Source organism: Chenopodium album, chromosome 16 (genome assembly GCF_948465745.1).
Source record: "Chenopodium album chromosome 16, dcCheAlbu1.1, whole genome shotgun sequence".
In the NCBI taxonomy this organism is placed as follows: domain Eukaryota; kingdom Viridiplantae; phylum Streptophyta; class Magnoliopsida; order Caryophyllales; family Amaranthaceae; genus Chenopodium; species Chenopodium album.
Genome location: NC_137849.1, coordinates 45,531,137 through 45,651,389, shown reverse-complemented (window position 1 = coordinate 45,651,389; position 120,253 = coordinate 45,531,137). Strand labels below are relative to the sequence as shown.

Genomic DNA, 120,253 nt, shown 5'->3' with positions numbered 1-120,253 from the left:
AAAAAGTCGAAAAATTCCAAAATTGAAGGTTAATATCCACACTTTTTGAGAAATTTTGGAGGTTTAGGGGCCCAGTGTCGAAAAGTCTTGAAATTCTAGTGGATACATCTCGGGGTCATATAATGCCATTTGGAACAATTTATGATCATTATTTGTTGTCTTAAATATTCGTGGTAGGCTTGAGTTATCGGTGTAAGTTGTAAACCGGTAAATTGGTCGTTTGAAGGCAAATTGGATGGTTCCACCCACCCAATTGGACTCTCATAGGATATTAGGGACCATGGTAAACGTTACATCTATTTTTATTTTCGGGCAAAAAAAAGTCAAAAAATTCCAAAATTGAAGTCTAATATCCACGATTTTTGAGAAATTTAGGAGGTTTCAGAGTCCGTTGACGAAAAGACTCGAGATTTTAGGGGACACATCTCGGGGTCATATAATGTTGTTTGGAATCATATATGATCATTATATGTTGTTATAAATGTTTGTGGTAGGCTTGAATTAATGAAATCGGTGCAAGTTGTAAATCGGTAAATTGGTCGTTTAAAGGCAAATTGGATGGTTCCACCCACCCATTTAGACTCCCGGAGGGTATTAGGGACCATGGTAAATATCTTGATAATTTTTATATCCGGGCGAAAAAAGTCAAAAAATTCCAAAATTAAAGGCTAATATCCACGCTTTTTGAGAAATTTCGAATGTTTCGGGTCCCGGTGTCGAAAAGCATTGAGATTTTAGGGGTTACATTTCGGGGTCATATAATGCCATTTGGAACCATCATTATATGTTGTCATCTATGTTCGTGGTAGGCTTGAGTTAATGAAATCGGTGCAAGTTGTAAACCGGTAAATTGGTCGTTTAAAGGCAAATTGGATGGTTCCACCCAGCCAATTGGACTTCTAGAGGGTATTAGGGATCATGGTAAACATTTCGGCAATTTTTATTTTCAAGTGAAAAAAAGTCATAAAATTCCAAAATTGAAGACTAATATCCACGCTTTTTTGAGAATTTTTGGAGGTTTCGGGTAGAGCTGTCAATTCGGGTAAACAGGCGGTCGGGTTTGGGTCGGTAAGAGTGGGTCGGGTCAACTCGGGTCTGGTCAATTCAGATTAATTCCATAACCTATGCGGGTCGGGTTTTGGTTGGGTCATGCTTTAATCGGGTCACATCGAGTCATACTTCTTATTAGGTTTGGGTCGGGTTAATAACAGGTCGGGTTACATTCGGGTCGGGTGAACAATAAGTCGGGTTTAATTCGGGTTTTCTCGGGTTAGGGTAATTCTCGGGTTCGTGTCGGTTCGGTTCAAGTCAATAATTTATGGGTTATAATCAGGTCGGGTCATTCTGAGTTTGAGTCAAGTTCAGTTCAAGTCAATAATTTGTGGGTTTTAATCTCGTTGGGTCATTCTCGGGCTCAAGTTGGGTTCGGTTCAAGTTAATAATTTGCGGGTTACAATTAGGTTGGGTCATTTTCAATTCGGGTCATTCTCGGATTCAAGTCGGGTTATGTTCAAGTCAATAATTTGCAGGTTACAATCAGGTCGGGTCATTTCCAAGTGAGGTTATATTCGGGTTCAACTAACTATAAATAAATAATTAGGAGTATCATTTTTATCAAGCTAATTATTTCCTTTGACTACAATATATATGGCAATATACTAGGAAACTATAGTATATAATTTAGGAAGATAATTATCTCCTTTGATCATACAACAAATATTTACTATATTTAACTCTTAAATTTGAGGATGATGCTTTTTCTTTTGCTGGTTTGGACCGACTTGGTCTCCCTAGACAAAATGCTTTGATCAACAACAATAAGGTGGTCTAAATTGTATTTAAGGTGATTTGAAATCGGCTCAGGAACAATTTGGGTTGATTTTAGGTCGGGTCAATAATAAGTCGTGTTGATTTCGAGTCGGGTTAGTAATAGATCGGGTTGAATTTTTGGGTCGGGTTAGTAATTGGTCCGGTAAAATTCGGGTCGGGTCAATAACAAGTCAGGTTGATTTCGGGTCGGATTTGTAACAAGTTGGGTTAAATTCGGGTTGGATTTGTAACAGGTCGGGTTAAATTCGGGTTGGGTTAGGAATGGGTTGGGTTAAATTCAGGTCAGGTTAGTAATAAGTCGGGTTTTGACGGGTTAAAACGGGTTTGGGTCAATTTCGGTTCAAGTCGGGTTCGGTTCAGGTCAATAATTTACGGGTTACATCGGGTCAGGTTATCTCCAGGTCAGTTCATGTTCGGGTTCTAGGGTTGGTTTCAGGTTGGGTTTGGGTCATTATTTTTTCGGGTTTAAATGGGTCGGTTAATAATCGGGTTTTAGTCGGTATTTCGGATCGGGTCAACTTTTGACAGCTCTACCCTAAACTTTTGGGTGTTGGAAACATAATGCATTTTTCGAAACCTCATGGGAGACCGAACAATTTCCCAAGAATTAAAGAGGAGATACACTGAAGCAAATATATAACTTTGCACAATTGATCTCTATCCCCCATTATATTTAAATACTATAAAAAATCCATTATTTTCCTTCCTTCTCGTTGGAACTCTCTGCCTCTCTCTCTCAGTCACTGTTCAACGTTCTCCGTTGAATCGCACTTGAATCGAATACTTGTATTCCCTATTGAAGCAGCTTAATTTGGTTGCGATCAACTTTGCAGGGACTATGTATCTTTTTATGAGTAGTACAAAAAAAAAAAAAGTGTCTTATGTATTTTAGGTAGACACCAAACTTCTCAACAATTGACTTATGTAATAAAGATAACTAATAAAACCGTTACTTATCTTATACAATCAATCAAATTGATTAACGTTTTAGGTGTACATCGAATTTCTTAAGAGTTTATCTGATTTGTATGATTCTAAACAGTTGACCACATTATATTAACTTATTAAGGAGGGAATGTTTAATCTCAACCAAACAAGCAACGGAAAAAATACTTCATGGCAAAGATGGTTCATTCATTTAAATTAGATTGTATTCATAGTAGTTTACATAACATAATTAGGTCATGCAAGATGACCTTCGAAATAGAAGTAGTTCATAGTAGATTTGATGTAACAAGTACATCTATCAAACTCCTATGTCCTATTTATTACTCCGTACTCCGTAACTTGCAATATAGCACATTATCTCTAGAGATAGAGTGCGTGCGTATGACATCGTGTGGTTGAAGATTAGTTGGTAACGGCAATACTTTCATTGTCTTGGCTCATACACTTGAACTCTTTGAGCTTTCTGGTTTGGGTCCATGACTGATCAAAACCTTTAGCAAAATACTTGTTCATCAAGCAACCATTAACCGCCTCGAGTTCAATGTAGTACATCATACCAGCAACCACTTGTTGTTCAACCTCAAAAAAAAAAAAAAAAAAAAAAAAAAAAAAAAAAAAAAAAAAAAAAAAAAAAAAACACTTGTTGTTCCGCCTTCAAAACTTTCTCATACTCAAGGCATGTTCCCTGCAAATTACACATATATATGAGATACATATGTTGATAAAAACAAGCTAAGTCATCCCTCAACAATATAGCAATTCACCTGAAGATATCGACTAAGTTTGTTTTTAATTTTATTGGGAAATTCTCTTTGGTACCACCATACTTTTTACTTTTCTTAGTGGTGAATTACAAAAATTCTTATTATCTTTGGTAAACCTAAGTTTTTAATAACCAAAGATAATACTTATTTTAATTTAAATTCATTAACCATAGTTAGTTTTTTACATTTTTTTAAATAATTAATTTTTTTTTATAAAATAAAAAAACCCAACCCCACCCACCAGTGCCCCAGCCAACCCCAGCCCCTCCCCTCCGCTAGCGCCACCTCACTTCATTGCCTATTTGTCGGCACCCAAACCCCTTAACACCGACGACCATCCCACACCTGGCCTCTCCCCTTCCTCGATAACCCTGAAATACATCCATCCCCCACCCCCGAAAATAGCCAGTCGCTCATCCCTCACCCCCGAAAACCACCAGCCGTTCACCCCCCACCCCCCAAAACCACCAACCTCTTATCCCTCACCTCTGAAAACCGCCAGCCACTCATCCTCCACCCCCGAAATTCGCCAGCCTCTCATCCCGCACCCTCGAAATCCGCAACCACAGCTGTAACCCCTCTCCTGTTGGACTCCCCTTCCTTGATTCCCTAATTCCCGATTTCCACCCTAATCCCTAACCCTAAAAAAATCCCCAATTTTTCTCTTGCTAATCTCAATTGTTTGTTAGGCCAACAGAAAAGAAATCACTCATCAAATCTCAACGAAGAGAGATAAGGACGAATTGGAAGCGAATTGATTGAAAAAGACATCGGCGATTGATGGTGAAGATCAAAATTAAGGACGGGGAAGGTGTTTGGTTGATTGATGTTGTTGTATAGTAGCGATTTTGGCTGTTGACGATTCATGGCCAGAAGGGGAGGCCGACACACCGGCGAGAAAGGGGTCGGCGACGGCGTGGGTAGGGGCAAATTGAAGAGTGGTGGTTGATTGGTTGGAGAAGGGGTGACTTTTTATTATATATAAAATAATAATTTTTGTATTCAAATAAAAAAATAATAAAATAAATAAATAAACTAACTATAGAAATATTTAACTACAATTTATCATTAGTGTCATGGTTAACTTAATATAAAAATTCAGGTTTATCAAAGATAATAAGAATTTTTATAATTCACCACTGAGAAAAGTAAAAAAGTATGGTGTTACCAAAGAGAATTCCCCTATTTTATTTTATAAGAAGTAACAACATCTCTTACAAATCAGCCCATCTTAAATAAAGAAATTCCCCGACTCTCAAACATATAATCAAAAAATAGTTGAGGCTTGAATAAGTTACAACTTACAAGGTGAGTTTCCCATTGTGTGAGATATATAATTAAGTCTGGCTCATAGTTGTAATAATAAAGGCTTCAATTTACGAGGCCTAATCATCCATGGTAATTGACCTGAGCATCGAAGACTCCATCTCGAGGACCCTCCCAAGGCTTGGAGTTCACTATGTAGGTCACCTGGTGAGGTGGCAACCTAACGTCATCCTCTAAATGTGAAGGCTACTCACTCTGTTTTTTATTTTTACATTTATGTGAACTTTTTTTTTTTTTTTTTTTTTTTTTTTTTTTTTTTTTCTAAAAACGATGTCTATGCCAATTGCAAAACTTTGACTAACAATATTTAAAATTATGAATAAATATAAATCATAATAATTGAATATTGAAAAATTAATTATTGAGACGATTCTAACAAGTACCCACGAGAATATATCTTTTCTTATATATATAATATAAGCATTAATTAGTCAAAGAGGCTTTTGTGAAATCGTGAATAGTGTAAAAATTCATAATTTTTCACTTAAAAAATTGAGGGAGCACTGGTTGATTAGTCGCTTATGAGAAGGAAAAAAAGGAGAAAAAAAGCTTATTTGTTCCTTGTTGTACTTCTCAACAGGACAACAGCCCAAGCAACATTCTCTTGGATCTTTGGATTAGTTGACTCAACAAGCTCAAGGCCTCCAAGATTCATCGTCGGGGGAGCTGAGCAAATCAATCTCCGCTTCATTCTTCGTACGGTATAATATATATATGTGTATGTGTATGTTGTAGTGTGTATCTTGCAGATTTGTAGTAGCAAACTAGCACCCCTCTCAATATATAGGATAAGATTTGTAATTAAGAATCACATTTTTGTTCTATATTTCGAATCTTCTACGTTAGTGGCCTAATGACATATATTCTTGTCTAATTATACTTATTGATATGATCATTTGATCGCGCAACAAGTATTTTTTTTTATTCTTGTAGTATATGTTCGAGAATACGAAATAATATACATAATAGACAAAAGGAGTATGATATAAAGATACGTATAAAAGATACAAAATTACCCAAAACCCTAAATCGATTAAACAAAATCTCAATCAATTGAAATTACTCAAAACCTTAAATTGATTAAAGAACCCTAATCAATTGAAATTACCCAAAACCCTAAATCAATTGAAATTACCCAAAAACCCTAAATTGACCACGCCACCCATGATCTTCATAAAAGATCGATCATTCATTCCTGAAACAACGTTCTATACCATACATTTCACTGTGTAAAATTCAAAATGGTAATTTATGTCACTATCTTCATCTATAGTATTGAATGGGACAACTAATTTCCCTAAACAGAGGTTTGACTAAAAGCGAATAAAATGAACATTTGGAAATATTAATATGTTTTACGTGAATATACTACTCGGTATGTTGTATGACCTATAATGTATTTTTGTTTTTGTATATATTCCTTAATCATATAACTCAATCCTAACTAATTAAGTTTTCATCTATCTTTTACGTTAAATAAATAAATCATTTATTTTCATAATTTTTGAATGGTTAAATAATGATAATTCATTGTTATTGATTCATGTAATTTGTTAATTCGTAAATAATTTTATATAAATTGCTAATTACTTTTTTTTAATTGCGTCATTTGACTCTTCACACATTTTTTTATGCTTTTGTGATTTATCTGTTAGTAAAAAAATACTTTCAAGTATCATAATTAATAACTTTTACTTGAATACAATTAAAGATATTATTTTAAAAAAACAATTAAAAATATATCGCGAATAAAAGGGACATTTAGCAAGGTATTTGTTTTAATTACCACTTTAAATAATTAAAGAATTTGCTTAAAATAAAGTATTTTATATTACCATAACGTAGGATTATATTTTAATAATTTGTTTTATATAAAATCTTAATTATTTTTTCTAAAATATAATTTGTTTATTATAATTATTATAGTGACTATATACTTTATATTTGAATAATTGGTGTGTCAAATGTTTATATTTGTAAATCGTATATATAATTTGATTCTCATAATAATTATTATTTAATAATAGCGCATCTATTGGATGAGTTTAACCTATTTAGTTATCATGTACTCTCTATTATCTTGAAAGGCATAAAATTTTTAATGTCATCATTTAAAATGATTTCATCTTAATAATTGTAATCCTCCTTCTTCCCTTCCAATCTCTCTCCTCTTTGCCATCTCCAACCATCGTTTACGTTATTGGAAGCGAAATCTCTAACGTATCAGTCTCCCATTTCCTCCACAAATATTTGCAAGGTTTCCAAATCGCCGCCATTCATGTCTTCAAGAGAAAACTCCATTATCGGATATCGTATAACTTATATCACCAATCACCATTGCTAACAATACCTACGATGCTGGTCCTTCAATTCTCCACCCAAAGCATTTGCATGCCTCGAAATTAATTGAGTTGTTGAAGAAAAAGGTTTTTGAAGATGATGATTGCGAGTCTTTAGGAATTTGGCCTGGAATGGGAAGAATGAAGTTTGTGTTTACGACATGGAGTTCAAATTAGGGGTTTCAGATTTTTAAAAAGGCCGCTCGTTTCGTGGCTTAATTCAATTAAGCTTTTGTGGCGTTTTCATTTGGGAAAAGGGGAGAGGGGCGATTTTGAGGGCAGTGGGAATGGGGAAAGAGCGAGGAAGGCTAAGTTGCCGCCTGTCATGACTGGGACAGAAGAAGGGGTGGTTGTTTCTAACGTCGGGAAGTCGGGTTGGTACAGGTCAACTTAACTTAACTGTTTGGTTTAATATGGGAGAAAAAATAAAAACTTGTGGATTATATATTTTGGGAAGATTCTATTGTGAGAGAATGGTGGAAAGCTTAGTTTGTTGTTGTTTACTTCAAATTGGGAAGTAATATTATAATTCAAGCAGTGATTATAAATACAATGTTATAATAATTTCATTAATTTGTATCAAGTTCTCAATGATATTTTGTAATGTAATGAATTTAATTACTAAAAGTGGGACCCACTTCAAATCTCATTCGACGTGCCAACAAGTATTATTAGTGTCTGCCGTCTATATATTAAGACATGGCCACCGGACTACCAGTTAATTTAAGTTTCCTTCTCTCTCTTAAAGACCAAAAAAAAAAAAAAAGATTAGTCTTTACAACTTATACTAAAATAATAAAGGAGACATTTCAATTTATTTCTTTTATATATGAAGTTGATTTTACTATTAATTGAAATTTGGTTAAGTCTATAGTTGAGATAATATATACGCTGATTGATGGAAGGTCATCATTTATTTATTTTTTGAGGTTTATTATACTTTCTTTTTCTAACCACTAGTGTAGAGAATTAGAGTATGATTTCATTTTCTGACCCTGCCCTTTACTCAAAGGGTTAGAGAAAAGTATAAAAAATGGTACATTGGTACTCCGTCCCTTTGTTGCTGTCTTACTCAATATTCGAAATAGTTTGAATGATGTATGATTGTACGCAGTGGCAGAACTAGAAAATTTATATTAGTGGGGTCAAACCATGTTGTAATATCTCACATATAAAATAATACGAAGTATAGTATATTGAAATATCACAAAAAGAATGAAACTTGCTAAACTAACTAAACTATTTCTCCAAAAAAAAAAAAAAAAAAAAAACCTACAATACAATCAACATAATTTTATGCCAACTATTATTAGATAACCTAAACTAAAGGGGAAGACTTTTTTTTTTTTTTTTAAAGAAATGGTAAAGAATATTTTTTTCTTTTTGCTTAAATAACAAATGAAGTGCACTCGTATCATTGAAGCAACATGTATAATCAAAATAGGAAGCGATTAAAAAAAGACTTTAAGTTGGAGGCAGTCCAAATTAACAAAAATATATTCAATATGCCACATAGGCTTATCCAATTAAAAAAAAAATTATAAGCCATAGGTTTATTATCGAATAATTAAAAAAGAAATTATTGTTTCCATTTTCCTATCCTATAAATAGAGAGGGTTTGCAAAAGATAAGTACCGCAACACATACATACAATACAACAATACAAACCCTACATAAACAAAATCATACGCAAAAATGAGTTCCTCTGATCAACAAGAGAACACCCTCGGAGGTCGACACCCTGTCGACGCAAATGGTCTAAAGATCCAAGAGGTTGCTGCTTGGGCTGTTGCCGAGTATAACAAGAAGCAGGTAAATTTTTGTAAAACTAATACTTGGTATATCAAACAAAAATCTATCAAACCGTCTTATACAAGAATTTAATCCTCTTAACATGCATGACGTATGTTATTATGGTTTACTATGTTTATTTAATCCTCGTTGTAATTTATAGGGGACAAATCTCAAGTTTGAGAAGGTTTTAAGAGCAGAACAAGACGGCAATATTGGTAGCACGACGTACTATATTGATCTTGAGGCATCTGAGGATTGCAAGACTAACAAGTATTATGCGCAAGTTATTGAAATAATCACTGAAACCCCTATTAAGGAGCTTCAAAAGTTTCATGTGCTTCTACTAGGAGATGAACCCACCCCAGTTGCAAACTAATCTTCAACATTAAATTAAATATGCACGGCTAAGAAGCCATTTTTGATGTGCTTATTATCTAAGTTACATCAAAATATATATGAAGTTCTATATTGCTATGTATGTATTACGTGCTAGTGAAATAAACAAGTCTTGGATGACTTGATTTATGCGCTAGTACTACTGTGTAATACTATTTATTATTACCTAAATAAAATTGTCAGTGGTTGGATCTTAATCGGATCTATTTAAGTGTACATGCAAATATGCAATGCACATTTCAAATTTGCCAATTCCGTATACTTAAATTATCAAATATGAATTTTATTTAATTAACAAAATCATAGTTAAAGAATAAATGAAGAATTTAATAAATTTAGCAATGTCTCATTTCATATCCGAAAAATACACATTAATATAAATTAATAATACATCATACTTCGTATTAATATAAATTAATAATACATTATATGAAATATTAGGCCATAATTCTCATTATTTTTACCATAATGTGGGGACCAAAAGTCAAAGTATGTGTGAGAGAGAGTAGTGTCTACATTGATTCTTGTTGTCATTTAAATGTGAAATGAGAATGAATTACCGTACTCAAGGTAAAAATTTTATAATTTAAGGCCTTGATCAACTCATATTAGAATTATGATATACTTAGTACTTTGGTATATATCAATTTTAATCTATAAAAAATCAGGTTAAACTTTAAAGTTCCAAATTACTCGTAGTATTCTTCCAAAATAAGTGTTGTGTAAGACGAGTTTACGTTAAGATTATGGAAAAATATTGTGTAGAACGGACTCACGTGAGTCCGGTCATACAAATAGAAAAAAAAATTCTTATTTGCCAGAAATTAGATTAAAATGATTAGACATTAAGTTATAAATATCATAAATTAGATTAAAAGTGTCAGGAATAAGATAAATAGATAATAACTGTTTAGGTCCAATTTATCTAATTGGGCCTAGTCATGTATTTGGGTCCAATTATCTTATTGGGCCTGGTCACTAAATGACTTCATATTCCAAGGTCAAGGCCCGAGCCTCCAATCAAGCCAAGTCAACCAAGAGTCCTTTGGTCCGAATTGCCATGGTCAGCCCATGACTATTTAAAGGCCCAATTACTCTCCTCTCATCATGTGCAAAGGTATAAAAGCCTTCAATTCATTCATTCATACAAGACAACAAAGCCTCAAGCATTAAATCTCTGGCATAGCTTTTTCTCTCTAAACACTGTTTGACTTCGGCATCGGAGGGGTCTTCCTCGGATCCACCCCCGAGGCCAGTTTACGTGTTTTAGTTGTGCAGGAAACCTTCGGCCCAGCATCAACTGGACCGGACCAGTCTTCAGCCACTTCAGCGGGCCTTCGGCAAGGCCCCATTGTTTTCACCCGAAACAATTTGGCGCCGTCTGTGGGGAAGACTGTCAAAAATCTTTAAGCCAAATTTCTAATCAAAATCATCTTGCAATCATCTTAGTAGCAATGGCTAAGAACCGCAAGAGCAAAAGCCTTCGTCAAGGAGCAGGCGAAAAGCCTAAAACTCCTACACCATCACCCTCACCGGACCGGAACTCTCCCAAGGGTGCTAGCTCGGGGGGAGGATCATACAGGGAGGATTCCCTTTCTCCCGTAATTCACAACTCTCATCATAGGCCGAGTCCCTCTCGGTCTAGCAGAGGTCAGTCCGATCATAGGACTCATTCAGTGCCCCAAAGCCAACCATCGACCATCCGCTGTCATTCCCACACTCAGCCGAGGACCCCTTTGACGGGGCCCAGCTCGGAGGAGGTGGCGAGAGCGCTGGCAGTGCTCATGGAGGCGATGAGGGCACAAAATATGCCTCCACCTCGCGATCGAACTCCTCCGCACACCCGGCATCAGCGGAGGAAGCTAGACCATGATGGTGGGAAACCTCCTTCCTTCCGGGAACTGGAAAAGTGGGAAGAGGATACCTGGAGAACTGAAAGAGAGAGGAAAAAGAACCCTCAATTTTTCAGAGGATCCTCAACCTCCCGACCAGAAATGCATAAGAGCAGCAGCTCAGCTTCTCGGCCAGAATCTGCTCGCCGAGAGCAACCTGAGACTGTTCGCCGAAGCGTCCTCGACCGACTCGGCAGCAGGGAGCCGAGTGTGCACAGTCGCCTCTCTTTCCCTGCAGCCGAGGCCCAGACTTCCCAGCCAGGGACGAAAACCACTCCTACCTCTCTAAGAGGGCGGAGCGCGGTCCCTTCGGCTAGGAACAAGGGCAAGGTCGTTATGCTACCCACCAGTTCCCCATTCGAGCAATGGATACTGGAAGAGCACGTGCCCACGGTTAAAATACCGTCGCACATCACGTATGATGGGACTTCGGATCCGAAGGACCACATTGCCTCGTATGAGGCTCATATGCATCTTTGCCCCAGGTCCGAAGCGACTTGGTGCAAATATTTTCCAACCACTCTCAAGGGGGTCGCGCAAGCATGGATCCCCAAGGGAGTGAAGCAAGGCTCTATAACAGGGTGGGATGATCTGTCCTCCAAATTTAGGAGCAAGTTTTCCACGGCAAACCGCCGAGAGAAGACTACTGCAGAACTCATGGGTCTGCAACAGGGGGAGATCGAAAGCCTCCGAGACTATCTGACCCGTTTCAGCAACGAGTCATCCAACGTCTCTCAGCTGGACCAGGGGCTAGCCGTTTTTGCAATGCAGAATGGCCTTCAGCCTGGGAAGTTCCTAGACTTCATGGTCATGCATACCCCGCAGACCTTGGAGGAAGCTCTGAACGCCTCGGATAAATTCATCCGAGCCGAAGAGTGGAACAAAACAAAAACCCAACCTCAATCTGGGGGAGGGAAGCAAAAACAAACACCCTCGTCTGAAGGCCAAGGCCAGAAGACAAAGGGAAAGGCGAAAGCCTCGGAGCAATCTTCGGCTAACGAGCCGAAGAAGGAAAAATCTGCCCCATTCACAGGCAGATATGAATCCTACACTCCACTCTCTCTTCCACGCGCCAAAATTTACAGCGTGACAAAGGAGGAGCAGAGTTACAGAAAACCGAGACCACTCCCAGAGTGGTATCAGCGAAAAAATAAAAATCAGTGGTACGAGTTCCATGAATCACCGGGACATAACACCGAGGAATGTATCCAGCTGAAGGACCAGATCGAGGACATGGTCCGGAAGGGATACTTGAAAAAATACATCGCGGATTACCGCGAGAAAAAAGAGGCCGAGAAGTCAGCAAAGGACTCTCGGCAGGACCTCGACTTCCCCAGGAAGAACAGCAAAAGTGCGGAGGGAAAATTCTCTCCAATCAATGTCATCTCGGGAGGAATATGCTCTCGGAGGGAGCACAAGCGGCACCTTAGGGCTCTGACCCATCAGGTGAACAACGCTGACATTTTGCCTCCCCAGTCGCCGGTGCCGAACATGACGTTCACAGCCGCTGACTGCCGGGGGGTAACATTCCCTCATGAGGACCCGTTGGTGATCATCGCCACGGTGGCCAACCACGACGTCAGCAAAGTTCTTGTTGACGGCGGCAGCGAAGCAAACATTCTGTTCCGAAAGGCCTACAATCAAATCAAGCTGAAACCCAAGCACCTTATGCCGGTACCCTACCCGGTATCCGGATTCAACGGGGCTTCAACTTATCCAGATGGGAAGGTGACACTTCCTGTCACCATCGGCTGCGATGAGGCAGCCAGGAACGTCATGACCGAATTTTTGGTCATTGACGCTCCTTCAGTGTACAACGTGATTTTGGGGAGACCCATAATTCACGAGATCCAAGGGGTCGTCTCAACCTATCATTAGCTGATGATTTACGTCTCAGACGCCGGCTTCCCCGAAAGGATCCAGGGCAGCCAAAAGGACGCCCGAAAGTGCAACTACCTCAAGCCATCCACTAGTCGCCCAGATGACGACAAGGATGAGGAGGAGAAAGAAAAAGAAAGAGAGCCCAGCACAAAAAAGCCGAAAGGCCTAAGTGCTTCGGCCCAAGGATCTGTGCCAGAGAGGGAAAAGGCTAGCTCTTCATCTGAGCCGAAAGACTCAGGGAGCCAGCCGAAGAACAAAAAGTCTGGGACGCCTGCTGACATAGACAGCAGGCCAGATTGTGAAGAGTCTAGTCCATCAGTAATGGACATGGACCAGCAGACTGAAACGGTCGAGTTGGCCGAAGGAGACGCTGAGAAATGTGTAACAATCGGGATGGACCTTGATCCGAACACCCGTTGTGAACTTATTCAGCTCCTCCGGGACAACAGAGATGTGTTTGCTTTCTCGGCAGCTGATATGCCCGGGATAAGTCCAGACCTCATCTCCCATAAGCTTAATGTTGACCCAACGTGTCGACCAATTAAGCAAAAGAAGCGGAATTACTCCGCTAATAAGAACCGAGACATCGCAGCTGAGGTCAAAAAGTTGCTGGAGGTAGGCTTCATCGAGCCTTGTCAATATCCAGAATGGCTGGCAAATGTGGTGATGGTTCAGAAGGCCAATGGTACCTGGAGGATGTGCGTTGACTTCACGGACCTAAATAAGGCTTGTCCGAAGGATTTCTATCCCTTGCCGAGGATCGATCAGCTAGTCGATTCGACAAGTGGCCATGCCTTGCTTAGTTTCATGGACGCATTCTCGGGGTATCATCAGATCTTCATGCACCCCGACGATCGAGCAAAGACGGCATTCGTCACGAACGCCGGGGTGTACAATTATAAAATGATGCCCTTCGGATTGAAAAATACGGGGGCAACCTATCAAAGGCTGGTGGATCAAGTTTTCGCCGATCAAAAGGGCCGAAACATGGAAGTCTATGTTGACGATTCGATCGTCAAAAGCAAAAAATCTGAGGACCATGTTAAGGACCTGGCTGAAACCTTCGCCACCTTAAGAAAGCACCAAATGAAGCTGAATCCGAAGAAGTGTGTCTTCGGCATGAAGTCAGGGAAATTCCTTGGGTTCATGGTCAGCAAGAGGGGGATTGATGCCAATCCCTCCAAAGTCAAAGCAGCGCTTGACCTTCCTGAGCCGAAAACAAAGCGGGATGTTCAGCGGCTCACCGGAAGAATGGCAGCCCTCTCGAGGTTCATTTCCAGAGCTTCGGATAAGGGGTTACCTTTCTTCAAAGCCCTGAAACTCCCGAAAACAAAAGAGCTCGTTTGGGAGGAAGAGCAAAAAGAAGCCTTCAAGCAGCTTCGGGAGCATCTGGCTCAACTCCCAACGCTGGCTAGCCCAGCAGAGGGAGAAGCTTTGTATCTGTACGTGGCTGTCAGCCCAGCCACCATCAGTGCAGTGCTGCTGAGGGAAGAAAACAAAATTCAGCAACCGATCTACTTCGTCAGCCACACGCTGACGGATGCCGAGACTCGCTACCCTCTACTCGAGAAAGTCGCTTTCGCGGTAGTGGTAGCTGCTCGGAAGATGAGGCCCTATTTTGATTGCCATCAGATAGTGGTCTTAACCGATCAGCCGCTGGAAAAAGTTCTCGGCAAAGTTGAAAAATCTGGTAGGCTGGCCAAGTGGGCTTTTGAGCTCACCGAATTCAGCATCAGCTACCAGCCGAGGGCTGCCATCAAGGCTCAAGCTCTAGCGGATTTCTTGGCCGAATGCTCGTACCAAGAGACGCTAGACAATGAAAGGAAAGTCTGGACCGTGTTTACGGATGGATCCTCCACCGTAAATGGTTCGGGGGCAGGGGTAGTGATAACCTCTCCCGAAGGCAAATCCTTTGAGTATGCACTAAAATTTTCTTTTAAGGCTTCGAACAACGAAGCTGAATATGAGGCAGCAATCGCCCTAGAATTGTGCATCTCCCTGGAAGCCGAGCATGTCTGCCTGAAAACAGACTCTCAGCTAGTTGCATATCAGATCTGTGGCAGCTACGAGGCCAAAGAGCCCTCCATGATAGCCTATCTTGCCAAGATCAAATCAGTCATTGCAAAGCTGAGAACTTTTGAGGTTCAGCTGATCCCAAGGGGTCAGAATACTCAAGCCGATGCACTCTCCAAACTTGCCAGTTCAACTCTCACTGAGCTGAACAGATCTGTATATGTGGAAGTGCGGCGAGAAAGAAGTGTCGACGAAGCACCTGAAGTGTGCTGCGCTGACCCAGAGCCTAGCTGGATGGACCCCATCCTAGCTTTCAAGCTTCGGGGAGAAATTCCCGAAGATAAAATTTTGTCCTCCAAGTTGAAGAGAACCAGCTCAAGGTTCATTGTCTTCAGGGGGGAGCTTCTGAAAAAGTCCTTCTCAGCCCCATTGCTGAAGTGCGTGGGACCAACAGATGCAGATTATATCCTTAGGGAGATTCACCTCGGCATCTGCGGGAACCACATCGGGGGAAGGACCTTAGCCCACAAGGCATTGAGGGCCGGATATTACTGGCCCACCATGATCTCAGATGCTAAGGAGCTGGTTCGGAAATGCGAAAAATGTCAAAAATTCGCACTAGTTATCCATCAGCCAGCTAGGGATCTTCAGCCGATCCTTAATCCACTCCCTTTTGCCCAATGGGGACTGGATATACTGGGACCATTTCCAGATGCTGTGTACCAGAAAAAATGGCTGATAGTCGGTGTTGACTACTTCAGTAAATGGATTGAGGCCGAAGCAGCCTCGAACATTACAGAGCAAACTGTCAGAAAATTCATCTGGCAGAATATCATCACTCGTTTCGGCATCCCGAGAGTATTTGTCTTCGATCATGGGAGGCAATTCGATAACTTACCGCTGAAGCGGTATACAGATCAGTTCGGCCTCAAACTGGCATATTCATATAATTGGGCCTAGTCATGTATTTGGGTCCAATTATCTTATTGGGCCTGGTCACTAAATGACTTCATATTCCAAGGTCAAGGCCCGAGCCTCCAATCAAGCCAAGTCAACCAAGAGTCCTTTGGTCCGAATTGCCATGGTCAGCCCATGACTATTTAAAGGCCCAATTACTCTCCTCTCATCATGTGCAAAGGTATAAAAGCCTTCAATTCATTCATTCATACAAGACAACAAAGCCTCAAGCATTAAATCTATGGCATAGCTTTTTCTCTCTAAACACTGTTTGACTTCGGCATCGGAGGGGTCTTCCTCGGATCCACCCCCGAGGCCAGTTTACGTGTTTTAGTTGTGCAGGAAACCTTCGGCCCAGCATCAACTGGACCGGACCAGTCTTCAGCCACTTCAGCGGGCCTTCGGCAAGGCCCCATTGTTTTCACCCGAAACAATAACGATAAGATATTAGATTATAATTATCACATATTAGATTATAAGTGTCATATTTTTACATAACTAATATTCTAGTTCAATAGAGAATCATATTGAAGAAACGGACATTGTAAGGAGAGTAATATGCTGAATAACTGAATGATGTTATTCTCACCTCAAAATATTTTCAAATAGGCTCCCTTTAACTTTAAAAAATAGTCAGAAGAATTACAATTAATGCATCAACATTACCCATCTCGGAAGATTGATCTATCATACAAGATTATCAAATTTGAGCAATAATCTACAAAACTTCTAGTTTCTGCAATACCATAATGAATCACAAATCGATTGCAAATTTACAATAAGTAAAATACAAGATGCAGCAGAAACACCAAGTCACCCACTTTTTGATACTACAATGCTATTTCTGCTTCAAAACTGTTACTGTACTTTGAAGGTCTACCCTCTCCAAAATTGTAGTGTACTTTGATTGTTACTGTACTTTGATTACAACTACAGTTCATATGCAGTGTGTACTTTGATTACAACTAGTTAATTGTAGTGTACTTTGGCTTGGCAGTGTCAAAATTGTAAGCTCAATTGTTACTGTACTTTGAAGGTCTACAATGCTCGAGTTCGCGATGCTGAGAGGCACCAAGAAGCGGATGACAGTGATGCCATCAAGGAGTGGCTTCAAAGGCTGAAGATGGTGCTTTACCAAGTTGATGACCTGTTTAATCTTGTCCTCACTGTCGACTGCCAGAAACAACGAATTGAAATTAACAAACAGCGTCGGGAAATGGGCGGGGGAGGGTCTTCAGCGCAGGGGGATGAGAGGGGGAGGGTGGTCGTCGGGCGCCAACAAGTGGCTAGGTAGTGGCAATGGCAGTGGGTGAGAGATGGGTGTGCATTATAAACTGGACTCACGTGAAACGGTCTCACACAAAATCTTTTGTAATATTATTGTAAGACGGTCAGTTTGAAAGTAAATATAACTATTTTAATTTGTCGTTGGTTTGAATTTCATTGTGATGTGTAATTTCTTATAATTCATGGTTATATACTATAAAGGCTAATATTATTATTCTAACTAGGTTAGCATCCGTGCAATGCACGGATTTACTAGTAATTTATCTTTGAATTTTTGTAATTTTTTTTTTATTTTAAAATGTTCAAAAGTTCAATTAATTGACCTCAATTATGCTAACTACTCCTATAAAGACTCCAACAACCTAATATCAACATAAATCACTAGAGTAATAGGTACTTATTTTAAATTAATTACCTAAAAAATAGCTACAATCTGTTAATAATTAATTAACATTTTGTTTAAAAAAAAATACATTTGAGCGGGAAATTTTTTCATGAAATAGCGCCACGTGTACAACTTTGAATAAAGATGACATCAGCGGTTGCTACTTTAGTATTAGTTATATAGATACATTATAATTTTTTGTGAGATAATTTATTACTAAAAATTTTGTAGTTTAAAGGGTAACTTTAAGTACTTTTGAGATATCTTTAACTCGTCTTACAATAAATTAACAAACACCCTCCTTTTTGGAGAATTTGTGAACCCTAAATATCGGGTAAGAATAAAAAAAATATATATTTTAACAACAACATCAACAAATAAAAAATGTACAGGTATTAATTAGTTCAATCAACAAAAAACAAAAAAAATAATTCAAAAGAAGTAGACTTTTGGTTTTGACCTAGCACTTATTAATTAAGTTGAATTGATACAAGTGTATTAATTTAACATGTTATTGTCTTATCCATAATAATTGTAACATTAGGTCACTATAATTGAAAGTTTCAAGTCATCGAAGTGTTATTATATTGGCATATTGCACAAGCTCAAGGCCCTAATATAATAATTATCCTCGAGAATATTATTCATAGTGTAATTCAATGGTAACATGTGATGAGTTGATGAACAAGCAGGAAGAAAGTTAGCAAAATTGAGAGTACTGAACATAATAATCCATAACCTCCTCGACTTCAATGTAGAGGAACCACTTGTTGTTCCGCTTTCAAGTAGAAGGAATGGTGGCCGGGGATAATACAAGGAATTAAGGGAATTCCCAATTTTGAGATACATATCAATGGCGGGATCCAAAAATTTATAATTAAAAGTCTAAAATAAACTTCACCTTAATCATATCAACGTACAAACTGCAAAGTAAATAAACGTTAAAGAAATAAATATCACCGAAAACTACTAATCGTTTTTGTTAGAGCACCAACTCAACCAAAAGCTTAAACTGATGGTTGAAGCCCAAGAATATATTTTATACTCTATCACTCCCCCAAGATCTCACCTAAGCTGTGATACCATGTTAGAGGACCAACTCAACCAAAAGTTTAAGCTGATGGTTGAAGCGCAGGAATATATTTTATACTCTATCAGTTTTCAATAATGCAAACCAAAAACATTCATAAGGTTGATATATTTGTCTCATAGTCAAAATTTTCTCTTTATTGAAATTGAATCCTACACATTTCAAATGACACATAATATAAATAAACCTAGGTAGTATAAAGGGATGGAATTTATTTATTAATTTATTTATTTATTTTTGTATCTACAATGTTGACATGTTGCCATTAAATATGATATGTGATGAATGTGATTATATAGGCAGGGTCAATTAGAGCATTCACAAAAGTTGTATAGAGGTCCTTGCTTGTAATTTTAAATAGTTGGAGCTAATACCTCATCATTGTGGAGCTACGAGGGTTGCAGCTTTGATGAAACTACATACCTTTACAAAGCTATGTAGTTTCACTCTACTCAAAGCATGTGTTGTCCAATTTGAAGGAATAATAATTAAGTAGTTAGTGATTTCTTTTTTAGCATTTATTCTCTTTTTAATTTTTTAATTTTTATTTTACAAAAGGTATGTAGTGGTTAATGTATGGTTGGTGCACCCGGAAAGAACATTAGGTATATTTAAAAGAACATGGGCGAAAAAAAGAACATTATAGATATTTATAAAGAACATGAACATAATATGTTCTTTAAATTTGATTATTATATTCTTTGAGTTTGAAATATATGTTCTTTATATTAAACAATATGTTCTTTAATGTATAAACATTTAAAAAAAAAAAAAAAAAATTCACCCGAGTAACTAGAAAAAAGAACATGTTCTTTACTGTATTATCATGTTCTTTTTGTAAAGCCTTTATGTTCTTTGGCTAGAGGTGATCAAAGTTAGACTGACCCGACTTGATTTTGGACGGGTTTTGGGCAGCATTTTTTTGCCCCCAAATCGGGTCGAACCCAGCCCGTAAATTTAAATTTTTGGGCGAGTTTGGGATTGCGTTTTTATGCATTATTTTAGTTGATTTTTTTAACTCAACCCGAAAAGCCCGCACGGCCGGACCATTTTGGGCAGGTTTGGGCACAAAAACTTCAGCCCAAAACTTGGCCCGACTCGAGAAGTGAGCTGATTTTTTAACCTTGCCCCGGTCCGTCCAATGATCACCTATATCTTTGTCAAACACGAACATGTTCTTTTTTGTCAAATATAATGTTCTTTTTCAAACACGTTCAACCACCCAAGTAACCATGAAAAATAACATGTTCTTTTTGTACAGACTTTATGTTCTTTGTAATGTCACGTTCTTGTCAAACACAAACATGTTCTTTTGTCAAACACATGTATGTTCTTTTTCAAATACTAGCATGTTCTTTAAAATATGCTTAATGTTCTTTCCGGGTGCACCATGCGCATGGTGCACCCGGGTGCACTATACTATTTTCATGTAGTGGTTTGCTATTGTGAAGGTTGTAACTTAAATGATGTGGCAACGAACCCAAAACTACAAGGAATGTAGCTATTCATTATTGGCGCTCTTAGTAATTTAAGTTACAAGTGAGCAATTTCTTATAATCAAAGGGTAAAGAAGCATTCATATGTCTCTTTGAGATCACAAGACAACATTTTATAGATGGAATAATTAGTTTAGTCATGGGAGTAAGGTTGTGTTTGGTTCATCTTGTTGTTGTTTATATAATATGATCGGAGGTTTTTTTTTTTTTTTTTTTAATGAATTAGATCTAATTACTTGATTTAACTAAACTTTGACTTTTTATGTATGCTAATTCATAAGTAAACATATACTCCGTATCATATGAGGTATTATTAATCTATATATTTGTGTATTTTTCGGATATGAATTGAGACATTGATAATTTTATTAAATACTTCATTTATTCTTTAAGTATGCTTTTGTTAAATAAAGATTCATATTTGATATTTTAAGTATACAAAATTGGCAAATTTGAAATGTGCAGGCACACTTATATAGATCCAGTTAAGATCCAACCACTAACAGTAGTTTTATTTAGTTAATAATAGTATTACACAGTAGTACTAGTGCACAAATCAAGTCATCCAAGACTTGTTTATTTCACCAGTACATAATACATACGTTGTAATATAAAACTTGAAATATATTTTGATGTAACTTATATAAGCACACCAAAAATGGCTTGGCATATTTATTGTTGAAGATTAGTTTGCAACCGCAATGGGTGCATTTATCCGAGGCTCGAACACTTCAAGCTTCCTAATAGGGGTTTGACAGACTAGTTCAAGAACTTGCGCATAATACTTGTTAGTCTTGCAACCTTCAGATGCCTCAAGTTCAATAAAGTACCTCGTGCTACCAGTTATGCATTCTCGTGCTGCTTTCAAAGTCTTCTTATACACCAGGTGTGTCCCCTGCAAATTACAACGAGGATTAAGTAAACATAATAAACCAAATTTATGAGACAGAGGATTTGAACTCGATCAAAACTAATTCAAAAGTTGTATAATTTGCAACGTAAAATGAATAATTGATATTAATAATACTCCATAGACCACATATGACCCCATTCTTTAGAGTTGCTCTGCTCTACTCTGCTGAAATCTGCTTTACTCTGCTTCAATCTGCTCTGATTAAAAATAATACTAATAATAATAATAATAATAAAATCTGCTCTGCTTTGGTCCACTGAAATCTGTTCTGTTCTGCTCTGCCCACAATTTCAAAAGAACGGGGCCATAGTGTATCATTGATGGTATTATAAAATTGACCTACGAATATGTTCATTATATTGATTTACGTAGTACATCTTGTACTCGTAATTTATGGATAAAAAGTTAATTACTGTATAAGACAAATTCTTGTAAAAGACCATCTGATAAATTTTTGTTGGACATGTCAAGTATTAGTTTACAAAAATTTACCTTTTGGCTGTTATGCTCATCAACAGCCCATTTTGCAATCTCTTGGATGTATGGATCGTTTGGGTCGACATCCTCATGATGACCTCCACCTGTGTTCTTCTGTTGAGCAGAGGAACTCATTTTTGTGTATGATTTTGTGTTATGTAGGGTGTGTATCGTTGTATTGTATGTATGTGTTGTGGAATTCCATCTTTAGCAAACCCTCTCTATTTATAGGATAGGATAATGGAATCAATAATTTCTTTTTTATTCAATTAGCTTATGTGGCTTATTAAATAATGAATATATTCTTGTTATTTTGGACCATCTACCAACTTTAAGTCAATTTTTAATTACTTGTTATTCTAACCATACACGCTGTTTTGATGATACGCGTGCACTTCATTTATTGTCTTAAAAGAAAAAAAAAAAGAGAAAATATATGTCACGAATCTCACGATTATGAAGTGAGAATTTTTATCTTCTTATCGCCATTGATTCTTTTTATCGTGTATGTGAAATGAAAGTGATTTATTATACTTCATGGTTGGATTTTTATAATCTACGGTGTTGATCACTTCAGAGAATGATGTACATTGATTAATTTCAATCAATGAAAATCAGTTTAGATGATGAGAGGAAAAAAGTTCCAAATCTGTAAAAAAAAAGTTCTAACCACTAACCCCAAAAATCAGGAAGGATAAAAAAAAAAAAAAGAATCTAATAGAAAAATTAGTTCAATGTTTTAGCACCCAAAAGAAAAAGGTTCATTAGAACCACACTTATGGCCTAACAACAACAGTATTGATTAAGTTAATACAAGTGCCAAATTAATTTAACAGGTTAGTGATAATAATTTTAACATTAGGTCACTATAATTGAAACTTAAAAAAACAAGTCATCAAAGTGATTAGCATATTGCACAAGCTCAAGGCACTACAACATTTCCTCAAGAATATGGCGCGCATTACCGATTTAAGTAACAAAAAAATTAAATTTGTTATACCATTAATTACCATATCATATGCTATCCATCATTGTGAAAGCCTTCAAAGTATTAACAATTTAAGAAAATATATAACTACGTTTCTTCCATAATCAAGATAATTCGTGCTAAATAATTGTGAAAAAAATAATGAAAAAAAAAAAGATTGTAGATGCAAAGCCTAAGAAAGGAAGTTGAGGAAAAGGGGAAAAAAAACGATCAAGGCCATAGCACGCACAAGCACGTTTGTCCAATTTCCCTACAATTATGCAAATAATTAAAGAGCAATGTGTACTTTGACTACCGTCCTTAAACTCGTGTTCTAGAGCTGAACCACACGGCCACACGCCCACACCTAGTAAGGACAGATACAATCGGCGAATAGACCATATTGGTAATTATAAAACATCCTTAGCGACAATTTGGTAAAAAAAAACTTAATTCGGGTCTCCGGTGATAATTTGGTAAAAAAAAAAGCTAACCATGTGCTACAATTTGGTAAAAACAATAAACTCAAGCGACGTTCAGACCAAAATTTCTATTTTTTTCGATAAACTCTTAAAAAAAATCCTAATTTATTTCGTTTTTGTGTTTTTAAAATTTATTTTTCCCATAAAATTACGCTGAATTCAGATACCAATTTTTTTATATATATAAAAAAAATTGTTAATAAAGGGTAGGAAAATTAAGTAAATAATAATATTTAAACATTTTTTTCTTCAAAAAATTGTAATTTCCTTAAAAAAAAGGTTGGAAAATTAGGCGGGGAAATTTTTTTCGGTAAAAAAAAACACGGAAAACAAACTAAATTAAACATTTGTGAGTAGGTTGTCGGAAATTTCTGTATTATTTTGGTTAATTGTCGCTTGAAATTATTTTTTTTACCGAATTATTGCCGGAGTTATTTCTTTACCAAATTATCCTCTAAGGGTCATTTTCATTTACCAATCTAGTCAATTGGCCTCAATAAATCACACAAGGAAAAGTTTAAAGACAATTAACATCATATAAACATTTTAAGAATGTATGTAATTGTCCTTACACTTAGAAATGCATAGAAGTATTTAACATCATAACAATAAGAGGTTGAGAATCTCAACTAATTGGATGAGATTTGTAATCAAGAATCACATTTTTGCTCTCTTTATTTTGAATCTTCTACATAAGTGGCCTAGTGACTTATACTCTTGTTAAATTATACGTACTATTGATCGTGTAGCAAGGGCTTTTTTTTTTTTTTTTTTTTTTTTTTTTTTTTTTTTTTTGGGCATCATGATAAGCAAACTAGAATTTTGTGGCCTTAGTTGCTAACTCACTTCTTATTTTAATAAGCGAAATGTTTTGACTTCGTGTACTATTTATCTAATTAATTTTTACTAATGCATGTTTTTGATTTATATATAAGAATAAATGTAGTCTTGTGAGGACTTATTGAAAACGTCTGAATGAATAATTTATTAATATTTAATTGATAAATGTAGTGGACTTATTGAAAACGTCTGAATGAATAATTTATTAATATTTAATTAATATAAATTTTACTTATTTTTAAAAGAAAATTGTAAATACTCCTTAGCTTGTTAATGAACCTAACCATCATGGTCAAAGTATTCTCTTTATTGAAAATGAATATTTCAAATGAGACAAATATAAAAGAAACTAGGTACTACGTAGTATAAAGGGATGGAATATTTTTTTTATCCACAATGTTGTCAATAATTTTGATATGCACTGAAAATGATTTCATGGGCAGGTCAATAAGAGCATCTCTAATGGTTCAATTATAAGGACTTGCTTGCAATATAATTAAAGTTCCCAGCTACATGTCAAAAGTGAGCGGCTTTAGTTTTTTTTTATTTTTTTATTTTTTTTATTTTTTTTATTTTTTTTTAAAAAAATTAAGAAATGAATGATTTCATATATTATGCCTTTTTTGTGTGGTTGGCCACATCATATGACTGGCTGACACACACCAAAATACTGATCAAGTAACCCTTAATCGAATAACCCTTGACCGAACAAGTAACCTCTAACCGTACTGAGTAATCCTTAACCAACCACGTAATCCTTGACAAAGTAACCTCTGCCACACGGTGTGGCCAACCACGTTTAGAACTTTGTATGCTTACATATTTTTTTGGCATATGCTTAATAGACAAAATAAATTTAATATTACAAGGTACGTAGTGTGTTCATTGAACTACCCAAAGAAGCCCTATCAGTTTTAATATTGTTACAAGCATTACAAATAAAACTATATTACAACTTCCTTACAAGAAACTTCCGGTTAGAAAATTCTACTTGTTTCGCATGAAAACAATGGGACCTAGCCGAAGGCCCTAAGATGTGGATGAAGACTGACTTGGTCCAAATGATGTTGGGCCGAGGGTTTCCTGCACAGCAAACTCACGTAAACTGGCCTCGGGGGTGGTTCCGAGGAAGGCCCCTCCGATACCGAAGTCAAATAGTGTTTAGAGAGAGAGCTATGCAATTAATGCTTGAGGCTTGAATGTGAATGCTCCATAAATGGTGTAATTGAAGGCTTTTATACCTTAGCATGACAAGGAGAAAGGATGGGCTGACCATGATGACTTGGGCCGTTAGCTTGACATTGACTTGGCAGATTGGAGGCTTGGGCCTTGACCTTAGCTTGGATTGAATCATTTAATGACCGGGCCCAATTAGGCATAATTGGACCCAAACACTACTATTTGCCTTAACTTGGAACATGTGTCATGAGATATCAACCAACGCCATTGTTTGATTTTTATTCCATATTGCATTGAACTTGGTGAAAGAGGAGAAGAGCAGATAACATATAACCTTTGGAAAAAAAACAAAATGAGCTCAAAAGGACACCAAATAAAAAGTCATGAAAATTAGGTAAAAGAGGTAGGAAAATAAGATGATTCAGGCTTGACAATAAAAACCGAGTCACTTTTACAAGTGATTCAGTACCTTTAACTGTGGGTATCTTTAACTTCTTCTCAACGTAAGTGATCATTATCATATACACTAAATCTTCCCAGAAAAAAATAAAAATGATGGGAGCCCCATTTTGAAGAGCATAGTTAAAGATAAAGGTTTTTCATAGTATTAGATTAAAAATCCAACACTTGCTAATAAAAAGATTACCAAGAGATAAATTCTTAAACTCTTTTGAACTAACAAATCAAAAGAGGTAAAAACATACAAACAACAAGCCAAGGCCAAACCTACAAACCAAAACAGACCACAAGGATGATAGATCCCCAAAATAACGTGAACCCAAATACTAAAGCACTGCAATATAAGGCTAACACGAGCACTCATAATATTTCTTATATTCATAGGGTAAAGAAGCACTCGTACTTCTCTTTGAGATCACAAGAGCAGATTTTATAGATGGAACAATTAATTAAGTGAGAGGAGTAAGGCCGTGTTTAGTACACCTTATTATTGTTTACATAGTGTGATCGGAGTTTTTTTGCTTTCTTTTTTTTTTTTCGTTAAATGATTCGATCTAATTACTTTTTTTTTTTTTCGTTAAATGATTCGATCTAATTACTTGATTAACTAAACTTTGACTTCTTATGCATGCTAATTCGTAAATAAAAATATCCGAGTATTTCCACTTTACAAGTCCAAGGAGGTTTCATTCCAAAACCATATGACAATAATAGGAGAAACAATCCCTTAATCTTATTATTATAAAGTGTTTAACCCTTTTTTCTTTTCTTAATGTATAGTGGGACGTTTACATGTGTTGTTTAGTAAATTTATACTACAATAGATAATCAAATATAAAATGTGAATGCACACTTATATAGATTCAATTAAGATTCAACCACTGACAGTTTTATTTAGGTAATAGTAGTATTACACAGCAGTACTAGTGCATAAATCAAGTCTTCCAAGACTTGTTTATTTCACTAGTACATAATACATGCGTCGTAGTAATATATAACTTGAAATATATATATATATATATATATATATAGAAATGGGATCATATGAGACCACATCCCTTATGTGAGAACCCTATTATATGTGAGAACTAATTATAACCGTTGGATCAATTACATCCAACGGCCACAATTAAATCCCGGTCAAACAAAACTCCTGCATTTTTTCCCTCTTCTCCTTCTTCTTTCACGGGTATTTTCTCTCTCCTCACAATTTCTCTATTTTCTACTCTCTTTCTCTCTGCTATTCTCTCTGATTTTTCATCACTACTCCTTCAATCTTCATCAATTCTTTGTCAAGGTGAGTTTATTGTTTATATTTTCGTGTTTTTCAATTAATTTTAGGTCACATTCACTTACATTTGTTGATTTTCGTTTTGATTTTTGTTTGATTTTCGCTGATTTCAGCTCACATTGTTTATCAATTTGTGTCGATAATGTTTTACTTTGTTTTTTCATTGATTTTAGTTTTATTTTCGTTTTTTTGAGTAGTTATCAAGTTGATTTGCTTATTTTCGTTATTGTCCAGTTTTTTCGTTTTTTTGGTAACCTAGAAATCACTGATAATTTGTGCTATTATGTTGATTTTAGCTTGATTTTAGGTGTTTAATTATTTTGTGTATTTTAATTTGATTTTTGTTTACTTTAGTTCTCAATTATGTTTTATTTTCTGGTTTTATCTTATTTTTTTGTTTGATTATAGCTTTATTTGAGTATTTATTAGTTGATTTTAGTTTTAATTTTGCTTCATATGAGTATTATCTTACCTTTTCTTTGTTTTTTTGGAAACCTAGAAGTAATTGCTATGGATTCTGCAAATGTTCCTCAAGAAAATACAATGTATGTGTTTCTGCTCATTTTATTTTTATTATTTGAGTTATTATTATTTTTGTTGTTGTTGTAGATTAGTTGATGAGTTGTATTACTTGTATGGGAGTTCTTGTAGATTAGTTGATGAGTTGTATTACTTGTATGGGAGTTCTTGTAGATTAGTAGATATCAGTGAGAAAGAATTTGAGTTTAAAAACAAGTTCTCTAACTTCTTCACAACTTTGAAAGTAGTTGATAACTTGTTCATTTTATGTTTTGTTGTTCATTTTAGCACTAAGTATTTGCTCATTTGACAAATGAGCAATTAACTATTTGCTCATTTGAGAAATGAGCAATTAACTATTTGCTCATTTGAGAAATGAGCATTTAAGTTTTTGTTCATTTTGTTAAATTAGTAGCTAAGTATTTGCTCATTTGACATCAAGGATACCTATTTTGTTGAGCAGGACATCTGTTGAGACAGATTTTGCTGTTAATGTTGGTGAGCAAGATGCAGCAGGGGCAGGACAATTAAGAGTTATTGGTGGTGACCAAGATGCAGCAGGGGCAGCACAGTTAAGAGTTGGTGGTGACCAAGATGCAGCAGGGGCATCACAGTTAGGAGTTGTTGGTGGTGACGAAGATGCACCAGGGCCAGCACAATTAGGAGTTGTTGGTCGTTCTACACAGCCACAATATAAAGGAATGAGTTTCAAGACAAGATCTTCTAATGACAAAGGAAAAATGGTTTTAAAGGACACATTAAAGAAAGAAAAACAAATGATTAATGTAGTGGAGATGAAATCCAGCAATGAATTGCAAGGTTTGAAGTCAGGCAATGAAGTGGAAGGTTTGAAGTCTCACATTCATGGGACATTGCATAGTCGGATGTCACCCTCATCCATTGTTCAAGTTATGGAATCAGTTTTAGTTTCACAAAATCAGTTGAAAGCAGTTAGAGATATAGGATTTGGGTCGATGGAGTTTTTGAAGGTGACCCAACTGCCTTTGCGGTTGGGTTTATGGTTGGTGCAGCACTTTGATGCTAAGACGTGCTCATTAAATATTCCTGATTCTGATCCTTTCCGTATTACTGAAGACCATGTGCATGAAGTTCTTGGGTTGCCAATAGGGGGCATAGAGATTGATAAAAATAATTTTTCCAGAAATAAAAAAGTCATTCAGCAATGGAAAAAGCAATTCCAAAGCAACTCACTCTCTATCAAAATAGGGGAGCTTAAAGAGTTTTTGAAGGAGCATAAGTCAGCTGGTGCTATGTTCAAACGGAACTTTGTAGTTCTTTGTGTGTCTACACTGATGGATGGTAGTCTTCTTATTTTTATTATGCTCATTTTACTTTCAATTTGCTCATTTTCAATTTAGTTTGCTCATTTCTATTTTATTTTTCTCACTTAAATTTCTATCTGCTCATTTCTCTTTTGTTTTGCTCATTTTTTTGTCAGGGAAACAAAACATGAATATTAATTATGATATTCTTACATTTCTTTCTGATGTTGATAAAATCAAGGACTTGAATTGGTCAAAGTATATCCTTGATTCTCTCGTGAAGGGCAAGCTTTTATGGGAAGAACGTCCAACTCGTTCTTTTCTTGGGTCTTTATTGTTTCTTATGGTATTACTTTAATTTTTGTTTATTTTTAATGTAGTATTTCTTACTTATTTTTTATTTTTAATTACTAATTTTTCTTTTCTTACTTGTTTGTAGTTATTATATGTTGATCAATTTGTACTTGAGGAAGTTCGAGCTGCACGTGAAATTCCAATCTTGAAAGGGTGGACAACAGCTATGCTGTCAACACGTGAGAAATTGGAACTCTTTAAAGGGAGGCTTGGAAATATTCGTGCTAAAAAGCTTGATGCTGGTTCTTTTAGCATGATACAGCCTAAAATGGTGTTTAACTATAATTTTCTGTTTTATTCTTTTCCTTTTTATCCTACTTTTTTTAACTTTTTTGTTTTTTATTTAGGAAAAATTCATTCCTTTTGAAGTGGAAACTCAAGTAATTGCCAATAAGGTAACCATATATACTGTAATATTCTATGTTCTTTTTGGAAATGACCAACTAAATTTTTGCTCATTTGTCTAATGAGTAAGCAATTACTTGCTCATATTTGAAATGAGCAAATAATTTTTTGCTCATTTGACAGATGAGCAAATTATGCAATTGGTTATGTGTTCTAAGTAAGATTGGTTTATATTTGTTAAGATATTTGCTTTCAAACTTGTTCTAACTTTCTTTTTTTGTTTGTTTGTCTTTAGGAACAATCTGATCCAATTCGTACAAAAAATGAAGAAAGTGAACAAGATCCAAAGAAGGTATTTATATGAGTTTTCTGGAAACCAATATTAATTTTTTGTTCATTTGTCAAATGAGCAAAAACTTCAATGCTCATATAAAGTTCAATTTGCTCATTTTTATATGACTTTGCTCATTCCATATCCACTTTGCTCATTTCATTTCCACTTTGCTCATTTCATATTTACTCTTCTCATTTATATTTATCTTATTTATGTATTTTTTTATTTTTATTTTTTTTTACAGAAATGCCTTATGGAGCTTGCAACAGCATCTACAAACCTGGTCTTGGCATACATGCATTTCAGTCAAAAACATGAAACTGCCATCAAGTATTTTCCAAACAACGAGAAGATACAAAAGTTGAAGGAAGATGCCATGGGCATTTGTGATGAGTATAAGATGAGCTCCAAAACTTTGACTGAAGATAATACTCTTTCATTTAGCCAAGATGAAGGGTATTGGCAAGATCCAGCAGTAATTCAAGCTTGGGATAGGTTTTCTGAGATTTCAAGCAACAAAAAGCATGCTGAATCTTCAATCAATGCAATGGTTGTTCATCCAAATGAATCGGAACCCATTGATGTTACTAAGATTGCTTCTGAAAGTGTTCAGATAGCAAGTTGTATCCCAGATGTTGGATGTTCAGATAGGGCTGCTGAAAATGTGTTCAAAAAAATTGGAGATTCAAGTTTCAAATCTGCTTCAGGACGTTCACTTGCCAAAGAATCTGGAACTCCTACATTCAGTTTAGGAGTCTTTTCTCAAGAAACTGATTCTCCCCCTAGCAATGCGCCTACTGAACCTGTAGTTGCTTCTGTCAGTGCACAAGTTGGTGCTTCTGTTGCTGATGCTTCTCAAGCTGTTGGTGATGCTCTGATTGCTAATCCTCAAGATCTCATTTCTGATGCTCAAGAAGCTTTAATTGTGCATAAGAGAAAAGGTGATACTGAAAAGAAGAGTTCTATTCCAAAGAAACGCAAACCTCAGCCATCAGTGCTTCTTAGATCACCTTTTAAGTCCCGCATTATGATAATTTACAATCCATTATCACCAGTTCAGATGAGTGTCTTGAAGGCAATGTTTGCTGATGATAAAAATCGTTTGTAAGTATTTTTTTTATATATAGAATTTATTATCTTGTACATTAACTTCCATTTGTTTTAGACATACTAACTTTCTTTATTCTTTTTATGCAGTGAACCAGTATTTAATGGAGAGAATGGTCTTGAAATTTTGAGAGTACATCTTGAGAATCTTTATAATAAATATAAAGTTGATACAGAGATCATTAATGCTTGGTGTAGCATTCTGAATTATAATGAGCAGTTTAGAGATCCAAATTCTCCTGCTCGTTTCTTTTTTGACCTTAGTGCTACCGTAAGTTCAAATTCTTTCATTTATTTTGTTTTATTGAATTATTTTGTTTTTTTGTTGTAATTAATTTTTTTTTCTTTAACATATAGGACTGTCTTATTCACTATGAGATAGATTCTGTTGCCCATCGGAATAAGATGTTTTTTGAGGTTGCTGAGAATTTGTACATAAAATCACTTGTACCACACAAGGATATTCAACTTTTTTTCTTCCCAGTTTATGAAGAAGATCATTACTATTTGGTATGTTTTAACACTACCACACTAAATGGTAATATCGAGCTTTTTGATTATAACGAAGATGCTGGAGATCATAAACAGCTTTTAAAACATTTGGTATGGCTTAAAAGTTAATCTTTATTCACATTATGTTTGTTTCTTTTACTTGAATGATCAGATTTTATTATGTTTGCTTATTTGATGTTTTAATTTTCAGAGAACTGCTTTTTCAAACTTTATTCAATGTGAAGGAAATGTACAGAGTTCTATTTTGGCAAATGATATCAAGCGGATGGAAATTTCTGTGATTAATGGTTCATGGAAGTCTTCGGATAAAAATCATTTGCATTGTGGAGTTGCAGTGATGAGACTCATGGAAACATACATGGGTTGTGCAAAGTGGGATCCTGGTTTGAAGAAAAATAATGTAAGTTTTTTAGATTAGTCTCATTAATAATAAGATGTTTTGGTCTATTTGCTTACTTTAAAGAAATGTTTGCTCATTTCACAAATGAGCAACTAATTCTTTGCTCATTTGAGAAATGAGCAATTAACTTTTTGATTATTTGCTAAATGAGCAAGAAATTATTTTCTCATTTGACAAATGAGCAAGGATTTACTTGTTCATTTCATAAATGAACAAAGAAATGTTAGCTCATTTCACAAATGAGCAACTAATTCTTTGCTCATTTGAGAAATGAGCAATTAACTTTTTGATTATTTGCTAAATGAGCAAGAAATTATTTGCTCATTTGACAAATGAGCAAGGATTTACTTGTTCATTTCATAAATGAACAAAGAAATGTTTGCTCATTTCACAAATGAGCAACTAATTCTTTGCTCATTTAAGAAATGAGCAATTAACTTTTTGATTATTTGCTAAATGAGCAAGAAATTACTTGCTCATTTATCAAATGAGCAAAGAAATGTTTGCTCATTTGACAAATGAGCAAGGATTTACTTGTTCATTTCATAAATGAGCAAGGATTCCTATCAAATGTTTACTTTAGTTTTGAGGTCTATGGTCCATTAATCTAGCAATACCGTAGGCCATTGCCTTACAAGTTACAACTGCAACTTGTGGTGTTACTTTTACATGTTTGCTCATGTTATTGAAATCTCCTTAATTGTATAGGGTTTGATTATGTTATTTGTTTTGCAGCTGATAATCTTGACTAAACTTCGTGAAAAGTACACCCTGGGAATAATTACAAGTGAAGTGAACACTATTCAATCTGTTAAAGAAATTGCTCAGAAGAAGAAAAAGCAAAGTAAAGTTTCTGTTGCTGACAAAGAAGAAAATGCTGAAAAAGAAGAGCCTGGAGAAGAAAAAGTTCAAGGAAGAAAGAGCAAAAGACTGAAGAAAGCTGAATGTTAGGGAATTAAATAGTTAGTAGTGATGATTTGTCTTTTTTGGTTTAGGGAATTGGGTAAATTAAGATTTTATCTACTTTTAAGTAGTCTTTGAATGATGTAAAACTGATTTATAAACAGATTTTCTCAATAGAAGCCTACCCTTTTTTACTATAGTGATGATTATATTTGAATTAAAATTCAATTTTTTATTTGTTTTTACTTCACATACCTTGTTATATACATCCAATGTTCATTTGAAATATTCGTTCATTTGTTAAATGAGCAAACAATGAGCAAACAGATGTTTGCTCATTAAATGATAGATCAATGAATTCTTGCTCATTTGATAAATGTTCAAAGAATTTCTTGCTCATTTGATAAATGAATAAAGAAATGTTTGCTCACTTCACAAATGAGCAACTATTTTTGCTCATTTAAGAAATGAGCTTTTACCTTTTTTGATTATTTGCTAAGTGAGCAAGGAATTACTTGCTTATTTGATGATTAAGAAAAGATATGTTTGCTCATTTGACCCAAGGAGAGCTGATTTTGGACTGGGAGATGAAACAAGAGTGCAATTGTTCCAAGTTCATATAATAGCTAATTTGCTCACTTGCTAAATGAGCAAATAATTACAAAATGAGTAGTTAACTATTTGCTCATTTGATTAATGAGCAAGGAATTATTGCTCATTTGAGAAATGTTCAAAGAATTTCTTGCTCATTTGATAAATGAATAAAGAAATGTTTGCTCATTTCACAAATGAGCAACTATTTTTTCTCATTTAAGAAATGAGCTTTTACCTTTTTTGATTATTTGCTAAGTGAGCAAGGAATTACTTGCTCATTTGATGATTGAGAAAAGATATGTTTGCTCATTTGACCCAAGGAGAGCTGATTTTGGACTGGGAGATGAAACAAGAGTGTAATTGTTCCAAGTTCATATAATAGCTAATTTGCTCACTTACCAAATGAGCAAATAATTATTTGCTCATTTGATTAATGAGCAAGGAATTATTGCTCATTTGAGAAATGAACAAATATTTAGTCACTCATTTGAATATGTTCTATTTACAATTCAACAATATTGCAAAGCATTAAACTATGATTAGTACAAAATTAATAATATATTATTAAATATAAAAATTCAACAAAATCTTATATGTATATAAAAGTACCATTACACTTTTTTTGGACAATTTCTAATATCATGATGACTCAATTCACCACAACCTCTACATAATCTCTTCTTTTTTTGGTTTTGTTCTACAGCCCTTTCTTTTTCTCCCTTAAGTCTTTTTGCACTTCTACCTCTTGTTTCAACATTTGACACATCAGTCTCAGTCGCTTTCTTTTTTGATGTCTCTTCATTTGATACATGAACTCCAGTCCCTTTATTCTTTGAAACTTTTGGAGGTTTGACAATTATTTCAGTTGGCACACTAGCTCCAATCAATAGCTCAATGTCTTGCTCTTTGTTTTTTGCACTTCCAGCTGTTGTTTCATTATTTCTTGCAATCCTCTTTGCTTCCAAATCCTTTCTTATTCCTTGAAGATTTATCACAAGGTCTTGAATATCTTCATCTTTGCCTTCTGCCAAACTTACACAAGTGTGTATCTCTGACCATAAATCATTTAACAATTTTTTCTTGTCTATTATATTAGCACATTGCTCCAACAGGTTTCCTCCCAAGTCAAAAATAGGTTTCTTTAATGCCATAGTAGTCCACCTGTGTAGCATATACTGCTCGGGAATGGTTTCAAACCTTTTTGCTTTCCAAACCCAAATCATATGTCTACATGGAATTCCTTGCCTATAAAAATAGCTTGCAAGAACATGTGGTGTCATAGTTAGTTGGATTAAACACAACATCAAATGTTCTAGTCCGATTTCCTTCACTTACTGTTGCAACTTCCAATTCATTTTCTTTCTTCAATTCATCAACACCACAAGAAAAACAAGCAATTTCAACCTCGTATTGAAATTCATAAAACACAGAGTTAATATATAAATGTGAGGCATGCTTTTCTATCCCTAGTGGTGTTTTGCACTCAGGATATTTGTGCTTTGAATCATTATCATTCTGACCTTGAGTGTGTCTCTGGGCATCAATTGCAGCTTCATATCTCAAGTAAAACTCAACAAGTGACACATGAGGATTGATAAAGGAGCAGAAAAAGTTGTTTTCACTTTCGGATCTTGATGTTGTACGCATTATTCCTCCAAGGAACACATCTCTGAAATAGGCCGGAATCCACTTGTCTCTTATCTTGTACATATAACCTAACCATTCATGTTGTTCCAAGTGGTATTCAATCATCACCTTGTTCCACCTTTCTTCAAACTCAGCAGGTTCAATTTCAAGGTGCCAAACGCAAGCACATAATTTTTTTAGGAAACCAGTTTCTTCTTGCATGATTGATTTCTCCACCTTATCTGGTAACTTTTTCATTATGTGCCACATACAGAACCGATGTTCAGTCTTCTTAAACACACTTTTAATAGCAATTTTCATTGCTGGATCCTGATCTGTGATCATACAATTAGGTTCATTCCCACCCATTGCCTTGAGGAATGATCTGAACAGCCATTCAAATGACACGATATCTTCCTTTGCTATGAAACCAGCAGCAAAATTAATGCAATTCTTATGATGGTCAACGCTTGTAAATGGAGTAAACACCATATTGTACCTGTTTACACATAAAAAATATAGTTTAAATGATCAAATAATTTAATACTCATTTGAAATATTATCAAATAATCAATTGCTCATTTGTCAAATGAGCAAATAACTCAATGCTTATTTGTGAAATAAGCAAACAATTCTTTGCTCTTTTGTCAAATGTGCAAATAATTGAATGCTCATTTGTCATATGAGCAAATAACTCAATGCTCATTTGTGAAATGAGCAAACAATTCAATGCTCATTTGTCAAATGAGCAAACAATTCAATGCTCATTTGTCAAATGAGCAAACAATTCAATGCTCATTTGTCAAATGAACATGTAATTCAATGCCCATATACATACTCTTATCAAAGAATATTAGACTTATGGGGATATTCAATTTTCACATAGAAGTAATGAGCAATTAAACTAATTTTATTTAAAACAAAGTCATTAATTTCAGCAAAACTAGTAATAACACATAAATGAATTACCTATTGGTTTGGTATGTGGTATCAAAGGATACCATATCACCAAATAGAGCATAACTCTTTTTACAAAGGGGGTCTGCCCACAATGCTCTACAAAGACAATAATCTTCATCCATCTCAAAATCAAAGAAAAAAGCGCTCCACATTAGCTTTTTGTTGGTAAAGTTATCCACAAACATTTGAGCATCGCTTCCTTGAATGTATGCTTTTAAATCTCTATGAAAATTTTTGAAATCTTCCTTAGATGCACCAATGTTTTCATATCCTCCAACAATTTCCTTCATCATTCGAAAAGTTGTAACGGGACCAATATTCACCTATTTAAAGAACAAAACAGTTTGTCACATGAGCAAATAATTCAATGCTCATTTTTAAAATGAGCAAACAATTCAATGCTCATTTGTCAAATGAGAAAAAAATTATTTGCCCATTTGTCAAATGAGCAAACAGCTTTTATTAGAACATACAGAGAATTCATGAAACATAAGAGAATTCATGAAACAATTCAATGCTCATTTGACAAATGAGCAAAAAATTATTTGCTCATTTGTCAAATGAGCTAACAACTTTTATTAGAACATAGATAGAATTCATGAAACATAAGAGAATTTGAAAGTGTTACCTTAGAATTATTCACAATTATTTTTTTGTGTAAAATGTTCATTTTCCTTCCTTCTTTTTGGAATAGATTGCAGCTAGGTGTATAAAGTGCATGAGTATGTCCCTCATGAAATTTTGTCACTATGAATGTGTTATCATCACAATGCTTTAGGACAATATGTGCTTTGCACCCAACACGAGTAACGAGTCTCTTCCTTTTGATTGAAGATTTTTCTTCATTGTTTTCCCCTTCCTTGTTATTTAAATCTTTTTCTACAGTAGTCTTTCTTTTTTCTTTGTATCCTTCCTTATTGCACAAGATATACTGATATTTTAATTCTTTGCTTCTTCTTTGTCTTTTAGTTGTAGACTTCCTTGTATTGAAACCAGAAGCAAATGCATAGCCTTTATAAAATTCAAGGCCCTCTTCAAGATTATTAAACTTCATCCCTATAGCTGGTTTCAACTCATTGGGGCATATTGGATGCCATTCTTTTGTTCCTCCAGGAGTGATCAAAGGTGCTACTTTAGGAGAAACTACTATTGTAGGAGTAGTTGGCACATTTGTGATGGTACTTGATTCACTCTCAACTTGTTCGTTGTTGCTCATCATTTGTGAATATGCACCTCCTTAAACACACTTAAACACACACATACACTCTTAATAATTAGAACTGAAATCAGATTCTTAAACAAACTTACATACACACAGACTTAGATACACACTTACACACACACACACACACACACACACACACACACACACTCAATAATTTCATAATCTATAATTATAACTGAAATCAGTTTCTGAAATCAGAATTGCAAGCAGAAAGAGGAGGGGGCAGGGGGGGATAGGTTTGCTCATTTGTCAAATGAACATGCAATTCAATGCCCACATATATAAACTCTTACACTCAATCACACTTACACTCACACTCACACTCACACTCACACACAGACACACTGTTACACTCACTCACACACACACACACACTCTCTCTCACACACACACACACACTCTCTCTCTCTCTCACACACACACACATACATACACAATTCTGTATACTTAGTGTTTTTACAAGCTAATATTTGCAAAACTTATAGATCCTTGAATTACTTATGAATGTCATTAATATTTGCTCATTTTAATTGTAGTTACCTCATTTTAAATGTTCTATTATACATATTTAGGTTTGCTCATTTTAATTTATTTGCTCATTTTGAATTTGATTGAAAATAAGAACATAATAACAACAAAGTTCAATTTGCTCATTTTTATATGACTTTGCTCATTCCATATCCACTTTGCTCATTTCATATCCACTTTGTTCTATTATACATATTTAGGTTTGCTCATTTTAATTTATTTGCTCATTTTGAATTTGATTGAAAATAAGAACATAAATAATTGATTCAATCACTATAAAGTTTAATCTGATATTATTAAAATCTCTATCAAATTAATCAAACCTAAATAATTGATTCAATTCAATCAAATAATTGATGCAATTAAACATTCAATTCGATTAATGTAATTCGAAAATTAACATGTAATTCAATTCGAAAATTAACATGCAATTCCAAATTTTTCAGAGATGTAAAATCAAAATATATTGAATATTCAGATTAACATGCAATTCAAAATTAAAATTACGAACAAACCTCAATGGTGGATGAAATTGCGACCGTTGAAATTTGCAAAAAGAAACCGTTGAAAATTGCAGAAAGAAACCGCTGAAATTTGCCGAAAGAAGAGCATACTCAGTGAATCGCCATTGATAAGTAAATCGCCATTGATGAGCTTTGAATTGCAGACATAATAGAGGGGAGAGATAAATTAGATGCTGAAAGCTAGCTTGTAGGCATGCTTATAATCTCAGCAGTTGGATTTCATCTAATCTAGCGGCTGAGATTTGTTCTCACATAAGGTGTGGGTTCTCACATAAAGGGTGGTTCTCACCGGATCCCGACCCTATATATATATATATATATATATATATATATATATATATATATATATATATATATATATATATATAGTGATGTAACTTATATAATAAGCACACCAAAAATGGCTTCTTAGCCCTGCATATTTATTGTTGAAGATGGAGATTAGTTAGCAACCAGGATGGGTGCATTTTCTTTTTGCTTGAACTCTTCAAGCTTCTTAGTATGAGCTTGATTTTCTATTTCAAGAACTTTCGCAGAATACTTGTTAATCTTGCAATCATCAGAAGCCTCAAGATCAATAAAGTACCTCGTGCTACCAATGTTTCTTTCTTCTTCTGCTTTTAAAGTCTTCACATACACCAGGTGTTTCCCCTACAAATTACGACGAGGATTAAACAAAGATATTAAACCCGAATGCACGACAAATTTACCTATGCATATATGTTCCATTACATAGTATTGATGATAGATTTTTGTTTGTCGTGACAAGTATTTGTTGTACAAAAACTTACATGTTCCTTGTCATACTCAGCAACAGCCCAAGCAGCAATCTCTTGGATGTGTGGATCCTTTGGGTCGACAGGATGACGACCTTCAGCGATGTTCTTCTGTTGAGCAGAGGAACTCATGATTCTTGCGTATGATTTTGTGTTATGTGTATCGTTGTATTGTATGTATGTGTTGCGGAACTCCATCTTTTGCAAACCCTCTCTATTTATAGGATAGGAAAATGGAATCAATAATTTCTTTTTTATCGATCAGCTTATGTGGCTTATTAAATAATGAATAAATTCTTGTTAATTTGGACCTATCAACTTTTAGTTGATTACTTGTTATTCTGATTATACGATGATACGCGTGCACTTCATTTGTTGTTATACGCGTGCACTTCATTTGTTGTTTTAAAAGGAAATTAAAAAAAAAATATTTGTCAAGAATCTCACGATTATGAAGTGAGAATTTTTATCTTCTTATCGCCATTGATTCTTTTTATCGTGTTTGTGAAATGAAAGTGATTTATTATACTTCATGGTTAGATTTCTACGGCCTTGATCACTTCAGATTATGATGTACATCAATTAAAATTAATTTCAATCAATAAAAATAGGCAAAAAGTACGTGTTGAAATTTCTTTTTTTGTTGATCTATCAAATGGACAACTAGCTAGAAAAAAGGGTTTGTAATCAGGAAATTCTAATTGTATTTGCATTTGGGATCACTTGACAGTTAATTAAGTCTAACATTGTAACAACCTAAATCACAAGTTTTTGCCATGCATGAGAGGGGTGTTTGAAAAGATATAATTTAAGTGTACTAATCACTTAAAACACAACATACATAATACTCCACTAGATATAATTAACTTCACCTAGATTTGTGCTTCACATTTTAAAAACATGTACGACAACTCATAGCCTTTTGACATTAGTAGTGTACCAATTTTTAAGGAGTAAATACAAGTTGATATCAGATAGATATCAACAAAACTTGTTAATATCAAGGCTAATTTTGTAAATTTAGCTACCACACCAAGGGTAATATTGTAATTTTAGCAACCACACTCCCTTTTTCTCCCCTCTATCACCACCGTGCAACCTCTACTACCACCCATAGCACCACCTTAACCTTCACAAATTGACCCCTGCCGACCACCACACGGTCGCCGCACCAACATTCAACCGCCGCAACACCACTAGCTATCACCCACAGCACCACCCCAGCCGACCACCACAGGCCGCTGCACCAACTTTCGACATTTTCATAAATTGCTACTAGGGTGTCTTTTTTTGGCCTGTCGGTCGGCCGCCGTAGATCCGCGTATATAGTCGACCTTGGACATGAGAATGGAGGAGAGAGAAAGAAGTAGTGGCATGGGAATGGAGGAGAGAGAGAAAAATTGGTCATGTGAGGGGAGGAGAGAGAAAAATTGTGATATTAACAAAAGTTTGTTGATATCAGATATCAACTAAGTCTGGCTCATTTTTAAGTACATGAAAATATCTTTCAGTCGTTTTAGATGAACATTAAACTTCTCAAGAGTTGACTTATATACATTAATAAAGAAGAACCAATATAATAAACCATTACATATATACATGTTTTTTTTTTTTTTTTTTTTTTTTGTGTGTGTGTGTGTGTGTGTGTGTGTGTGTGTGTGTGTATGTGTAATATATAAGGACTTAATACACTCAATTTAGTACGAATAATCATATAACTAATATATAAAGCTAAACTTTTAGCCAGGTCACGAAATAGCGACACTTGGCATTCTAACTTTTCGCCAAGTGTCGCGCCACGTTGGATAGATTTAAATAAACCTCATAAGATAAAAAAAAAAAGTTGATTTAGAATTCTATGTGGATATAATTAAATAGAATTTTAGGATTAAATTAGTTTTATTTTCGATAAAATACCAATATTTCAAATGTACAAATTCAATTATAATTTTATTAAAAAAATTATTAGATTATAATTCTTAAAAATTAATAAATTATTTTTTGTATCATAATATTTTTTTAGGCAAAGGAAATAGTTCAAAGCGTAAAACATACATTTATAATATATACTAATTGGTTAAAATAATATACTTCACAATCTAGCAAATCGTATAAAGATTAAAAATTTATTTTATAATTCCATAAACAACACGGGCATCGCACGGGGCACAAAACTAGGATAGAGTTATATAGAATTCAATTTGTAGGATGAAAAAGTTAATTTAGAATTCTATTTTCAATCAAATTTGGATAGAATTTTAGGATAAAATTGTTAATTTAGAGTTTTATTTTCAATAAAGTACCAATATTTCATATGTACAAATTAAATTATAATTTTATTAAAAAAATATAACACTCATAAATCATATATAACTAATATATAAAGCTAAACTTTTAGCCAGGTCACGAGACAGCGACACTTGGCGTTCTAACTTTTCGCCAAGTCTCGCGCCACGTTGGATAGATTTAAATAGACCTCATAAAATAAAAAAAAGTTAATTTAGAATTCTATTTGGATAGAATTTTAGGATAATATTAGTTTTATTTTCGATAAAATACCAATATTTCAAATGTACAAATTCAATTATAATTCTATTAACAAAATTATTAGATTATAATTCTCAAAAATTCTCATAAATTATTTTAATATATACTAATCGGTTAAAATAAAATCGGTTAAAATAATATACTTCACAATCTAGCAAATCTTATAAAGATTAAAAATTTATTCTAAAATTCAATAAACAACCCGGGCATCGCAAGGGGCACTAAACTAGTTCTTATATAAATCTTAAAACTCGGCCTTATTATATAATAAAGAGGGAATGTTTATCAGCACCAAATTTTAGTAGAGGATGTATACATGTAAAATGCTCAAGAGTTTTACAAGTAGTACATAAACCAAGTCATGCAAGACTTTTACTGGTACTTTATTTCACGAGATACATAGTTTTATTTAGGATTTTTTGTAAAAAACTACCTTTTATAATCCATTTTTTGCGAGAAACTACCACGAAAATGAAATGTTGTAATTAACTACCTTTTAAAACACAAAATGTTGTAATTTACTACCATCCATCGGAAATTCAAGTTTGACTTTAATTTTCCGGCGTTGACCTAGGCACGTGACCCTCACGTGACCTTTAATGAAAAAAAATTCCCCCTTTTTCGAATTGAAATTAGGGATTTGGGGATGAAATGAGGTTAATTGGGGAAAGGGAGGGAGAAAATGGGAAAAAAGGGGGAATTTTTTTTCATTAAAGGTCACGTGAGGGTCACGTGCCTAGGTCAACGCCGGAAAATTAAAGTCAATTTTGACTTTCCGATGGATGGTAGTAAATTACAACATTTTGTGTTTTAAAAGGTAATTAATTACAACATTTCGTTTTTGTAGTAGTTTCTCGCAAAAGATGGATTATAAAAGGTAGTTTTTTACAAAAAAATCCTTTTATTTATGATGTAACTAATATAAGCACACCAAATTGAAAAAAAAAAATCTGCGCATTGCATACTTAATCAGAGATTATAGTATGAATGTTGAACTGTTGAAGGCCAGCCTAGTTGGCAACCGCGACACGCGCATTGCCTTGATAGAGTGGCTTGAACTCTACAAGCTCCAAGGCTAGGGTATTGTCCTTCTCAAAAACCGTAGCTGAATAATTTCCTCAGATCAGGGTTCGGCGAAGGCTAACCATCATCCGTTGCTTCTAGACCAATATAGTACATCACACCATCAACCTTTTCTGTTTGTGCGTCAAAAGCACTTACAAACTTCAGGTTTGTTCCCTGAAATAATAATGATATTTCAGGGAGTACGTAATTAATTTGTTAATTTATAAATAATTTTGAAATTAAATCGGAGATAATAATAATAATGTAAAGTCACATGATAAATTAAAAACTTACCTGTTCCTTGCATTGTTGTACTAATTAACAGCCCAAGCGGATACCTCTTGGATCTTTGGACTGTTTGGGTCGACGTGCACACGTTTGCCTCCAGCAACAGGCTTCTTCTCTTGAGCTGAGGAACTCATTTTCACGTATGAAATTGCAATGTATGTACTTGCATTGTGTATATCGTTGTATTGTATGTGTTGGTATTGTGCGTAATGTGTTGGACAACCCGGCCTCTTAATTTATAGGGTTCAAAAATGGAAGCAGTTCATCAATTATTTCAATTCATTTTCTTGTTATTAGCCTATATGTGCCTTAGTGAATATATTCTTGTTAATTTGGACCATCTAGTAGCTTTAACTTGATTCCTAGTTACATGTTGCTTTGATAATACACATGTATATCATTTGCTGTTTTAAATAATGGAAATTAGAAAAGATAAAATATTATTCTTCGCGATTGCGTTGAAAGAATCTTATCTTATTGTCATCTGTTAATGTGAAATGAAAGTGATTTATTATTCTCTATGTACGGTTAACTCTTTACAATTTAAGGCCTCGGTCTACTCAACTTGAAAGAATAATATCCTATAGTTTGATAATTAACTAAATACATATTAGAGCCATATTGCTCATTAATTATTACAAACATCGGCGTGTATTCCCTAATTATGTTTCTCAATCCTAATTAAGCTTTCATTCATCTTTTCTGTTACTCCCTCTGTCCCTATATGGAGCAAATTTGAGCTTATACTTACATCTTCTGCATTAACTATATATGTGCTTAAATTTTTTTATTAATTTTGAATTGAACTTGAATAGCTCATATTTGAATTTATCATTTAATGATCTGAACTTATAGGCTCTCTTGGTCTTTTACGAGTTATAATTTTTGGGATGAAAAACAAAGCCTCGAAGTCTTCTATATATGGAAAACGAGCTAGCAATGCATGCATATATAATATATAAGCCAAATTCATAAAAACATTTTAATTAGATAGTTCATAGTGGTTTTACATAACCTAAATAAGTCATGTAAGACAGACTTTAATTTGGAAATAGTAGTAGTTCATAGTAGTTTTGATGTAACTATATATATGTACATCACACTCCTATGTCCTGTTTATTATCTTGCACTATATATTGCGTACATTATCTAGCTTAGATATAGCTTAGAGTGTGTGGTTGAACATTAGTTGGCAACGGCGACACGATCATTTTCTTGGAGCAGACACTTGAACTCCTCGAGCTTTCTGGTTTGGGTCCATGACTGATCAAAAACTTTAGCATAATACTTGTTCATCAAGCAACCATCAACCGCCTCGAGCTCAATGTAGTACATCATACCAGCAACCACTTGTTGTTCCGCTTTCAGAGCTTTCACATACTCAAGGCATGTTCCCTGCAAATTACATACACATATATAAATGAGATACTTACATATCTTGATAAATTAAAAACAAGTCATCCCTCGACAACATAACAATTCACCTAAAGATGTATGTGGACTAGGTTTTTTTTTTTTTTTTTTTTTTTTTTTTTTTTGGTAAGGAGTAATACCTTATAACAACACCTTTTACAAGTTAGTCATCTCAATTACGTGTCAAAGTCAACGTTCTCACTACTCCCGTTGGGATACATGAGTAGAAAGTAATTCTGACTCGAATAAGTTACAAGGTGATTTTCCCACTATGATGCATAAATTAATGACAAAGCCTTCAATTTACGAGGCCCAACTATAAGCCTAAGCCCATCATGATCTAAAAATATAACATGTTAAGGTTTTATAAATACACCTTCAAGGCAAAAGGTAATAAAATCCCTTTCTTTCTCCCATTGCTCCCTCTTTTACTTTCTTACTATATCCATGATATGAATAATTGAGACAATTCCAACCAGTATCCACAAAACTATATATTTTCTTAGGTATAAATTGCCAAAATTAGTCAAAGTGGATTAGGTGAATAGTACAAAAAGTCAAAACATTTCACTTACAAAACAAATGGATCGGAGGGAGTATTGGTCATGATTAGTTGCGTATAAGAAGATAAAAAGGATAATAAAAAAAGAGAGAGAGCTTACTTGTTCCTTGTTGTACTGGCCAACAGCCCAAGCAGCAATCTCTTGGATCTTAGGATTGGTTGGCTCAACAGGCTCAAGGCCTCCGACATTCTTCGTCGATTGAGCTGAGCAAATCGATCTCTTCATTCTTCGTCCTGTATAATATACGAGTACGTGTGTTGCAGACTTGGGCAACCCTGTCAATATATAGGATAAGATTTGTAATCAAGAATCACATTTTTGCTCTATATTTCGAATCTTCTGCGTTAGTGGCCTAGTGTCTTACAAGTATATATTCTTGTCAAATGATACTGATTTATTGTGTACCAAGCTTGTTAATTCTTGTAGATTGCTCGAGAATACAAAGCACTCAATTTGCACCTTTGTTTATTAATGTTTGTCAACTTTTTCACTGTCTTCAATGTTAGACAATATAAATATGTAAATATTTTAGTGTCCATAATTAGCATTGTATGATTGTAAAATCTAATACCCAAAAGGGTATATTATCGGCACATATCAATAAGATGCCTCCAAGGAAAATTCTCCCATTTTACATGGTACCGGAGCCAACGTGACATAAAGGTCACGGGTTCGAATCTCATCCACCCCTCATTCAAAGTGAAATTAATTCGCGTCAGGTATAGGTGGGCCTGTGTTGCATCCATATTTCATGCCGAAAGGGCCTTTCATGTGAGGGGGAGTGATAGAATATAAAATTTATTCATGGGCCTCAACCATTAGCTTAAACTTTTGATTGAGTTGGTCCTTTAACATTCAATACATATTTTTGCACCACTTTTCACAAAGGATTTCGAATTGTAGTTCATATATATTAGCTGACCTCAAATCTTTTTGACATTATGACTTTGTTGTTGTATACTCCATATTAATGAACATGTCATGGTCAATGGTGTTTTTTTTTTCTTTGAATTAAATATTTCAAATGAGACAAACATAAAGCAACCAGGTAGTATAATTAAAGGAATGAATGTTTTTTTTACTCCGTATTATTATTATTTACAATGTTGTCAATATAATATGCAATGAAAGTTATTCTATAGGCCGGTATTAGTTTTAAGTTAAAGTGAGCGATTTCTTATATTCAAAGGGTAAAGAGGCACCATTTTTTTTTTTTTTTTTGACGATCAAGGAAGCAAATGAAGCACTCTTATTATTCTTTGAGATTGCAAGTAAGAGCACATTTTATAGATGGAATAATTAATTGAGGGGAATAAGGTTGTATTTTAGTTTACCTTATTTTTACTTAGTAATTTAATATGATCGCAACTTTATTTTTTTAATCAAATGGGTTCTATAATTTATTAAATTTTGTTGGAGTTAGTAATTTAAAGCCTAGATAAATCAAGTTCAATCAATAAAAATGAGTTTTGATAAGTGAAAATAAGCCCCAAAAAAAAAAAATTAAGGATCAATTTTGATATAAAATAACGTACAAAATGAAGTATATTCCGTTTGTAACTTTCCAAAGGTGGTGTCAATGATATTATTGAATTCCCGTGTTTGGAGCACTCTATGATGGCTTTGAGCAGGGTGATAAGGTTTTAAGTAGTTTGAGTTAATTCTAGTTGAAGTATAGTGAATTTGGTTTCATTGATAAGAGATTATGCGTGATATAAATGATTATTAAATTTTCAAATTCAATTAAATGTATACTAAATCATACTCATGCATCTGCTGGTTCACTGGTTAAAGCCCATAATCAATTTATATACTCGATCATCCATGATACTCCGTACTTGAGTAACTTTAAGTGATGAACCCAATTAATCGAAGAGTTATATTTAGGTACCACACAGAAACCACAACATTATTACATAAACAAAGTCATGCAAGATTTTATTTCACTAGATCATAGTAGTTTTTTAATTTTTGATGTAACTAATTAATATAAGCACACCAAAAATGGTTTCTTGCATGTATGTAGAGATTTGATCTGAGCATGGCTGTTGAAGATTAGTTAGCAATCCGACACGTGCATTTTCTTGCAACATAGGCTTGAACTCTTCAAGCTTCAAAGTGTTAGTCCAAACTTGCTCAAAAACCTTGGCAAAGTACTTGTTCGTCATGCCGCTGGTACCAATAGATGCCTCCAGATCAATGTAGTACATTGAGCCAGACCCAGTTGATATCTGATATCAACAAACTTTTGTTAATATCACTAATTTTTCTCTCTCCTCCCCTCACATGACCAATTTTTCTTTCTCTCTCCTCCATTCTCATGCCCAAGGTCGACCACATACGCGGATCTACAGCAGCCGACAGGCCAAAAAAACGACACCCTAGTAGCAATTTAGAAAATTGGGGGCATACAAATTAAACCCTTTAGGGAAAGGGATTTGCTCGTACTAGCTTAATGATGTAGCAGCGGTCGAATGTTGGTGCAGCGGCCTGTGGTGGTCGGTTGGGGTCGATTCGTAAAAGCTAGTGAAGCTAAAGGTGGTGTTGTGGGTGGTAGCTAGTGGTGTTGCGGCGGTCGAATGTTGGTGCGGCGACCGTGTGGTGGTCGGCTGGGTCGATCGGTGGTCGGCAGGGGTCGATTCGTGAAGGTAAAGGTGGTGTTGTGGGTGGTAGTAGAGGTTGCACGGTGGTGATAGAGGGGAGAGAAAGGGGGTGTGGTTGCTAAAATTACAATATTACCCTTGGTGTGGTAGCTAAATTTACAAAATTAGCCTAGATATTAACAAGTTTTGTTGATATCTGATATCGACTTGTATTTACTCTAGTACATTGTGCCAGCAACCACTTGTTGTTCTGCTTTTGTAGCCCTTTCAAACTTCAGATTTGCTCCCTACAAATTACAACAATGATTAAACACGAATGTACGACTTGGACCAACAGGATTAAGTACGTACGTGTAACCACATATAGTGGTAATTATATGGGACAGAGGATTTTAACCCGGTCAAAACTAGTTCAAAGTTGTAATATTGGTAAGGTAAAGTGATACTCGTACTAAATAATACTCTGATCGTACGTAGTATAAAATTGGACTTTGGAATCACCGTTGCCCATACATGTGTTATATTTGTTAACATTACCGGCCTATAAGACAAGCTCTTGTGAAAGACGGTCTGATAATCTTAGTTCGACGTGTCAAGTATTAGTTAAATAAAAACTTACATCATGTTCCTTATTGTACTCATTGACAGCCCAAGCAGCAATCTCTTGGATCTTTGGACTGTTTGGGTCGACACTCGACAGGCACAAGGACTGTTTGGGTCGACACTCGACAGGCACAAGGCCTCCAGGAATGTTCTTCTGTTGAGCAGAGGAATTCATCTTTTGTTAGTGGACCAACTCAACCAAAAGCTTAAACTGATGGTTGAGGCCCATGAATATGTTTTAGACTCTATCACGCCCCCTCACACGAGAGCCCGTTGGGATAGAAGTGTGGATGCAGCATGGGCCCTCCACATACCCTGCGCTTAATATTCCACTTGAAAGTAGGGGGTGGATGAGATTCGAACCCGTGGCCTTTGTGTCACGCTGGCTCCGATACCATGTTAGTGGACCAACTCAACCAAAAGCTTAAACTGATGGTTGAGGCCCAGGAATATATTTTATACTCTATCATCTTTTAATTTTTGCGTATGAAATTTGTGTTATGTTGTTGTGTATTGTATATATGTGTTGCACAATATCAATCTTTCGCAACCTAGTCAATTTATAGTATATGAAAATGGAATCAATAATTACATTTTTTCCCCAATTATAGCATATATGTGGCTTAGTGAATATGTTCCTGTTAATTTGGACTACTTACCAACTTTAAGTTTATTCTTCATTACATGTTTTGACATACACGATGAATTGTTGATACACGTGCACTTCATTTGTGTTGAGGAATTTTGTTATTTAAAAAGAATAGAAGAAAAGATAAAATATTCGTCATGATTATGGAAATTTTTTTATCTTCTTGTCGCCATTAATTCTTATTGTCGTTTAAATGTAAAGTGAAAGTGATTTATTTTACTTCATGGTTAAATTTTTATAATCTAAGGGACTTGAAAGAGGGTGATTTTAAAAAAATAATCATAATAAATTACCTACTTAACCGGTTTTAAGTCATACCGGATCATTTTTGGAAGGCACCCTAGCTTCAATCCTTCATAGTTGAGATTATTTCACAATAAATCTTAGTTGGGACTAATATGAGAAGACAACCAATAATTGAGATTAAAATATTCTTAACGATTTCTTCGGGGGAAAAAAAAAGTATTATTTGCAATTACAGAGGAAGTATTTTTATCTTCACGTCGCCATTGATTCTTAATGTCTTTTGAATAATGTGAAATGAGAGTGTTTACTGTACTTCAAGGTTTAAAAAAAAAAAAGGGTTATTGCCTATCCATAATAATTCTAACATTAGGTTACTATAATTGAAACTTAATTAAAAACTCAAGTCATGGAAGTGTTAATATTGGCATATTGCACAAGCTCAAGGAGTCAAGGGACTAATATACAAGTAATACTTTTCGTTCCTCGAGAATATTCATCATAGTGTAACACAATTAGGGGTGTTCAAACCTTGGTCCGGCCCGGAAAATGGACCGGACCAAACTAATCGGTCCGGTCTCCGGATCGAGAAATTTGTTTTCCAGTTTTCGGTCTGGTCCGGTCCAAAACCCTATAACAACCAGTCTTGGATCGATGAATAGCTCTAAATGGTGATATTTATGCATGATAATTGTTGGCTACAAATTCTGAAATTGGGACTCAAACAAAAGGAGGGAAATAAAGGGTGCAGACATGTAATAAAAATAGGCAAAACGTACATGTTGAGATTTCTTTTTTTGTTGATCTATGAAATAGACAACTAGCTTAGCTAGAAAAAAGGGTTTGTAATCAGGAAATTCTAATTGTATTTGCATTTGGGATCACTTGACAGTTAATTAAGTCAAACATTGTTACAACCTAAATCACAAGCTTTTGCCATGAAAGGGTTTGAAAAAGTTATAATTTACGTACTTGTACTAATCACTCAAAACACAACTTAAGAATTAAATTTTATAATACTAGATTTAATTAACTTCACCCAGATTTGTGCTTCACATTTAAAAACATACATGTATGGCAACTCATAGCATTTTGACTTTAGTACTACTAGTTTTTAAGTACATGAAAATTTCTTTTCAGTTATTTTAGGTGAACATCAAACTTCTCAAGAGTTGACTTATATAATAAAAATAAATCATTACACATATAATATTTTTATTATTATTGTTATTTTTTTTGAAATATATAAGGGATTGTCATATGTACAGTCAATGGAAATTAGAAAAGATAAAATATTCTTCACGATTGCATTGAAAGAATCTTATCTTATTGTCATCGGTTAATGTGAAATGAAAGTGATTTATCTATATATATATATTGGCCTTGTTTGGCAAATGGATGTTGGCGGTTGGCTGTTGGCTGGTTCACTTGGCTTGTTTGACCAGCTGGAATGTTTGGCTGTTTATAATGGCTTTTGAAAGGCTGTTTAAGCTGGCTATTTATAAAAGTGTTTGGTAAATTAATTGTTGGTTGTGGTTGTTTATTAGATAATTTGTGGGCCAACTAGCCAAAAGCCAACAAAAAAGCTATTCAAAGCAGCTTTTTCATTTTGGCTTAAAACCCAAGGCAAGAGTTGTAATCGTGCCACGTGTCATCCTTTTTGCCACGTGTCGTCATAAATTAATAAATGATGTGGGGTCATGTGATTCATGTCATATTAAAACTAATCATCAATTTTCCCTCACAAGAAATTAATGTTCATAAATGCTAATTTTTTAATCCTCATTCTTTCGTTTGCTCATCTATACTTTGAAAAAATTTATAATGGTAGATAAAATTTCATTTAACAGATAAAACAAACTAATATGAAGTACTCCCTCCGTTACATATTACTCGCAACAAAGGAATATTTTATGTCTCACAAATAATACCCCTTTGTTGCGAGTAATTCGTAACGGAGGAAGTATAAAAGTTAGGTTACTGCATATTTCATAATGAATTTTGTTAATTTCAATAAAATTTATAAAAAAAATGATTTTTTTTTAAATTATAAAACCATCAATAGATTTCCCTTTAATTTATTAAAGTTATTTTTAAAAACAATTTACTATAGTTTTTTTTATATAAAAGAAAAATGACTCGGGGCATCACCCGGGCCTCAAACTAGTTATTCTTTATATACGGTTAACTCTTTACAATTTAAGGTCTCGATCAATTCAACTTGAAAAAATGAGTATCATATATCTTGATAATTAACTAAGCAATGATTAATTAGAGCCGTATCGCTGCTTTCAAAAAAAAAAAAATTAGAGCCATATCGCTTATTAATTATTACAAACATCTATAAATGCTTAACTTTTTTACTCCGTATTAATTTTGAATTGAACTTGAATAGCTCACATTTGAATTTATCATATAATGATCTGAACTTATAGACTCTCTTTGTCTTTTACGAGTTTTTTTGGGATGAAAAAACAAAGCCTAGTCTTCTATATATGGAATTCTAGCTAGCAATGCATGCATCTAGAAAATTTGCTTTCAATAGATCCAATTAACTACATTTAGCCTCATGCATATATAAATATATATATATATATATATATATATATATATATATATATATATATATATATATATATATATAGAAATGGGATCATATGAGACCACATCCCTTATGTGAGAACCCTATTATATGTGAGGACTAATTATAACCGTTGGATCAATTACATCCAACGGCCACAATTAAATCCCGGTCAAACAAAACTCCTGCGTTTTTTCCCTCTTCTCCTTCTTCTTTCATGCGCTATTTTCTCTCTCCTCACAATTTCTCTATTTTCTACTCTCTTTCTCTCTGCTATTCTCTCTGATTTTTCATCACTACTCCTTCAATCTTCATCAATTCTTTTTCAAGGTGAGTTTAATGTTTATATTTTCGTGTTCTTCAATTAATTTTAGGTCACATTCAGTTACATTTGTTGATTTTCATTTCGATTTTCATTTCGATTTTCGTTTGATTTTCGTTTGATTTTAGTAGTTATCATTTCGATTTTCACATTCAGCTCACATTGTTTATCAATTTGTGTCGATAATGTTTTACTTTGTTTTTTCATTGATTTTAGTTTTATTTTCGTTTTTTTGAGTAGTTATCAAGTTGATTTTGCTTATTTTTGTTAGTGTCCAGTTTTTTCGTTTTTTTTTTTTGGAAACCTAGAATTCACTGATAATTTGTGCTATTGTGTTGATTTTAGCTTGATTTTAGGTATTTTAATTATTTTGTGTATTTTAATTTGATTTTTGGTTTACTTTAGTTCTCAATTATGTTTTATTTTCTGGTTTTATCTTATTTTTTGTTTGATTATAGCTTTATTTGAGTAATTATTAGTTGATTTTAGTTTTAATTTTGCTTCATATGAGTAATTATCTTACATTTTCTTTGTTTTTTTTGGAAACCTAGAAGTAATTGCTATGGATTCTGCAAATGTTCCTCAAGAAAATACAATGTATGTGTTTCTGCTCATTTTATTTTTATTATTTGAGTTATTATTATTTTTGTTGTTGTAGATTAGTTGATTAGTTGTATTACTTGTATGGGAGTTCTTGTAGATTAGTTGATAACTTGTTCATTTTATGTTTTGTTGTTCATTTATGAAATATTAGCTTTTTAATTGACATTTACAAGCAATAAAAAGTTGTAGATTATGTTGGGAAGTAATTTTCAATACATCTAAAACTGCCACTGGTTAATACTTGTATGTGAAAGCAAATAGGAAAAAAAAAACAGTTTAAGATGGGAGTACAGGGCTCTCATCTCTTTTGTTTGTCTTAGAAATTATCACAATCAAAATTCCCTGTGCAATGTTATTACTATTGTCACCACAAAGCTACCAACTTCGTCGTGTACTTAGTTCGGCTTTTCACATTAGAAGCCAAGAAGCTGATAGTTTGAAGGCGTTTTACTATTTGGCTTTTCACATCAGAAGCCTAGAAGTTAGTTCATTATGTTGCACATCAGGTCTTAAATTAGATATCAGTGAGAAAGAATTTGAGTTTAAAAACAAGTTCTCTAACTTCTTCACAGCTTTGAAAGTAGTTGATAACTTGTTCATTTTATGTTTTGTTTTTCATTTTAGCACTAACTATTTGCTCATTTGACAAATGAGCATTTAACTATTTGCTCATTTGAGAAATGAGTAATTAACTATTTGCTCATTTGAGAAATGAGCATTTAAGTTTTTGTTCATTTTGTTAAATTAGTAGCTAAGTATTTGCTCATTTGACATCAAGGATACCTATTTTGTTGAGCAGGACATCTGTTGAGACAAATTCTGCTGTTAATGTTGGTGAGCAAGATGCAGCAGGGGCAAGACAGTTAAGAGTTATTGGTGGTGACCAAGATGCAGCAGGGGCAGCACAGTTAAGAGTTGGTGGTGACCAAGATGCATTAGGGGCATCACAGTTAGGAGTTGTTGGTGGTGACGAAGATGCAGCAGGGCCAGCACAATTAGGAGTTGTTGGTCATTCTACACAACCACAATATAAAGGAATGAGTTTCAAGACAGGATCTTCTAATGACAAAGGAAAATGGGTTTTAAAGGACACATTAAAGAAAGAAAAACAGATGATTAAGGTAGTGGAGATGAAATCCAGCAATGAATTGCAAGGTTTGAAGTCAGGCAATGAAGTGGAAGGTTTGAAGTCTCACATTCATGGGACATTGCATAGTCGGATGTCACCCTCATCCATTGTTCAAGTTATGGAATCAGTTTTAGTTTCACAAAATCAGTTGAAAGCAGTTAGAGATATAGGATTTGGGTCGATGGAGTTTTTGAAGGTGACCCAACTGCCTTTGCGGTTGGGTTTATGGTTGGTGCAGCACTTTGATGCTAAGACGTGCTCATTAAATATTCCTGATTCTGATCCTTTCCGTATTACTGAAGACCATGTGCATGAAGTTCTTGGGTTTCCAATAGGGGGCATAGAGATTGATAAAAATAATTTTTCCAGAAATAAAAAAGTCATTCAGCAATGGAAAAAGCAATTCCAAAGCAACTCACTCTCTATCAAAATAGGGGAGCTTAAAGAGTTTTTGAAGGAGCATAAGTCAGCTGGTGCTATGTTCAAACGGAACTTTGTAGTTCTTTGTGTGTCTACACTGATGGATGGTAGTCTTCTTATTTTTATTATGCTCATTTTACTTTCAATTTGCTCATTTTCAATTTAGTTTGCTCATTTCTATTTTATTTTTCTCACTTAAATTTCTATCTGCTCATTTCTCTTTTGTTTTGCTCATTTTTTTGTCAGGGAAACAAAACATGAATATTAATTATGATATTCTTACATTTCTTTCTGATGTTGATAAAATCAAGGACTTGAATTGGTCAAAGTATATCCTTGATTCTCTCGTGAAGGGCAAGCTTTTATGGGAAGAACGTCCAACTCGTTCTTTTCCTGGGTCTTTATTGTTTCTTATGGTATTACATTAATTTTTGTTTATTTTTAATGTAGTATTTCTTACTTATTTTTTATTTTTAATTACTAATTTTTCTTTTCTTACTTTTTGTAGTTATTATATGTTGATCAATTTGTACTTGAGGAAGTTCGAGCTGCACGTGAAATTCCAATCTTGAAAGAGTGGACAACAGCTATGTTGTCAACACGTGAGAAATTGGAACTCTTTAAAGGGAGGCTTGGAAATATTCGTGCTAAAAAGCTTGATGCTGGTTCTTCTAGCATGATACAGCCTAAAATGGTGTTTAACTATAATTTTCTGTTTTATTCTTTTCCTTTTTATCCTACTTTTTTTAACTTTTTTGTTTTTTATTTAGGAAAAATTCATTCCTTTTGAAGTGGAAACTCAAGTAATTGCCAATAAGGTAACCATATATACTGTTATATTCTATTTTCTTTTTGGAAATGACCAACTAATTTTTGCTCATTTGTCTAATAAGTAAGCAATTACTTGCTCATATTTGAAATGAGCAAATAATTTTTTGCTCATTTGACAGATGAGCAAATTATGCAATTGGTTATGTGTTATAAGTAAGATTGGTTTATATTTGTTAAGATATTTGCTTTCAAACTTGTTCTAACTTTCTTTTTTTGTTTGTTTGTCTTTAGGAACAATCTGATCCAATTCGTACAAAAAATGAAGAAAGTGAACAAGATCCAAAGAAGGTATTTATATGAGTTTTCTGGAAACCAATATTAATTTTTTGTTCATTTTTAGAGTTCTTCTCAGTATGATGCATAGAGGCAAGTGGCCATATGTGTGCTTTTGCATTACTCATATGCATCTCATGAATATAGAAAAAGTATTTTATGTAAATGTTGGTCTTTGGTTACTGCAATCTTGTAAAACTCATATATGATAAATATGTGGATATTTCTTGTGAGCAGGAGCATTATAGTTCTTAATTTTTTGCTCATTTGTAAAATGAGCAATTAATTTTTTGCTCATTTGTCAAATGAGCAAAAACTTCAATGCTCATATAAAGTTCAATTTGCTCATTTTTATATGACTTTGCTCATTCCATATCCACTTTGCTCATTTCATTTCCACTTTGCTCATTTCATATTTACTCTTCTCATTTATATTTATCTTATTTATGTATTTTTTTATTTTTATTTTTTTTTTTACAGAAATGCCTTATGGAGCTTGCAACAGCATCTACAAACCTGGTCTTGGCATACATGCATTTTTGTAAAAAAACATGAAACTGCCATCAAGTATTTTCCAAACAACGAGAAGATACAAAAGTTGAAGGAAGATGCCATGGGCATTTGTGATGAGTATAAGATGAGCTCCAAAACTTTGACTGAAGATAATACTCTTTAATTTAGCCAAGATGAAGGGTATTGTCAAGATCCAGCAGTAATTGAAGCTTGGGATAGGTTTTATGAGATTTCAAGCAACAAAAAGCATGCTGAATCTTCAATCAATGCAATGATTGTTCATCCAAATGAATCGGAACCCATTGATGTTACTAAGATTGCTTCTGAAAGTGTTCAGATAGCAAGTTATATCCCTGATGTTGGATGTTCAGATAGGGCTGCTGAAAATGTGTTCAAAAAAATTGGAGATTCAAGTTTCAAATCTGCTTCAGGACGTTCACTTGCCAAAGAATCTGGAACTCCTACATTCAGTTTAGGAGTCTTTTCTCAAGAAACTGATTCTCCCCCTAGCAATGCGCCTACTGAACCTGTAGTTGCTTCTGTCAGTGCACAAGTTGGTGCTTCTGTTGCTGATGCTTCTCAAGCTGTTGGTGATGCTCTGATTGCTAATCCTCAAGATCTCATTTCTGATGCTCAAGAAGCTTTAATTGTGCATAAGAGAAAAGGTGATACTGAAAAGAAGAGTTCTATTCCAAAGAAACGCAAACCTCAGCCATTAGTGCTTCTTAGATCACCTTTTAAGTCCCGCATTATGATAATTTACAATCCATTATCACCGGTTCAGATGAGCGTCTTGAGAGCAATGTTTGCTGATGATAAAAATCGTTTGTAAGTATTTTTTTTATCTATAGAATTTATTATCTTGTACATTAACTTCCATTTGTTTTAGTCATACTAACTTTCTTTATTCTTTTTATGCAGTGAACCAGTATTTTATGGAGAGAATGGTCTTGAAATTTTGAGATTACATCTTGAGAAGTTTTATAATAAATATAAAGTTGATACAGAGATCATTAATGCTTGGTGTAGCATTCTGAATTATAATGAGCAGTTTAGAGATCCAAATTCTCCTGCTCGTTTCTTTTTTGACCTTAGTGCTACCGTAAGTTCAAATTCTTTCATTTATTTTGTTTTATTGAATTATTTTGTTTTTTTGTTGTAATTAATTTTTTTTTCTTTAACATGTAGGACTGTATTATTCACTATGAGATAGATTCTGTTGCCCATCGGAATAAGATGTTTTTTGAGGTTGCTGAGAATTTGTACATAAAATAAGTTGTACCACACAAGGATATTCAGCTTTTTTTCTTCCCAGTTTATGAAGAAGATCATTACTATTTGGTATGTTTTAACACTACCACACTGAATGGTAATATCGAGCTTTTTGATTATAACGAAGATGTTGGAGATCATAAACAGCTTTTAAAACATTTGGTATGGCTTAAAAGTTAATCTTTATTCACATTATGTTTGTTTCTTTTACTTGAATGATCAGATTTTATTATGTTTGCTTATTTGATGTTTTAATTTTCAGAGAACTGCTTTTTCAAACTTTATTCAATGTGAAGGAAATGTACATAGTTCTATTTTGGCAAATGATATCAAGCGGATGGAAATTTCTGTGATTAATGGTCCATGGAAGTCTTCGGATAAAAATCATTTGCTTTGTGGAGTTGCAGTGATGAGACTCATGGAAACATACATGGGTTGTGCAAAGTGGGATCCTGGTTTGAAGAAAAATAATGTAAGTTTTTTAGATTAGTCTCATTAATAATAAGATGTTTTGGTCTATTTGCTTACTTTAAAGAAATGTTTGCTCATTTCACAAATGAGCAACTAATTCTTTGCTCATTTGAGAAATAAGCAATTAACTTTTTGATTATTTGCTAAATGAGCAAGAAATTATTTGCTCATTTGACAAATGAGCAAGGATTTACTTGTTCATTTCATAAATGAACAAAGAAATGTTTGCTCATTTCACAAATGAGCAACTAATTCTTTGCTCATTTAAGAAATGAGCAATTAACTTTTTGATTATTTGCTAAATGAGCAAGAAATTACTTGCTCATTTATCAAATGAGCAAGAAATTACTTGCTCATTTATCAAATGAGCAAAGAAATGTTTGCTCATTTGACAAATGAGCAAGGATTTACTTGTTCATTTCATAAATGAACAAAGAAATGTTTGCTCATTTCACAAATGAGCAACTAATTCTTTGCTCATTTAAGAAATGAGCAATTAACTTTTTGATTATTTGCTAAATGAGCAAGAAATTACTTGCTCATTTATCAAATGAGCAAAGAAATGTTTGCTCATTTGACAAATGAGCAAGGATTTACTTGTTCATTTCATAAATGAGCAAGGATTCCTATCAAATGTTTACTTTAATTTTGAGGTCTATGGTCCATTAATCTAGCAATACCGTAGGCCATTGCCTTACAAGTTACAACTGCAACTTGTGGTGTTACTTTTACATGTTTGCTCATGTTATTGAAATCTCCTTAATTGTATAGGGTTTGATTATGTTATTTGTTTTGCAGCTGATAATCTTGACTAAACTTCGTGAAAAGTACACCCTGGGAATAATTACAAGTGAAGTGAACACTATTCAATCTGTTAAAGAAATTGCTCAGAAGAAGAAAAAGCAAAGTAAAGTTTCTGTTGCTGATAAAGAAGAAAATGCTGAAAAAGAAGAGCCTGAAGAAGAAAAAGTTCAAGGAAGAAAGAGCAAAAGACTGATGAAAGCTGAATGTTAGGGAATTAAATAGTTAGTAGTGATGATTTGTCTTTTTTGGTTTAGGGAATTGGGTAAATTAAGATTTTATCTACTTTTAAGTAGTCTTTGAATGATGTAAAACTGATTTATAAACAGATTTTCTCAATAGAAGCCTACCCTTTTTTACTATAGTGATGATTATATTTGAATTAAAATTCAATCTTTTATTTGTTTTTACTTCACATACCTTGTTATATACAACCAGTGTTCATTTGAAATATTCGTTCATTTGTTAAATGAGCAAACAGATGTTTGCTCATTAAATGATAGATCAATGAATTCTTGCTCATTTGATAAATGTTCAAAGAATTTCTTGCTCATTTGATAAATGAATAAAGAAATGTTTGCTCACTTCACAAATGAGCAACTATTTTTGCTCATTTAAGAAATGAGCTTTTACCTTTTTTGATTATTTGCTAAGTGAGCAAGGAATTACTTGCTCATTTGATGATTAAGAAAAGATATGTTTGCTCATTTGACCCAAGGAGAGCTGATTTTGGACTGGGAGATGAAACAAGAGAGCAATTGTTCCAAGTTCATATAATAGCTAATTTGCTCACTTGCTAAATGAGCAAATAATTACAAAATGAGTAGTTAACTATTTGCTCATTTGATTAATGAGCAAGGAATTATTGCTCATTTGATAAATGAATAAAGAAATGTTTGCTCATTTCACAAATGAGCAACTATTTTTTCTCATTTAAGAAATGAGCTTTTACCTTTTTTGATTATTTGCTAAGTGAGCAAGGAATTACTTGCTCATTTGATGATTGAGAAAAGATATGTTTGCTCATTTGACCCAAGGAGAGCTGATTTTGGACTGGGAGATGAAACAAGAGTATAATTGTTCCAAGTTCATATAATAGCTAATTTGCTCACTTACCAAATGAGCAAATAATTATTTGCTCATTTGATTATTGAGCAAGGAATTATTGCTCATTTGAGAAATGAACAAATATTTAGTCACTCATTTGAATATGTTCTATTTTCAATTCAACAATATTGCAAAGCATTAAACTATGATTAGTACAAAATTAATAATATATTATTAAATATAAAAATTCAACAAAATCTTATATGTATATAAAAGTACCATTACATTTTTTTTGGACAATTTCTAATATCATGATGACTCAATTCACCACAACCTCTACACAATCTCTTCTTTTTTTGGTTTTGTTCTACAGCCTTTTCTTTTTCTCCCTTAAGCCTTTTTGCACTTCTACCTCTTGTTTCAACATTTGACACATCAGTCTCACTCGCTTTCTTTTTTGATGTCTCTTCATTTGATACATGAACTCCAGTCCCTTTATTCTTTGAAACTTTTGGAGGTTTGACAATTATTTCAGTTGGCACACTAGCTCCAATCAATAGCTCAATGTCTTGCTCTTTGTTTTTTGCACTTCCAGCTGTTGTTTCATTATTTCTTGCAATCCTCTTTGCTTCCAAATCCTTTCTTATTCCTTGAAGATTTATCACAAGGTCTTGAATATCTTCATCTTTGCCTTCTGCCAAACTTACACAAGTGTGTATCTCTGACCATAAATCATTTAACAATTTTTTCTTGTCTATTATATTAGCACATTGCTCCAACAGGTTTCCTCCCAAGTCAAAAATAGGTTTCTTTAATGCCATAGTAGTCCACCTGTGTAGCATATACTGCTCGGGAATGGTTTCAAACCTTTTTGCTTTCCAAACCCAAATCATATGTCTACATGGAATTCCTTGCCTATAAAAATAGCTTGCAAGAACATGTGGTGTCATAGTTAGTTGGATTAAACACAACATCAAATGTTCTAGTCCGATTTCCTTCACTTACTGTTGCAACTTCCAATTCATTTTCTTTCTTCAATTCATCAACACCACAAGAAAAACAAGCAATTTCAACCTCGTATTGAAATTCATAAAACACAGAGTTAATATATAAATGTGAGGCATGCTTTTCTATCCCTAGTGGTGTTTTGCACTCAGGATATTTGTGCTTTGAATCATTATCATTCTGACCTTGAGTGTGTCTCTGGGCATCAATTGCAGCTTCATATCTCAAGTAAAACTCAACAAGTGACACATGAGGATTGATAAAGGAGCAGAAAAAGTTGTTTTCACTTTCGGATCTTGATGTTGTACGCATTATTCCTCCAAGGAACACATCTCTGAAATAGGCCGGAATCCACTTGTCTCTTATCTTGTACATATAACCTAACCATTCATGTTGTTCCAAGTGGTATTCAATCATCACCTTGTTCCACCTTTCTTCAAACTCAGCAGGTTCAATTTCAAGGTGCCAAACGCAAGCACATAATTTTTTTAGGAAACCAGTTTCTTCTTGCATGATTGATTTCTCCACCTTATCTGGTAACTTTTTCATTATGTGCCACATACAGAACCGATGTTCAGTCTTCTTAAACACACTTTTAATAGCAATTTTCATTGCTGGATCCTGATCTGTGATCATACAATTAGGTTCATTCCCACCCATTGCCTTGAGGAATGATCTGAACAGCCATTCAAATGACACGATATCTTCCTTTGCTATGAAACCAGCAGCAAAATTAATGCAATTCTTATGATGGTCAACGCCTGTAAATGGAGTAAACACCATATTGTACCTGTTTACACATACAAAATATAGTTTAAATGATCAAATAATTTAATACTCATTTGAAATATTATCAAATAATCAATTGCTCATTTGTCAAATGAGCAAATAACTCAATGCCTATTTGTGAAATAAGCAAACAATTCTTTGCTCTTTTGTCAAATGTGCAAATAATTTAATGCTCATTTGTCATATGAGCAAATAACTCAATGCTCATTTGTGAAATGAGCAAACAATTCAATGCTCATTTGTCAAATGAACATGTAATTCAATGCCCATATACATACTCTTATCAAAGAATATTAGACTTATGGGGGTATTCAATTTTCACATAGAAGTAATGAGCAATTAAACTAATTTTATTTAAAACAAAGTCATTAATTTCAGCAATGGCTAGTAATAACACATAAATGAATTACCTATTGGTTTGGTATGTGGTATCAAAGGATACCATATCACCAAATAGAGCATAACTCTTTTTACAAAGGGGGTCTGCTCACAATGCTCTACAAAGACAATAATCTTCATCCATCTCAAAATCAAAGAAAAAAGCGCTCCACATTAGCTTTTTGTTGGTAAAGTTATCCACGAACATTTGAGCATCGCTTCCTTGAATGTATGCTTTTAAATCTCTATGAAAATTTTTGAAATCTTCCTTAGATGCACCAATGTTTTCATATCCTCCAATAATTTCCTTCATCATTCGAAAAGTTGTAACGGGACCAATATTCACCTATTTAAAGAACAACACAGTTTGTCACATGAGCAAATAATTCAATGCTCATTTTTAAAATGAGCAAACAATTCAATGCTCATTTGTCAAATGAGAAAAAAATTATTTGCCTATTTGTCAAATGAGCAAACAACTTTTATTAGAACATACATAGAATTCATGAAACAATTCAATGCTCATTTGACAAATGAGCAAAAAATTATTTGCTCATTTGTCAAATGAGCTAACAACTTTTATTAGAACATAGATAGAATTCATGAAACATAAGAGAATTTGAAAGTGTTACCTTAGAATTATTCACAATTATTTTTTTGTGTAAAATGTTCATTTTCCTTCCTTCTTTTTGGAATAGATTGCAGCTAGGTGTATAAAGTGCATGAGTATGTCCCTCATGAAATTTTGTCACTATGAATGTGTTATCATCACAGAGCTTTAGGACAATATGTGCCTTGCACCCAACACGAGTAACGAGTCTCTTCCTTTTGATTGAAGCTTTTTCTTCATTGTTTTCCCCTTCCTTGTTATGTAAATCTTTTTCTACAGTAATCTTTCTTTTCTCTTTGTATCCTTCCTTATTGCACAAGATATACTGATATTTTAATTCTTTGCTTCTTCTTTGTCTTTTAGTTGTAGACTTCCTTGTATTGAAACCAGAAGCAAATGCATAGCCTTTATAAAATTCAAGGCCCTCTTCAAGATTATTAAACTTCATCCCTATAGCTGGTTTCAACTCATTGGGGCATATTGGATGCCATTCTTTTGTTCCTCCAGGAGTGATCAAAGGTGCTACTTTAGGAGAAACTACTATTGTAGGAGTAGTTGGCACATTTGTGATGGTGCTTGATTGACTCTCAACTTGTTCGTTGTTGCTCATTATTTGTGAATATGCACCTCCTTAAACACACACATACACTCTTAATAATTAGAACTGAAATCAGTTTCTTAAACAAACTTACACACACACAGACATAGATACACACTTACACACACACACATACACTCTTAATAATTAGAACTGAAATCAGTTTCTTAAACAAACTTACACACACACAGACATAGATACACACTTACACACACACACATACACTCTTAATAATTAGAACTGAAATCAGTTTCTTAAACAAACTTACACACACACAGACATAGATACACACTTACACACACACACATACACACACACACACTCAATAATTTCATAATCTATAATTATAACTGAAATCAGTTTCTGAAATCAGAATTGCAAGCAGAAAGAGGAGGGGGCAGGGGGGGATAGGTTTTCTCATTTGTCAAATGAACATGCAATTCAATGCCCACATATATAAACTCTTACACTCAATCACACTCACACTCACACTCACACACAGACACACTGTTACACTCACTCACACACACACTCACACACACTCACACACACACACACACACACACACACACACACACACACACATACATACACAATTCTGTATACTTAGTGTTTTTACAAGCTAATATTTGCCAAACTTATAGATCCTTGAATTACTTATGAATGTCATTAATATTTGCTCATTTTAATTGTAGTTACCTCATTTTAAATGTTCTATTATACATATTTAGGTTTGCTCATTTTAATTTATTTGCTCATTTTGAATTTGATTGAAAATAAGAACATAATAACAACATTCAATTGAAAATAAAAACCTACTAACAACATAAATAATTGATTCAATCACTATCAAGTTTAATCTGATATTAGTAAAATCTCTATCAAATTAATCAAACCTAAATAATTGATTCAATTCAATCAAATAATTGATGCAATTAAACATTCAATTCGATTAATGTAATTCGAAAATTAACATGTAATTCAATTCAAAAATTAACATGCAATTCCAAATTTTTCAGAGATGTAAAATCAAAATATTTTGAACATTCAGATTAACATGCAATTCAAAATTAAAATTACGAACAAACCTCAATGATGGATGAAATTGCGACCGTTAAAATTTGCAAAAAGAAACCGTTGAAAATTGCAGAAAGAAACCGTTGAAATTTGCCGAAAGAAGAGCATACTCAGTGAATCGCCATTGATAAGTAAATCGTCATTGATGAGCTTTGATGTGCATACAGAATAGAGGGGAGAGATAAATTAGATGCTGAAAGTTAGTTTGTTAGGCATGCTTATAATCTCAGCAGTTGGATTTCATCTAATCTAGCGGCTGAGATTTGTTCTCACATAAGGTGTGGGTTCTCACATAAAAGGTGGTTCTCACCGGATCCTGACCCTATATATATATATATATATATATATATATATATATATATATATATATATATATACTTCCTCCGTTCATTTTTACTTGACCCGCTTTGACTTTTACACTATTCACCACCTCTTATTTGACCATCTTTTGTGAATGATATAAAAGGAAATATATATATTCATGTGGGATCTTTTTGAATTCGTCACAATAAATACTATCGTAATATACAACTTTTATAATTTTAACTTATAGAGAACTAAAGTTATTGATCACTAAAGTTTTGCATTGGCAATAATGGCAAACGTAATAAAAGAAACAGGTCAAGTAAAAAAAAACAGAGGAAGTAATGTATAAGCCAAATTCATACAAACATTTTAATTAGATAGTTCATAGTAGTTTTACATAACCTAAATAAGTCATGTAAGACGACTTTCAGAATAGTAGTAGTTCATAGTAGTTTTGATGTAACTATATATATGTACATCACACTCCTATGTCCTGTTTATTATCTTGCACTATATATTGCATACATTATCTAGCTTAGATATAGCTTAGAGTGTGTGGTTGAACATTAGTTGGCAACGGCGACACGATCATTTTCTTGGAGCAGACACTTGAACTCCTCGAGCTTTCTGGTTTGGGTCCATGACTGATCAAAAACTTTAGCATAATACTTGTTCATCAAGCAACCATCAACCGCCTCGAGCTCAATGTAGTACATCATACCAGCAACCACTTGTTGTTCCGCTTTCAGAGCTTTCACATACTCAAGGCATGTTCCCTGCAAATTACATACACATATATAAATGAGATACTTACATATCTTGATAAATTAAAAACAAGTCATCCCTCGACAACATAACAATTCACCTAAAGATGTATGTGGACTAGGTTTGTTTATTTATTTTGGTACGGAGAAATACCTTATAACTTACTGTAATCAACACCTTTTACAAGTTAGCCATCTCAATTACATGTAAAAGTCAACGTTTAAGAGTAGAAGGGGTGACCAGGTGAGGATAAGGGATTAAGGGAATCCCAAATCCATCAATATTGGGATACATGAGTAGAAAGTAGTTACGATTTGAATAAGCTAGGTTTTATAAATACACCCTCAAGGCAAAAGGTAATAAAATCCATTCCTTTCTCCCACTACTCCCTCTTTTACTTTCTTACTATATCCATGCATGGTACAAGTGATTGAGACGATTCCAACAAATATCCACAAAACTATATATTTTTTTCTTAAGTATAAATTACTATAATTTGGCAGAGTAGATTAGGTGAATAGTGCAAAAAGTCGAAACATTTCACTCACAACAAATGGATCGGAGGGAGTACTGGTCATGATTAGTTGCATATAAAATGGTAAAAAGGATAATTAAAAAAAGAGAGAGCGAGCTTACTTGTTCCTTGTTGTACTGCCCAACAGCCCAAGCAGCAATCTCTTGGATCTTTGGACTGTTTGGGTCTGCAGGCACAAGGCCTCCAGGCATGCTCTTCTGTTGAGCACAGGAATTCATCATTTTTGCGTATGAAATTTGTGTTATGTTGTTGTGTATTGTTGTATTGCAAATTCCAATCTTTCCCAACCTCTCAATTTATAGGATAGAAAAATGGAATCAATAATTACATTTTTTTTCCCCAATTATAGCATATTTGTGACTTAATGAATATATTCCTGTTAATTTGGACTACTTACCAACTTTAAGTTGATTCTTAATTACATGTTTTGACATACACGATGATTTGTTGATACATGTACACTTTATTTGTGTTGAGGAATTTTGTTGTTTTAAAGGATAGAAAATAAAATAAAATATTCGTCATGATAATGGATAAAGTATTTTTTTTATCTTCTTATCACCATTGATTCTTATTGTCGTTGAAATGTAAAGTGACTAAGTTATTTATTGTACTTCGTGGTTAAACTTTTATAATCTGAGGGCCTTGAAACAGGGTGATTTTTAAATAATAAAAAATTACCTATTGGTTTTAACTTTAAGTCATACCAGATTAATCTCGTGATTTTGGAAGGCACCCTTCATAATTTGGATTATTTCATAATAATCCTAAGTTGGAATTAATATGGGAAGACCACCAATAGTTGGGATTAATCTCGTGAATTTTTCAAAATATTTAAAATTTGTTACTCTATAACATTAATTACCATATGCTCACCATCATCTTGAAAATGCACAACTTTTCTTTCAACATTCAAAATAAATCATGCTTAATAATTGTGAAACTTTATGATCACCAAAAAATAAACAAAACAAAACAAAAAACTTCCTCATGAGTATAAGTCAAACTACCTGAGTGCCTCTGAAAATTTATGATAGTGAAATACAATGGTGACATGGTCAGTTGAAGAATAATCAGGAAGAAAATATAATGTAGATTGGCAAAATTGAGAGTTTAGTGCATATAAATTTAAAAGTGGCCGGAAATGAAAAATGGAGCAAGTATTTTATAACAGATGGAGTATTACATTAGAACTTAAAGATACCCGAAATCAAAATTCCTGATAATTAATAATAAACACAGTAAAATCACCACATTTCGATTAAAACCATCATAAATGATAACACATACTTCCTCTGTTTCTTTTTAGTTGACATGTTTCTTTAGTCACGTTTGCCAATGCACAAATTCAACTATTAATATCTTTAATTAACAATAAACAATAATTATAAATAGTTGATATTTTGAAAATATATATCGTGACGAATCTATCTCACATGACTATATTTTTCATTACGTATAAAGCACAAAACACGGTCAAATAGGAGTGTGTGAATAGTGCAAAAGTCGAAACGTGTCAACTAATAAAAAACGGAGGTAATATGTACATTGTGATAAAACTAATAATCATGCCTATCACTTGTCAAAAAAATAAAAATAATCACGCATAAATATGAGTCCCCCCGGGCGCATAGGCCCTATTTGTTTGGCTTGTAAATAGGAGGGCAATCTGGGATTCAGTGGTACATTTTTTCTCTCTTAATGGTACATTGGTACATTTTTGTGTATTATTATGCATGTATAATGTACCATTAAAGCATAAGTTATATTATGCATGTATAGTATACCATTAAACCATAAGTTATCTGAATAGTACTTTTTGTATACTATTATACATGTAGTGGTACATTTTGCCATCATATTTTCAATCCTCGTGTTCCCAATCTTCCCATTATTTACAACAATGTCATCCTATATGCATTGCTTGTAAATAGGCCTTATGCCATAGAATTCTCTCATTAATACCTTGTGTAAATGTCATAACACCCTTACACTACACTGAAATTTTTTCTGTGGAGGCGGATGCACCATGCTTGGTGCATCCAGTGTTCTTTAAAAAAAGGCGGAATAAACATTTAGCTATTCAGTAAAGAACATATAGTTGTTTTGTAAAGAACATATAGCTATTTTATAAAGAACATCCAGTTTTATATTTTTTTTTGTAAATCTAAAGAACATTTGTAATATTAGTAAAGAACATGATAATATTAAAGAACATTATTCATATAGTAAATGTACATTTGGTATAAATGATCATGTATGTATATGAAAATGTACATTTTACTGTATTATAATGTACATTGTATTATATTCTAATGAACATATATGTTATAATATTGGTTACATGTTTTATGTACATTGTATTATTTGCATCATATAAGTATATGAAAAAAGAACATTTTACTGTATTTTAATGTACATTGTATTATTTGGATCTACAACTTTTTCTAAATTTGTCTATTTGCTTGCTTTTTTTCTTCCAAAATATATTAATCGGTTGATCTTCTTCAAGAATTTCATTTTATTTCTCATTGCAACAACAAAATTATATCAAAATTGCAATTAATTTTCAATAAAATCAAATATTACAATTTTCAATCAAATTTATAAAAAAACAAACACTCAAACTCAAAATAAACAAGCATGAATGTCAAATAAACAAGTATAAATGTCGAATTTGGTCTTACCTTTCGTTTTTATTTGTCATCTTGAACAATTTTGAGCTCAAAATTTCAAATTTCTTGAAATTTTGTTTGAGATTTGAGGAATTTGAATGGGTTTGAAGTTTTGTTTGGAGAGAGAAAGTGAACTTTTGGTAAAAAAAATTGAAATGATTTGTAATTAATGTATGGTAAAAAAAATTAATTATAGTACCATTTATCTATTTCTATTTCATTATACAAAATTTCTTTTAAAAAAAATATATATACAAAATTGTTGCATAAAAACTGATGTACATTACAAATGAACACTATGTTCTTTTATGTATATGTCCATGTACATTATAAATGACTACTATGTTCTTTTATATGACCATGTTCATTAGTATATATCTAAATGTTCATTCCGCCTTTTTGTATTTTGGAGCGGATGCACCATGTGGATCGTGCATCCGCCTCCACTAACCAACTATTACCCTTACACTTCCTCGAGATAAATTCCACATTATGGGGGAGCGCGCGCCACGAACTCAGCCACGCACTCCAATGACTAGTATACAACAAAAAAGAATTCATTTCATAGTCAATACACAAACATATAAGCTTAAAAATGTAACTCTTAACAATAATAAGTATAATGTATAACTTTTTTTTTTTGAAAACAAGATGGGGAATATATTAAAAGAAATCAAGTTACATCCAAGACAACAAGAGATAAAATCCCTTGCATACTACTGTAGTTTTCATTTTTCTTTAACTTATTTTTTTATAAAAAAAAAAATATTAAGTACTGATTTTTAAATATAACGGTAGGGGCGGGGCAGGTATGGGGTGGGTGGTTTTTATCCCCCCATCCGCAAAACCTGGATCCATTCCCGAGATGGGGCAGGTCTCGTTTTGACCCGCCCCACTAACATCCTGCTCTCCACCATACTCTGAACCTTTCGTGAGGCTGTTTTCTGATTCTGAACTCAATTGAACATGTAGCCGAGGCCCTTGGTAAATTCTGCAATGCTCTTGTGAGCGTCACTTCATTTGCTACTGGAACACTTTGGTACCCCTTGCTTAAGATCAATTCCTCCAACACAAAAGCATGTCTCAACAAAAACAGTATCATATTTACTTCCCGCTCCTTCCCATAGTACTCATCAATCTCAATTCTTTTAAGATGAGATCTGCAACATGAAGGAGTTACTGCTAGAGTTTTTTTGAAAAACTCTTGTTCCTCCAGTGTCCCCTTGCCGCAAGTACAAGGCACCACTTCATTCATACTGCATGCTATACAGCATCCATTTAATCCCTGCAAAGTTGATCGCAATCAAAATAAACCATTATTTGAGTTGAATTTATTCTATGTACGCAAAATTAATACCAAAGTGAAGTCAAAGACTAACCCCAGGAAAAACAAGTGTTTCTAACACCGGCGAATGATTTAGAAATGCCAACACTACTTTATCCCAAGAGTTAGAAAAATAACCCAGCTCCAGATATTTCAAATTATCAAACATTGGCAGTTTATCCTCTACACCACGAGCCTCGAATCGCTTCAATCAAAGGTGCAATCAGTCAATCTCACATTACATAATAATACGTAGTACATTTAGGATAAATATATATTTTCTGTGCTTCAAACAGACATGAGGGATTGTGCAAGATTCCAAATGAGACAAAAGAAAAGAAACAAAGGGAGTACATAAATAAATAAAAAATTCTGGGAGCAACTAGAAATTTAAACAAACCTGTGTCCAAATGCCGTGCAAAGATAAATACTGAACGTTATTGAAGACTTTGATAAGGCTAAGCATTAGTTGAAGAGGATGTGTCGTCAAACCAAGGACCCTCATGGTACCCCCAATTGTTAGTTGTGCTTCAACCAGATGATCCATGTTTGTAATAGAGTGCTGTACTGGTAAATTACCACTATAATGAAGATACTCCAAATTAGGAGTATCAATAAGCAGAAAATCAGTGTTTTTATATGTATGATCAAGATGAAACACAACTAAACACAACCTCCGAAGAGAAAGCGAAGAGATGTTTAGGGTGCAGCCATGATTCCAAAATACTTCCACTCTGAGGTCTTCAAGTAAAGGGCAGCTTGAAACTAACCTTGGCAGAAAGCCATGGTCGTTAATGACAGTGCCAAAGAGGTATAGTAATTTCAAGTTTGGAAGACGAAAGGATGGCATAGTGGAAGCTTGGTCAAGACCAAGGTTGACATCAATCTTGAGCACCTCCAATGTTTCACACATGAAGATAGCTGGTGGCAGCTGACCCGGTTCCCTTATACGAATTCGGAGATGAAGCTCCTTAAGGCCAATACGGGTTATAGCAAAAGAGATCCACGCATTTATTTGTGTGGACTTCAAGTCTGGGAAACAGCCTTTAACACATCCATGAGGACGATGTTTGGAAATAGTATAGTATGTGTCGGCGAAGTCCATGCCTAGTTGAAGTTTAAAGGTGGTGAGATTCTGAGAGCGGTGTGCATGGAGGACGGTATCAACAAAAGAGACAAAAGTAGGGAAAAGTTGTATTGCATATGGATGTTGCAAACAATTAGATATAGGTGAATCACTCAAGTCTAGGGTTGTAACCCATGGAAATACACGTCTAATTCTCGTGGACAACGTGCAAGTAGCAGCAACATCCTTGGTAGGAAGCACAGAAAGTATCCGTACTAACAAATCAACAGGCAAACTGGATAGCCTATCTAACACTGGGCTGTTATCTTGTAAGGTTGTACATGGTTTCATCCTGAAATTAATAGACTTGTGGTCCTGAAAGCAAAACATCCCTGATTATCAATCTAGAACGAATGAGTTAATTGGAGACATATAGTGTATAATTACCCAAGGCGGGTGCACAACAAATATTCTACTACCTCATTATTTGCAACGATTTGACATAAAGTAGAGAGAAAAAATGTCTAATCGTTGCAAATAATATGTAACGGAGGTAGTATGTCGGATGTAAAATTAACCTCAAAATTTTTCCCAATCTACAATAAAAGTTGCATCTTTACAACAAGTTTACCCTAATCCTGGCTTGAAAAGGTATTCATATCACCGTTTATAAAACTTATCCTATAAAAATCAAAAAAATAAAAACATAACAGGTTCTAATTAGCCTAAAGCAGATTAAAAGTTACCCTGCAACCGGGTTAAAAACCCATCAAAACAGAAAGATCCTAACTTAATTACAACCTTGGATCCTCAACTAAAGTAACCTAGTTCCTAAATTAATCAAAACAGAACAGAGGAAAAGAGGTGTAATTTCATAGTTGAATCCTAACATTAAAGGGTCGTGCAATACATTAGCAACCAAATTTGATTCGAAAAATACATTATTTTTAGGATTCAATAATCATAATATACTTTTCTGATGGTAATCTTAAGAATTTAGAACCAATTTCGACTGACAATTAAATTAGATCAGATGAAAGATGAACCCTAGATTGAGAAATTGATATGATGATAACAAAAACAATCAACTTACCCGCTTCATTGGGGATACAAGTATTCGATCCAACGGAGAACGTCAACTGCGCTTCAATGAAGATCGTTCAATGGAAAAATATGGAATTTTGAGCCTATAAATATTGGTATAACCTACAACTCAAGTATAACACGGAGTAACTTCTCAAAAGATCCCTCCTTCTGAGTTCTGCCAAAAAAAAACTTCTTAAAATACCAATTTTACTGTTGATGAGAAATAATGGATAGCCCCTTTTTCCCTCAGCCCCTTGAGTGAAATTACCAAATTGCTCTTATTTTTTTATTTTTATTTTTTATTTTGGTTTTGCTCTATTGTCCATGTGTTTGTTACAGTTTAAACAACTTTGTCTATCCGTGCTCCTTGTGAGCAGGAAGTCTATTTGTGTTGCATTTGGTCCACTCCGAAAAGTTATCAAGTGTGAATCTCGCTTCTTAAACCAAGTATTAGCCAAAATTAAGTCATATGATTGGGAAAAATCCATAATAGCTTCACCACCTACGTCCCTCTGCCCTAACTCAAATCCTCCATGAACACTCTCGTAGCCTCTCGACTCGACCCAACATGCCCATTTAGATCACCTCCAATATATAATTTCACTGTGGTGGACACCCTGTACCACCTCGTCTAACTCCTCCCAAAATTGTTGTTTCTCTTCTGTATCCAAACCAACTTGGGGAGCATAAGCACTAATAACATTCACAATCTCCTTGCCACATAGCAACTTCACCCTTATCAACCTATCATTCTTCCGATAGACCTTGATTACCTCTTTCGACAACCTCTCATCATGGTTCGAAAATGCGGCCGCACCATCACGATTCGGGCGATTCGTAACGAATTTCATTTTTACCGAACCGAGTTTTAGCGTTTTGGTGCGGATATTTTTAGTATAATTTTCCAAGTTTTCTGTTCCATATGTAATTAGCTCTAATATGCTTACTGAATAGACCTTAGAAATATGGTTTCCTATCAGCTTAGACTAATTGTTTTGCTGGTTGTCTTTTAAACTTATATTTTGTTGTAAAGTGAACTTATTTGGTGTTTTGCTACTTAAATACTACAACTCTACAAGTATGTGACAGTGAATAATTTGCCTTAGCACAAATTGATAGTGGTGAAAGGTTCCTTAGAACTCTTATCTCAGTGAACCTTTTCTTTAGATGTTATGATTGTGTAGGTTAAGCATTTATAATGTCAATAATTACATTTTTTTCCCCCAATTATAGCATATTTGTGGCTTAGTGAATATATTCCTGTTAATTTGGACTACTTACCAACTTTAAGTTGATTCTTGATTACATTTTTTGACATACACGATGATTTGTTTATACACGTACACTTCATTTGTGTTGAGGAATTTTGTTGTTTTTAAAGGATAGAAAATAAAATAAAATATTCGTAATGATAATGGATAAAGTTTTTTTTTTTTTTTTTAATCTTCTTGTCGCCATTGATTCTTATTGTCGTTTAAATGTAAAGTGAAAGTGATTTATTGTACATCATGGTTAAACTTTTATAATCATAGGGCCTTGAAAGAGGGTGATTTTAAAAAATAAAAAATTAACAATTGGTTTTAAGTCATACCTTTAAAATTTGTTACTCCGTATAACATTAATTACCATATGCTCACCATCATCTTGAAAATGCATAACTTTTCTTTCAACATTAAAAATAAATCATGTTTAAACTATCCGAGTGCCTCTGAAAATTTATCTTAGTGTAGTACAATGGTGACATGGTGAGTTGAAGAATAATCAGGAAGAAAATATAATGTAGATTGGCAAAATTGAGAGTTTACTGCATATAAATTTTAAACCATTGACACTGATTGTAGATGCAAAGCCTAAGAAAGGAAGCTGAGGAAAAGAAAAAGGAAAAAAAAAAAAAAAAAAGAGGCCATTACAAGCACGTGCGTCGAATTTTCCTTTAGCTATGCCCAAAAAGAAAGAGCAATGTGTCCTTCAACTCTGTTTTGGAGCTGAAATACACCTGGTAAGGAAGTCTTCGGGTTGATTCGAACAAGGTGCACCTAATCTTGTTTTTAAGAAGTAAGATCTTAATATTGAATAGCCAAAGACGATGTTATTTGGCCTTGGTTCGAGGAGGAACACCCAGTCCCGTCCTAATATTAGCACCAGCTTCTTTCATATCTTCCACCTAAAAAAGATGTGCAACTTATTAGGATAAGTAACACAGAAACATTCAATGCAAATGTTTGCATGATAATTGTTGACCAGAAATTCTGAAATTGGGATTCAAACAAGAGGCAAAGCCTAAGGGGTATGTAATAAAAATATGCAAAATGTGTTGGAAAATTTCAGTCAGAAACCACTACACTTCAGTTGAAATTAATTGAATGGTAAGCATTGTATAGGAATCCAGAGGAGCCTAAAATCTAAAGAGAAGTAGATACTGCGAAATAAAATCAGAAATAGCACAATCAACCAACATCAGGTTGATTTTTGATCTAATCTTGAATAGACAATGGTGATGAGTTCAATGATGAAAGGATCGAAAAACAAGAGCGTGACTCCTATATGAAACAATTATCAGAACAATTAAATGAATTAATCAATCATACATTCCCACAAGAAAAAGTAGTTGTTTCGCAGATTGACTAGGGCTCAGGTATATAACAGAACGATGATATGAACTTTTCCATTCCTTCCTGCTCAAAATAGACTACTCTTGTACATCTTAACACCTCTAACTTATCAGCATTCCTTATTCCTTGAAACAGAATGGTGCACATTCATTGGTGTACCTAAAGTTTTTACCCAAATGTAGGTTTTGTACACAATTGATCATTTTAATGTAAGCTATCTGAACTGTCAAGCAAGCGGGCATAAAAATTAGCAAATGGCCAGGTACACAACGGAAGTTCTGGCCGAATGGCAAGCCCCCAGCATTGAGCTCATGGATATGAAGTGGAATCACAATACACTGCTTGATTTAATTGTTTCATAGAGTCTTAACTAGAAGCTGATAAGGTTGAAGACATACATTTTGATCAATTCAGGGTATAGTTTACCTAACAAGTTGAACCAAAACTTCTCCAAGCCTAATACTTCATCCATCTCAATCACTTCAAGATATTCCCTAAGATCGCTTTCGACTTTGGTAAAGAGATTCTTTTTTAATCTTTTTGTATCTATCAAATGAGAAACTAAACAAGAGAAGGCCAAAGGGGTTTGTAATTAGGAGATTGTATTTGCATTTGGGATCACTTCAGAATTCAGTTAACATTGCAACAACCTATAAAAACCAAAGTTCCCAACTTAACATTCAATAATTCAAAATTTTAACAATTAACAGCATAATTAACACAAATATAAATAAATAAATAATCAGCTGAAACACCAAATTAAACTCTTCAATAAACAAACCCCAGATCCTCATTTCAAATGCAAACCAATTTCAACCATGATCAACTAAACAAACCCAAATCAATTTACATTCAACCAACAAAACCCAACAAAAAATTAATCAAAAATTTCCAAAATTGATAAAATTAGAGCTAAAAATCCAACAAATATTCCCAAAAAAACTCACATTATGAATGCCGGCAGCGGAAAGGGCGCCAACGGAGGCGGTTGCGGCGGCGCCGACGAAGAGAGAGGCGACGCCGAAAGCTCTGGCAGGCATAAACCGGCAATCTCCGGTAAACCCTTTTTTGTAGGACTTGATTCCCCACCCTAATTGGGCGGCGCTAGCTACGACCCACCACCAGTGGGTCCCACTCGGAACCCACTTCCATGCTTCTTCAATCCCGAGCTTAACTCCGTCGTTGTTGACGCTGCTACTACTCTTTTCCTCCATTTTCATCTCATTTTCTTGAACTTGGCCTTTTAGGAGAGTTTATTTCTAGTCTCCCAATTTTTATTTCTTTTAAAGCTTCATTAATTATTATTTATACTTTCTCGGTTTTTAAGTTACAACGCTTCTCTTTTCACTTGTTTGTACCAAATGGATGTATTATTTGGCATATAAGTTAAAATTTGGATGTATTTTGAGAATTATAGACTAAGGGTCTGTTTCGATTGACTGAACTGAACTAAACTGAACTTATTAATTAGTGATTTTTAACTACGGATTAGTGATCTTTGATTATTTATTGATTATTTATTACTATACATATGTGTATATACAAATGTACATATTATTATTATTATTATTAATTATTGATTATTATTATTATTATTATTATTTATTTATTATTATTATTATTGTTGTTGTTGTTGTTGTTGTTGTTGTTGTTGTTGTTGTTGTTGTTGTTGTTGTTGTTGTTGTTGTTGTTGTTGTTGTTGTTATTATTATTATTATTATTATTATTATTATTATTATTTATTGATTATAATTATTATTATTATTTATTGATTATTATTATTAGTATTATTATTTCAATTATTATTGTTATTATTATTATTATTATTATTATTATTATTATTATTATTATTATTTATTGATGATTATTATTATTGTTGTTGTTGTTGTTGTTGTCGTCGTCGTCGTTGTAATAAGAGCTTAAAAGAATGAAATTTGGCTTTATATCATTAGCAATATCATTAGACGTAAATTAAGAGCTGAACTGAACTGAACTGAACTGAATTTCAACGGAAGAGAACAGGCCCTAATAAATGTTGTTTGGAATATTGGGATGGAGGTTAGGGTGAGTCGAGGATAGAGTTTAAGTTTCATAGTATGCTTTGATCTTACTTTCATCGTTGCATAGTTGTCGTATTTTGTTTGAAAAGGTCGTTTAGAAAGTCCCATTCTTGATTTGAGTTAAATTCACATCTTAAGACTTAAGAGGTAGTACGGTCTAGGTATGTGTAGGACATGAACAAATTTTAGGTTTGTAATCAACATAATGATAAGCAAGAGTTTTTTTTGTTGACAATTGTCATAAACTATGATACATTGGTGTGCTAGTTTACTATGGAGCACTTCTTACAAGTTGAGGGCGACGTGATGGAGCAACCTGTTTAAATTCGAACAGAACAAGCAAAGTTTAAAGGTGACAATCACCATTCACCAAGTATTCTGAAGGATACAAGAAATTGCATAAAAGAAAAGGCTAACAAGCTCTAACATTATAATGAACCTTATTGGGGAACAAACCCTCATATTATATTATTGTAGGTATTGATAAACAAGCTTAGAAATACAGAATATGCTGATGCTGAACCAAACTTCGACGCTTCTTGCAGACTGCAGGAACTATAAGTTGTGAACTCCATACTATACAAGAGCTTTGTCAAGGATGTGCTTGAAAATCTAACCAATTATTTAAGTTTAGCTTTACTTAACAGACCTCATGGCATCTCCTACTTGTATTTTTCTCACTCTTACACTCTTACATATCTTCCAAGGACAAAGGCCTGAAATGATCACCTGATGAGCCTGCAAATGTCAGTCAATCAATGACCCATAGCAGCTTCGGTAGCTGAAGCTTTATCATGCTCAAAGAAATATCAGTCAGTCAATCAATTACTTTAGGCTGGAGCTTTGTAGTTGATGGTCCTAATGGATGCAACTTCTTAAAGACAGGATTGCTCCCTCCCACCAAAAATAAATAAGCATATACAGTATTCTGATGCGTAGAGGATAGTTGTCACAACTCCTGAAACAGATTCAGATCATGGTTAGATTTTCAAGCACATCCTGGTTTTCTCACTGACATGTTGTGGTGAGACAGGATAGGGAAGAACCAGCAATAGTAAAGGGAAACCTAATTAACATCACATAAGTACAGGCGCAAGCAACTTTTGTATCCAGCAATTCATCCCAGGACTGCCTTTGAACAGACTGAAATATGTTCACAGCCATCTCTTGTGCTATAATCATCTGAGAGACATGTAATTCCATCTGAACAAGCAGAAATCAGGTTCATAGCAACACATGAGGAGGATAGGCTCTCTGATAAAGTCACAAAATATTATTCTTTGAATAATTCAAGTTATGAAACTGAACTGAATCTGTGACCAAAGAATTGACTTCTTTTTTTAAATAATAAATCATAGGCCCAAAAAATAATTGTATATGTTTTCTTTGAATAATATGAACCTATCAATAATAAGTGCTTAGAAACTCTGAAGAACTTTCATTGCTCACTATACATTCTGAGCTGGAAACTGTCTTATGATACTTTCTTCGATTCACTTGTCTTCGTTTGCTCGCATTGCTCCAACCATAATTGAGGTGCTGTTGGATGTATACAGGAAAGTTGTTCCAAGAATCCTTTCTTACTTATAGCTATAATGCCTGACAAAGTGTACTTCTTTTTCACCCAGCCCTGCTTAGCTAGCCAGACATGAAATCTATATCTAGGCTTAATTCGCTTTTCTAAATTATAAATCAAATAGGCTGGAAAAGTCTCCAGGAACACCAAAGATAAACCGACTTCCTGGCGAAGGAAGTCAATTTTCCGTTTAAGAGAGTCAGTCTCCTGATTAAGAATCTTAGGTGTATAACTTATCATCTTGCACAGTTTGGAGAACTCAATGCCTTCATTTAGTAGGAGATCGAATCGCTCATGTAAGTCACTACCAGAACCATGTACATCTTTTAAGAGCTTCATGGTGAAACCATGCTCTCCAAATCCAATGCCATGAAAAAATTTCAACTTACATAGTAAATAACTATAATGTCTTAAGCATTTGATGTTCTCCATCTCCTGTACATAATTCGCGTCTTCACCTTCATCGGGACTACTCAAATCATAATCACCAAATAACGGATACTTCCCCAACTTCATATTATGGAAGAACCATTCATGAAGATCCATGGCTCTGAGAATATGGGGCAAATTAGACATCTTATTCCGACCAAATACATAAGAGTATTTCTCCATAAGGAGTTTAAGTTCGTTCTTGGATAAGCCAAAATGATTCAAAAACCCGGATACAGAAACTACACGATTTTCGATATCAATGCTCAGTATCTCAGGATGGGAAAGAAGCAACAAACCAACATCTGCTTTCACAACACTCAACTTACAAAAGAACTCCACCTTCTCAGCCAAAACCTTCTCTGAATAATCAGTGAAAACAACAGAACACTTACTAATCGACTCTCCAACCGCCCTTTTCGGGACACCCAAGTCATAGAAAAGCCTAAGTTTCCTACAAACCTCATACCAAAGATCCACATTTCCAACTAATCCATCCCCCAAATCATAATCAATCAATACCCTTTTCAATTCATCCAATAATTCATCAAATTCACCCTTCAATCCAACCTCTTCCCCCTTCAATAAAAAGGGAAACCCTAGACAAATACCAACAGCTTGTTCAGTACTAAACCCCATTTCTAACAACCCATTAAACTTTGACCCCAAAAACTTGGGATTTTTCTCAAAAATTGAAATTTCTTCAACATACAATCTCCCCAACTTATTCCAAGGAAACCCAAATCCAGCAAGTGTACAAGCAACATTCAATACAGTTGAATCATCAGAGAAAAAATGCACATTTGGCTTCAAAAAATCATTGATATTACAATAATGAATCCCAATACTTTCATAAAAGAACCCAAATTCATGAAGAGGATTATACCTGAGAAACCTCTGAAAATTCTTGCGGAAATAAATGGATGAAAAATCTACCTTTGACATCAATTCAGTAAGAGAATGAACGGAGTTTTTGCTGATGAACTCGGCATATGAAAAGGGTAATGCACTGGTAGTATGAAGATAATCTGTGATAACTTCTTGAGCTTCTTTGATTGCTTGAGGTCGATATTTAGTGGGGATTTTGCCGAGAGTAGGGAGATTTGTGTTGGAGCTGAAATGGCGAAGAAAGGCTTGAAAGAGAGGATTTGAGAAAGGGGTGAAAGGGAAGAACAGGCGCATTGTGAAGGTACATTGAGAGAGATTTGTTAGGGCTCTCTCTTTAACAATTGGACTCTCTCTCTAATCTCCAGTGCCTATTGACTCTATTCTCTTAATTTTGGCAACAATTGGTTTATTTAGAATTTGTTTCTTACTTCATCTGAATTTTTTAGTTAAGATCCAGTCTTACAAATTTACAATGGAGTATATATATTTCGTCGATTTGATGTTTGTTGTCATCTATGCATTTAATACTCTTTTTACTTTTGATTGAGTGGAGTTGATAAAAGATAAAAAAAAAAAAAAAAATTATCCAAATGATGATATGGGCATCAAATAGAGATTAAAAAAAAAAAAAAAGGAGCGACATAAAGAAAAAACTCTACTTACGGAGTGATAAGGCGTGGCATCACAACGCCTCTAATATCCTCCTCTTTTAAATATGACATAATTCTAACTGAACATTATTAAAGATTTCTAGTTGAGTTCCGAATGACTCTGCGATAGGCCAACCAATCCGCCGCTCGGTTACATTCCCAAAAGATATGCGCTACTTTAATTTGTCAACAATCATCACTAATCAGTCTCAAGCACTTTCTTATATCATAAATGTTTTCGCCCCTCATAACTTCTTGTTTTTGCAAAGCTGGTACACATGCCAATTTATAAAGAAATAGCAGAATTAAAAGTATTACTCGAATGTGAGAGTAAAAGTGTGGTTTTCGTGATAAACATTAACAAAGGTGCAATCTTGTAAGACATTCATTTTTGGTATTGGGCAAATTTATAAAGGCGAGGAGAGTATCAGATTAAGAAGGAAAGTTACAATGTAAATAAAAGAAATAGGAGAATATTGAGGGTTTGTGAGTGGTGTTAAAATGTCTAACTCAACTCGCTTCGAATTGATCCGAAAGTAACTTAATTCAAATTTCAAACTTGTATGAGCATATTTTGTTTTTTTTTTTTTGGCGGAATGAGCATAATAACTTTTTTTTTTTTTTTGGTGCTTAGAGAGCCACAAGGGCAGGTGATGAGAATCGATTCCAAGATCTCTTAAAACCGGGAGGGGAGCTCTAACCACTTGAGTTGTCCCTCACTCTCAAAAACCATATCCGATCCGACATAATCGAACCCGACTCGCCTTAACACCTTGGTCTCCCCCCTTTGTATATAAATACCCTTTCTTGCTTCATCTTCTTGCTACCAAAAAAACTCAACAATGGCGCAACAAGGACAATACCAATCAATCCCCACCCTCCAAACATACACACAACACCATCAATACATCCCACCACCACATCCACCGCTTCAACCACCGCACCCCCACCACCATCACCAACCCTTAAACATCCCTTACCCCCACCAATACCACCCTCACCACCACCCTTCTCATCAATACTCCGATTATGGCTCTGTTCCTCAGCTTCAACACATGCCTTTACCCCCAATTCAATACCCCTCTTACCCTCAACCCCATTACTCTGATCGCCCCTCTTCGAAACGTCCCCGAGAACCCGTTTCGGATTCGGCTGAGGTTCCCTCCACGAAACGCCAAGCTTTGGGGAATGATATTTTGTTTAGGGTTGTTGTTCCTTCTGGTCAAATTGGGAAGGTTATTGGGAAAGGTGGTCATAGGGTTCAGAAGATTAGGGATGATACTAAGGCTACTATCAAAATTGCTGATCCTATTGCTGTGAGTTTTGCTCAATTTTAATTGGGTTTTTTTTTTTTTTTTTTTTTTTTTTTTTTTTTTTTTTTTTTTTTAATTTCTTTCTGTTTTGTTATTGCTTTTTGTTTGGATTATATTATATCATGTTGTTTTTCTTTGGGAATTTGATTATATAGATTAAGAAAATTAGTGTTTTGAGAATAATGGGGTATTGGGGTTCTTTCAAATTTGGGGACTTTGTTGTTTTAATTGATTTTGGGGTTCATTTTTTATGTTTGGAGTATGAGATAGTTGAAGCTGTTGAAGTTACTGAGGTTGGAATATCTCAACTCCATAGGTTATGATGATGTTAATTAGAATTTGTGTGATTGACTTGACTAGAGAGGATGTATGATCTGTATGTTAATTGGAATTGGTGAAGTGTCATTGGAGTTATCACATATGAGTAACTTAAATTGGTGAAGACTCGAGTAATTCTTGGGTAAAAAAAATACTGAATTGGTATCTGAACCAATAAGCTGAAAGTTTGAGGAATGTATATTGCTAGTTTAATTTGTGCTAGAGACTGTGTGTTGATGCTGTTAGGAAGATGAGTTTAGTATGCACTATAGGGTATAAGAGGCATCTCTTCTTGATTCTGGCATGATGTTACAATAGGAGATAAAATCATACAGAGACCTTTCTATGTGTAACTGATTTGGTGGAATGCAAGGCTGTGAGATTTAGTGTAGTTTATGACTCATACAATAAAACAAAATGCAATTGAGATTTGCTGCATGAAGATTAGCTCTTGGTTGCTTTTTTCAGATGAAAGGATACTCAGGGATAGTGATTTCGAACCATCAAATTGCTATCTGGCCTAGAAACTTTCAAGTAGGGCAAATACGTTGGAGGGCTTTCATGTTCCTACATTTTGATGTCACTGATTGAATAGAAGAGTCTACCAAAAAAAAAAAAACCTTGTATTTTTTAAACTAATTTTTTCCCCTAATTTTCATAAAGTGAGTTTCATGTTGAATTCAAAATTTTTATATTATTTTATTTACTAATATTTGTTTTTGTTGGGTTGAGCTGATTGTATGATAGCAATTATTTGTGGTCTAAGGTCTAAATTTGTAAGCTTGCAGTCTTTACAAATTTCTAATTACATGGAAATCATAATCGTTTGATTTAAGCTAAAAATTTGGGTCCATAGAAGTGAAGTTTCCTCATAGAAAGACAATGGAAGGTTCTTTATATGGAGTACTGTTTAGAACTTACAGTTCAATATTGTTATCTTTATTTTCCCTGAACATTTGATGCTTGAATGCTGTGGCTCTGCTTTTTTACTTATTCAGCAAACAACTTTTGGATAAAATGTGTTTTTGGAGAGCAGAGACTTAAACTTAAAACTACTTTGCTACAGATTGCCGCCAAACTTATCCTAATGCGATCTTTGATAAATCTTAATTTTAACCTATTGTATGTTCATCTTTGGAGAAGCTGCTTCCAAGTTAAATTATCTCTGTATTGTTGGCTGAGGTCGAATGGGTTGGTTATGTTGTAGTTTAAACAGAAGTAGCTGATTTTGTATACAAAGAATTGCAGTCACTTTAATATGGTAATGCAGTGTTTGGGTTATCTCTGTCCAACTCCTGTATATTGGCCATAATTTATTAGTTTATACAGTAATTAGCCTCATTTTTCTGTTCTAGGTATCTGTTTCGTAAAAGCTGTGCTGCTTATTGTCATATTAAGTGATACTGAGATTCATGATTGCTTGTTAAATGTACATTCCAGTTTAAGAATTTTTTTTTTTGCTGACTTTTGGGTATAATATGGAGAAAACAAAATAAATGGAATTCTTGTATCAAAGCTGATCTGTGAATGACATCATGTTAACTTGTTGACTTTTTTGTGTTAGCGATATGAGGAACGTGTTATAATTGTTAGTTCTAGAGAGAATGAAGCTGGTGGTATCAGTGATGCGGAGAAGGCTTTGCTTCAGATTGCTTCTCTTATCCTTGCGGTATTTAATCCTGCTTTCCCTTATCTTGTTTTTTCTTAACAACTCTGTTATGTAAGTTAGTCAATAAGACAACTTTTTTGTTTTATTTTATTGAGTGTTAAGTAGAATGTGTTAAGAAAACCAACCTTCTACAAACTTTTGTGATTATAATGTTTCATGATGTTCTTATGCTTTAAAGTAGTTATTTTGTAGGATAGCATATAAAAAATTAGTCTTCCAATTGGTGATTTGGTGTATCTGAAAGCAGATCCTTCTTTGTTTGGATAGATTTTGATATTCATCCACTTCTTCTCTGGTTGTCAACTTGTGTAAATAACTAAATACATTTCATGTTCACCTTTATAAATCATTACACGTTTTTGAGTGACAAATTATTGCATTTGATGAATGAACGGGGTCTTGTGAGCCAGATGAACTAGAAATCCAATAATAAAGAAATAAATATGCTATTCTGCTAATATACATATGGTTGGGGAAATCTTGTTTAAAGTGTATTGGGATTCCATTTCCGTCCTTTGGATTACTGGAAGTATTACATGGTCTTATGATGGAACACACATTTGCTCTTGCTATGATAATTTGGCCTTGTGTATCAAATTGAGCTTTTTTCTAAAATCAGGATGATGGAAGCAGTGCACCTGCACTAAGCATTGCTGCTGCAACTGATCCTTATTCTGCTGCTGCTGCTGGCATCAGCGGAGGACATGCAACCTCAAATTCAGTAAAGCTATTAATAGCTGGTTCACAAGCTGGTGGCTTAATAGGAGTGTCAGGTCAGAACATTGAAAAGCTTAGAAACTCTTCAGGTGCCACAATTGCTGTTCTGGCACCAAATCAATTGCCTCTGTGTGCATCTGCTCATGAATCTGATCGCTTGGTCCAGGTAAGAAGAACGTTTGTAATCCTACCATTACGTAGTTCTATCTTTTCTTGGGCATCTGGTCCTTGCTCTGGTTTCTTACGATTATAAGGGAAAATTCCAAGATTCCTTTCTTTTTTAATGTGGAAAAAGGGCTATAAAGAAATTTTACAGTTAATAGATCCCCATCACAAACGTCTCCCAGTGACATGGCAAATACATGCAATCCACATGAACATTACTCATTAGAACTGTAACCGACCAATTAGAAAATGTATTATTATTGTGGGTTTGTTTTGGAACTCAAATCCTTGTAGATATAACATTATCCTTTCTTAGTGGGTATTTTAGAGTCTGTATAATATTATATGCCAGTTTTGTTTTGTTTCAATGTAGAACATGCTATTAGTCTATGACCACGTATAGGATCTAAGTCAGGTAGCTTGTATAGAATTTTATATATGTTAATTAAATTTGTTGTGGTTAGTTGAGTTTGGAGTTTGTGCAATGAGAACTAAAACATATGTTGACATTATGGATGTCTCTAATTGATTTCTGACTAACTAGTACAGAAGATAGAAGACAGTAGTTTAAGTGTTATTTTCTGGTAGCTCTACTAGTGGGCATCCGGTCCTCTCAAGAAGTTTGAAAATTTTGTTGTCAATCCTTTCAATCCAACTAAGTCCCCTCCCTCTCCCTCCCTGCGCTCTTTCCTTTATTTCCCTGCCCCATCTTCCTTCCCGTCCCCTCCCTTTTCCCGCCTTCCCTTCCCTTTTCCCTTTCCCTCCTCCCTCCCTCCAGCCCCTCCCTTTCCCTCCTTCCCGTCCTCTTCTTCCCAATCTTTAATGCAGTTACCTTTTGCACAGTTCCCCTCGCCTGCCCTTTGTGTGGCACTGACAAGTATGTAAATTAATGATTGGTAGGTTTGCACCAGGAAAGAGGAAAAGGAAATACAGGTTATCTGGGAGGCTTTCCTTGACTGTTCTCATTTGCGTCAGTCTGGCTTTGAGTATGGATCAGATATCTCTAATGTTTATTGCCAACTCTTTTTTCTACCCTATTATTCCTCTAGCTTTACTGTTTACATCATGGACGGGGAAGCAAATTACGGATTTTGATATGCTGAGACTTATGAGCTCAATAATTGGTCAGAAGGTTGGGGCAATCTTGCTACCCCTTTCTTGTTATCTATGGATTGTAAAAGGAAAACATATATTGCTTCTAAGCCTATAATAAAGTGTGGATTAAAGCATTAGCAGTAACTAAGCTATGAAGGTTTTAGACTCAATGCGTGAACATCGGAAAAAGGTCTATACATTCACCTGCATGAAAATAACAAATAGGCACTTCTTTTAATTTCAGAGTTCCGTATTATATGTCACCACCATATACGGATTCAACTACATATGATTTGAGGAGATGTAGACATAAAGAGCCATACCTAACCAATTGTGAGTAAAAGTGCCAAAAGCAGAGACATTAATGGAAGTGTAGTATCACCACATGTTAAGTGTAGCTAGACTGCTAGAGAAACATGCACATAATTCACTAATTGATCAAATTAATCCTTTTCTATGCTCTCTTCTTCATTGTGTGAAATCTGAATCATCTATAATGCTGATTACTTGTAGTCCAAAGAGGAAAGAAAATGATAATTTTGAATTGTTATGATCCGTGCCTCTGTGGTGGGAAGATGGAAAGTATGTACTTGTGAACCAATCCTTGGACCAAAATGAGAACGATAACAATATGTAGACCAATGAAGTGAAACAAAATAGCTAAAGTTTGAATTCTAATGTACATTATCTGAACTAGCTTATTTATCGTCATTCATGTTGATATTTATATTGGCATCTCATCATGATGAGATGCTTTCACCATCTAGTTGTGACAATAATGTGCTTCTGTGGTTGCGTGGGGAACTGGGATTCTTGAGAACTCCATCTCATGCTTTGTGCTTGCTCTTTATTCCGAGAAATGATCATTGTTAATGACGGTATCAGATATCAGGTGAAGTTTCTGCTGTAATGAAAGCCGTGGAGGAGATTGGTGTTGAACTTAGGTAAATATACTTCTGGACTCACTAGCCTGAGTTCCATTATCTGCACCCTTCTCTGTTTCATATTTTGTCTATGATCAGGCAAAACCCACCCAAGCAAGTAATTTCAATCAGCCCAACATACAACTTAAGCATTGCTCGAGCAGCTCAGAATTATATGGACCCAAATGCTGGTAAATCTGCTTTTATAAGCATTTACTTCACAGCTGTTTTATTCTCATGTTAATTCTTAAGTTTTTCTTACAATAAAATCATCCTGACTGGTATATTTTGTAGCTGAATATGTGACATTGGATATGGTGATCTCGGAAACAATGGTGGGTGGCTTGATTGGCAGAGCTGGTTCCAACATTTCAAGGATTAGAACTGAATCTGGTGCAATGATTAAGGTGTGCTCCCTAGTGATCAATGTTGTGATTCTATACTATGCACTATTTGTAATGGTAGACAGTAGTTATATTTTTTTATAATTAACTAATGATTACATCTTTACAAAATTACTTATGCAAATTTAATGTTGAATGATATGCTCAGTGTCATTCCATATCCCTTTATTCTGTAACTTGTGAAAAATCACTCATGTCTTACAGTCTTAGTATATATCCTTCTTACCCTTGGACTATTTGTTATATACAAGGGAGAAAAATACTAGTCTAAAGACCACCTAGCACAAAGCTTTAAGGCCAAACAACTGAACCAATGAACCCCCACCGTGAATCCGTGATTATGCTCATCAAGGCACTCTGTATTAACTTGCAAAAGCGTGACTTTGACATTTTATTCTGTAACATGTTTAAATATAATGTTGTTCATCCGTTTAACTTACCTCTGATTGTAAGTTGTTAGTTTTAAAATTTATGCTATATATAATACACTTCAATAACTATGCATAACCATAAAAGACACCTCACACTTACTAAGGAATGGAGAAAGAAACACTCTGGAAGAACTGAGATTCGTATCGGTCTATTACATGTCAAGGTCTGAAGGATGTTCTACTACAAGAAAATTTGCCTCAATGTATCAGAAATGCCTGTATGTTCTGTTCATTTTTCTTATGATAACTTCCTTCTTGAATATTTTCTCATTATAATTATCCACCATGTCATCTCATTATTCTTCTGGGTACTTAAAGTGGGCATTTGTATTGAACTTTTTCAATGCATGATGCCTTGGGCTTGGGGGAAAAGGTGAGCAGAAACATAGGCAGATCCACCACCATGTCATCTCATTAACTTGTCTGACATGATGCTCGTTCTGTTTTAACTGTCAGGTATTTGGGGGAAAAGGTGAGCAGAAACATAGGCAGCTCCAGCTTATTGGCTCGGCTCAGCAGGTAATTTTGTTTTTTTGCTTCTTCAATTTTCATTCCTTGGGCTTTTTAAAATCCTTTCTAGATGGACAGCTTTAGAGACTCACCATTACCCCTCTTAATCTGGAATTGGGGATAGTGGACTGCTGATATTATACTTGCATTATTGTTTATAATTATCGAAGGACGTACCACATAATACACTATCAGTTTATCAAGCAATAGGTGCTAGGGGTAATATTACATATTTTTGAACTAGGTGATGATGAACTTGGATTTCCTGCTCTATACTATTTTCCTTGAGATTATACATGTTGCCTGGTGGCTTGCTTTTAATTGTTATATTACTCTTCAACCCCAAATCATTTTGGGACTAAGGCTTTGTTGCTGGTGTTGTATCCCTCTTCAGGTAGCGTTGGCAAAACAGAGAGTTGATGAATACATATATTCTCAGTTGACACAACAAGCTGGTGCTGAGCAGTCAGTGTAAATGTTCATCCTCATCACTCTTTTATCATCTGCCGCTACTTTATGCTTTAAGGTGTGCTTGCCTTTTGTAAAAGTTACATGACTAAAGTAGTTCACTAATGTGTATATGAAGTAACTAATTCAGTGTTTATCGAGTGATTCTTTCGGAGTTAATTTTATATTCTCATTTTCCAAATTCTATATGTTCATATTACTTCCTTCTTGAATAGTTGCTACACTTTTATTAATTCTATAGGACAATTTTTTAAGAGCTGAGAGATAGAGAGAAAAATAAGAGGGACCCATGTGGGTAGGAGGGAGATAGAGAGAAAGAAATGTAAAAAATGGAAAGTGTTGCAACTAATTCACAATTTCCAAAATAGAAAAGTGTAGCAACTAAAAAGAAACGGAGGAAGTATTTTGAATGTCTGGAAAAAGTTCACCTTCTATAAAACAGTAGTGGTTGATGATTAGAATTCCTAAAAAGCTCTTACTTAATTGATGTAGATAATTTAGATTGCACTACGATTATCAATTTTTATAAAATAATGTAACTGAATTTACACCCATAAATTGTATTTGAATATTCCTTTGCATGGCTATGCTATTTTGTGCTATTTTGTGCATGCACAACTCTAGCAGTCCTGGTTGCGTTTGCTTAATCATTGAGAAACTTTTATTTCCCATCTTGCAGATTGCCACAGTGAAAGAGATGAAGTTTGCCGCATGCATACTCTTGCGCTTCTTGTCAATGTATCTATTGGTTTAAATATGACCTACAACTTTTACTTTGAAGAGCAAGCAAACCGGATCACATTCAAGCCATGCATAAACTATTATCGTTGACATTTCCCTGGTTTAAATATGTACTTTTGAGTTAGGTTTTACTTTTGATGATAAACACCGGGAGACTCAGACTAGCATAGTTGACATATAGATTGTTACATTAACAATTAGCTTGTATTTAGACCTGGTGAGTGGTGTGTGGAGACGCATTCTTTTGGATACAGTATTGTATAACATACTCTCAGTTTTGACTATGGAAGCTTTTATGTGTAAATTTGTGAGCAGTTTTTAGTTTATTTATGCTGTTCTTGGAAATACTCTGGAAATTTTTGTTGCCATAAGCCAATAACCCAGCATTTTTTTCTTTATTAATTGGGCTGAATTTGCATCTTGTTCAAAATTCCTATGGTAGGCGAAGTTCTAAGTTTACAATTTTCTTTTCGGCAGCGTGTATGATTATTATCGTCCAGGACTTCAGGTATCCCAAGTAAAAAGTTGTGCACGTTTGACAAATATGGTAGCATATCGTAGTACTTGAATATTACATTTTTTTTTTTAACTGTAATAATTGTTATGCTGAACTTTTGCCTTGCCAAACAGTACATCAGCTATAATACTCCGTAGTATTTGGTTTGGGTCTAAATTGCTAGAAACGCTTTGCCGAACATAGTCGCATACCCTAGTAACCCTACCTGTTAGCATTAACATGTTAGCTAGGCATGTATGTATTTAGATAAATATGAATTGAATTGTACATACAAGGAATGTATCACTCTTTTTTACATGGTTTAGCATGTTTTGGGAAAGCAATGTGAGAGCCATATAATGTTCTAAACACTCTTTTGAAAAAAGGAATGGCCGAGTGGCTTATAAAGCTGATGTACAAAAAAAAAGGAAGCAATACGATTATCAAGAGAACATATTGCTCTATTTCAAAATCTTTATGGGGAGAAACACGGTTGCAGTCACTAACCACGCCTGAATCCCAAAACAAAGACAAATGGTACTTCTGCTTGCTAAAGGAAAGTGAGAAATCTTAAGATGAAAGAAGTTAATACTTCAGGATCAAAACCTACTTCTTGGATTCCTCATCCTTCATCTTTTTCTCCCATCTACGTTTCTTGTAGTCCAGTAACATTTGTGGCATCTTCTTCATCAATTCTGCAGTATTTGCACGTTTCTCTGCTGCTATTCTGTCAACCTTGTGTCCTTTCCTCTTAGTTCTCATCTCTTTCCTCGCGGGGTCATAAGGCCAGTCTTGCTCGGCAAGTAAGACTTCTTTGCGGATCCTAGCACGGCGACGAGCACTAATTCCCAAAGGCTTCCATGCCCCAAGTTCCCAGTAACCCCAGACTCCTTTGGCAAGCTCGTCTCTATACTTTACTAGCTTCTCCTGCCAAGGATATTGGTATTCAGTAGCTGCTTTTGCCACAGTTTTCACAGCCTTGCTTGCCATCACTTCTGATAATCTGCCTCACAAAATTTAAGAAAGGATTACCATCACATATGTATATTACAAGTGTTTTACAAAATGTTGATCATTGAAATAGGTAGCAGTAAATGATTAGTAGGGGACAGTGACATAAATCACATCAATAACAAAAATACGAGCATGAACTTACTGATATGTCTAGCTGACTACTGGTACTGGCCATCACAAGTTTTTCAGGCAATATATTAATGGCCATAATCAAATTATTTCACAAACAACTACCATCAGAAGTGATGAAAATATTCTAATAGGAATTTAACAATAAGTCCAAAATCACATTACAAGGATAATTCTATAAATTCTAACTTATTGCAGTCCAGCACACCAATTATTTCTAAACCAAGCAAGAATTCTTAGTTTATAGGACTATAAAAACCAATCAGTACGTACATCAACATCAACTCAAATGAGGTTTACTAAGATCACAGGACTGTCCCCACAAATTTAGCAAGAAGAAAAACGCAATAGAAAATACAGCGTCTTAATCCTGATGTCACATAAAGTCGACCACAACAAAATGGACTTACCACTAGCATTACACAATATACTGGTGCCAAGCCCTAAACTTTAGTCATCTAATGTACAAAAGGAACACAACAGCACAACTACATCATTATATCCAGAGAAAGAACTAATAACACAAGGAGACAACTCAAAAGCTCGGAGTACTATGATTATCACAGAATAATCCTTAAAGATCAAATATGACTATCACAGAATAATCAGTTTTCTTCCTAGGAGATAAAAGCCACTCTCCCCTTGATCATTCGTAAAAAAGAATCATTTCCTATATGACATAAATTTAACACTCGCTTTCTTCTCTTACTCTTAGATTTCTGACAAGGTCTTTTCCCAGAGAGAGTTTATGAAAAGTTATAGCTGCTTTAAGCCGATAGAGTACAAACATGTAACAAGTTACAAATTGCACCCTTCACTGTTTATTCATATAAGTTAAAGGCACATGTTGGTACAATGAGTGCATCTTCTCTACATAAGTAGCAAGGAGTAGTCTACTAAAGTTGAATTTTTACAAATATGAATTTTATAAAACTGGGTTCCATGATTAGTTCATCGTAAATCTCCTAAGAAAATTCTTTTGGAATAAAAATTTAACCCGCTATAACCCAATAGAAACTAAGATCAATCAAAAAGATAAAAGAAATAAAAAGTAACTTATAAAACATGAACTACATAAGCTCAACTTCCATACCTCACTCTTTAATTAATTAAATTCTTTGATTTCTAAAGCTGCTTATGCTCAACCTAACAATCAAACTGGCAAGAATAAACCTCGCATTTTCGAACTTTTTGGGGGGAAAGGGAAGGGTGAAACTCTGGCTCCTTAAAACAAGTATGTGGCTAAATAATGATCATTAGCTTCAAATAGTTTGTAGATTTTAAGATGGCCGTTTTAGTGAAAGGGTGTCGGTTTTGGGCCGTGTTTAGTCTGTGGCTAAATAATGATCATTAGCTTCAAAATAATCACTTTTTCCTCATGTCAAACTCGAATTCGAAACCCTTTTTTCAAGGAGAGGATGACATTGACATTACATTCCACCAAAAACTTCCAAAAAATTCAACAACAATCTCAAAGCCTTAATTCCAATAGGAATATGCTCAAATGGCCTCAAAATTTTCCGACTTTAGGCAAGAAAAATGCAGCACATTAGCAACCAAATTGACGCAATCAAGAGATTAAGACTCATAAAATCCCTCACTCAATTAGCGTAAATTGCAATTTCAAGGAAAAAAATTACTCATTATGAGCTTTCAGTAATTACATCCAATAGCTCAATACTCCACCTTAGAAGAACCCTAAATTAATTATACTATCAATTAATTTAACGATTGAGTAATTGAAACCCTAGATTCTAACATTGAAATTCGAGAATTATAATGGAAGATAAATATATTACCTCAGAAGCTGCTTCGATGGAAGAGAGAAGTTCAGAGTACGCTTCAATGGAGGAGAGAGAATCAAGTGCAGCGTTCAATTGTAAAGCTTCAAAGGGAAAATATGAAAACGAAGATTAAAAAGAGTAATACTCATATAATATGTCAACCGTTAGATCTAAGTAAAATCAATGGTCAGTATTTATTTTTATTCTAAAAAAATTACTTCGTATAAAACACCAATTAATATGGGCTCCACAATTAATGGTGATTTGATAAAGTTGTTAATTTATTAACTAAAATGTTATAAACAATTTTTGTATATTATTGATAAATCGGAACAGTGTATGTGATGTTATACGTTTGTATTAGTTTTTAGAACGTTGCATTTAAAAAATTAGTTTACATTTTAGCATTGTTCGTGAAAAACACTCACGGTATAAAGATAGGAGTTGTGTCCGATTAATATATGCCATGTTAACAAACTTTGTTAATATGGCTTTCTCTCCTCCCCACTAAAAGCAAATTCTTCTCTCTTTTCCCCTCCCAAAGCATTTCGGACTCACTCCTTTGCATAACCATCATTGCATGACCACCTTCAGAGGTATAATTCGGTTGGCCAGCCAAACAAAAAACACTGTAATTGCAAAACATGTAAATTGGGGACATACTAACCCTTTAGGGGAAGGAATTTACTCGTGCGGGCTATGTTAATGATCGTGGCGGTGGCACTGCTGGTCATGGTATTAATGGTCGTAATGGTGGTGCTAATGGTCTTGCGGTGGTCGTGCGATGGTGTTAACGGAAGCACGGTGGTCGCGTGATGGTATTAAATGAAGTATGGTGGTCGTGCGATGATGTTAGTGGTCGTGCAGTGGGTGGTGCGTATGGTTGTGAGGTGGTGATAAAGGTGGACTGAAAGTGTAGATAGAGGAGAGAGAAATGGGGTAAAGCTAAAAAAATACAAAAATACCCTCATATTAACAATTTTTGTTAATATGGCATAATAACAGGTATTTTCTCATAAAAATAGTACTTGCATTTACTTCATTTCATTGTAAATACACAAACTTTTTTCACAAACCTTTCAAGCGTGCAAGTTTGAAGAAACTTTCATTATCGATTCATTTTGGGATGTAATGTTGTTTTACCTTGTAAATAGACAAATTCCTATTTTAGGCTTCTCGCACTCATTTCACATTTCTTCAATTTAACACAATATTAGAGTCGAAAATACTCAGTATTGAGAAATTGAATATAGATTTGCTTCGATATGATGTCCATTCTTACAAGGATTGTTACCTTTTCAATTGCCCTTTGATTACAAATCATTTACATGTAAGAAGTGTTAAATAATTAATTTTTTAATTGAACCAAAAACACTACTTCGTAGTAATTAGTGTAATTACTTGCTGTTAAAGTTACGATTAGGACTCAACCATCAAGATTATACATGATTCTGAAGCCCAGGACTGCAGCAAGCCAATCAAAACAAAATTTCAAAAGCACAGGCAAGTTTAGCTTATACTACCACCGTTTTTTATTAGTTGACATGTTTTGACTTTAGCACTTTTCACACACCTCCCTTTGACCATGTTTTGTGATTTGTATGTGAAGAAAAGTTTAGTCAAATGAGATCTTGTTAGATTCATCACGATGTAAATTTTCAAAATATCAACTTTTTATAATTTTTGCTTATCGAAAATTAAAGATATTAATGATTGAATATGTGCATTGACAAACGTGACTAAAGAAACGTGTCAACTAAAAAGAAACAGAGGAAGTAAATAAACTTTCCCATTGCTAAATTAAATTGTTAATTCACAAAAATTAAGGATAAAGGCTGAATATATGGGGCGCTATCCTGTGTAAAGTGAACATAAATATTCTACACAGCAGACGTAGGTTTGTGGGTTTTTAACCCAAACAGATTCTCGAATAACTTGGGAGCCATAGGGGGGAGATTAGTTGGTTCAGGGGCCATGAAATTGACGATTTTTTCATGGACATGATACCTGCAACAAAGTAAACGAGAAAATTAAGTTTTCTGGGGATCATTTCGTAACAGAAAAAAGTGAGGCTGCATGAAAAACAGACCTGATTTTACGGCTCTTGGAAGCTCGGCGGTCTACCACTTTCCTTTTCTTGGTTTGTAGCCTTTTCAAAGCATAAAATGCTGACTCTGCAGAGTTTATCATGAGATTTGTTGTTTAGATGCTAATTATAAAAGTATATAAGATCATTTTGTTGATGCTATTAGAATTCAGTCAATTCACATTTAGAGGCAGACAGTGAAGACATTAATGCAGATAATCAACATGGGATCTGTCAATTAAATCCAAAAATATTGTTCCCATTGACAAATAAATGTTGAATTAAATTGAACTTAAAAGGCCCAAATTACACATATCTTCTATTTAGTGTTCTACTTTTCTCTCTTGTAGAAGAGGTGCAAGTCCAAGAATTTGCAAAGTCAAACAACGCAAATATCAGCAAAAATCAGTTCTAGGTTACAGACTTACTAATACGAGCAATCTTAACTTGAGGACTCATGCAAAGTTAAGCTATTGGAAACCAAGATATCGGAGCTTACCGGAGGATGATGGGTCAATTGTCTCAAAGAACTCCTTCAGCAATTGTTGGTAAAATTCAGAGTCGTCCAGAAGCTCAGGGTCTCCCTCAATGATTCCCTAATTGAAAGAAAATAATAAAAATCACGTTACCAGAGATGAGAATTGTTCATGTTCACAAGAAAAAATAAGAGCTTAGATTCAATCATCCTACATTAAAAGGCCTGATATAAATGATAAGATACATGTCAGACCACTAAACATGTATGCTAATTGAACTTTGGGCAAACATTGATGCTAGAAGATCTGTCACATTGAAGGCAGCTAATTGATAAAAGAGTGTGAAGCGACAATGAACCCAGTACAGAGATTCAGTCAATACTGAGATAGGAGATGATTGGAAATTATGAAATCGACAAAATGATCCTTGGTTGTTGATCAATTTTAGCTGTGACATCTTCAACAAGACATATTAAAAGAGGTCATCCCATGTATCCAATAATGAAAACAGAACAAGTATATGGATGAAGGTGTTTATTTAAACTTAAAAGAGCATCCAGTTATATCAACACATCAAAGAATGGTCAGCACATTTTAGTTGCCAAGTTGAATTCATTCATCAGTACATGTGTCTTTTGTATGTTGTATGAGCAAAATTCACACCTCACAGTTTCTTAATTAGGATGTCAAAACAAATTCTCGTTCACAAGTATCACGTCTAAATGGACAATAAGAAAAACACTTAACGAGATATCAGAACATAAGAACACGAAGAGGTTGGTATTTTGTCCAGTTTGGCAATAAATGCTAAAGCCTCGACCCCTATATGCCTCCCCTTCCCACTCATAAAAGAGTTTCATGTAATAAGAGAGTGGACTAGAGAGCCAAAACCATGAAAAGAAGTAAGAAACTAAGAGACTACCTCCTCAATGGTGTTGTCAGCCTGCTTACCAACCTGCCATGTAAGGATCAACATCAAATTCACATAATAGATAGAGCACACAATTTTGGATCTCAATATAAAGCATCAAATTCAAAACTCACAGTGCCAAAGACATTAACAGCTTCTCTTCTCTGTTGCATACTTTTAATCATTTTACTTGGATCCCTCATGTACATTGCCACTTGGTCACTTATATTCTACAATCAGAAGATGAGTGAGATACAATTCAGAGATGATGTAACCACAACACATGATAGCTTCCAGTGTAATCACACACTTTACCTGGTTAAAGGCTAACAATTTTACTTTTTTTGCAGCAGCACCACTGTGGACATCCGCTTTTCTCTGCCATTTATCTACTGACTTATTTCTGAATGGTGCTACTCTGTAATAAAATATGCAAAGATTTATGTGTATCCACAGCTCATCTCCATAATGATAACATAATTATGCTTACATAGTTAAAAAGCCATAAAAATAGCACAATGGAAACAGACAACTGTAAACAAGAACAAGCATCCCAACAGATTCAAGTATTCAATCAATACAGAGAATGAAGTATAAATGCAACTATTATGTACTCAATCAACAAATATATTAATGAACTTCTGACAAAATGGCGTTTAATCTGAGCCTCTGAGGGCGTGTATTCACAGATTTCCACAAGAACTGCAAATAGGGAAAACCACCTAGCAACCTGTCTCCTCATAATATCAAATTTTTATAAATGACAGCTACCTGTCTCTTCATATCATATCCACTCTTTCACCATACAGGCATACAGCATAAAAATAAAATAAAAATTAAGAAGCCAGCCCAAACAGGAATGTCATCACCATAAAGTGCAACAGTAGACTTGTAGAGCAATTAATTGTTTACTCCTCCAAGCCAAATACTTATAATTACTATTCCTGCTCACTACTTTCCTGATGGTTATTTACCCAAAAATAAAAATGAAAATTCTGAAATTGGATCGCTGAGTTATTATCTAGAATTCTACTAAAAAGCACTCTAGAAACATTTGATAGCCCAAAATCCCACCACTAAACACTAATTACCAGATATACAGTGCAATGAACCTTCAGCACAGCCTCCACAAATTTCTCCAAGCCCTTTTTCACCAGCCCTGAGGCCCATAGTGATGTCGTTCCATCATGCCTGCTGTTCAATGGATTACCTCCAAAGTCCAAACCCACTTTAAAGCTTCATTCATGATGCAGATATAACCCTAAAATGTCTTCCAATCAACCTAGGGGAAGCCCTGCACCCCGTACTCCACTAGCCCAAAAGAGTCCTTCTCAACTAGCTGATGGTGAATCTAACTCTTGAAAATTTTGTTACAAAACCATAGCACAAGAGAAAAGAATTCATTTGCAGAGTATGTGATGATAATTAATATTAGTAGAATAATGTCAAATCCTAATAACTTATTTGAGAGATATAAAGACAAATAAAGTTTAGTGAGTTGTCCAAACTTAACAAGTTTGAGGATTAGGTATCATGAGGAGGAAGACATGACATTGGAAAATGAAAAAAGATATGATATAACAGACATATACAATAGCTTTACAGAAGGACTCATGAGTGTGAGACCATAATAGTTTTGGCAATAATAGGGACTTGCATAAGCAATTGTAACAATTAAAATTTAAAAAAAAAAAGAAATTAAAAAAAATATTATACTTAAATTATAATCCACATTACTCAGCATTTTATCATTTACAGACAAAACATTCCATACAAGGCCCCCTCCAGGCCAAAACACTACCCTTCAATAGTAATGCTATTGCCAGTTAATTGGACATGATGCCTTCAATTTACACTAATTGCAGCGACAAACAAAAGTATAAACTGCAATGGATACAACATATATTGATCAAGCGTTAACAAGATAAGAAAAGCATGATACCTTGACTGCGCTTGAGATATATGTAACCATTCTGTCTCTTTGTTACCATCAATATTTTCAACCTCCTCAGAAGATTTAAGAGATCCTTCTGAAAAACAATTTTTTAAAAAATTTAGGGAGAGAAAGAAAAGATAACAGATACAAACAAACTACTATTTACACACCAAATTAAGTATAAACAGTATATCTTCCAGCAATGAAACTAGACACGCAGTAAAGAATAGTGTAAAGAACAGATAGTCAGCAACATCTCACTATTTCTCTTTTGGTTGATATCATCCACATAGGCCATACTAACTCAACTACAAAGTAAGAGAGAAAGATATCAACCAAATATCAATTCAAACCTTGCACAGAGTGTTCTATGAACAAAAGCACAATGCAACTTGACATACCATATCAATCAATTATCAAGTGTGATTCTTCTACAGAGAGAATCTATCCTCTCATGTCCCATCAAAGAAGAAGGGACCAGCTTCTGAAAGTGCAATTAAAAACTAAAAAGAGGCCATCTGAGGTAAAGCACATATAGCACAACCAAAATTTCCTGAACAAGTCATGTTTAGTGCTCTGGTTGAAGCATGGACGAAGAACATCAGAAACCATTCTCATCACAAGATATGATATTATCTCCATTAAGTTTGTGAGGGATCAGAATGTTCACAAGTCAGGACATTAATCCACTACTTAATTCTACTTCTTGGATGCAGCACTATCTCACTCAGTAGCCAGTAACCAAAAATAGTTTCAAAACTAGAATTTCACAGAAGAAGGATCCAGCAAAGCAAAACAAGTAGGAACATAATAAACAAGATTACACGTGACTTTCAAAAGGTAAATCCCAGCCCCCCCCCCCCCCCCCCCACACACACACACACACAACAAAAAAAAAAAAGGATAAACCCATGACCCATGTCCCTTAAATAAGCAGGTATAATGGTAGAAGGCCCAACTAGTACTTTGTATCCTGACAGTTTTCCTGAAACCATGTTAATTTCTTGGTTTAACAAGATTATTACTGGTCAGAGCAGAAGCTTAAAAACAATGCATATCAGTAGGGCAAAGACATAATATCTAAAATATACCTTCTGTGGCTTCAACAATGGAAGGATTATTTTCAAGTAGAGCCTGCATCAAAGACATAAGCGCCTTTCAGTGATCAAATTCTGATTATTAAGGATTCATAGAGCATTGCTAGATTTTGTATCAAAATGAATAGGTGTTAAAAGAAAATACCTCCTGTAATTGCACAAGGGATTCTATTGCTTCACTAGATGCTGCAATGAGATCTGAATATGCAGCAGAGACATCTTCATCTGCCTCACAGAATGATGACCGAATTGGTTCCTATAACCAAAGATAATTTACCACAGAACTCCAAATTGGATTATCAACTAATTAAGAGGAATTTACATGAAAGCAATTACCTGTGGTAGCTTATTTGATTTAGAATACGGTTTCTGTAATAAGAACCTGAGCTCAAGGGCCTTATCCCAAAGAGCCTACAAGAACACAGAGAAAATTATAACAGCAACAAATTATCATATCTATGATGCTAACACTTCAACATTGAGTCACAATACTTGAAAGTTGAAACATGTATACGAAGTAGTAATTATCATATCTATGACATTCATAATGCAACAATGAGTAACAATACTTGAAACATATATAGTAATCTAGTTGGTAGAAGTAGTAGTGATGTTATAATCCACATCAAGGTAGTATAATACTGAACAGGAAATTATGAAACTAGTCCAGGAGACACCCCCCCCCCCCCCCCCAACTCCTCCACACACACACACACAACAAAACAAAAAAAAAACAACAACAATCATTCCTTGGAAACAAATACAAAAAGGCAGAGTTCAAATCAGGCAAGAATCGTGAAATAAAGAGATGTAGCTTTCAGCATTTAACATCATGTTTACAGAGGGAATAGAGATTTAGAAACAAGCAACTAAAAATATATTATAACAGCATAGGCTAATAGCTATGATGTACATATATAACTACCTTCTGGTTCTTAATAGCTTGCCCCTTCACATGATCTTCATCCTTGTGTCGCTTCAAATTTTGAATCAAACTCCTCAACAGGCAACAAAAAAAGAGGGCAAAAATGAGAACACGTCAAAGTCAACATAGCTCAAGTGAAAACAAGTTGACAAGAGCAGCTGAGCAGGTAATTATCTCTTTAACATGAAGTGCAAATAAGAAATGTGCACAAGTTAAGTCCTCCCCCTACCCACCCCCACATACACACCCCTCCCACCCACCAAACCACCCCATTGCAAATTGCTGAAGCCACCCTGAAAGTGGTTAATTGGTGAAGTCTAATTTGACTCTTTCGCCATTGAAATCGTATCTACAATATTCGATACAGAACTTCAAACTTTACGTGTGTCAATTACCTACAGTCTAATACAATCTTTCCCAATTAGGGCATAAAAAACAAAGTGGCACGCAAGAAAGAAAGAAGAATTGAGTATACAAAACCAATATAAAAGCATCACAGTTATCTAATTATCCACATACAACAATCACAATATTCACATTAAATTTCCAAAACAGTAACAAGCTAATTAAGCATCCAAGTTTTCAAGAAAAGAAATCATACTGCTCCATATTTTGAAGTTCCCTATACTCTTTCTCAAGTTCCTCCATTTCATCATCCTTCTTTCCAGCACTTAACATACCAACATCATCATCATCATCAGCTTCTTCTTCTTCTTCTTCTTTACTGCCTTCGGTATCGTCCTCGCTTTCGCCATCACTCTCCACATTTATCTCTCCATCTGAATCATCATCCGATGCCTCAAATTCATCTCCACTAACCTAGGTTATTCAAAAACCAATCAAATCAAATTTTGACAAATATCCAACAAACTAAACATCAGCAAACCATACCACATAAAAACTACAATTAGACTAAAAATTTGTTACCTGGTTTATAAATTCATCCTCTTCTTCAGAACCCATGTCGCCATCAGACTCCGGAGCTCGTTTCAATCGCTTTCGAGAAGAACCCATATTAAAACCCTAAAATTGATGAAGAACCCTAATTTCAAGTTTTCAATTCAAAAATACCCAATTGCTAGAAATGGTAGAAAAACAAATGCGGCAGACAGCGGAAGAAGAATGTTGAAGAGACGATAAACCTCCGCAAAACCCCTCACTTTTTCGTGGAGAACATTGATACGGCGTCGCTTTGAGTTTTTTTTTTTTACAAGAGCGTTATTCTTTCTTGAAAATGATAAACATGTTAAAAATATTTTACTGATAGTAAGATATTTATCAATGAGGGGATGAAGATAGGAAGCAAGTAGTAGAATGGTAGGAAAACTCTTTCTTTTGTTTTCCAACCTCAAGTTCACAATACGTGAACTTTCATTTATATAGCCAAAATAATTGAATAAAATAATATACATTATTGTACTTTATACAAATTATTGTACTTAGTAAAGTCTTCATTGACTTTAATTACCACATGTGAAGTTCAATTCAATCATGTTTCTCAACACTCCCCCTTTGAACGTTCACATGGAATGGGGTACAAGTTGCCTCATTAAAAACCTAGTTAGGTAAAACCCTGTGGGATAAAAACCATAGCTAGGGAAAAAGAGTACAACTATATTGTATTATATGTTTTGGTGTACTGCCTCGTTAAAAACCTTGTCAGGAAAAACCCAGTGGGATAAAAACCTGATCGAAGGGAAAAAGAGTGCAGTACATATAATACTCCCCCTGATCTCAGCATAGTTCACGAAGATATCGCATTCCAATTTTGTGAACTAACTGCTCAAATTTCTTCGAAGGAAGTGATTTGGTGAACAGGTCAGCAAGATTTTCACAAGACTGAATTTGCTGGATATTTATTTCCTCGTCCTTTTGCAGATCATGTGTGAAGAACAGTTTTGGGGCAATATGTTTCGTTTTATCTCCCTTAATATATCCTTCAGTTACTTGAGCGATACATGCTGTATTGTCTTCAAAGATGATGGTTGGGTCTTCTGTTATTGTGTTCATTCCACACTCCTTTTGGATATTACTGATCATCGACCTTAGCCATACACATTCCCGTCCTGCTTCGTAGAGGGCTATCAACTCTGCATGATTTGATGATGTCGCGGTCAATGTCTGCTTTGTTGATTTCCATGATATTGCAGTGCCGCCATAAGTGAACACATATCCATTTAGTGACTTGGCATTTTGAGGATCTGATAAGTATCCAGCGTCTGCATACCCAATGAGAGCAGCATTTTGTTTTGGTTGGTAATATAAACCAAGGTCTTGTGTCCCTCGTAGGTACCGAAGTAAGTGTCGAACTCCCTTCCAATGCCTATATGTTGGTGCATTGTTGTGCCTGGCTAACAAGTTCACAGAGAAAGCTATGTCGGGTCTAGTATTGTTAGCTAAGTACATTAAGGCTCCAATTGCACTTAAGTATGGTACTTCTGGACCCAAAATCTCTTCATTTTCTTCTCGGGGTCTGAATGGATCATTTTTCATATTCAAAGAACGAACAACCATTGGGAAGTTGGTTGGAGTTGCTTTGTCCATGAAGAATCGTTTCAAAACTCTTTCTGTATAGTTTGATTGATGGACAAAAATACCTTGACTCAAGTGCTCAATTTGCAGTCCAAGGCAAAATTTAGTTTTCCAAAGGTCTTTCATCTCAAATTCTTTCATCAAGTATTTTGCTGTTTTCTCGAGTTCATTTGGGGTTCCGATGATATTTAAATTATCAACATAAACTGCAATGATAGCGAATCCTGATTGTGATCGTTTTATGAAAACACAGGGACTAACTTGGTTGTTTTTGAATCCTTCTCTCATAAGGTATTCACTCAGACGGTTGTACCACATCCTTCCAGATTGCTTCAATCCATAAAGTGACCTTTTTAGTTTTATGGAAAGAAGTTGTCTAGGCTTGTGGTTTTATGGTAGTTTTAGTCCTTCGGGGACTTTCATGTAAATGTCCGTATCGAGTGACCCATACAAATACGCAGTCACTACATCCATTAATCGCATTTGCAGTCCTTTTGTGACTGTCAAACTTACCAGAAATCTTAATGTAGTTGCATCAACCACTGGAGAATATGTTTCTTCATAATCAATCCCTGGAATTTGAGAAAATCCTTGGGCTACAAGTCTTGCCTTATATCTAACTATTTCATTTTTCTCATTACGTTTTCTCACAAATACCCATTTGTATCCAACAGGTTTTACACCTGCTGGTGTAAGGGTTATTTTTCCAAAAACTTCTCGTTTTTCAAGTGACTTTAACTCAGCCAGCATTGCCTCCTTCCACTTTGGCCAATCACTCCTACGTCGACATTCTTCTACAGTTCTTGGTTCAACATCATTTTCATCAGACACAATGTCGATTGCGATGGAATTAGCAAATATTTCATTAACGATAACATCTTTCCTATTCCACTGAGTCTTTGTAGAGACGTAATTCATTGAAATTTCATTGTTATCGATGTTTTGAACATCTTGTTCATTCCCCGTAGGGTTGTCTTCTTGTTCGTCCCCTTTTGGATTATCATCATTTTCTTTACTTCCATCCACATTTGGTCTTTCTTGACCTTCTGACGGGGGAACATCATTAGTCTCATTTTTTTATTCCATCCAATCTTTACAATTTTCTTGGCTTAGAATCTTTTGAACCAAGTGGTCTTCCACTCTTTCTGCGTGCCTGAGATTCATTTTCTATGGCCTTATTACCAGTTGGGATTTCAATACGTGCAGGGGCATTTTCTGCTGGTATATGTGATTTTATCACCTTCTTTGTGTCTACAAATGCATCAGGCAATTGATTTGCAACACTTTGTAAATGAACAATTTTCTTGACTTCTTGTTCACACATATTTGTTCGTGGGTCTAACATCAACAGTTGTGTTACATTCCAAATAAGTTCAATTTCTTTCTTACGTGGGTCCACTTTCTCTCCCCCTAAGACTGGGAATACTGTTTCATTAAAGTGACAATCCGCAAATCTAGCCGTAAATAAGTCACCAGTCAATGGTTCAAGATATTTAATTATAGAAGGGGATTCAAACCCGACATAAATTCCCAGTCTTCTTTGTGGACCCATTTTTGTTCGTTGGGGTGGAGCAATGGGAACATATACAGCTCAACCAAAGATTTGTAGATGTGAGATACTTGGTTCTCGACCACAAACAAGTTGTAGTGGTGAGAATTTATGATAAGCTGTAGATCTCAATCTAATTAGCGCTGCTGCATGTATTATAGCATGTCCCCAAGCAGATGATGGCAATCTTGACCTCATTAATAATGGTCTTGCAATCAATTGTAGTCTCTTAATTAGTGATTCAGCTAGACCATTTTGTGTATGAACATGAGCTACTGGGTGTTCGACATCAATTCCAATTGACATACAATAATCATTAAATGTTTGGGATGTAAATTCCCCAGCATTGTCAAGTCTTATTCTCTTCATTGTATGATCTGGGAATTGTGCTTTTAATTTGATGATTTGGGCAAGTAATTTTGCAAAGGCAACATTTCTACTTGAAAGTAGACTAACATGTGACCATCGTGTAGAAGCATCAATTAAAACTATGAAATATCGAAATGGTCCAAATGCTGGATTAAGTGGCCCACATATATCTCCCTGAATTCTTTCCAAGAATTTTGGAGATTCAGTAGCAATTTTGTTCATGGATGGCCTTATTATAAATTTGCCAAGTGAACATGCAGAGCATGTTAATTCATCTGATCGGGGAATTTTGACATTTCTTATTGAATGTCCAACTAAATGTGCTATTATTCTTTGCATCATCCCAGTTGCCGGATGTCCCAAACGATCATGCCATGAAATAATCAAATGTTTGTCATCTAACTTCTGGTTAGATACCATATTGATTTCCACGGGTCGTATGTTTATACGATATAACCCCGAAGAGTATGCTGGCGATTTCTCATATATATGTTTCTTGCCATGTTTTTCTGCCGTGAGGCATATATACTCTTTTTGATCTGTCGTCATTGTTTCTAGATGATAGCCATTTTGGCGTACATCTTTAAAGCTTATGAGATTTCTTCGAGATTTACTCGAATATAAAACATTATTGATTATTAATTTTGTTCCATTTGGAAGCATTATACAAGCCTTTCCAGATCCTTCAATTAATTTAGCTGACCCGAAAATAGTGTTCACATTTGCTTGAAACAACTTTAGTTGTGAAAAATAATTTCTATCTTTTAAGATAGTGTGAGTTGTTCCACTGTCCAAAAGGCATTGATATTCGAAACTAACTTCAGGTAGATCCATATCTTCATAAAATAAATTTGAGATAAGTTTAGAATAATATTATACAAACTTTTATTGATGATAGAGATTAAAAGTACATGACTAGAAATTTAAAATACAGGTAACTAAGAAAATACATTAAAACATAGCATATGTTACATTAGTAGATGAGAAACCTAAGCATTGTTGTTTTCTCCAAGAATGAAATCATTTCCAATTTCAGCATTATCCATGAAACAATCGGATACATCAAGGCTGGGACAAGGAGCATTTTCCTCATTAACATAATTTGCTTCTGCATTTTTCTCTTTGCCCTTTACAGAAGCCTGGTAAAGATCTACCAGATGTTTGGCCGTATGACAAGTACGTCCCCAATGTCCTGTCATGCCACATCTATAACATGTGTCTTTTCCTTTCGAAGGAGTTTGTTTGTGGCTTCCAGATGACTGCCCCTTCTGTTTTTCAAAATTTTTGAAATTACTGTTTCTTTGAAAATTGTTTCTACCACGACCACGGCCGCGTCCGCGATAATTTCCACGGCCATTGTAATTTCCACGTCCACCTCTTCTTGTAGCATTTGACTCGGGTGGATAGGAATTTGTTGCATTTGCCTCATGATGAGTGGCCAAAGACCCAATTGGTCTTAGGTTATGATTTTTCAACAAAAGTTCACTATTTTTTTCCGCAACAAGCAATACACTCATTAATTCATTGAACTTTTTAAAACCTCTTTCACGATACTGTTCTTGCAACAGTGTGTTGCTTGCATGAAAGGTAGTGAGTGTTTTTTCAATCATCTGTTCATCCGAAACTGGATGATCACAGTATCTCAATATAGACATTATCTCATGTATGGTTGAATTATAATCAATTACAGATTTGAAATCCTAGAACCGTAAATTTGTTTAATCAAATAATGCCTTAGGAAGGAGCACCCTTTTGTGGTGTCCAAATCTTTCATTAAGGCAATCCCATAATTCTTTGGGATCTTCAACCATCATGTACTCAGTTTTAAGGCCTTCATGTAAATGATGCCTTAACAACAATAAGGCTTTTGCCTTATCTTGTTCAGTAACAGGTTTTTCAACAGTCATTGCAGAATTGGTAGTATCAGTTGTTTGACCAGAGGGACTTTTATTTTCTTTAACAGTGTGCTCCAAGCCTTGAGCTTTCAAATTCATCATTGCATCCACTTTCCATTCCAGAAATTTCTTTCCAGATAAATCTAAGATGTTGAACAGTCTTTTCATAAGGTCTCCCATTTTAGCTACAACAAATTACGTGATAATTAGTTTATAATAACAAATTATATGTACAACTCACATGTTTAGTTCTTCCATATTTATAATTAAGTTAATAAGACACGTGATAATTAAATTTAATATAATAATAAACCATAAATAATATAGTCTTTTCTCCCCCTTAGTTTATTATTGTGAGTAATTATATGATTAGACAAAAATTAATCATGTTAGTTGCAAAAAAAAGCAAAACGACAACAATAACAGTAGTAACAATAATTATAATGATAACGGTAATATTATACAATGATGATTAATAACAACAAACAACATAATAAAACAAAAACAAGCTTTTGATATACTAAAACGACAAAATAAGTGAGTTTTACTTATACATAATGACAAAAACTAATATTGCTACTAATAGAACTACAAGTGCCGTAATTAGAAGGAAATATTGTTTTATCTTCCTTAAATCTTCTTCAAAGGTGAAGTTGTGGGTGTTTTGGGTGTTTTGGTTGTCGTCGTCGGAGAACATATTGGAGAAGAAGGGGGTGATAAAATTTTTAGGTGATTTTTGGATAAAAAGTGGGAAGGGATAAGGGATTTGTGGTGAAATTGGGGGAAAAATCCGCCTTTTATAGAGGTAGGTTTATCCGTTACTGTTCTGTACAACTGTAAATATATCATATAATAGTCTAATGTACTGGCATAAAATTATGGTCCATATATATATATTTATAACTGTAAAAGGTTATCACACTGGGAATGCAAGCCATAGTGGTCCGAGAGCCCTAATATCTATAAAAGATCATGGGTTCGAAAACGGAAAGAAACACAAAAGTATGTAAAAGTAAAAAAAAAATAATAAGTATAAAAGGCTGCATCCTTTTGTTAATCTAGTTAATAATATGCATGCAAAGTTACTACTTAGCAATTATAATAACTAAGATCAAAATTTACGTAAAATGAGTATGTAATATCAACATGAATCAAACAAAGAAACATCAACAAAAGATGATAGTAATGAATTCACAAGTAAGAGAACTTTCACCGTTGTTTTTGAGGTATATATAATACAGTAAATGTTTGAGTTTCTGGTATAGAGGATCCCAAATATGAGCAACTATAGAGCATACTCCTCGAAACATTTAGAAGTAGATAGTATTATTTGTTATAAATTTTTAGAAGTAGGTATAAATATATCTGACTGGAAACTGGTGCTGATAACGTGTTAAAAATATTTTACTGATAGTAAGATATTTATCAATGAGGGGATGAAGATAGGAAGCAAGTAGTAGAATGGTAGGAAAACTCTTTCTTTTGTTTTCCAACCTCAAGTTCACAATACATGAACTTTCATTTATATAGCCAAAATAATTGAATAAAATAATATACATTATTGTACTTTATACAAATTATTGTACTTAGTAAAGTCTTCATTGACTTTAATTACCACATGTGAAGTTCAATTCAATCATGTTTCTCAACAAAACATACTCCTTTTACGGTGTCGATTTCTTCTTTTTTCACAATGTCAATTTATATTTTTTTTTTTTTGTGGGAATATTGGATTAAAGGGTGGGATATGTGAAAACATAAACCGCTAATTCTGTTTGATTTTTTTTTTAAAAAATATGCTCCAGAGTTGATTTTGCTGGCATGGAGGGTATGCAGGGAATTTATATAAAAAAAAGAGTAATTGTGAAATTTTTGTTTGTTTAAATAGTTTTAAGGGAAATCACTCTAAAATAACTCACATGGAATCATCAAAACAAATTGGCTGATATTGATTGGTAATTAGCTGGTAACTGATTGATATAACTTGTTGTATTAGCTGATTTGACACGTTGGTTGTATAAATGTTTAGTAAATAATTGTTACTACCACTAGTAGAAAAATTGAAAAATGCACCGCTAATTGGCCACCGGTTTTTGAAAACCGGTGGCTTAATTAATGGGCGGGATTAGCCAAACCGGTTTTGCCACCGGTTCAAACCAAACCCGTGGCAATAATTATAAGGCCACCGGTTTTGAACCGGTGGCAATATCCAATTAAAAAAAAAAAAAAAAGCGGCCCATATAAAAACCCCAAACCCAAACCCTAATCACTCATCAGCCTCCCTCTCATTCTCTCTCTCCTCTCCTCTTCTTCTCCTCTTCTTCTGGTTCGTCATTCTCTCTCTCCTCTCCTCTCCTCTCCTCTCCTCTTCTTCTGGTTGAGATCCTCTCCTCTCCTTTTTCCTTCTCTTTCCTATTCGATCTCCTTCTCCTCTTCGTCTTTTTTTTCCTTCTCTTCTTCGTCTTTTTTTTCCTTCTCGATCTCCTCTCCTCTTCGTCTTTTTTTTCCTTCTCGATCTCCTCTCCTCTACGATCTCCGCCCTAGGTTAAACCACCACCCCACCACCTTAAACCACCACCGCAACAACAACAACGAAGACATACACGAGGTTAGGTTTAATTTTGTGTTTAATTAGTCGATTTTAATCGATTTTTGGATTTTGTTGGGTTTAATTAATTGTTAATTAGTCGATTTTGGATTTTTTGAGTGTTTTCATCGATTTTAATTGATTTTAATCCGATCTCCTTCTAGGTTCTATTTGATTTTATTCTGGTTTTTTTTTTCGATTTTGAGCTCGGGTTTTACTAGTTTCTGGGTTTGTATTTTCTTTTTTTATTTTTGGGTATTTTTGGGTTAAGTTGGTGGGTGGGTCTGGGTGGTGATGGTGGGTGTTCGGGTGGTGCGGATGGTGGGTTAAGGTGGTGCGGATGGTGGGTTAAGGTGGTGGGGTGGTGACTGGTGTGAGATAGTAAACTGATTTTAGGGATTTAATTTTATTTTTGTTTAATTTTTTTCCTGGGTTTTTGTTTAATTTCTGGGTATTTGTTTTTGTTTATGTGGGTTTTAAACTGATTTTATTCAATTAATGGTTACATGCAGTGTTTTGGTTTTTTTTTTTTCACAGTTTATTTTAATTGATTTATTTTTTTGTTTTAATTGATGCAGTTATATTGATCAAGATATGAAATCGAAGATCCAAGATGCAAGAATAGTGAATTAGATGTTGTATGGGGTTTTTTTAGATTTTAATGTTGTAATTATATTTTAATTTAATATTGGAATTTTAGTTTGTAAATCTGATTATCTTAATTATTTGGAATTGTTTTATGAGAAATTTATTTGTAGTTATTATATACTGGTTATTGATGAATATATGTGTGTTTCATGTATATTATGCATATATATATGTTTGTGCAACATTTTAAGTCAAAAAAATGCAAAAAAAAAAATTTTTTTTTTGTTTTTTTAGGGTATTATTGCCACCGGTTAACCGGTGGCAATAGTTGTTTGTACAAAAAAAAAAAATTGCGGGAACGACTATTGCCACCGGTTAACCGGTGGCAATACTTGATTTTGCCACCGGTTCAAAACCGGTGGCCTTTTGTCCTAGGTTTTGCCACCCCCCCACTGGCCACCGGTTCAAAACCGGTGGCAAAGGAGGGTTTTGAACCGGTGGCCAACCCCTTTTTTCGCCTAGTGTACTTATTAACTATTTTAGTGTGTATAATAACTAAAAAGCAAGTTGTTTTAGTCTCATGTAAAGAGCGATGGTAAATGTCGTTGTCCATCATCTCGCAAAAATAATTCCTTTTGGAGTTGAGCAAGTATGGAATAACCAAGTCCCAATTTATAGAAATTTGCCCCTATGTTACTATCGACATGTTGTCTATTCATTAAAGAACTAGTTGCGCTTTCTCTGAAAAAACATAGTTCAATATTTAATAAGTTAATTTTAAAAATCTCCTTTTTGAGATGATTCAAAAGAGTTCTTTTAGCCCAAAAAGCTTTCTTAATAAGCTATATACCAAACACTCAAATTAGTCTTTTCATTTGATTAAACCTCTAATAGGCCTCATCAATAAGCTAAAAGCTATCTAAAAAAATTCTTTACCAATCAAACAAAGTCTTAGTAATTCAATAACAAAGATAAGTTTCCATTTCAAAACCATAAAACCATAACTTTTAATTATGAAAAATAAAAACAAAGTAATTTTCGAGCTTAAAACTAGTACATAAATAAAAAAAAATTAAAATTTAGTAGACAAGGTTTCTCAAAAAAAAAAAAAAAAAAAAAAAGGTTAATATAATTAGTTTATATGAAGGAACTTTTTTTATTTAATATGTTATATATTTGTTAAATTCGAATATCGTTTATAGATGACGTATGACTTTCAATTAATTAATTGATTTACCATTAAAAAAACTAATTTTATAATGTCATAATACATGTTGAATTTTGTATAAAATTATTTTTATACACAATAAATTAGTAGCATTATATATACTATTAATTACTCCATTTATGACAAATAGATTAGACAACAGGTTTTGGTCAAATTTCAAGATTATTTCTACAATTAAAACGTGACATATAATTGCTTAGTTAATATGTTTGATGAGCATTCAATTTTGAAAAGAAGGTCGGGACGGAATATGTATGAAGCATATTCAACGAAGTTCATAGTAATTACAGAGTATTAAACAAATGAAGGAAGAAGAAGATTTTTCCAGGACAATATTCATTACCGACAAGTATATATAATTTTGAATTTAGTAAATATAGCCCACACCGAATATAGGGTACTAGAAATTTGAAATCCACAAGTAGCAAAAAACCTGGTTCCATTAGCAAAAAAACAATCTAGAGGTATTTATGTTAACCAAACCCATGAAAAACCTCAAATTCTCAACCATATCCTCCAAGATATAGTTCATCAAATCACCAAAAATAAGGCTATTAATAGACTAATAGTAGCTTTGAAAGTTTGAATAAAGAAAATTAGCATTTATTATGTTTCCTGCCATGAAACCCCCTCAAAAAACTCAATCTTTCGCACCTAATGCTATTACATAGTTACAATTACCATGGTAACTTACAACTTTGAAAATAATTAACTCATTTTGACTCCTTCATTCTCACACAATCAAAATTAACTCCAAATTATTACTCATCTGTTTCCAAAAACCAATAAACTAAAAGGAACTTCTATTAATTAACTAATCACTTGTACCACGTATGCAGTGTACTTACTAATAAGTAACCATGGTAACAAAATGATTTTTTTTTAATTATACTCAACTTATTATGGGTTTGGAAAAACTGTCAAATAAATAATGGCAAGTAATTATAGGACATGAGTTACAATCATGAAGTAATTAGTGAAAGAAAAAGAGAAAGATGTGACATGTTTGATGATATCCGTGTTTTCGAATGTTTTAATTTGACTTTTGACATTATTTATATATTAAAATTTTAATTTATCCAATTTTTGGAGAAAGATAAAACATAGTAAGAGTTGCACATAGAAAACTAAAACAAAAAAAGTGGTTGTATATAAAAAGCTTAAAAAAGAAATATAAAAATAAATAAACATTAATCACAACGATCCACAAGTGTTTTTGTCATGAATGTTTAAATTTTACAAGTACGAAGTACCATTTTAGGAATTTTTTTTATCTAACGCTTATATCATTAAGCTTTAATTTTAATCAATATATGTGGAATAAATTTAATTTTATCATTAATATGAGTGCATCATTATATATGTTCAATAATGTAAGTTTGACTAATTTACGGTTACTCCTTAATTTACTGATGGTCAAACTTCTGTGATTACATATTTATATGTCAATAAATGACAACGACCAACTATTAAGTCTAAGAGTAGTATTCAAGACTCAAAATTAAATCCCGTCTATATACAATCCAAGATGGTTTATATGTTAAGAAAACATGAGCCACATCTACTTTATGAACTAAACACACCCAAAAACAAGAGTCCATAAGATAGGACACAACTTATGAAAATGAGCCTATTTAGACTCATAATTGAATGCTGCCCACTTCTTCTCATTTGCTTATAAATATAACTCATTTTGCTGCCTACTTTATTTGTAACAACACCCAACAACAAAACACAAAAAATATTAGAGAGAGAAAGTTTAGACAGAGAAAGAGATGAATGAAGAAGACAAATGTGAGGTTTGGGGTTTGAGTTTAAGCTTAAAACCACCAATAATCACAAATCTTGATCATAAGCCTATTTGCAAGAGAGAATCCCAATTTTCCAAAGGTAAATTATTCTCTTTTATTTGCAAATAATATATTATAATTCTAATAATTTTTTCTTATGTAATTGTGCTATAAATTTTTGTTCTTTATTCTAGAGTTTTTACATTTTTTTAATATATATATAAATTTACAAAATAATAATATAATAATTTAATCATGTCAAAAAAATAAAAAATCTTGTGTAATTGTGTATTTGTGCTATATATATATTTTTATTTATTCTAGAGTGTCTATATGTGTAAATATATATAAAAATTATTGATATACTTGTATAATGCTTCTAAATGTTTTTGATGCCCTAATTAATTCTAGAATAAAAATTGCATGAAGAAATTGCTAGTTGGAATTTTGTTTATGTTGCATAAAAATTAAAGATAACACTTTTTTTATAAAGCGGAAAAAAAAAAACAATCTTTAAGGAACCGAGAGAGCATGTTGCCTCTAGTGGTAAACGTTGAATGATTAAAATAATTATACAAGTATTATTGTTTTTGTTATTTTCACAGATGAAACAAGCCCACAAATGAACAAACTGAATAATACATTGGCTATGATACCAAGGATTAATAAGGGGTTAAATTCAAAACAACCTATAGATATAATAGATTTGGAGGAAGAAGAAAAAACAAGCAAAGTAGGCTCTCCAAAGAGCACCTTATCATGTGTCACCGGAAAAAGGTTTGGAGGATACAGAGAGGTGATCAGTGACGAAGAAGAGGGTGGCAACCGAGGCGGTGGCGAAACCTCTGCTGGTGAAAGGAAGAAGCTTAGGCTGTGCAAGGAACAAATCTTGGTGTTAGAACAGGCTTTCAGTGAACATACCACCCTTAATACAGTCAGTTTTTTATTTCTTCTCTCTTTTATTTTCTTATTATAGTACTTTAATTTTATTTTATTTTATTTTATTTTATTTTATTTTTTTTTTGACGGATAGTACTTTAATTTGTTTTTATGTATTTTAATAAATTTGTTTTATTTTGGTCATTGGTAATTTGGTACGTCTTAAAATTAATTTTCAAATTATTGTCGTTGGCCGTTTTGAGATCAAATATATAAACATGTTTTCAAAGCTTATATGATACACTTGGATGTGCTTAGAATGCCGATTTTGGGTTTACATATGTATATGATAACCACACATCATACGTGTGAATGAGTGTACATAGCAGATATCACGAAGCACCATTCTCGATACTCACGATTATGTTTTCCAATATCTTCTTGGATATATGATATTTTACCAAATTAGTCAACTAATATTGTATTCATGTTTTTACAATTTCATTGAATTTTCAGAAGCAAAAGGTGGCATTGGCCACACAAGTGAATCTTAGACCAAGGCAGGTGGAAGTTTGGTTTCAAAATAGAAGAGCAAGGTATGTAATGTCAAATTTTAGACAATTCATTTTTGATTAATCCATGAAATTTATTTCCAAAAAAGTGAAATAAAATTGAACATGTGAATGTGTGATTGGTTGAAATAATTTATGAAATGAGATGTAAATTAATATTTGTACGACAAGAAATAATATGATTTGTAAATACGCGTAGAAAAAAAAAAAAAAAACTTCAAAGTATTTAATTTGTTGAACGTTATGGTTTTGTCTAGTGAATGCAGAGTTTCTTATATAAAACGTCATAAATTAATGAAAATGGGTTCATATATTTATTTTGAAGTTGGGTCGTACAAGTATGTTGGTAATTAATTACTTAGGATATAAGAGTGGTACACTTGTTTTCATTTGATTTATGATTTCAGTTATTGAATCAAAAACATTCATGATTTATTTATGACAAATGTCGATCGATACTAAAAATTGACTTGAGTAATTATTTTTTAATGATTTTAACTTAATCCTTAAGGCTGCATATATCATTTTAACACGTAATTTATAATTATTAAAAAAATTACGGAATTTTTTCGATGATTGTTAAGTTGTTATTTTGTTAACGATTAGTCGATTAATATTTTGCTGTATTTTCCGAATTTTTTTTGATATATTCAGGACAAAGTTTAAGCAAACAGAGTTGGATTGTGAGCAACTAAAGAAGTACTGTGAGACTTTAACTGGAGAGAATAAGAGGCTAGAAAATGAGGTGCAAGAGCTAAGGGCTTTGAAGTTCTCTCCTGAACATTCTATGATGGATGCAAACCACCCTCCTAAAACCCTCACAATGTGCCCTTCATGCAAAAATGTGTCATTCTCGTCTTCTTCCGCCACAACCAAAACTCTGGCTGGTGAAACAGGACGCTCTCTGTTGGGTGTCTTCCACCAGCGTACACCACTTACCATACAGAAGCTCTCATTTACAATTAACAACAATCAAGCGATTGAATCCTCTAAGCCTTAATCATAGTATGAAGTAATTCATAGTTTTAGTTTGGTTTAGAAGTTCTAATGTAGCAGTTGGCTATACTATATACATTTACTCAAGGTCAAAGTTGACTTAGGTGTTGAAACTTATGAGATTTTAATGTTATAAAAGCATGATAAATTCGGATATTTGAGTTAGTTGGTAGGTAGTTAGTTTGAAAGAGAACAACTTTCCTAGTTCAGGTTTTAATGACATAATGATGTATACAATGATATAAAAGTATATTATAAATTGTCTGATTCATGCAGCAATTTTCTCTGTTTGCCTTGTATTCTTGTTTGGATTAATCACCTGAAAATGATAGCTGTGTTGGGGCATGTCGCATTGACATGCTCACAGTTCAACAGTATGATTAAAAAACATGAACATGTGGGAAATAAATAAGTTTATCCGGTTTTGCGGATAATGATGATTCATCAACATGAGGTTTTCGATATCTCTAAGAAACTTAATTGGCTAAATTAATTGACATCCATATAATCATTATATAATTAAAACAAAAGCTCTACCCTGGTAGACGCCAATCTGTAATAATTAGACAACTGGACTGAATACAAAAGCTTCCGTTTTCACCCATCTAAACTTCTCAGACACGAGTCCTTAATTTGAAGGTATCTATACTTGGTTGTGAGTTGATCTTCAAAAGCTCTAATTAGACTTATTGGCCCTTATCTGAAGTTCTGTTCTCTTAAGTTTGTTTTCCAAGGTGAAAAGAGCAAAGCCAAAGTGTACCAATAACCTTATCATCCAGGGATCTAGCCCAGATCAAGAACAGAATTAATAATGCTGTGATTTCGTATACTGAAACCAAACAGTGACAGAAAAAAAGAAAAAGAAAAGAAAAAAAAAAACAAAAAAGAAAACAGAGATTGGGTCAATGAAAATTATACTCAAGTTTATGCTACAGAATTCTTATTCTATAGCAGATAAGTGATGCTATAGAATTCTCGTCTGGAAACCAAACAGTAACTCAAAGACTCCATTTCTTCTCTGCATGATCTAAAACTCTCAGCACCACAGAGCAAATCTCCTCTTTACATATAGAAGATGTGAGTCAGTCATATAAACAACAAAAATCTACATGAAATGACCTTAGATGAAGATGATGATCTGAAATATTTTTCTAAAGGAATGTATTCTTTGATATATAATGAATAGAGCTTAGAAGTTTTGAGTTCCACAGGGGTGAGACAGAATACTGCCAGAAAAAGAGTAAAGGACATATGCATATGTACATATCTTAGCAATTCTGCATATCTATACTCCAAGAAAGAGATGCACAAGGGTGGGTGTAAGACCATTCCAATCAGAAAGTCCTCTTGTGCGAGTCTTGCGAGATTTATCTTAAGTTGAATCACACTGTATTCGCTGTATCAGCAAGACAACGAAGTATGCATCCTAAACCAGCTCTCTGAGTCAGCTTTTCATGTATTCTGAGGCACTGTTCACATGTTGGACGATCTCCAGTTGACAAACCTCTGTATAAGTACCTAAAATAAAAAGGAAGAACAAATTTTTGAGTTATTTCATACCACGGAGCCCAAGCCAACAAGAACCTAGTCCAAAGGATTGAAGTTTTTATTTTTTCCTTTGCACAAGTCAATTAGTGACTTAATTCCGTTGTGCTTTATTAGACTTTAAAAAGATAATTGAAGGTAAAGAACCTATTATGTTATCTATCAAATGTCCTGTCTTATGTGATATATGTGAAATGGGGTTTAAGAATTTAGAGACTTCCATTTCCTAGCTTTTCAAAATCACTTATTCTCAACGAATCATCCAGTAACAGGGAATACCCAATATCAAAGAAGAAATTGAAGAATTTGCAAACACAACTTTCTAAGAAAAAACCTTGAAAAGCCTGCAAATTATATGCAACATTAGACTATAACCATCAATTAGAAAATGCACTATTCCTGCAATGTTCTAGAATATATCAATGTTCTCTCACAACTAGGGTAATACCTTTGTGATGAATCATACGACCCAGCCTATAACCCACCCCATACAAGTCTGTACCCGTAGGCCCAGGGTTGACAAGCAAGTCAATGGGTTGTTCTATGGTCAAGTTGCGGCAATCGAAACACATGGAACAGCAGAAGCAGGAAAGAAGGGGGGCTTGAGGAACAAAGAGCAAGATGACAAAACTCGTTAAGAACTTGAGGAAAGCAAGCAACAAGTCTCTACATTGTCTAATTATGGTTTTGCTATTTTAGCTAATTAATCACACGAATCTATCCTTAGTCTTAGATGTCTTGCGTATAAGTATGTAGTAAACTTAGCACTTAGAATCATCCAGAAATTGAGTGTCTTGTAATTGAGAGTTGTAGCCTCAAGCTACATTGTGAGATTAATGGCCTCAAGCCATTGCTATCCTACTTACATTAATCAATGAAATACTCAAGCTTTTCCCTTAACTAATCCACAATTCTCTTCGAATTAACTGTTACAATCGCTAATCCATAACAACCTTGCTGGTATGCAATCATATATTAAGGCCTCCTTTTTCTTCCTCATTACAACCTAATCATTAATAATTGCAGGTACTAAACTGTTTTCCAAGAGTAAACTATAACAAAACCATGCTTCAGATCCACTGTTATCCTCTGGCATCAAATTTCAATTAAGACAATACCAACATACATAAAGCTATAAAAGACTCATGGATCTAATTATGAACAAGGTTCAGAAAAAGAGGAGTGCATTCCAGCATGCTTCTGTTGCAAATTTCAAAATCGACATAGAGGAAGAAATGAGATCCCAAACACATCACAAATTTCTATAACAAGGTGTTCCACCACCCTTGCTCTCCAGTCTCCATCCAGCACCGTATCCCAGTATAAGATGTATGTGTATATCAATGAATCACCTCCCCAAGAAAATAATAGAAGTTATAGAACCACAAAATCAACTTGCAATCATGGACACATCTATGATGTACTCGGGTAATATGTCAAGCAACTGTCTACCCATTGCAAAATATTTTACAACAAATTGATCAAGTTCATCCAGCAAGAGAAAAGAAAACTACTTTACATAACTTTTCTAGTGCATATCCATTAGACAACATCCAAATCTGCCATTGGTTTCAATATAACTTTGAAAGCCCTTCCATGTACGAAACGGGGACGTGAGTTTACCAAAATCACCTTCCATCATCCCAGATATGCACATAGAGTTCCTCCATCTAAACCTAAAAATTCAATTTCACAAAATATCTAATTTGTTCAAGAATAACCCATTTAAGTGCTTTCAAAAACCAGCATTTTGGTATAAAACCGTAAAAAAATCCAACTTTTAACCAAGAATTCTAAATGCATAAATTTACCTAATCAAAGAACTGATAGAAACCAACAAATTATGAAAAAAAATTGAAACCCAAGATCAAAATCAAAGTTGCATACTTCATGAGAATGTCATAATACTCAGAATCTAAAGAAGCCAGCATCCCATCAACATCTTTAATCGCCATTATCGCCCGATGAACCGCTATCCAATTCGCCGACTGTATATTAATAGCAAAACATCACTATCAAATCAAAATTCGAATCCAAAATCACAAACCCTAGAATTTTCAACAATAATCAAATTATGAAATCAAAAGCAAAATGTGATAGCTAACCTTGCAGCGATCATCTTTAGTAATGGCAGATGAACCTTCGAGCGCAGTTTTAAGAGCTTCAACTGGTTTATACCTTATTTTTTGTAATCAATTTTTTAAACCGAGAATTAGAAATGAAATTGATCAAAAACAGATTGAAATGTTGAAAAAAAAAAAAAGAAATTGAGAGAGAATTGGTATACTGTTTGAGCAAGCTTTCGATCTTGCGAGATTTGTGCTCGATTCGAGTGATGATGGCTTCTGCATTTTCAGCTTCGATGAAATCTTCGTGTCCTGCCATTATTTTTCCCTCTCTTTTTCTACCTCCAAAAGTAGGAGTTAACACAGTTTTAATCACTACACTTCCACGCTTTCAGTTTCTTAATAACTTATTAGTTACTTGTTCACAAGTGCAAAAGGCCACAATACTGTAGTCGTGGTCGTTTGGTTAAACATCGAAAGTACGGACTTGAGAATATTGAAATAGTATATTTCAAAAATTCTCAATTAAATTGTACCAATACTATAATAAGTCATTTGAATCTTACTTTATATTTTATGTTTTCAATTTAATAACAGAAAAATATCATCTAATTAATAAAATTTGTTGATTATAGAGATTATTTAGCCATCATTTCCCTATACACATAACATATATTGAAATCTAATCAAGGAATCAAAATTGATTTCAGGAGAATCTGAGAGAGAAGCTCTCCACTTGAGCTTTTTCTCACTCTTCGCACACCCAAAATACAATAATAGTGTTATAATATTGTCTTGTTTTTGCAAACTTGTTTTTGGTTTAGTATATTTTTTGTTCATCTAATTATTATATAAGTTTCTAAACCCTGGAAGAAACACTCTGGATGTCATAATGCTCTATAATGGAGGACCTCGAGATTGACCGAGTAAACCTACTTCAATGCTAAAATCTATACCCAACCGAAAGCAAGTGTAGATAGGGAAAACGTGTATTTGTAGAGAAGTGCGAATAATTTACCAAAGATGTTAGAGCAATACTTAACGGGACTCTCAATTAGAGTATATTGTAATTTGTAACAGGCTTGATTTACACAGACATCTACGGGTATAGCACAAATAATATTTTGCATGAGACTTCTTTTCTTTAATTGTGTTATTTCGTTATGTTTGGTCTATTATACAGTAACCTATAGTTATTTTAGATCAATTGGGTGTTACATATCCCCATAAAATAACAAAAAAATGCTTAGCTAATTAAGTTAATAAGTTCCAATATAAAAAAAAAAAAAAAATTATGAATATCATAATTTTTGCAATATGCATTATTTACAAAAACACGCCATTTTCATAATATAATTACCATAGAATTAGAGGGAAAATAGAGAATATACCGAAAGAAAAATCCTCTGTCCCGAATCCCAAGACACTTTTTTCCACCATTGCAGCAAATCTCACCCATGAACACAAACCCCAGGTATATTCAAAAAGCAAGAAAAAACATTTTGCATTACAAAATTGTATAATCCCCAAAAGTGGTATCAACAATCATAAATCAACGGCAAAAGATAATGTCACTCACAAATTCTTACCCTTTTTTTAACCCCTTTTCAAACACACATACATACACACTCTGTTTTTTCCTGTTTATCCGGCCCTTTCTACTCAATCATTCTTCTCTTTCTTCATTTTCTACCATTTTTTCAACTCACCCTTCTTCTTCTTTCTCTCTCCTCACTCATTTCAACACTATCTTACCCTAATTCTCTTCCCAAAAATAAAAAGGAAAAAAAAACAGAGGAAAACAGAGGAGATTTTAGCTTGTAATTAATTGTAATTACATCAAATGGAAGAAGATGCAGTTAACTTTACAAAACCCCATTTTTTTCATCAACATTACAATGCTGAATTTCAGTTAAATCCCAGTACTAGAGGTAAATCTTGCTCACATTTCTTCCTGAAATTTCTGTTCATTGCTCTGTTACTTTCTTTAGTTCCTCTGTTTCCTTCTGATCCTCCTGAGTTTATTAGCCACACTATATTTGCTAAATCTTGGGAGCTTATTCATCTTCTTATTATTGGTATTGCATTGTCTTATGGCTTATTTTGTCGTCGAAAACCGGCACAAATTCCTCCTAAAACCCAGATTTCTCAACCATTTGCTCCTAATATACTTAACCATTCTTCAATTTTTGACTATGAGGAAGGTAACCCATCTAGGGTTTTTGATAAAAATGTAATCCCAACTCAAAGTTTTAATCTTTCACACTATAAAGCAGAACCGTTAGCAGATTCAAGGAGACAGAATTTAAAGTTTTTTGATGAGAGGCCATTGGGTTTGCCAGTTAGGAGTTTAAGGTCAAGAGTAGTGGATAGTGACAGTGAAGAAG

The 120,253-nt window shown here is 34.1% G+C and overlaps 12 protein-coding genes, 1 long non-coding RNA gene and 3 pseudogenes across 16 annotated transcripts; 3 read left to right on the top strand and 13 right to left on the bottom strand.

Moving 5' to 3' along the window:
• The first annotated feature begins 8,694 nt into the window (after positions 1–8,694).
• LOC145585576 (cysteine proteinase inhibitor A-like) lies at positions 8,695–9,594 on the top strand. The gene is made up of 2 exons (XM_081642278.1): positions 8,695–9,019; positions 9,162–9,594. The coding sequence occupies exons 1-2, from the start codon at positions 8,903–8,905 to the stop codon at positions 9,375–9,377; spliced, it is 333 nt and encodes a 110-aa protein (XP_081498404.1). The 5' UTR covers positions 8,695–8,902; the 3' UTR covers positions 9,378–9,594.
• An 11,289-nt stretch (positions 9,595–20,883) lies between these two features.
• LOC145586689 (cysteine proteinase inhibitor 1-like) lies at positions 20,884–21,986 on the bottom strand. Its single transcript, XM_081643582.1, has 2 exons — positions 21,804–21,986; positions 20,884–21,293 (listed from the first exon to the last, which is right to left on the bottom strand). Exons 1-2 carry the CDS (start codon positions 21,921–21,923, stop codon positions 21,084–21,086), a joined length of 330 nt encoding a protein of 109 aa, XP_081499708.1. The 5' UTR covers positions 21,924–21,986; the 3' UTR covers positions 20,884–21,083.
• A 9,036-nt stretch (positions 21,987–31,022) lies between these two features.
• Positions 31,023–32,812, top strand: LOC145584416 (uncharacterized). Its single transcript, XM_081641259.1, has 3 exons — positions 31,023–31,551; positions 31,652–31,861; positions 32,597–32,812. The coding sequence occupies exons 1-3, from the start codon at positions 31,354–31,356 to the stop codon at positions 32,810–32,812; spliced, it is 624 nt and encodes a 207-aa protein (XP_081497385.1). The 5' UTR covers positions 31,023–31,353.
• A 1,157-nt stretch (positions 32,813–33,969) lies between these two features.
• LOC145584415 (protein FAR1-RELATED SEQUENCE 5-like) lies at positions 33,970–35,476 on the bottom strand (annotated as a pseudogene).
• Positions 35,477–35,949: 473 nt separating this feature from the next.
• LOC145584414 (protein FAR1-RELATED SEQUENCE 5-like) lies at positions 35,950–37,195 on the bottom strand. The gene is made up of 2 exons (XM_081641257.1): positions 36,573–37,195; positions 35,950–36,267 (listed from the first exon to the last, which is right to left on the bottom strand). Exons 1-2 carry the CDS (start codon positions 37,161–37,163, stop codon positions 35,950–35,952), a joined length of 909 nt encoding a protein of 302 aa, XP_081497383.1. The 5' UTR covers positions 37,164–37,195.
• A 1,409-nt stretch (positions 37,196–38,604) lies between these two features.
• On the bottom strand, positions 38,605–39,197 carry LOC145585574 (putative cysteine proteinase inhibitor 7). Its single transcript, XM_081642276.1, has 2 exons — positions 39,013–39,197; positions 38,605–38,872 (listed from the first exon to the last, which is right to left on the bottom strand). Exons 1-2 carry the CDS (start codon positions 39,193–39,195, stop codon positions 38,663–38,665), a joined length of 393 nt encoding a protein of 130 aa, XP_081498402.1. The 5' UTR covers positions 39,196–39,197; the 3' UTR covers positions 38,605–38,662.
• Positions 39,198–43,865: 4,668 nt separating this feature from the next.
• On the bottom strand, positions 43,866–45,133 carry LOC145586688 (cysteine proteinase inhibitor A-like). The gene is made up of 2 exons (XM_081643581.1): positions 44,973–45,133; positions 43,866–44,292 (listed from the first exon to the last, which is right to left on the bottom strand). The coding sequence occupies exons 1-2, from the start codon at positions 45,096–45,098 to the stop codon at positions 44,083–44,085; spliced, it is 336 nt and encodes a 111-aa protein (XP_081499707.1). The 5' UTR covers positions 45,099–45,133; the 3' UTR covers positions 43,866–44,082.
• Positions 45,134–58,273: 13,140 nt separating this feature from the next.
• LOC145584413 (protein FAR1-RELATED SEQUENCE 5-like) lies at positions 58,274–61,473 on the bottom strand (annotated as a pseudogene).
• Positions 61,474–64,352: 2,879 nt separating this feature from the next.
• LOC145586687 (cysteine proteinase inhibitor A-like) lies at positions 64,353–65,578 on the bottom strand. Its single transcript, XM_081643580.1, has 2 exons — positions 65,399–65,578; positions 64,353–64,773 (listed from the first exon to the last, which is right to left on the bottom strand). Exons 1-2 carry the CDS (start codon positions 65,516–65,518, stop codon positions 64,564–64,566), a joined length of 330 nt encoding a protein of 109 aa, XP_081499706.1. The 5' UTR covers positions 65,519–65,578; the 3' UTR covers positions 64,353–64,563.
• Positions 65,579–68,556: 2,978 nt separating this feature from the next.
• On the bottom strand, positions 68,557–71,656 carry LOC145585573 (F-box/LRR-repeat protein At4g14103-like). The gene is made up of 4 exons (XM_081642275.1): positions 71,456–71,656; positions 69,697–70,737; positions 69,352–69,501; positions 68,557–69,257 (listed from the first exon to the last, which is right to left on the bottom strand). The coding sequence occupies exons 1-4, from the start codon at positions 71,462–71,464 to the stop codon at positions 68,868–68,870; spliced, it is 1,590 nt and encodes a 529-aa protein (XP_081498401.1). The 5' UTR covers positions 71,465–71,656; the 3' UTR covers positions 68,557–68,867.
• Positions 71,657–73,207: 1,551 nt separating this feature from the next.
• Positions 73,208–75,391, bottom strand: LOC145585572 (uncharacterized). The gene is made up of 2 exons (XR_014100685.1): positions 75,008–75,391; positions 73,208–73,612 (listed from the first exon to the last, which is right to left on the bottom strand). It is a non-coding gene; the product is annotated as an uncharacterized LOC145585572 (long non-coding RNA).
• A 1,124-nt stretch (positions 75,392–76,515) lies between these two features.
• LOC145585571 (transcription termination factor MTEF18, mitochondrial pseudogene) lies at positions 76,516–79,384 on the bottom strand (annotated as a pseudogene). The gene is made up of 2 exons (XR_014100684.1): positions 77,250–79,384; positions 76,516–77,075 (listed from the first exon to the last, which is right to left on the bottom strand). The product of XR_014100684.1 is annotated as a transcription termination factor MTEF18, mitochondrial pseudogene (transcript).
• Positions 79,385–80,427: 1,043 nt separating this feature from the next.
• Positions 80,428–88,721, top strand: LOC145586686 (heterogeneous nuclear rnp K-like protein 2). Of its 2 annotated transcripts, none has more exons than XM_081643579.1 (9): positions 80,428–80,979; positions 82,859–82,963; positions 83,583–83,846; positions 85,826–85,884; positions 85,963–86,054; positions 86,158–86,270; positions 87,155–87,217; positions 87,603–87,679; positions 88,356–88,721. In XM_081643579.1, exons 1-9 carry the CDS (start codon positions 80,506–80,508, stop codon positions 88,366–88,368), a joined length of 1,260 nt encoding a protein of 419 aa, XP_081499705.1. In that variant the 5' UTR covers positions 80,428–80,505; the 3' UTR covers positions 88,369–88,721. The 2 variants fall into 2 exon arrangements, 1 of the variants encoding a protein (XP_081499705.1); XR_014101001.1 differs by having other exon boundaries at positions 80,433–80,979; positions 87,603–87,734.
• Positions 88,722–89,310: 589 nt separating this feature from the next.
• LOC145585570 (uncharacterized) lies at positions 89,311–91,970 on the bottom strand. Its single transcript, XM_081642274.1, has 2 exons — positions 91,856–91,970; positions 89,311–89,916 (listed from the first exon to the last, which is right to left on the bottom strand). Exon 2 carries the CDS (start codon positions 89,901–89,903, stop codon positions 89,520–89,522), a length of 384 nt encoding a protein of 127 aa, XP_081498400.1. The 5' UTR covers positions 89,904–89,916; positions 91,856–91,970; the 3' UTR covers positions 89,311–89,519.
• Positions 91,971–93,612: 1,642 nt separating this feature from the next.
• On the bottom strand, positions 93,613–100,418 carry LOC145585569 (uncharacterized). 2 transcript variants are annotated; one of them, XM_081642273.1, is made up of 13 exons: positions 100,198–100,418; positions 99,872–100,089; positions 99,271–99,343; positions 98,682–98,756; positions 98,491–98,601; positions 98,340–98,382; positions 97,255–97,339; positions 95,628–95,730; positions 95,447–95,542; positions 95,325–95,357; positions 94,426–94,522; positions 93,930–94,014; positions 93,613–93,847 (listed from the first exon to the last, which is right to left on the bottom strand). In XM_081642273.1, the coding sequence occupies exons 1-13, from the start codon at positions 100,282–100,284 to the stop codon at positions 93,721–93,723; spliced, it is 1,233 nt and encodes a 410-aa protein (XP_081498399.1). In that variant the 5' UTR covers positions 100,285–100,418; the 3' UTR covers positions 93,613–93,720. The 2 variants fall into 2 exon arrangements, with proteins under 2 accessions (XP_081498399.1, XP_081498398.1); XM_081642272.1 differs by having other exon boundaries at positions 97,255–97,342; positions 100,198–100,413.
• Positions 100,419–115,386: 14,968 nt separating this feature from the next.
• LOC145585568 (actin-related protein 2/3 complex subunit 5A-like) lies at positions 115,387–118,243 on the bottom strand. The gene is made up of 4 exons (XM_081642270.1): positions 118,088–118,243; positions 117,906–117,978; positions 117,688–117,788; positions 115,387–115,773 (listed from the first exon to the last, which is right to left on the bottom strand). The coding sequence occupies exons 1-4, from the start codon at positions 118,183–118,185 to the stop codon at positions 115,638–115,640; spliced, it is 408 nt and encodes a 135-aa protein (XP_081498396.1). The 5' UTR covers positions 118,186–118,243; the 3' UTR covers positions 115,387–115,637.
• Positions 118,244–120,253: the final 2,010 nt, after the last annotated feature.

Excerpts from the sequence above, each read along its gene's own strand:
- LOC145585576 (XM_081642278.1), top strand. The coding sequence starts at position 8,903 with ATGAGTTCCTCTGATCAACAAGAGAACACCCTCGGAGGTCGACACCCT. Across the intron at positions 9,020-9,161 it reads CCGAGTATAACAAGAAGCAG|GGGACAAATCTCAAGTTTGA; the intron begins GTAAATTTTTGT and ends TGTAATTTATAG.
- LOC145586689 (XM_081643582.1), bottom strand. The coding sequence starts at position 21,923 with ATGAGTTCCTCTGCTCAACAGAAGAACACAGGTGGAGGTCATCATGAG. Across the intron at positions 21,294-21,803 it reads ATGAGCATAACAGCCAAAAG|GGGACACACCTGGTGTATAA; the intron begins GTAAATTTTTGT and ends TGTAATTTGCAG.
- LOC145584416 (XM_081641259.1), top strand. The coding sequence starts at position 31,354 with ATGTTTTTTGAGGTTGCTGAGAATTTGTACATAAAATCACTTGTACCA. Across the intron at positions 31,552-31,651 it reads AACAGCTTTTAAAACATTTG|AGAACTGCTTTTTCAAACTT; the intron begins GTATGGCTTAAA and ends TTTAATTTTCAG. Across the intron at positions 31,862-32,596 it reads CTGGTTTGAAGAAAAATAAT|CTGATAATCTTGACTAAACT; the intron begins GTAAGTTTTTTA and ends TTTGTTTTGCAG.
- LOC145584414 (XM_081641257.1), bottom strand. The coding sequence starts at position 37,163 with ATGATGAGCAACAACGAACAAGTTGAGAGTGAATCAAGTACCATCACA. Across the intron at positions 36,268-36,572 it reads TAATTGTGAATAATTCTAAG|GTGAATATTGGTCCCGTTAC; the intron begins GTAACACTTTCA and ends TTCTTTAAATAG.
- LOC145585574 (XM_081642276.1), bottom strand. The coding sequence starts at position 39,195 with ATGGAGTTCCGCAACACATACATACAATACAACGATACACATAACACA. Across the intron at positions 38,873-39,012 it reads CTGAGTATGACAAGGAACAT|GGGAAACACCTGGTGTATGT; the intron begins GTAAGTTTTTGT and ends CGTAATTTGTAG.
- LOC145586688 (XM_081643581.1), bottom strand. The coding sequence starts at position 45,098 with ATGAAGAGATCGATTTGCTCAGCTCAATCGACGAAGAATGTCGGAGGC. Across the intron at positions 44,293-44,972 it reads GCCAGTACAACAAGGAACAA|GGAACATGCCTTGAGTATGT; the intron begins GTAAGCTCTCTC and ends TGTAATTTGCAG.
- LOC145586687 (XM_081643580.1), bottom strand. The coding sequence starts at position 65,518 with ATGATGAATTCCTGTGCTCAACAGAAGAGCATGCCTGGAGGCCTTGTG. Across the intron at positions 64,774-65,398 it reads GGCAGTACAACAAGGAACAA|GGAACATGCCTTGAGTATGT; the intron begins GTAAGCTCGCTC and ends TGTAATTTGCAG.
- LOC145585573 (XM_081642275.1), bottom strand. Across the intron at positions 69,502-69,696 it reads TGCACGGCATTTGGACACAG|CGATTCGAGGCTCGTGGTGT; the intron begins GTTTGTTTAAAT and ends CTTTGATTGAAG. Across the intron at positions 69,258-69,351 it reads AAACACTTGTTTTTCCTGGG|GGATTAAATGGATGCTGTAT; the intron begins GTTAGTCTTTGA and ends TCAACTTTGCAG.
- LOC145586686 (XM_081643579.1), top strand. The coding sequence starts at position 80,506 with ATGGCGCAACAAGGACAATACCAATCAATCCCCACCCTCCAAACATAC. Across the intron at positions 83,847-85,825 it reads AATCTGATCGCTTGGTCCAG|ATATCAGGTGAAGTTTCTGC; the intron begins GTAAGAAGAACG and ends TGACGGTATCAG. Across the intron at positions 86,055-86,157 it reads TTATATGGACCCAAATGCTG|CTGAATATGTGACATTGGAT; the intron begins GTAAATCTGCTT and ends TATATTTTGTAG.
- LOC145585570 (XM_081642274.1), bottom strand. The coding sequence starts at position 89,903 with ATGGCAAGCAAGGCTGTGAAAACTGTGGCAAAAGCAGCTACTGAATAC.
- LOC145585569 (XM_081642272.1), bottom strand. The coding sequence starts at position 100,284 with ATGGGTTCTTCTCGAAAGCGATTGAAACGAGCTCCGGAGTCTGATGGC. Across the intron at positions 100,090-100,197 it reads AGGATGAATTTATAAACCAG|GTTAGTGGAGATGAATTTGA; the intron begins GTAACAAATTTT and ends TGAATAACCTAG. Across the intron at positions 98,383-98,490 it reads CCCTTGTGCAATTACAGGAG|GCTCTACTTGAAAATAATCC; the intron begins GTATTTTCTTTT and ends TCTTTGATGCAG.
- LOC145585568 (XM_081642270.1), bottom strand. The coding sequence starts at position 118,185 with ATGGCAGGACACGAAGATTTCATCGAAGCTGAAAATGCAGAAGCCATC. Across the intron at positions 117,789-117,905 it reads CTAAAGATGATCGCTGCAAG|TCGGCGAATTGGATAGCGGT; the intron begins GTTAGCTATCAC and ends ATTAATATACAG. Across the intron at positions 115,774-117,687 it reads TATTATGACATTCTCATGAA|GTACTTATACAGAGGTTTGT; the intron begins GTATGCAACTTT and ends TTTTTATTTTAG.